The sequence below is a fragment of the Eschrichtius robustus genome, chromosome 16 (genome assembly GCF_028021215.1).
Source record: "Eschrichtius robustus isolate mEscRob2 chromosome 16, mEscRob2.pri, whole genome shotgun sequence".
NCBI lineage: Eukaryota > Metazoa > Chordata > Mammalia > Artiodactyla > Eschrichtiidae > Eschrichtius > Eschrichtius robustus.
The window spans coordinates 91526753-91648648 of NC_090839.1; the positions used below are offsets into that span (position 1 = coordinate 91526753).

Genomic DNA, 121896 nt, shown 5'->3' on the forward strand with positions numbered 1-121896 from the left:
TTGAGGAACTCACGAAGTCCATGTCTCTGGGCCGTCTTAGCAGCACGACTCAAGGCTTGCATCTCACCTCTACCTGGCACCTGGGCCCGTCTCCAGGCCAGGCCAGGTAACTACCATGCCACGTGGGTCCATCAGCCGGGCTGGAAGAAGTTCAGCTCGGAGAGGGGAGGGCTGGGGATGGAGAGTCTGGGCGGCCTGGTTTCTCATCGGCTGTGGGCACAGGGTCCCACTTCCCAGGAGGATGTAAGGGTGTAGCAGACATGGCGGGGCACCCACTGTTCCCTTGGTTGGTGTTGCCCAAAGATCTTTGTACTGGAGTGCCTTCCTTTTGATTATGCCCTTGAGGTCTGTCCCTCAAGGGGCATCAGAACTGGCTCTGGGGGGAGCTCACGGCCACAGGTAGAGCCGGAGGCCTCAGACATCCCCGTCATATCGGCAGATAAGGAACCAGCAACACTGAGCACAGCGCGCCCGGCTCTCTCTGGCTGCCACCCAAGTGGCGTGAGCTCTGCTGGAGGGGAAGGGGCCCCATAATTAATTAACACATTTCAAGCAAGACTTTCTGGGCTCCCCAGACAGGCGCTGCTGCCCAGGGTGGGGCCGCTCCACTGGATTTTTCCTCTCCTCCCCTCTGCTCTGGGCCTCTCTGCCAACCCTCAGTCGCCCACATCACTCCACCGCCAGGACCTGCGGCTGGCTGTCAGCTATGTGCCCTTCCCACCCACTCCCCACTCTTCCATCGTCACCAGTCTGAGGGCCAAGGCACCCCAAGGCCCTGCCTGTCACCTTCGTTCCAGCCATTGTCTCATCCTAGGTTGGCTTTCCCTAAAAGGCTGGGCCTGGGGCTTCCCTGGTGGCGCAGTGGTTGAGAATCTGCCTGCCAATGCAGGGGACACGGGTTCGAGCCCTGGTCTGCGAAGATTCCCACATGCCGCGGAGCAACTAGGCCCGTGAGCCACAACTACTGAGCCTGTGCGTCTGGAGCCTGTGCTCCCAACAAGAGAGGCCGCGATAGTGAGAAGCCCACGCACCGCGATGAAGAGTGGCCCCCGCTCGCCGCAACTGGAGAAAGCCCTCGCACAGAAACGAAGACCCAACACAGCCAAAAATAAATAAATAAATAAATTTTAAAAAATAAATAAATAAAAATAAAAAATAAAAAAAAGAAACTGCCAAAGTGTTTAAAAAAGAAAAAAATTAAAAGGCTGGGCCTGACACCAAAGCCCCCGAGGCCTGCTGGACCGACACATGGCTGATGCAGACAGGGCAAGTGGGGGAGGGCCTGGGCCAAGTGCCTCAGTGGCAGGCAGCGCTCCTAAGCAGTGCGCTGAAAGGCTGGGCTCAGCAGGGCCTTAGGGGCACAACACCTGGGCTCTTGAGAACTGTGGGACCTGAACAGGTCATCACAGCCTCGCTGGGTCTCCACTTCCCCATCTGGAAGGTGGTGCCAATAATCCATATGATTATGGATTCTGGTTCAGCCCACGACTTTACAAGACCCTTGCACGAAGCCCCAGCACTTCCAGCAATATGGCTTTTCCCAAATTAGGCCTCCTTCCTTGGGAAGCCTAGTCTCAGGGCAACTTTCTCCTTGGAGTGTGACGCCCATGGACCACCTGAGGTCGGGATGAAAGAGGGCCCCTCACAAAGAGACCAGAGTGCCCTGCAGGGGACAGCTGGAGGAGAAATGACACACAGGGGCGGATTTCTGAGCCAGACATGAGACCAGGGGTGCCCAGCCCCTTCCGGCACCTGACTGAGGGCTGAGCAACAGAACTTCCCAAGGCCGGGATGGCCCTGCTCACCCTGGCCCACCCACCATGATGCCCCGCTACAGTCCCCATTCCACACCCCTGCCCCCTCCCAAAGCGCTGTGAGGGTTCTGTGCTCTGGGAAACATTTTTGGAAGATTTTAGAACCAAAACATTTTTTAACCAAACCTTTTAGAAACCCAGACCACTTTCAAAGCCAACCTACTTTGAAACCCGACACTTCAAATCCACTTTTCGAATTTGTGCCCCAAAGTTTTGAAACCAAAATATTCTGGAAACCTCCTGGAAGCAAGATACTCTGGAAGAAAACAAATTGAAAATGGCAAAAACGGTTTCATCTGGATTGTTTTTAAGCCCCCAGTTTTTGTAAACTGCTTTGAAGTAAAAGCGGTTTAAAAAAAAAAAAAAAAAGAGGTTTTGTCAAAGCCAGAGTTTCCGCTAGAATTTTCCTGGGAAGAAGCTCAGATGTTTGAACTGAGCTCACAGCAGTGCTTGCTTGTTCCTTAAGGACACACATCAAGTTGTAAACAGGGGTTGTGTCCGGATCTTGGGAGGAGTCTTGGATCTTCTGCTTTACCCACTTCTCTCTCAAACTCTCCACCCAGCCATCTTCTGCCCGATACTGTTGTCCTCTAGTGATTGGGGCGGAAAAACCCATCCCGGAACCACGCATCAGAATCTGTCTCGACTAGCCTGCGGCTTGTCCTTTCTGGTGTCCCAGTGTGCTGTTCAGCCTCGGTGCCAGATGAAGGGGCGCAAAGTACCAGAACTCAGTGACCACGGGTCCCAGGTGGGCAAGGCGGGGACTATGCAGAGATGAGTAGTAGAAATCCTATCTCCCCACACTTGAAACTGTCACTTGATTTCTCATCTTCACCGTTTTCACTTCTCCGACAGGCCCAGTAAACACCACTGTGTCCTGGGCCTGGGGGGACTGCATTTTCCGCTCTTTGCTGCCACCACTCCCCCGGCTCGCGGTACCGAGGCAGATGGAGAGAGAGGAGCAGTGAAGGACACAAAGAAGTACGGGGGCCGCGTGGAAGCCCTGGTTAGCGAGGGTAGAGGTCTGCGGTCCGAGGGTCGCCGCCATCCTGGGCTTTAAATTACACCACTTTCCTTATGGCTTCCATCGGGCTGGAGTTGACCCTCAGTGTTCCCACAGCGCCTGTTTTCTCTCAGGATGGAGTGACTTCCCGGTTCTGCCAGGAGACCACCGGTGTGCCAGGCACTCCCAGCCTGGTGGCAGCGTCACCCAGGTCAGGTCTCCCAAGCCATCTGTGCGTCAGGAGTGGCCTCTCCCCCACGAGGCAGTGAAGGTGCCAGCTTCAGAGGAGACATACAGCCTGCAGTTCGATGGGTAAGAGACGAGACCTCTGCACGAACCACCAGAAGCCACCCTGGTTTGGGCCATGAAACCGGTGTTTCGCTCACAGCCCCACACCTGCCCGCCCGCCAGGGGCAGTGAACAGGGGGGCCGCCCCATCAGGGCTAACACAAGGCCGGCGGCAGCGGCTCTGCCTTAATTACCGTAATTTTACATGGACTTAAGGAAGCAAACCCAACTGTGGAGTACCTACTATGTGCTACTCCCATGTATTATCATCTGTAAGCATTTTTGGCAATAAAAAGAAGTGAAATGCAGTTCTATAAGAAATTAAATACAGATTTACCATTTCTGGATCTATACTCCAAAGAATTAAAAGCAGGACTCAAACAGCTATTTGCACAACTACCTTCATAGCTGCATTACTCACAGTAGCCAAAAGGCAGAAGCAACTCAAGTTTCCATGGACAAATGATGGACAAAATGTGGTCCAGCCATACAATGAAATGATTCAGCCTTGTGAAGGAAGGAAATTCTGACACATGGATGAACCTGGAGGACATGATGCTCAGTGAAATAAGCCAGACACAGAAGGACAGACACTGTAGGATTCTGCTCATATGGGGTCCCTGGAGGAGCCAGATTCACAGAGACAGAAAATAGAAGGGTGGGGGCCCGGGGCTGGGGGAGGGGGAGGGGGGTTAGCGTTTAATGGGGACAGAGTCTCAGTTTGGGAAGATGAAATGTGTTCTGGAGATGATGGTGGTGATGGCTGCACAACAATATGAACGAACTTAATGCCCCTGAACTGAACACTTAAAAGTGGTTTTAAAAAGGTAAATACTATGTTATGTGTATTTTACCACAATTTTTTACAGATTTTAACACCAGTTGAAACCATCACATCAACACCCTAATTCATCCAAGAAAATGTATTCACAAGGTCAACTTTCTCTTTTCTTTTGAGAAACCCATTTTCCTAAATAGGATGGCCAGCCATCTAATGATAAAATAAACAGCTTTACTATCATCATTATTATTTTACTGGGTGAAAAAAGCATTTTAAAGGTTCCTACTCCAGATTTGCTTAAAAGATGTACTCTAGCCCAGGGCAGAAGCCCTAAGACTGAAAGTCCCTGCCAGCCCCCTCGCTTGCCCCCTGGACGTGGCTTCTGGGTCCTGCAGGGCTGGGACTTGAGCTCGGCCGCGAGGGTGAGCATGCCGGCCATGGCAGCTATCCTGCCTCTCGCATCTGGGAAGGTCTGGAGGCTGACCCAGCCATCACACGCTCTTCCCTTCCTGCTCTGGTCTTCCCTCTGGGCCTGTGGGAATTCTTGAGATGAGCACGGCCAGCAGCCTCCGCTGACCCAGCCCAGGGCACTCACTGCGCACAGGCCCTCGCACTCGGAAGCTCTTGAGACACAAGCAGAGTATTGCCCCAGAATCCAGGAAGGGCAGCCATGTCTCTGCTAACCAACCTCATGTTTTGGATGGTGCTTAGAGAGGGAAAGAGGTGGAGCCTCACCTTCTTTCATGCAAGGATTCAGAGAGGTTTAGACTCACTACCACTTCAGAGGTGGTAATTTCACACAATAGCAGCAATGAAAGCACAAAATGTATTGTTAGCTCCCCGGCCCAAGACAAAGCCACAAAGAGACACAGAACTGCAGCACAGTCTCCAGGCCTCTGTCAAATGGCGTATTCTATCAGATCTACCTGAGCGGCAGTGGTCTTCTTTTGCATTTTGATTATACAAAAACCCTCTATTTGTGCGTCGATATATCACCACACACAAAAAAAAGGACTGTAAGAAGTCCACTCGCAGACCAGTTCGCAGATCACTTTGCTGCAGGCACCTCTGCTGACCATCAGGGCCAGCACATCCCCTTGCCCCTCCGAGGAAGCTTTCTTCCCTTCAAAGGTCAGCACCATCCCGCCCAAACCTGCACCCAGCCGAAGTGTGCTCAGTCCCTGAAGTAGCAGGAAAGTTCTAGATGCCCAGGCTCTGAGTTGGGTCAAGCACTCCCCAAAGACCTGAGCTATACATTTCAGATCCAGCACACACGCTCACGGTCCTGCCAGCCTCCAACCAGGACTGCAAGCTCGCACACTCAAAATTTGTCAGGTGCAGACGCAGTAAGACAGGCCATGTTCATTCATCACCGACAAAGTCACCCAACAGATCCTTGTCCGCCAGCGTGATGGTGCCATCACCGTGAGCAAATACCCTCCAGATGGTGACCAGGACAGCCAAGCTGAATCATTTCGGGCAGGCCTCAGGGATGACATTTGGTTTGCATCTGAAGTACCCAAAGGCAAAGGCAGAGATGAGTTCAAACCAGGTGTCTTCCTCATTAGCTTCCCTCTGGATGATGCATGATGAAATAGTTCCCCAAAGAAAAAATATCCCGCAGTCCCTTAATCTCTCTGCTGGTTTGAACTGGCATCCCAGGGGGGCCCTTTGCCCGCCACTGGGCCTTGGTAGAGTAAGGGAGTGTCTAGAAAGTTTCGTGATGCTGATAAACTGTTCACACCTACATGAACAACAGCCAGTATGCTCAGAAGGTCAATGGTTTCTCTTCACTAATGGGCCCTCGTTAACCCTAGTTTGTCGGATCCAGGGTAGAGATTAAATAGCGAGTCAGGATCCCGTATGTTAAATGCCAGAAATCCGGCTCAAATGAGCTTAAGCGAATGGAAACGACTGGCCCCCAACACCTGCAAAGCGCAGGTGGACCAGCTTCAGCGCACGTCCCCCAGGCCGTCCGCACTCCGCCCAGCCCTGTGCCCTCGCCGGGCGGTCTGAGTCTCGGTGCAGCTCTTCTAGGAGTGGCTTCTGTCCCTCCAGTCCGGTAAAGCCCCCACCCAGAGGTTTCCAGCAGAGGGCACTGGGACTGATGGGTCCAGAATGCACTGGCAGCCTAGCCAGCGCTACGGCATGGGTGGGGATGGCCTTGCTCAAGTCTCCTGGGCTAAGAGTGAGGGAGACAGTGATGGGCTCTGTGACCAGAAGGAGGAACCTGTGTCGGCAAAAAACAACAGACGTCGACCAGAAATAGTCCTTCCAAACTTTCCCTTTGGGAGAAGCACTTCACATTTTTAGATGAATTATGTCTGTGTTATCCAAGTTTTACCTGTTCATATTTTTAGGTTTTGGAGTGTGGGGTGGGCAGAAAAGGAAGTATAGTTGATCAATAAATAGGCAATAATTACCCCCGGATAACTTGCTTGGCTGAGTGGACCCCCTCGGGTCTGCACGATATCTGGGAGCCTGTTACTCTGCAGGATGGGGCCGTTGAGGAGAACAGACCACCCTGGACCTTCTGCCAAGAGCATCACGCCGCCCCTCTGAGACGCTCTCCTGTCCAAGTGGGGAGAGCACAGGCCGAGGAGCAAGTCCCACCAGAAACCGAACTTCTTCCAGAGAAACTTAAGAAGGCGGCTCTGGGGATGCCAGCACATCCCCTGAAATCCTGCCACTGGGAACCCATTTGGTGCCATGTTTAATAAACAGGGCCGGCACAGCTGGTCCAGAGCTAGGTCCCCCCCACCCCCACCACAAAGGTGCAGCCAAGGCAGCAGATGTCTGGGGACATGTGCCTGTTGGGGGAGGAAACAGCATGTTCACAGACTGCACACTTCACCTGTGGGGCCTTGGAACCGCATGAGGGAGGCATCCATGAGCTCCCAGCCACCGCCAGGGGCGGACCAGCCTGCTTCTCTCCTCCACTCTGGTCTCCAGCCCACGAAGCCTCTTGAGGTGACAAGCGGGGGGGGATGACGGGCAGGGAAGGGACAGGGCAGCCTGGCCAGCTCCTGATGGACACAGGCCTCCCTCAGCAGAGGGCCGTGGGAGCCAAGCGTGGAATACAGCAATCCTCGCTCTCTCTGAGAGGAAAAGGGAAGCGACAGCATCCTCCAAAGGGAAGGGAGAATACAGGAAGGGAACACAAACGCATTATTATTTGAGGTGAACACTTAGTTCCCCAGAAACAGTGCAAGTTGTCCTCAGGAGCCCCACAGACAACACGGTGCTTAGAAAGTGCCAGAAGTCACAGGGAGTGAGCTCTAAGCCCACTCAGGGTCAGTCACTGAACCTTCCACCAGCCCTGGCCACCTTATTATTAAACACGTGGGGAGAATGACGGCAGCCCTCCTGGCTCTCAGCCCGGAACGAGGCTCAGACAGCATCCTTCATCTCCTCACTCACTCAGTAAACAGTTACCGTGTGCCCGTAGCGTGCCAGGCCCTGCTCTAGGCACGGGATGAACGGGAAGGAGACTCCAACTGCGACAGGGGTTATCAGTGTCCACGTCTGAGTGCAGAGATTCGGTTCTAATAAAACCCAGGGAAGCACAGTCCTGGGAACCTCAGGTGGGCTCCATGTGCTTCAGAAGGGAGCTTCCCAGGGCAGGCAGGTCAGACAGGCATGCTTCTCACAGCTTCTGCTTTGCTCTGTCCCCAAAACGCCCGGCCTTCTTCCCTTAGGCCCCTGTCCCATCCCAGGGATGGGAATGCCTGCCCTGCCCCTTCCAGCCCTGTGCTCCCTGCTCACCAGCTCAAGGGCAGCCCCTGTAGTGGGGAGGCCAGGGCAGCCCCTCTCACTGCCCATCAGCGGCAGAGTCGGGTTAAAGCCCCACCTTCACCAAAGTATGGATGCGGGCACACACTAAGGGCACCGGGGAGACAAGTGAGATCCCAGCCTTTGCTGAAAAACAAGCTGAAAATTCTCCAAATAGTAGAAATTCCTTAAAAATAGAGGGTAAAAGCAATACAGCAGAACACTGCCTAAATATTCATTAGAAGCCATAAGTGGATACGCCGTATCAATGCGTGAAAAAGCGTACCAGACACTTTTAGAGGAAAGAGGACCAACAGTATCTCTCTCTCACACACCCTCCCCCCCCCCCCCCCCCGCCCCTGCCCACAACAAGCGTGCTAAACACCCGGGTGAGGTGGAAAATGCACAGCACCAGGGTCAGGAGGCCCAAGTCCAGGCGGGCTCGGATGCCCACAGCCTTGCGTGTTGGGCGAGTCTCTCCTGCGCCCTCTCCCTGACTGTAAACGGGCGCAGCGCCCTGGAGGCTCAGAGATGACACGAGAGAGGATTCTGTACCACAAACCACAGTGTTATCAGGACTGTGGGTAAATGTGTTGATGAGGGCTGGAAGACGGAGGCAAAATAAAGAATTTTAAGTTTATGGAATTGTTCAGTTAAATTGTCTAGTTGTACAGTATCAATTTAAACATTTTTATAGTATCTTAGCCGAAAAAAACATGGAGCCAAATTCCTCTACAAGATACCACTGTGTGGGTCAGGGAAATGGCACAGAATAAAAGGAATGAGTTCTCAGGCTCACGCCCCAGAAAGAGGCGAGGTGCGGGCTTCCGCTCTCTTCCTGGAGCCTGTCTCACCCCACCCGCACACACCCAGACCAGGAGGACCTTCTCTGCCATCACACCCTGAGTCATCCCTCCGGCGCAGGAAGCAGCTGGGGCCCTGGCACAGGAATCTGGGCGGCTGTGTGGACGCAGCTGGCATCCACTCCAACAGTCCCTGGGCCTCAACATCCTTGCAAACATGCCTCCGACACCCAGAGAAACCGACCTACTGGGTAACTATGCAAAGAACCAGGAATATAGAAAGAAGGAGATGTGGCCCTGTCCTTAAAAGGCTCACAACCCAATGAGTTTTGACATCTGTCTGAATATTCTCAAAATGAACACACTTCAGTGAAAAACTCCCAACAGAGGCAGATGCCTCTTCAGACAAGTATTCTAAAACTGGACTCCTCAAGTTTGTGTACTGGCTGCTGACTGTCTTACGGAAAGAAGGGAAGCTTCCAAAGGAAGTGGTGGTTTCTAATACTGTGGAGCCCCAAGCTGCAAGGTGAGCACCGGAGGCCCGGGCTCCAGCCACACACAGCACCACCTCGCAGCTGGGAAAAGCAGGGCCACCGCCCGCCAAGGACACCCGGGGGGAGGCCTTCCACGTGTTCTGCCAGCTCTTCAGGAACTGGGCGTCTAGGACCAAATGCTACAGATTAAGAAGACACGGTCGAATGTGATGCCCAAACGCCACGAAATGACCGCACGCTTCTCACCAATTACGGGTTCAGAGCAAAACCTGCAAAGGAATTTGAACCAGATGTTCAGAAAGAGCCTTCCTGGACCAGCAGACACCTTCACCAAGGCAGGGCCATCGAACACGAAGATCCCTGGGTCAGTCAAGTCCTCGAGGGAACGTCCCTGAAGCTGAACCGAACCAGCCAGCTTGGCAACGAGACTGCCACCTGAGCCTCGCCCTGCTGATGCTGGGGACGCATTCTAGGGATGAACTCCTACCACACCGTCCCTGCTACTGCAAACCCTTACGTCCGTGACTGGCAAATTAAAGGAGGCAGCTGGAGTGAAAATCCAGCCTCTGTCACTGTGACCTGGATGTACGATTTACCTTCGATATGATCTCAAGTATGAAACCCTTATTCACAGCCTTCCTTTTCACATGTATCACCTAATAAGAGAGCTTTCACTTTTGAAGGATTTGTCTGCTACCCTTGCACAAACACAGTTAATGCCTGATCTCAAATTCAAGTTCCTCCTTTTTGCTGAAGACAGCCATGAACCCTCCCTTCCTGAAATCGAGATTCTGAGGCCTAAGCGTCAGCCATTACGTCGCTTGGAGCCCCTTAATGAGCATCTGTCGCTCCAACGAAGTAACCACAAGCGCAGGCAGAAGGAGCAGATGTAACCTTTTACTCCACCATTTCCTTCTCCAGTTTTCATATTAAATATCTGAAATATATTAATCTTAAAAAACAATTATTAACACAGTACTCAGTGAATATAGGGAGGGAGTAAACAGCAAGTCTAGACTGCAAAATCGTAGGGTGTTTTACAAACTAGAGCATGGGTGTGGTCAGTTCCAGGTGTTTCCAGCTGACTCGCCAACAGGAGCACTGTGGAATTCTGCGATGTGTCACACCAGGAGAGAAACAAAGCCATATAAAAATATATGCGGCAACGCATTGTTCCATCCTCCGGGAGATGCTCACGGTACCACAGGCCCTTCATTCAGGTTTAAAGTAACAACACAAGCACTTTTTTTGTTTTTGGTGTTCAGGATTTTCCCCTAACGCCTTCAGTCCCTAAGTAGATGTTCAGGCTTGGGGTAGCCAAAGAGGACAAAATCGGCTTCGTAGAGTTTGTAAAGCTGCTGCCTCCAGGCCAGGGGAATTTTGGCGAACCAGCCTTCCTCCCAGCTGCTGGCAGTTCTGTTCCGGTAACTCGGGGGGAACTGGAGCAGCTTGTCCACCTTGAGAAGCCGGAGCAGCTGGGTGGCATCCTGGTCCAGGGTCTCCAGTTTCCCCACAAAGTCATAGTCTATCTGGCAGGGGTGGCAGAGGCGGTGCACCTGCCTCCAGTGCTCGTTGAAGGGCGCCAGCTTCTCGGTGTGAGGGTCCAGCAGGTACTGGATGAAGTTGGCGAAGGACACCTTGAGGCCAGCACTGAAGGCCTCGCTGACCGACTTGGGCAGGCTGGTGTGGTTGGAGTACATCTTCAGCATGGGGATGGCGAACTTCTGGTAGAACTCTTCATTCTCCAGCTCGAACTTGCTGCGGAAGGCCGAGATGAGGCGGACGAAGGGGTCCCGCACGAACAGGAACTTGGTGTACTTTTTCAGTTTAACCTTCATGAGGTGGCGGGAGAACTTCCCGTAGCGGCGCCAGAACTTGTTGAAAGTCAGGTGGGTGCTGGAGTTGTGGACGTACTCCCGGGGGATGTCCAGGGGGTCACGGTAGGGCATGCCCTGGTCCGAGAGGCTCTGGCTCAGGACGATCATCACGCGCTTCCAGTTGGTGCAGGCCACCTTGGGCACGTAGCAGTAGATGACCCCGTGGCGGTCGTCCACGATGAGGTGGTTCAGCTCGTAGTTGGGAATGTCATCGAAAGAGCGCTCCTTGGTGGGGAACACAAAGCTGGCGTTGGCGCAGAACCCCCTCAGCACGCTCCTCCGTTCGGCCTGCCGCCTGTCCGGGTCCGGGCTCTGCTGGGCGTCGTGGCTGGACCAGTCGTAGCCCCTCACACTCTCTTCCATGTTGCTGAGCACAGGCTTGCTGGAGGCCAGCACGGAGGGCTGCTCCACCTTTTTACCCAGAAGGACGTTCTGCTTCGCATGAGCACTGAGGAGCTTCTCCAAAATCTCCTCAATGCTGGCGGTGAAATACTTCTCGTCCCCTGGCTTGGGGCTGGGGAAGGGCTCCAGGATATGAGGCCTGGAGAGGGAAGTGTGCAGGTAGAAGTGGGCGGTGCCCATGTTGTCCCAGTACACGATGATCAGGAGGATCATGAAGACGGACCCCAAGACCAGCCACAGGCGGAAGAACCGGCTTTTGGTCATTGTGTCCATGGATGCGGGGGCCTCTTCCCCGGATCCTTTCACTTCAGCTTCCTGTAGAGACCGGACGCTGCCCTCCGAGGAAGCTGGAAGGCAACAGAAGCCAAGTTAAAGGTTAAGGGCCTCTCGCAGCCTGCGGTCCTGATAGGATGGTGCCTGCTGCCGTCTCAGACCGAGTGGCCCTGCTTTTCCCTCCCTCCTCCACACTCCGTGAGGTGGACTTTGGGGGGCTGCCTGATGGGGAGCTTCAGCTTCTCCAGGTGATGTTACCCATGAGGCTTAGGAAGGCCCAGAGGGTGAGTGTGACGGAGAGGAGATCCCTTACCACCGCACTGAAAGGGGGGAGGCCGGACCCAGACCAGCCCCCGGGCGGGAACGCAGACCCTCGTGAAGAGTGGGTGTGAGAATGAAAGGAGAGGCGCAGCGAAACAAAACATGGTAACAAGAAAGTTAAAGCTCAGTGCAATGCTGAACTCACCCCTTCTCCCGCCCAAACCCCTTCTTCTGTGCACACGTCATCCAAACAAACACTTGAGACGGGCCCCCGTGTGAGGCCGACAGCGTGCTGTGAGCGGTGCGGGCTTCTGCCGGCTCTCAGCCTCCTGGTCCACAGCACCTGTACGAGGAGGGGCTGTGCAGGCTGGAAGTGAGATTCGTGTCGGGGCTTCAGCTACCTGGAGGGCTGTCACGTGGGAGAGAGAGCAGCTTCAGAAGATACAACTCAGAAACTGAGTCGAGCCTAAGGAAAGAACACTAATAATTATAAGTGGGCCAAAACCCAGAATGGGCTGTTTTTTAAGCCATACTAGGACTTCTATCACTGCAGGCATCGGGGCACAGACAGACGGAGCACGTCTTGGGGTGTTCTAGGGGAGGGTCCCGCATTGTGCACCCTCTGGGACATCTCCCAGGGTACACCTCTGAGTCTATATTCCTCGTATGCATTCGACTATGTACCTGGTATCTAATACACTTTCATAAAATGAACCTAAAAGTTCATTAGGCAGAAATTTGGGTGCAGTCTCTATCCACCTCTGCAGCTGTGTTTCCTCTTAATTCACTTTTTTTAAATGGAAAAAGTAATACATACTTATGGTAAACAGGTCAGCAGACAAAGGGTGGTGTGGGCTTCTACACCAAAGGAGCTGAAACGACCATCTGACAGAGAAGAGTACGTTCTCTGGTCATCGTCACCTTCATGTAGTGTTTCCTGAGCCCTAAGAGCTCGTCATGTGCTCCCACGGAAAAAGGAAGAGCAGAAAAATCTGGGGACCCCTACCCTGAGGGGCGGCGATCACACCTCCTCTCACCCACTCAGGGCTGTCGGCCATGTGCTAGAGTCACACAGCTGGATATGTATTGTATGTTATATATTTATTATATAATTATTACACATTATAAAGGTAATAACCACACTACAAACATCTTGAAACAGGAAACAGGATTACAGGTGAAATATCCTGCTGTCTCTTGCACAACTGCTGCTGGTACTTTAGCTCATTCCCTTCGAGTGGGTCGTGGGTGTGAGTGGAATAAGAACAAGCAACACTGCAACAGCTTTTAATACCCTTTTAATGGTAATGGTTAGGATCACACAGTTTTACAGCCTATTTTTAAAACTAGATCATAAGCACCCCATGTCATTAAAGTTTTCAAGACCATCCCTTCTCAAGGATGTGCAAGGGCGAACAGTTTATAAAGATGAAGGTGAAACCATATTAAAAAAAAAAAGTTTGCCAAAGGCTGAGAAAGCAGCAAAGGGAAAAAGTAACTTAAAATGTCAAGTGATTTAACAGATCAGTTTTCAGTTTTCAGATCAAGACTAATAAACAGAGTAGAGATGACGCAGCATCACAGTTACATCTTGTGGACACAGGCACAGCCACAGATCAAGGATCGTGCTGTCGGCCACATACTTATAATGCTAAGTACCAGAACTACCTGGCCTGATAACCTAAATACCTTGACTTCTTTTTCAGCCAAAAGGTAGTATATGCACATTAATAAATGCCAGTGCCTACAACATTTTGTAAAAACTCTGACTCTCTTTACTAATAATTTAATAAGACTTCAATTTAATTGCAAGGAAAAGACATGGTCAAATATTTTTTGGATAATTACTATATATTGATAACATCTTCTTAACAGCAGCTGCCATTTATCGACCTCTTACTGTGTGTCAGGCACTAAGATGCGCATTTTACACACGTATGTTACTGCAGGCCCTCTGCACACAGTCTGGGGCGGGGGTGCAGCATAATCCTCTTACAGTTGAGAAACTGAGGCCAATCAGCACATGAAAAGATGCTCAATGTCACTAATCATTAGAAAAATGCAAATCAAGACCACAGGAGACACCACCTCACACCCAGCAAGATGGCTACTGAAAACAAAAACAAAAACAAAAACAAGAACAAAAAAACCCAAACCAGAAAATAACAAGTACTGGTGAGGAAGAGAAGAAGGTGAAACCCTTGTACACTGTGAATGGGAGTGTAAAATGGTGCAGTCACTGTGTAAATAGTATAGAGGTTCCTCAAAAAATTAGAAATAGAACTGCCATATAAAGTTACCATGTGATCCAGCAATTCCACTTCTGGGTCTATACCCACAAGAATTGAAAGCAGGGTCTGGAAGAGATATTTGTACACCCATGCTCACAGCAGCGTTACTCACAGTAGCCAAAAGGCGGAAGCCACCCATGTCCATCGACGGGTGAATGGATAAACAAAATGTGCTCCATCCATACAATAGATTATTATTCAGCCTTAAAGGGAAGGAAATTCTGACACCTGCTACAACACAGATGAACCTTGAAGACATGATGCTCAGTGAAATAAGCCAGTCACAGAAAAGGACAAATAGTGTGTGATTCCACGTATATGAGGTCCCTGGAGGAGTCAAATTCATAGAGACAGAAAGTAGAAGGTGGGGGCCAGGGGCTGTGGAGGGGGATGGGGAGTCAGTGTTTAATGGGGACAGAGTCTCAGTTTGGGAAGATAAAATGAGTTCTGGAAATGGATGATGGTGATGGTTGCACAACAATATGAATATGCTTGATGTCACCGAACTGTACACTTAAAAATGGTTAAGGTGGTAAATTTTATGTTACGTGTGTTTTACCACAATAAAAACAAATTGGAGGGGAAAAAATGAATTAGAGCTGTAACAGTGGACTTGGAGGAATTTCCAAGAGGTATTGTTGAATGAATAAGGCAGACGTAGGACAGTGCGAAAAAAATAAACAAAGCTAAATATGGTAGAGAGCTGTAACGGAGGCTAAACTTGGAGCCTGCTGCCGAAGCCACAAGTTACCCATACAACCTTGTGCAAAAGCTCCACAAGCCGACTTTACCTGCAATTTGCTTATTAAGCAAACAAAGGTTTAAAAATTTATAATTGGGGGGCTGTTGCACAAAAGCAAGACAGGTCTTCCCCTGGGACAGCCAAAACCCTGTCTGGTTATTCAGTGGGGAGACTGGTCCCAAGAGCCTTGTCTTGCCCTGGAGTGCTGCCACGTCACAGCCCCTTCCAGGCCTTTCTAAATCAAGGGGATGAGCGCCTACACACCAAGCTGAGGCAGCATTTACCGATGAAGCTGAGGCCATGGTTCATTTTTAACATCAAGGAACAGGGCAGTCCTTTGTGTTGTCATTTCTAACCTCAAACATGCCACAAAAACAGCTTGGAAACAAGACTGGCTGAGTCTATTAAATGGCCTGTGAGAGTAGTCCTTTGAGAAGAAAGGACTGTGGCTACTTTAAAATATGCATGGAGCACAAGTTCCCAGTTTCTCGGAAGAGTGGAGAATAGAGTCAAGACTACCACATAGCATCGCCAGCAACAAGTTTTACTTTTTAAAAGGGAGCAGGACATCTAGGAATTTCTGGCCCAGGTGCCTGGGCAGCTCAAGCTGGACAATCTGGGTAACACTTCCTTGTCTTCTGGGGGTGAGAGCAGCACAGTGGGGAAAGCCAGGCTGAGAACCGAAGACTGCTTCAAAAACATGTCGGGGGGGGCTTCCCTGGTGGCGCAGTGGTTGAGAATCTGCCTGCTAATGCAGGGGACATGGGTTCGAGCCCTGGTCTGGGAAGATCCCACATGCCGCGGAGCAACTAGGCCCGTGAGCCACAACTACTGAGCCTGCACGTCTGGAGCCTGTGCTCTGCAACAAGAGAGGCCGCGATAGTGAGAGGCCTGCGCACCGCAACGACGAGTGGCCCCCGCTTGCCGCAACTAGAGAAAGCCCTCGCACAGAAACGAAGACCCAACACAGCCAAAAAAAAAAAACAAACTATAAAAATAAATAAATAAATAAAAGATTACTTTAAAAAAAAAAAACAAAACAAAACATGTCAGGGAACAACGATGACCTCATAATTTTTCATTCAAAAATAAGGGCATTGTTTCCGAACATAAATCTCCCACTATTTCAAAATGCAGTCAACAAAAAGCCCCAGAAGTCTTGAAGAAGCAGAGCAGGAAGAACCTTCACAGAGGAAGTGATCTACGATTGGCTGATGCATATCAGTCTCAGGCTTCTGCCCGCAGCAATAGAACTGACAGCAAAGTCTATCCAGAAGTTTCATCTTTGGGGGGCTGGTTTTCTACAAGGGTTTTGTCAAAGGCCCTTGTAAACACTACTGATGAAGAGAATTAGGTTGGGTTTAAACCAAAACACTGTGGCTAGGCAGAGTTGTTTCTTAGCTCAAGGTGGGGTTGTTAAACATTTCTTCTCACACATGGCAGGGTATGATGCCAGGGGTAGCCTGGCAGCCCCAGGAAGCAAGCACCCCGTGCTGGCCGCCCACATAAGGCTGCTGGTCTCAAGGAGCCTTCACACCAATAGCAGGCAAGAATCCGGGAAGATGGGGTGGTGTGCAGCAGAAAGCTGAGGGCTGACCTCCCTCACGCTCAGATGTGTGTCATCCTGACATATCTAGAATAGAGGGCCACAAGGCCAGACGCATACTAAGACCCGTATAAGGGCACTTCCCAAAATTTGATAGCAGAACTGACAACTACAGTACAAAAAGGTCAGGTGGTATATGCTGGTTAATTTTACGTGCCAACTTGACTGAGCTATGGCTGCCCAGGTAGTTGGTCACACATTCTGGGTACGTCTGTGAGGGTGCTTCTGGAGGAGATTAATGTTTGAATCGGTAGGCTGAGTAAAGCAGACGGCCCTCCCCAGTGTGGGTTAGCCTCATCCGATTTGCTGAAAGCCTGAATAGAACAAAAAGGCGGAGGAAGAGAGAATTCCCTCTCTCCACCTGACTGTCTTGGAGCTGGGACACCGGTCTCACGCCTTCAGACTTGGACGAGTACTAGAAGTCTCACCAGAAGTCTTCCTGGTTCTCAGGCCTTCAGACTCAGACTGGAGCACACCAGCAGCTCTCCTGGGTCTGAGCTGCTCAGCTTCCGTGACCCTGTGAGCCAATTCCTCATGATAAGTCTCTTTACACACACACACATACCTTATTGGTTCTGTGTCTTTGGAGAACCCTCACTAATATATCAATATTTATTTTGTCATATGGACTGGGGTTTGTGTGTGTGTGTGTGTGTGTGTGTGTGTGTATTTACTACACATGATAGATACAAGTGATCAAACCAGTGAGAATTAAACAGTGGGTGGTAATAGATGGAAATTAATGTATCTACCATGGTGGAAAGGAATGTTAAATGCAGAGAATTTCAGCCACTATCCAATACAAGTATTCCAGAGGGAGAGGCTGAGATTCATTTTTTTCCCATAGAGATAGCCTGTTATTCCAGCACCATTTGTTTAAAAGACGGTTCTTTCCTGATTAAATCACTTTAGCACCTCGCTTTTTTTTCCTTTTTAAGTCAGGTTTATTGAGGTATGATTTATACACAATAAAACGCACTCTTTTTAACTGTACAGTCTGATGCATTTGGGCAAATGTACACTATAATTAAGATATAGAACATCTTCATCATCCCCCAAAGTTCCATTATCCTCCCCCAACACCCAGCTCCAGGCAGCTACCAATCAGTTTTCTGTTCTATAGCTCTGCCCTTTCTAGAATGTCACATAAATGGAATTATACAGGAAGTAGCCTCTTGTATTTGGCTTCCTTCTCTTAGGAAGATGCTTTTGAGATTTGTCCAAGTTGTTGCTTGTGTCACTGCTGGGCAGTACCCCACTATATGGATATACCACTATCTGTTTATCCATTTACCAACTGATGAACTTTGGAGTTAGCTCTCCTTTTTGGCTATTATGAAAAAAAATTGATGTCAACTTTTTTTGCATACAGACTAGTTTTTTTTTATGCCGAGACTTTCAAAAAGTCAAAAAGATTGTATTAAAAAATATCAAGCAGATTTTTAACCTCCTGGAAGGTTCTGTAAGATCCATAACAGTAGATGTTCTGTAATAAAGCTTAGAGACTCTATTTAAAGACCAAACTGACCATCAAAATATGATATACAAATCTTAGATTATCAATACTTTTTCAATTATAAAATTTTACGGGCTCAAGTGATTATAGCAAGTTTGCAGGACACAAGGTTAATAAACAAAAGTCAACCACTTTCCTATATATCAGCAATGAACAAGTGGAATTTGAAATTAAAAACACAATTCCATTTGTTAGCACCCCCCCAAAAGTAAAACACTTAGTATAAATCTAACAAAATATGTACAAGATCTATATGAGGAAAACTACAAAATTCTGATGAATGAAATCATCAGAAGAACTAAGGAAATGAAGAGATATTCCATGTTCAAAGTGCTAAAGGACAGGAAGACTCAATATTGTCAAGATGTCCATTCCTCCCAACTTAATCTATAGATTAATCCCAACCAAACTCCCAGCAAGTTATTTTGTGGATATCAACAAACTGTTTCTCAAGTTTATATGGAGGAGCCAAAGACCCAGAATAGCCAACACAATATTGAAGGAGAAGAACAAAGCTGGAAGACTGATGCCGCCTGACTTCAAGATTTACCATAAAGCTACAGTAATCAAAATGGCGTGGTATTGGCAAAAGAATGGAGAAGTAGATCACTGGAACCGAACAGATAGCTCCGAAATAGACCCCCATATAGTCAACTTATTTTTAACAAAGGAGCAAAGGCAATACAAGGGAGCAAAGACAGTCTGTTTCTGCAACAAATGGTACTGGAACAACTGGGTATCATGTGTAAAAAAAAAAATAAATAAAAAAAACAATCTAGACACAGACCTTCAAAAAAACTAACTCAAAATGGATAATATGGGGCTTCCCTGGTGGCGCAGTGATTGAGAATCTGCCTGCCAATGCAGGGGACACGGGTTCGAGCCCTGGTCTGGGAAGATCCCACATGCCGCGGAGCAACTGGGCCCGTGAGCCACAACCACTGAGCCTGCGCGTCTGGAGCCTGTGCTCCGCAACAAGAGAGGCTGCGATAGTGAGAGGCCCGCGCACCTCCTGCGATGAGGAGTGGCCCCCGCTTGCCACGACTAGAGAAAGCCCTCGCACAGAAACGAAGACCCAGCACAGCCATAAATAAATAAATTAAAAAAAAAAAAAAAAAAAAAAGGATAATAGACCTAAATGTAAAATGTAAAACTATAAAACTCCTAGAAGGTAACACAGGAGATAACCTAAATGACCTTGCGTATTGTGATGCCTTTTAGATACAACATCAAAGACAATATCCATGAATGAAATAACTGTCCACACAAAGATCTGTACAAGAATGTTCATTGTGGCTTTACTCAAAATAGCTACAAACTGAAAAGAACCCAGAGGTCCATCAACAAGTGAATGAATAAACAAGCTGTGGTGTACTCATTCAGTGGAAAACTACTCAACAATAAAAACGAGTGAACCACGTACTCACACATCAATACATGCAACAACATGGATGAATCCTGCAGATATTACACTAAACAAAAGTACCCAGACACAAAAGAGTACATACCACATGATTTCATTTATACAAAGGTTATAAAAGGCAAAAATAGTGACAGAAATCATAGACTGCAAAGGGACAGGAGGAAATCTGGGTGATGGAAATGTTCTATTATATTGTTTGTAGTGGTAGTTACACAGGTAGATATATCTGTCCACATTCATGGAACTGTACACTTGCAATGTGTGCATTTTATTGCATGTAAATTATACCTCGATACATTTGATTTCAAGGGGAAAAAAATGTGAGCAGTCTTATTAAGTCAATCACCAGGAGCTAAAACTTTTCTCTTCAGCACAAACACTATGAACTAACCAGCTGTCACTGATTGCTACAACACAGGATAAAGACACCAGCACTGAAGCCCTACACAGACATTTGGAGATCAGGAAGAAAAGGAAAGGAATTCTGAGGCCAAGTCCAGTCTCTGCTGAGTGGCCTGGGATATCTCTTCAAGTGTGAGTTTCAATTCTTCACCTATAAAACAAGAACAATCAAGGTCTTTCTGCTAACCGGAGCTACTGAGAGGACGAAAATGAGAACATAACAGCTAAGTGTTTTGTAAAATAGTAAAGCATGTTCTTTAGACTATACCACTGGCCTTATTTATCTTTCTATTTCATCTGGCCCTCAAATATTTGTATCATATAAATATAACATTATTTTTATTATTACTCATGCTTTCTACCAATAGCCAGTTATCAGCAAAGAAGAATGCTATGATTTCAATTAATTTTATAATAATAACAATAGCTAATATGTTTTCCAAAGTGCTGTTATAGGCCTTGCGTATCTTAACTTATTTAATCCTCACAGTAATTGTGATAAAGTTAGGGCAAAACAGCCAGGCAACTTACCCAAGTGTGTACACAGCTACAACTGTTCAGAGCTGGCATTTGAACAACTGATTTGAGAGCCTACCTTCCCAACCACTACAGTCTACCAGTCTCTACAGTAAACATTTAATGCAGAATTGGTTGGTTTTTCTAGACACTCAAATTTTTATTACCTTTATTTCTGAGAAAATTTGCTTTTCCTTGTCCAAATAACCAACTTCTGAGCATTAAATCAAGTGACATGACCTTCACTAAGAAGTCCAGGGGGTTTCCCTGGTGGCGCAGCGGTTGAGAATCTGCTTGCCAACGCAGGGGACACGGGTTCGAGCCCTGGTCTGGGAAGATCCCACATGCCGTGGAGCAACTAAGCCCGTGAGCCACAACTACTGAGCCTGCGCGTCTGGAGCCTGTGCTCTGCAACGGGAGAGGCCCGCGCACCACGATGAAGAGTGGCCCCCGCTCGCCGCAACTGGAGAAAGCCCTCGCACAGAAACGAAGACCCAACACAGCCAAAAATAAATAAATAAATTTAAAGTTAGGGAAAAAAAATAAAGAAGTCCAAGAATGTTTCAAGTTTTATTCATTTATGCTACTGGCAAAGAGACCAGAAACTACCTACTTCTTTTCCAGCTTTGCAAAGGCAAATAATTCACTAAGGTTCTCATGACTGTAGTCAACAGAAATTTGGAAAGTTTGTTAGTGGTCTCAACATTTACTCTCCGCACCCTGTATGGCCCAGCCCTGCAACTGATGCTTTGGTGTTGGATTAAAACCCCCATTGTAAGGTGTATTTTCACTTCCGTGCCACCAGCACTGGGGGTTTATTTGCTCATAAAATTACTTCACTTGTATTCGGTTAACCCTGAGAACTAAATCTGACAGTGTATCCAAATAAAAATAAGTAATAAATGGGCACATTGATGAGAATGAAAGGTTGATGTCCGTCCCAGAAGACCTGAATGAAAACTGAGCCCAAACTTGGCCTTTGAAATAAAGTAACTTCCCACAGAGGTGGCCCACAGCACACTTGGCTATCTGCTCACATTGGTGTCTTCGTCCCTGGTCTCTAAGCCCCGTCGGTACCTCACAAGTAGGCAGGGTATTAGTGTAGGCACACCAGTCCCATATTCCCAAACTAGATTTCAAGTTCTTAGGAGACAGGGATCATGTCTACTATATCTTCTATATTCCTCGCAACACTCAAATATTTGTTGCATGGTATTTGACTCTGGAATCCAAATAACTCATTTCCCAGAGTTAAGTCAATTCAAAGAAATTATTTCAAGGGAAAATAGATAATAAATTTCACTATGATTCGCTTAAGAACCTGATTAGGGCTTTACCTTCAAATATATGTAGACCCTAACCCCTCTACTGCCCTACCTCCTCTGTGCACCCCGCCCCCCAGGCCACCACCAGCTCTCACCTGTGTTACTGCAACAGCGTCCGACTTGTTCTCTCACCTCCGCTCTCCTGCCCATACTATCCTCTTTAAACCCAGCAGCCACGGTTACGGTTCTGCTAAAAGTCAGATCATGTCATGGCCCTGCTCAAAACCCTCCAATCTTTGGAGTCCAACAGCTTCCCATTTCCAGTCCTTACAATGGCCCATGACAAGCCCTATATGGCTGGGATCCCACACTCTCATCCCCTTTACTCCCCGTCACTGGCCCCACTCTAGCCACAATGGCCTCCTTGCTGCTCATCAGCTACACCAAGCAGGCTCCCACTGCCTAGCCTGCACACACCCAGGGAATCCTGTGGCTCAACCTGGCACCTCCTTCTGATCTCCGCCTGAAGCTCACCTCATCAGTGAGGGCTTCCCTGATCACTCCCCACCCTGCATGCCCCATCCTCCGTACCTGCTTTTTCTCCATGTCATTTGTCATTACCTCCAATATTATATATTCACTGGTTTATTTGCTTATGGTCTATCTGCACTAGAATATAAACTTTAGAAGGGAGGTACCTGACCCTTCAGCGTTTGTCATAGTTGTAGCCTCAAGGCTATGACTAGTGCTTGGCATACAGTAGGTACTCAATAAAGAGTTGTTATGCTAACAAAAACAGATGAACATGACTGACCCTGATTTCATAATTTCTGAAACTGGGTGATAGGTAAAGAAGGGTTCATAAAACTATTATCTCTACTTTTTAAAAATATATTATTTATTTATTTATTTTTGGCTGTGTTGGGTCTTTGTTGCTGCGTGAGAGCTTTCTCTAGTTGCGGCAAGCAGGGGCTACTCTGTTGCGCTGTGCGGGCTTCTCACTGCAGTGGCTTCTCTCCTTGTGGAGCACAGGCTCTAGGCGCGCAGGCTTCGGTAGTTGTGGTTCTCGGGCTCTAGAGCGCAGGCTCAGTAGCCGTGGCACACGGGCTTAGTTGCTCCGTGGCATGTGGGATCTTCCCAGGCCAGGGCTCAAACCCGTGTCCCCTGCATTGGCAGGCAGCTTCTTAACCACTGCGCCACCAGAGAAGTCCCTATTATCTCTACTTTTGGATATGTTTTACAATTCCTTTATAACAAGTTAAAAGAAAAGAAAAAAGCCAAAGAAAGCACCAAATCTCCGATATGTGACCACAGGCAAGAGACAGGATACAGAGAACAATGACAATAATGGAGAGGAAATAAGAACAAGCAAACCCTCCCTGATAAGAAAGCCAGCCTGGTGAGTGACCTAGCTGCACACAAAAGAGGCAAGAGTCTGGCCTCTTCTTTCATCAGAGTTGGAAGCTTACTGCTTTGCCTTTATTTTGATCAACATTATGCATGTATGCTAAAGGATTAAATTGTCCCAGGAGTTTACTACACACACAGTCCCCAGTCCCTTTCTTTCTCATTACCCACCTCCATCTTTCTGTCTCATTCTTCTTAGCCGAATCTTTTGGTGTCACCACCTGCCTCTAAGCAACAGCCCTGGGCGATAACCGATGGTTCAGCCTGAGCATCATCTACTGACTTCCCCAAATGGTGGCAGGCAGCTGGCAGAAAGGTAGTCTCTCGTTCCTCCCCTGGGCCCTCCCAACAACCATGCCCTTCCCATCTCCACGCCTCCTCCAGACAGGCATATCATCATTTTAATTAGAGCAATATTCTATGTTTACATAAATTATTATCATTGCGCAAAGGCTATTCACAGCTGAGCCTTGCAGTACACCGTAATTATCTTTCTCTCCTGAACAACGGCTTATTTTCCCTGGAACTAGTTAACAGTCTTGTGTTTTCGCTTGTTTTGCTTTCTATGTACTTAATCTCTAATACAGCCCCAACTCTGCCAACTGTCTAAATCTCCTCTCCAGATGTTCCAGAGCGTCAGGTGCCCCATCAATTTCACATTCCCCAAAAAATCTCTTTGAGGAAACTTCGAGGCTCAGGTCACAAGATACCTGCTCTCATGCCTGGTGCCTGGCGCCTGGCCTGGCTGGCATCCTAGCCTCTCCATCTCATCCAGCAGATTCTTTTCACCTCTCCTCTGAGGATGACCCTGTCTCCTCTAGCCTGTCTCTCCAGATTCATCACCTCATTCTGGGAGAGTATGCCTGCCAGTCACTTCTTTAAAAAATACATGAGACAAATTTTTGGAGCATTTGTGAAAATATCTTTATTATATCCTCCTTTGCCTGAGTTTGGAATTCAAGGTGGAAAATATTTTCCTTCAGAATTTTGAAAGTAATGGTCTCTCGTCTCCCAGCTTCCAATGTTCCTGTAGATGGGTTCGGAGTCATTCTGCGTCATCCCGTGATGACCTGTTGGTGGCCTGTCTTTATTCTTTCTCAGAAGCTAGCATGATCTTCTTTGTCCAGAGTTCTGAAATTTCACCACAACGTGTCTTGGAGTGAGTGTGCACGTCTCCCTCGCCATGTGAACTCTCACCATTCAAATTCTGAAACAGCTTCAGATGCGCTTCCAAATAAACCTGCTTCCCAAACTCTTACTAGTCACTGTTAGAAACTCGGTATCCCTCCCTATACAAACTTGCTGCCCACACTCTGAATATCCAAACTGGGAAGTGAGTAGACAGGTGAGTGAAGGATACCTGCATTTTCATCCACGGTGCTGGTCACTCAGTGGGCCCCCTTCAATGCAGAAAGTTTTGGTTCTAGGATTTACCTTATCATTTTGTGGATGATTTTATCCCATTTTATTTCTTGCTGAAACTGTTATTATTCAGCTGTCAATTGCCTAATCTGATGCTTTAATTTTTTTTTTCTCTCATTTTCCATCTCTTTGTTTTTCTGTTGTATATCCTGAGTTCTCAACCTTTTCACCTACTGAGTTTTTTATTTCTTCCACTGTATTTTTTATATCCATGAGTTATCTTTTTGGATTTCTGAATGCTCCTTTTAAAAAAAAAAAAAAAAAAAAAAGAGCATCCTGTTCTTGTCTCTTGCATGCAATATTTTCTATCTCCGTGTGTGTATTAGTGACAGTATGCTTTTTAAGTGTGCTTCCTGCACACTCTCTATTGCTTCCAAGTGTGTGTTATGATCACTATCTTCCAAATCAGGGGTTTCTTCACTTGTCCTTGGTTATCTATTCCTATTTAAGGGGTAGGGGATTAAAAGAACTTGGGAGCTCTGGACCCTAGAAAGGGGTTATTAATTATGAGCTTCATTAGTGAGTGATCCAGCTGGGCCTCCTTACTGTGGACCCCCTGATGTCACTATTTTTAGGTCCTTTCTCAGGCTACTCACTTTCCCCAAAGACTCTTCCATTCTCCTGCCTGGAAGGAAAAGTACCAACTGATAGTGTTCCGGGAGCCGAGCAGGTCCCATTCGCTTCATCCTCTTGGGTTCAGTACAGCGGTCCAGCCCCTCTGCCCCACTCAACTGCAACCGGTGCTTCCTATTCCTCTCTGAAATACTTTTAAAGTTCTCTAAACAGTTACAGAAACCACCACCTTGGTTAACTACAGGAAGTATTGAGTTACTGAGCCAGTTATCATTAAGCACACGTGTTAGCAAATGACTGGAGAACCATCAGCCCTGGCTGCAGCCACAGACCCACTAAGTAAGCGAGAAACTAACCACTGCTTTCTGGAGAAGAAGATAAAGAAACAATCTAAAAATTGAAACTACAGGCTGAAGTTTAAGAAAAAGTATAAACCAGCAGCACTTGTTTCAGTGTTATCAATAACCAGTCTCTTATCCAGGAATGGCACTTCAGCCTTGAGACCTTTCTAGAATAGAATCACCCGCTAGCCTTGGTGACTGCACGGTAATGACAGTAAACTGCACTTCCACTGTCAGCCATCCAACATGCTTCTCTTCTGCCATCTATCCCTTTCCGGCTGGATTCCCCAGGATTCCATCCCCGGACACATTCTTTCTCTCCAAGAGCACATCTCACCCAGGAAGGCCCACAAGTACTGCAAACTCTACACGTCTAAACATCAAACGCAGTTTAGCCCCTTCCTTCTCCGGACCTGCTCCACTGTTCCTTATCTCAGGTACCAGCCCCGTCCTCAGCACCCAAGTGAGAAACCTTGGTCGCTTTCGCCGTTTTCCTTTCCCTTTCACCGCATCCCACAGAGTGCCATCGCACTGTGGATTCTCCTGCTTGTTTCAAGCTGACGCCCTTCTCGACTCTCAGCCACTGTCCTGACCCACACCCTCTTCAAATGTACCCAACTCAGTCTCCGTCTCCTGATACCCTGGACCTAGCCTCTGTTCTCACTGGTGTTACTCTTCTAAAACGCATCTCTCACATCCCGCCCAAAACCCTGACCACTCCTCACCAAAAGGATAAAAGTCCAAGCTCCCCGGCACAGCATTCAAGGCCCTTTGGTCAGAAGCCTCTTTCTGACCTTAGCCTCCATTTCAATCCTCAAACCCCATCCCACAATGAACACAGGGACTCACTGCTCCGTCCCCCCAAACGTCCCATTCACTTCCACGCCTCCACATACCCTGCTGCCTCCACTTGGAATGTTCTCCCCAAACTTCACTCGTCTCTCAAGGTCCAACTCGTATGTCACCTCCACTATGGAAAACTTCTGCAACACCAAGAAACAAGTTTAGCTGCTCCCTCTTTCTTCACACTTTGTAAACACCTAGATGACAGCACTAATCACATGGTATTACAGTCAGGCTAATCATATTACCAGCATCTAGCCCAACCTGGCGTCTTACAGATGATGAGAGGCTCAATGTGTGCTCAGATAATGAAGTAGGTGCACACTGAGTGACTAACAGTGAACAGTGCTGCTGGCCGGAAAACAACAGCCCAAAGTCTTATAAACCATCTGGCAAGAAAATTAAACATCCATGCATGTCCATGCAGGCACTCTCTAAGTTCTCAGTAGGGCTACCTTCAGGTAACACTTTCCTTGGCGTCAGCTGACACTTTTGGTGGGAATCATGTTGCAATATATGTGTATCAAATCAACACTTTGCACATCTTAAACTTATACAACGTTAATCAATTATACTTCAATTTTTAAAAGTTTTCCCGGACTTCCCTGGTGGCACAGTGGTTAAGAATCCCCCTGCCGACGCAAGGGACACGGGTTCGACCCCTGGTCGGGGAAGATCCCACGTGCCGCGGAGCAACTAAGCCCGTGCACCACAACTACTGAGCCTGCGCTCTACAGCCCGCGAGCCACAACTGCTGAGCCCGCGTGCCACAACTACCGAAGCCCACGCGCCACAACTACCGAAGCCCATGCGCCACAACTACTGAAGCCTGCACGCCTAGAGCCCGTGCTCCGCAACTAGACAAGCCACCGCAATGAGAAGCCCGCGCACCACAATGAAGAGCGCTCGCTGCAGCTAGAGTAAGCCCGCGCGCAGTAACGAAGACCCGAGGCAGACAAATAAATAAATAAATAAATAAATAAATAAAACTGCCGCCTCTCAAACCACTTAAAAAAAAAAAAAAAAAAAAAGTTTTCCTAATATCTCCTTTTTCACACTGACACCAGCCCTGAGTCACCTTCCCAAAGCCAGGTGTTCACAGAGAAGGGCTAAACTGTGCCCTGGTTTGGGGGCAGGTGAGGACCAGCTGAGCTGGTTCCCAGCTGCCCCCTGCCCGGACCCACACGTGTGGGGACAGTACCCTCAAAGATGCGCTTGCATCCGCTCTGCCCCCCAACCCACATTGTCATTCATCCCGGGTCTCCTGAGTCTCTCCGGCGTCGAATTATAACATAAATAATTCAATAATCACGGGAACACTACGGCTTGTTGTGCTCCGCGCCAGACGGAACCTCGGCTCCAGCCAACGGCTTGCGGGACATGTCTTGGTGGCTAAGAGCCCGAATGGAAGATATAAGTCCTACTGTTAGCGACTAATACATGGCTTCCTTTCGCTGCTTCTGGAGCAAAGGGTCATCTGAGTGGTACTCTTCCAGGACGCGCCCGCATCCGCCGGGTCTGCAGTCACAGGTCCGCGGTCAGCGGGACGGGGAAGTGCCCACGGCGAGCCAGGGCACCGGGGCGGGGGCTCCCCCCCTGCACGAGGCTGGTGGAGGGACCCGTGCGCCCGGGCGTCCACTCTCGGTCCCCGCGCACGGAGACCCCCCCAAGGGCTCCCTGGAACCCCGCGCGCCTGCTCCTCCCTCCACACGCCCGACCAGCCCAATGGGGAAGCTGACAAGCGTGCAAGGAGGATTCCCCCACCCCCGCCGCCGCCGACCCCCCTGCAGGGCCGATGCCGGGCGGCCAGAAACGGGCGGGGACCAGCCCCGACGGCGGCAGCTGACCACAGCCGCGAGCCCCACCGCGGATGGGCGGCGCGCCGGGCGCCCCACGCCCCGTCCAGGTCTCCCTCATCCCCACAGGACCGGGGCTCAGAGACGGTGCGAGCCCGGCCAAGGTCACACAGCGATGGCGCGGGGGCTCGGCCCGGAGCCGCGCCGGACCCGCCCAGGCAGCTGAGGGGGCAGGACCCGCCGCGCCGCCGGGACCCCCGCCCCGCGCCCCTCGCCTCACCTTACCTCACCCTGCGCCCCTCATCTCGCCCCGCGTCCCTCGCCTCACCTCGCGCGCCCCTCGCCTCACCTCCTCTCACCTCACCTCGCGCCGCCGCTCGCGCCTCCACCGCCTCACGAACGGCGGACCCTCTCGAGGCCGCCCCCCCACCGGCCCCGCCCCCCCGCCCCTCTTCTCGCGAGAAATCGCGGCCCACGGAGAGGCCACGGAGGCCGAGGATCACCCCCTCAGTGCGCCTGCGCCCTCCGCACCGCCCGGGGCCTCCCCAACCAGTGCCATGTGGCGCCGTATTTACGGCCGGGAGCGGCCCCGCCCCCGGCCGCGGGGAGCCCCGCCCCCTCCCTGCGGCCAATCCGGTGCTGCCCGGCGCCCGAGGCCAGCGAGGCGTTGCAGACTCTCCGGTCCGGCGGGCCAGCACTTAGGCAAAACCTGCTGTCTACAGGACCCGTTCGCGAGCGCCGACTGCCTGCTGAGGATCCTGCTGCCGGGCCCTGTGTGGCCTTGGGCAAGTGACTGAACCTCTCTGAGGTTGTGTCCAAGTCCATCAGTAGGGTCGTGACTTCAGCCTGCAGGGAGCTAGTGACACCAGATGAGAGGGTGCGTGCAAAGCGCTGAGCAAGATGCCTGATGCATCGTCAGCACTCCCATCGTGGTTCTTACTGATTTTTTAAATTGTAAAATACCCATAACATATTGCCATCTTAACCATTTTAAGTGTGCCGAGGGGCATTAAGTACATTCACATTTTGTGCAGCCGTTTCCACTGTTTGTCCGCAGAACTTTTTCTGTCAGTGAAGTTGTTCATGGTTCTTCCCAGTGGGTGGGCTGCCTTCTGAGGGAAAGCTAACAAGGGCCATGAGGAAATTTCAGTTGTGACTGAACTGTTCTGTACCTTGATTGTGGTGTTGGTGGTGGTTACATGACTGTATACGTTTGTCAAAACTCCCAAAACTCTACACTCAAAAGGATGCATTTTGCTTATATATAAATTATACCTCCATCAAAAAAAAAAACTTTTAAAATGTAATTTCCTCCAGCCAAGATTTTGCTAATTATGAAGTGGTGCATAATGAAGATGAACTCATTTACCCAGAGGACTGCATTCAGAGGCGCTCAATTAATGTTTCCACTAGGCCAGCAATTCCCAACATATCCCCTGAAATGGGGGCCTGCAGAGAAGGTTCTGGGTGCCCCCTTGATAAGATGAAAGGGTTCTCTGGTCAAATAAGAGCAGGGCACAGGAAATAAAGTTTTAAACGTTTAATTGCAGCCAGACTTCTCAGACCCTTTGCCAGGATAAAGCATGTTGTGAATTGTAATGAATTTCCCCGTGAATTCCCCAGGCCCAGCCCCTGGGGGTGTTGGTAAAGGCTTCTTTGAATTAAGTAGATGTTCAGGTGCCCAGGAGCCAGAATCTCACACTGCAGAAGACTTCTTGGGAAAGTGAACAGAGCACCAAGGTTGTTTGGGTGTGTGCCAGGACTCAGGGTCAGGAAGCCGGGTGAGGGTCTCAGCTGACTGGACCTGGAGCTGAGATAAATACCACCCTTCCCTGGGAGTGGGGAGAAGGAAGGCGGAGCAAGTTCAGAATGGGGCCAGGCCCCCTTTTGGGGTGATGAAATGTTTTAGAACCAGATAGAGTTGGTGGTTGCACAACACTGCAAACGTACTAAATGCCACCAAAGTGTTCACTTTAAAAGGGTTGGTTTTATCTTAAGTCAATTTCACCTCAATTAAAAGAAAAACCAGTTCTTACATTAACAACCCACATTTTTACTTACCCTCTCTGAAATAGCTACATATTACCTCATTTACCTAAGGGGTATCGGAGGCTCAGTGAAGTTCACCAACTAGCCAAAGACACACAGCTGCGTAGTGACAGAGTTGGGGCTGGAAGGCAAATTTGGGGCTCCAGAGCCAGAGCTCCACTGCACCCCAGTGACCTCCTTGACGAAAGGGCACCTGCTATGAGGGATTTGTGAGCAGACCAGCTCCCGTCCACTGTGACTTCTGTCTTCCCTCTTCCAGTCCCCGAGCTGCTTCAAGCTGGTGGACCCCAGCTGGCCATCTTCCCCCACAGCAACGTCGTTTGACTGCGGCCCACCTTCAGGACCCCTGGGCCCCTTTGCAAAGGCAACCGCCTCCCAAGGGCTGACCACAGCCTGGCCCAGTCTCCATGATTTAGTTTATCATGATGTCCCGTACCGACTACAACTATTTCTGCTTTCATAAGCAGTGTTGCAACGGAAAAAGATAGACGTAACTGTGGGCCAGGAAATGGGCCAGGAACTGTCAGCTGCCCCCGTTAGGGGCAGCTAGGAGATTCTGATTACTTGTGGGTGCTGAATCCTTGTGAACATCAACAGGGTAAGGGAAAGAAGAAGAAGAAGTAGTAGAAGAAGAGGTTTGAGAAGTGCAAATTCCACTCACCTTCTTTGCGGGTGATAAGATAATCCAGGAGAACAGACAGATGAACCTTCCTGATGAATCTGAGCTCATGCACGCTCAGCCCCATCCCAGCCTCACTGCCGTGTTTTTGTTTCAGACGTCTTGTGGGTGGTATGGAGTAATGCAGAAGTGGTCGGAACCCACCCCGGATGCTAAGGCGATTACAACGCAGCACTGTGAACGTGGCCGGTCTCCCAGCCTCTCCGAGCTTCAGTTCCCTTATCTGTATAAGGCGTGAAATAATGACCCCGTTTCCCACAGTGTTTACACACAATGAGAGGAAAGGTGTGTGCGGAGTGCTGGCCCCTAACAGCATTTCTGCTGGGAGACCGGCTGGGAAACACTGCAGTGGTCCTGACGTGGATGATGGTGCCTTAGGTTCAGATGGTGGTAGGAAAGGAGATGGGGGGGAAAAGGATGATCGAGAGAGATTTGGGAAAGGGGGGACAGAATGGAGAGGGTAGGCTGATGGAGGGAGAAGGGGAGGGAGGGGTCGAGGGTGGTGCCCGATTTCTAGGTGGGCATTTGAGTGGGTGGTGGTGCCACTATACCCGGAGGAGAACAGTTTGGGGAGCGAATTTTGTGAACTTGGTATTCTGCGTGCAGAGTGACAGCACACCCATCAGGGCAACAGTTGGATGTTTGCCTCTTGAACTCAGGGAAAGGGGTGCAGGCTGGAGGTGTGAGCGTCAGAGGTGCTGTAAGTGGGTACCCTCACCCCAGGGGTCCACCACGCCAGGTCCCTGCACCTCCCCCCACCTCCCAATCCTGGCAAACTCTCTCTGCCACCTTCTGCTTTAGCCTCCTGGCCGCTGGAATGGCCAGTAGGGCCCAGATGCCACAGAAGCTACATTTCGTTCTGGGGGCAGCAAGAGCCCCCAAAGGGGAGGGAGAGGGGACCCTGGTCTGGCTTGAGAAGCTGGAAGAGCAAAACCCAGCCCCCCAAATCGAGGTGCTCAAGGCTACCCTGGGGGTACAGACAGGAAGCCTGGGGACCCCTGGAGAGGAAGCCACTGGCTGAGTCCGGATGATCCACCCACAGGATGATCTGTGCAAAACCAGAAAGGACGACACTCGTCGCAGAACTAGAATGAGCTGTTCTCAGGAAGGAGCCCGGGAGATGTTAAACCTCCTGCCACCTGGTGGCTTCTGTCACCAACAAGATGCTCTTAACGAGGGGGGCTCATCCTGCTGGCACACCTCCAAGTTGGGGCGCTCACTCCCTACACTTGGGCCACCCAGACCTTCTGCCTCTCCTCCCCGGGAAAACTCGGCTAGTCCTCTCCACCATTTGCCAAAGGGCTCTACTTCCTTGCCCATCTCTCTCCTCTTGCAACGAAGCCTCAGAACAACCACAGTGATAATCACAGGACGTTCCCAGTGGAGTCACCTCGTTTGCACGTTCAGCCTCTACCCTGTACAAGATGCCAGGACCTGGGTGAGGTCCCAGGATAGGGTCCACCCCACAGGCGTGGGGGGCAGTTCAGAGGTCATCACACATCCTCCGTTAAAGCACCAGTCCCCGATAGCACCTGCTAGTTCTCTTAAAGTTGCTGGAACACCCACACCTCCTTTGCTGCCTTCCTGAGTCACGTCTGCTGCATTACCTTAAAGGGCCGGCCTTTCAAGCAAAATGAGTGCGGCGCCACGTAGGTGATGTGAGAGGTTTTCAAGGGTAATGTCGAGCCCCCCTGACTTTGTCCTACGTGTAAGGCAAGCATGGAATGCAGCTCTGCCACGTTGCAGGGCTCGGTCTCAACCACGTCCCCATTGTACAGCTGAAAAAAACTGAAACTCAGAGAGCAGTGCGAGGGGCTCCAGAGCTGCCGCCGTGGACACAGCCCCCAGCGCAGAGCGGGGCGGCCACGCCACGGAGGCTGCCCATCCAGGCACCCATCGTGCGCTGGACGAGGGAGGAGGAGGCTCCGGGTGGGGCCGTCGAAGGCAATTTGATGCCACAAATTTGGTTAAGAGAACGAACAGCTCCAAAATGCGTGCATGGCACGGTGGGCCCAGGTTTGCACGTGTTGGTAATTGGGGAAAGACAAGTTTGCAACTTCTAATGCGTGGGCCACTCCACAGCCTCACAGTGAAGACCCTACCCCCGAGATCCACCAGCTCTCTTTCTTGGCCAACTTTCTCACCTGACTCAAGACAGAGTGTAGAAAGACCGGCCTTGCGCCACCACGCCGCCGTCTCTAATCGCCCGCGGTCACTCCACGAAAGCACCAGGATCTTCTCCAGCCATGACTTGCCAACTGCCTGAGCTTCCCCTTATGTGTCACTTGGGATGAGGGGCACCAACCACAGTGGCTTTGGATGGATGTTTATTTCTCTCTCAGGTTAAAGTCTGGTGGTAGGATGTAATAACAATGCTGAGAGACATCTCTGCTCCCTGAGGACCCAGTCTCCTTCCAACTTCCCACTCCATCCTCTGTAGGGTGTGGCCTTTGCCCTCATGGCCCCAAGATGGTGGCTAGAGTTCCAACCATCACATTCAAATTCCAGGCAGCAGGATTGAGGAAGTGAAGAAGAAAAGAGGTGAGAGGAACATACTAATTATCCTTTATGATAAAGAGTCCTGGAAGCAGCCACTTCTGGTTTATATCCCGTTGATCAGAACTTAGTCATGGGGCCATACACAGCTGCAAAGGAAGCTGGGAAACAGAGTATTTTGGGAGCTGTGGCCAGCTAAAAGTTGGGGTTCTATTATCACGGAAGAAAAAGAGCAGATAAAAGGGAGCAATCAGCAATTTCTGCCCTTCCCAGGCTCTGGGGCCAGGACAGGAAAGCAGAAGGCGTCCCACCCCACTGTGGCCTCGGCACTTCCCTCCAGGTGAGGGAAGTGGGCAGTGGACGGTGGCCACACAGCAGATCTGCAGAAAGCAGCCGGCAGAGGCCCTGAAGATAAATGGGACCCAACGTTTCCACCTCCACACACTCCTCCAGAGAGGAAAACATGGCTTCGAGGAAGCCCCTAACATGTCTTCCTTGACAGCAGGCGTTACGAGGAGGTGGCCAGGCCACGGCCTTCTGGGTGCAGTTCACACACTCGTGGGGTGCCTGCCACGTGCCAGGCACACACAAGGGCAAAGACGCCCCACCTCCCGCTAGGGCCACGAGACATGAAGGCCGCCACCTCCCTTCCGTGACGTGCTCTGCCCAGGGTGGCTCCTGCCACCAGGGGGTGTGGCTGATCCCCACGACCTCCAAACAAGGCGGCCCCCGAAAGTGAGGGATGAGGCCACCAGTTTGAAAACTGCCTCAAGTGCCAAAAGCACAACCAAAGAAGGTGATGAGCCAGCCCACACAGGACGGCGCTCAGAGTTCTTCTGGTTTTGTGTTTTGATTTTTTTGTTTCTGTCTTGAAAAAATGACTGAAGCTTATTCAATCCTAATGCAAATGGAACCTCTACTTTTGGGGTCCCCATTTACATGGCTGGTTTCATGTACCCTGACAATTCTATCTTGTTCCCGACAACTAGCAACATTTTCCTCTCTGCATTTCTGGGGTGTTGAGAGGGACCTGAGATCGCAGTGGGGGATGGGTAGGCCATGGGAACGGGAGAGCATTCTGGTGTTTCCCTGGGAGCCCCTGTGTGCAGTGACCAGTGTCCCTCTTCAGGCTGGCCAGGGCTTGTGAAGCAAGAGCGTTCATTGTGTGCATCAACCCGGCCAGGCCCTCGGTATCCAGATGTTTGGTCAGACGCCAGTCTAGATGTTGCTGGGAAGGTATTTTGTAGATGAGATTAACTTTTAAATCAGTAGACTTTTTTTTTTTTTTAAATGAACATTTTATTTATTCATTTTTTTGGCTGTGTTGGGTCTTCGTTTCTGCGCGAGGGCTTTCTCTAGTTGCGGCAAGCGGGGGCCGCTCTTCATCGCGGTGCGCGGGCCTCTCACTATCGTGGCCTCTCTTGTTGCGGAGCACAGGCTCCAGACGCGCAGGCTCAGTAGTTGTGGCTCACGGGCCCAGTCGCTCCGCGGCATGTGGGATCTTCCCAGACCAGGGCTCGAACCCGTGTCCCCTGCATTAGCAGGCAGACTCTCAACCACTGCGCCACCAGGGAAGCCCTTAAATCAGGAGACTTTGAGGGCAGCAGATGACCCTCCGTGATGTGGGTGGGCCTCATGCAATCAGCTGAATGTGGAAAGAGGAAAAAGCCCGAGGTCCCCTGGGGGAGCCCCTGAAGAGGGAACTCTGCTGCAGCTGGCCTGTACTCCAGGCTGCAGCGTCAGGTCTCCCCTGGGTCTCCCGCCAGCCCTGCAGATTTCAGACCTGCCTCCTCCTACAGCCACGTGAGCCGGTTTCCTCAGGTGCATCTCAGTCTCTCTCTCTCTCTCTTTCCCTCCCTGTTTTGTGTCCACACACACACACACACACACACACACACACACAGAGCTTTGGTTCTCTTTCTCTGGAGAACCTCAGCTATTACCTGGGAGTTGGGACAGTCTTCCTTGCCTCTCACCAGCAGACATGCCGGTAACCCCAGTGGCTTCCGCAGCCTGAGCCTGACCTGCGGGGCGATACCCTGGTGTCCCAGCCTGTAGAGAATGTGCTCCCAGAGCAGAAACCATGGCGTGGGGTGATCCTGGGAAGAGCGCCCATGATCGGGAATGGCCCCAAGAAAGGCCTGAGGCCTTTGGGAAGGGCTCCCTCTGCTGAAGGTGGGTGGTGAGACGGTTACGGGGCAGCCGCCGGATCTGGTGCAGAGGGCCGCAGGAGGCTGGGCACGGGGCGGGCTGCCCCCGAAGCGTCCCTGCCAGAGCCCCTGTTTCTCAAATCCCAACTTCGGGGCAGAGAGACCCCGGTACCCGAGATTATTCTCTCCAGCCTGCTCGCCCCCGTCTGCCTGCTCTGCCTGCCGCCGGCTTTACATTGGTCTTCTTGGCCTCGTGGCGCTGCCGCCCCGGTGCTTGCGGGGGTGGCTGGGGGGCAGTGGGCTGTGACGTCGGCCTCTGCTGTCTGCAGACCCTGGGGGGGATGGGAAGACCTTAGAGCAAAGCCAGAGTCCCAGCTAGGGTGGCTGGCTGGTCCCTGCCTGGGGTGGACGCCCGGGCCTCGGCCTCAGTCTCCTGCCAGACTCAGTTCAAGACCGGTGTGGACTCCCGCCCCTTCCAGCCCTGCCCACGCCCCGGCAACCTTCTGGGCCCTGTGGGACTTCACCTCCCTGACCTGGGGCCTTGCTGCTGGGTCTGTCCTGGCCTTTGCTCCTCTCCTAACACCAGGCCTGTCCCCCAGGACCCCTTCAGCCAAGGTCTCCACTATGGTGAACACATGCCATTAGGACGAGGGAATCCTTGTGGAATATTTCCCATCGCTCACATTTAAAGAAACATTGTTTAAATCAACTATGCACAGTTGGCTGTTACTCACCCTACTCTGGTCTGGGAGCTTCTGGCCACAACCTTTGTAAACACCTTTGACACCGTTTCCCCAAGAACCCTTAAAAAGAAGGGCATAAAATGGGAGACTGTTAACCTTTTCTGAAACAGTAACATAAAGGAATGGCTTAAAGGTACAGCAAGAGGGACCAGGGTTAGACATAAGGAAGAACTTCCCACATAGGGCCAGCAATTCCTGGCGGTCTTTAAGCTGAATGTTGATTTATACACAGCCTTACGGACAGCTTCGTTGTATGCTGGGTCAGTAGTGAGAAAACGGTGCCACAATGTCAGAGGGAGTTTCCTGTTCCCAGAAAGGATTCAGGCAACACGGGCCTCATAAGCTGGGGCGAGGAGGACATGAACGTGGGTGCTAATGTGACTTAAGCCATCGCTGGGATTGATCAGATACCCAGACACATGGGTGTTCTTGCTTCAAGATACAAAAACAAGACAATAAAAAAAGGGGGAAGAGGAAGAAATGGAGGGCCATCGGCACAGTGACAAACATGTCTCGTGTTTTAAGGTTAACACGCAGGACACCCAATATTATGGTACACTCGTAATTTCCTGATAGGGCTAGCAAATTCGGAACATTACAAATCTGCTGGGAAGAGGTTTGGCTAGGAGTTAAATAAAACAAGCAAACCTGCTTCTGAGTGAAAGAACAAGGGTGCCTGACTTTCATCAGGTTCTAGACCTGTGCTGTCCACGGAAGCAGTCAGCGGCCAAAAAGGCTACGGAGGCAAAAGCGAAGTCACGTGGGAGGTCCATGCGCTGCGGCCTTCCCGTGACAGACGAGGGGATGTGCGACGAGCGCTCATGTCTGAGAGACACGGGGACTGCTGTCCCAGCCCCCTCAGTGGAAGGGCGTGTGGCATCGCTCGACTCCGAGTTACAGGTGCGTGCCGTACGCCAGCTCAGGTGAGGAGACGAGTGGCGAGCTGTCACGTCTGAAGTACGCGTGCGCTGCGGTCACAGCTCCGCCGTTGACAGGAGCGTGGTGAGCAGTTACCTGTGAGGCCCACGGGCATACTACGCAGCCTCCACAAAGGAGGGGACACGTGGTGACTGGTCGTGACGAAGGGACACGTACACCGGTATCGCAGACTCGCAGTTTGAGGGGAGTGCGGGATCAGACGATTCTGAGGTAAATGTGCGTGCTGTTCACAGCCTCTTCAGGGGAGGAGACACATGGTGACTGGTCACGTGTGAGGAACACGTGCAATTCAGTGATAGCCTCCTCAGGTGAGGAGAGCTGTGGTATCGGTCGAATCTGAGGGAAAGGGGCATGCAGTGACAGCCTCCTCAGGTGAAGACGCCGTTTATATCTATGAGGTCTGGGGTGAATGTGCACACTGTCACAGCCTCCTCAAGTGAGGAGACCTGTGGTAACCGGTCACGTTTTCTTAGAACACTTGCTCTTCAGCAATAGCCTTCTCAGGTGAGGGGACCTATAGTAACAGTAGTGTTTGAGGTAAATATGCACGCTGTCACAGAATCCAGAGGTGAGGAGGAGTGTGGCGATCGGTCAGTTCTGAGGTAACTGTGCGTGCTGTCACAGGCTTCTCAGGTGAGGAGTCCTGTTCTGACTGGGCACATTTGAGGGATATGTGCACTATTCTCACAGCCTCCTCAGGTGAAAAGCCCTTTATATCAGTTAGGTATGAGGTAAATGTGCATGCTGCCACATCCTCCTTAAGGGAGGAGACAAGTGGTGCCTCGTCACATGTGTCCGTGCTGCGACAATCTCGAGTAGGAGACACAATGTGACTCATCGAGTGTGAGCTACTCCTGCAATACTGTGACAGCCATGTCAGGTGAGGAGACGTATGGTGACTGGTCGTGTCTGAGAGTCACGTGCAATGCTGCAACAGCCTCGTCAAGTGAGGAAGCTTTTCATAAAGGTCGCGTCTGAGGTAAATGTGCGTGCTGTCACAGCCTCCTCAGGTGAGGGGTCTTTGGTATCGGTCCATCTGAGATAAATGGACACGCTCTCTCAGATTCCTCAAGTGAGGGCCAACGTGGTGACTGGTCATCTGTGAAGAACGTGCGCGAATCCGTCACAGTCTCCTTAGGTGAGGAGAACGTGGTGACTAGTCACGTTTCAGGAACACGTCCCGTTCAGTGACAGCCTCCTCAAGTTATGGGACCTGTGGTATTGGTAAAGTGCAGGCTCTCTCAGCTTGTAGAAGTGAGGAGACACCTGGTGACTGGTCACATTTGAGGAACACGTGCATTTCAGTAATAGCCTCAGATGAGGGAAACCGTGGTAACGGTCGTATCTGAGGTAAATGTGCGTGCTGTCTCAGGTCCTCCTGTGAGGAGACACGCGGTGCCTGGGCACATTTGAGGGGTATGTGCACGGCTCTCACAGCCTCCTCAGGTGAAAAGCCTTCTATATTGGTCGGATCTGAGGTGTAGGTGCCTGCTGCCACAGCCTCCTTAAGTGAGGAGACATGTGGTGATTTGCCAGGTCTGAGGTAATGTGCATTCCTCAGGTAAAGGGGCCTGTGGTCTCAGTCAGTTCTGAGGTCAATGTGCATGCTCTCTCAGCGTGCTCAAGTGAGGACACATGTGGTGATTGGTCACGTGTGAGGAACACGTGCAATTCAGTGATAGCCTCCTCAGGTGAGGAGACCTGTGGTGTCGGTCGTATCTGAGGTAAAGCTGCCTGCTGTGACAGACTCCTCAGGTGAAGACGCTGTTTATATCCGTCACGTCTGGGGTAGACGTGCACACTGTCACAGCCTCCTTAAGTAGGAGACACAGTTGACTCGTCACGTGTGAGCTACTCCTGCAATCCCGTAACAGCCTTGTCAGGTGAGGAGATGTATGGTGACTGGTCACGTCTGAGGGTCACGTGCAACGCGGCAACAGCTTCGTCAGGTGAAGAAGCTTTTGATACCGGTCACGTCTGAGGTACCCATGCCTGCTGTCATACCCTCCTCAAGTGAGGAGACACCTAGTGACTGGTCCCGTTTGAGGAACACATCCCGTTCATTAACAGGTGAGTGGCCCTGTGGTGTAGTTCCTATCTGAGGTAAATGTGCACGCTGTCACAGCCTCCTCAGATGAGGAGACACCTGGTGACTGGGCACATCTGAGGGATATGTGCACGGCTCTCACAGCCGTCTCAGGTGAAAAGCCTTCTATATCGGTCAGGTCTGAGGTAAAAGTGCCTGCTGCCACAGCCTCCTTAAGTGAGGAGACACTGGTGACTCGTCACGTGTTATCTGCACAGGCGATGCTGTCACAGCCTCCTCAGGTGAGGAGACATATGTTCACTGGTCGTGTCTGAGAATCGTGTGCAATGATGTAACAGTCTCATCAGGTGAGGAAGCTTTTGATACCGGTCACTTCTGAGGTAAATGTGCGTGTTGTTCACAGCCTCCTCAGGTGAGGGAACCTGTGGTTATCTGTCCGTCTAAGGTAAATGTACGAGCTCTCTCAGTCACCTCAAGTGAGGAGACACGAGGTGACTGATTACGGGTGAGGACTCAGTAGTAACCTCCTCAGGTAAGGGGACCTGTGGCGAGTGGGCACATTTGAGGGATACGTGCACTGCTCTGACTGCCTCCTCAGGTGAAAAGCCTTTCCTATCGGTCAGATCTGAGGTGTAGGTGCCTGCTGCCACAGCCTCCTTAAGTGAGGAGACATGTGGTGATTTGCCAGGTCTGAGGTAATGTGCATTCCTCAGGTAAAGGGGCCTGTGGTCTCAGTCAGTTCTGAGGTCAATGTGCATGCTCTCTCAGCGTGCTCAAGTGAGGACACATGTGGTGATTGGTCACGTGTGAGGAACACGTGCAATTCAGTGATAGCCTCCTCAGGTGAGGAGAGCTGTGGTATCGGTCGTATCTGAGGGAAAGGGGCATGCAGTGACAGCCTCCTCAGGTGAAGACGCCGTTTATATCTATGAGGTCTGGGGTGAATGTGCACACTGTCACAGCCTCCTCAAGTGAGGAGACACGTGGTGACCGGCCACTGCTGAAGGACATGTGCACGCTGTCACAGCCTCCTTAGGTGATGGTCCCTGTGGTGTCGGTCACATCTGAGCTACAACTGCACTCTGTCACAGCCTTTCCAGGTGAGAAGACTTTTGTTAAGGGTCACGTCTGTGGGCACATTCGCTGCTGTCACCGCCTTCACAGGTGAAGGGTTGTGTCGTATCCGTCCCGTCTGATGGACGGGTGTCTGGTGTCACACCACCTCAGGTGAGGGGACTTGTCTGAACTGTCATGTCTGAGGTGCTCATGCACCGCTGTCGCTGCTCCGCTGGTGAGGGACGTGCGGTGACCACTCACGTCTTAGGGACATGTGCCAGCTGTCACCGCCTCCTCGAGAGAGGACACACGTGGTGACGGGCTACGCCTAAGGGGCAGGTGCACTGCTATCATGGCCTCCCCAGCTGGAGGTGTGCGTGGCAGCGGTCACGTGAGGTACACGTGCACGTGTCACACCACCTCAGATGAGGGGACGTTGGTGAACTGTCACGTCTGAGGTACTCGTGCACCGATGTCACAGCGCCACGGGTGTGGCAGCGTGTGATACCAGCCATAACTAAGGTACACGTGGCGACTGATCACGTCTGAGGGACACTGCGTGCTCCTACAGTCTCCGCGGGTGTCGAAGTTTTTGATATCGGTCACGTCTGAGGGACACGTGCGTTGTTGTCTGAGCCTCGTCAGACGAGGGGGCGTGTGGTGAACCGTCGTGTGTAAGGGACACATGTACGCTGTCACATCCTCCTCAGGTGAGGGGACATGTGGTGAGCACTCCGGTCTCAGGTACAGGTGCGCTCATCCCCCCTCAGGTGAAGGGGCCTGTGGCACCCGTCGCGCGTGAGGCACACGTGTGCTGCCATCAGTCTCCTCAGCGGGAGGCGCGGGTGCAGTGGCGGCACAGCTCCTCCGGTGGTAGGGCGTGTGGTGACGGTCACGTCTGAGGCACTCACGCTCTGCTCTCGCTGCCCTGACAGCTGAGGGCGTGTGTGCGGGGGGGAGGCAGGCACTGACCTCGACGTCCCGGGGCAGCAGGGGCGCCCTGCTCGGGCCCGCGCTGCTCTGCCTGCTGGCGCTGCGGAAGGTGCAGCTGGCCTCCGGCACGTGCAGCGTGTTTTCGTCTAAACAGTGAACCGGACAGAAGAGAATATTATTATTTTCAGGGGCCACCCAGTGAATCCTGGAAATAAACTAAATAATGAGTGTTTGATGCACCACGTTCAGACCTACTACGTGCCGGTTCTTTACTGAAGTTACCCCTTTGCTCTCCCACAGCCCTGTGAGGGGTTATGTCTCCTGTGAGCTCCTGAGCTCGGGCCTTTCTGGAACGTTCCCCCTCTGGCTTTTGGCCCCTCTCCCTTCTCCTCAACCAAGCTCTTCCCTCTTTCCTCCCTCTATTCCCTCCTTGCTCTTAGGGGGCCTTGATATGGCAGTGAGAGGATTTTCTGGGTTCCCTGAACAGTTTAATCAGATGTCATCATCAACAGGAAGGAAGCAAGGGAGGGGTGGTGGGGAGAGAAGGGGGTCTCTGCGCTGGTTGGGTCGGGTGCCCACTTCCCCAGGTCTCTGCTCAGGGTCACTCCCACCCATCCATTCATCCGTCCACTCGACGGCTATTTACTGGGCATCTGCTGTAATTACTGGGCACAAAGCAGTGACTGAGACCAACAAACACCCCTGCGCTCACGGACCTATAGACCCACGGGGGGAAGACGATGAACAAAACCAGAAGCTCCGTCTGCAGTCCTGTCGCTGAGGATACGCCCCACGGTCACAGTTTGAAATGGCGCGGCCGTGGTGGTGGGGGGGGGCTTGCTGAGTGGGGATCTGAAGGTGGCGAGGAGGGAGCCACCTGAGTACGCCTGCACTTTATTTCACATTATCTAGAATGTGCTGCTGGTCAACCAGGCTCCTCCCAGCCCAGGGGGCTGGGTTTGGTCTGTGACTTGCCCGTCTGTAATCTCTGCTTTAGGGATGAAAACTCTAAGCTGCTCTAGATGTTAATTCAGTTGCTCTTATATAATTGGGGGGAAAAGAGTTCCTCAGGTAGAGGAATCGAACCTCTCTTCGGAAGGGTTTTAGAACGTTTCCCCTCCCCACACGAGCTGGGTGGACCTTAGGGGAGACCTGCCTCACGCTTGGCCCAGGATGGGAGCCAGAGCGAAGGTGCAGGAGCTCCTGGGGACTCAGGGCGCAGAGGGCCGGGCCGGGCGGCCCCCAAAGGCGTGCGTGTGGCCCGCGAGCTCCGTCCTCCTCTCTGCTCCGTGTTTATCCTTCTGTGAAATGGGCACCTATTCAGTAGGGTTGTTGAGGATGATAAATGAGGCAACACACGTGCCCCTCCCCGGCATCCACTGGCTGCTCCTCCCTCTCTCAGATGCGCCCAGGCCGCGGCTCATCTCTGCACCCCCAGACGCGATACCCCCCAGGGCGAGGATGCGGGACCCACCACACCGTGACCCTAACTGTGAACAAGCCATCAGATCGGAACCCCAGGGTCTCTGCCCAGGGAGCCCAGGCCTCTGTGCAGACACCGTGAGCGCGTGATTCTCGGGCTCCCCGGGGAGGCCTGTTTTCACACAGACCTGCCGGCCCCACTGCACACCTGCCAAGTCCAAATGTGTTCTTTCTCCTAACAGAAGTGGCAGGCTCAGGGAAAGGGACATGCGGGCCACCAATCCTGGCTGTGCCATCACCACACACTGTGACCCCGGAGACGTCACCTCCCCTCTCTGGGCCTCAGTTTATCTGTCTGAACCAGCTGGGCTGTGGATCTGGAAGGACCATCGACTTTTCCATCACAGGAACACACAGTTGTGGAGTTGAGAACTCTGCCCCCAACGGGGCAGACAGAGGGAAGGGGGTCCCACCAAGGAAGGCTTGGCAACTCCCAGGGGCCAGGGCTCAGCCTGGTCCCAACGAAGACGTGTACCCTCTCCTGCCAACTGAGAGGGCCAGTTACAGACTGCTTACTCTCATCGGAAAAGGCTGATTTCTTCTGTACATGGATGGGACATCAGATGATACTAGGGAATTGCCTTAATTTTTCTAGCTGTGACATGTAACAAATACTCTACTATCCCTTAGAGAGAGCTCTTGAAGTATTTATGGGTGAAATGACACGATCTGGGATTTTCTCGAAACACCTCCAGGAAAACCAATAACAAATGACCAAATGAGAATGTGCAGAGACCACAAAACAAAACTGCCAGAGTATCTCAGGTGATGGCGGCTGCCTTGGAGGCCGAGGTGCTAAATCTGCTTCTGAGTGTCAGGAATTTCGTAACAAAACGCAGGGGAAAGCGAACTCCTTTCAAAATCATCGATACAAACACATTCCATGGGGCTTATCTCTAGAGGAGATAGAAATACCGACTTCAGTGATTGGAGTTAGGGAGGGTTGATCACGGCAGACTTAACCTCCTGGTTAAGCAGTGGTAACAAGTCCTCTCTCTCGGCACCACACCTGTTACTTCGCTGCCTAAGAAAACCTGAAATTCACTCACACTAAGGAGCAGAAAACTGATAACAGCCCAGACTGTCACACCTTCCAAGGATTTACATTTGAGAGGAGGGGCAGAGTCTTAAGATACAGAAAAACCCCAACTTGCTATTTTCCTTTATCGATCCTGTACTTGCATGGAAACTGAGGCTGGGTTTCATCTTAGAGGCTGAAGGGATGGCAGGGAGAAAGCTCTTTCCCAGCGACTTTGACAGCTGAAGGAGCGCAGCGGGCAGCTGGCTCTCAGTCACGTGCTCCACGGAGGGCGGCTGGAGCTTTTCTGTTGACTGCAGGGAAAAATCACAGGGCATGGGGAGCAGGTAGGCAAGGAAGGAAGTGTCAAGGTCATTTTGAGCTGCAGCCATGCACTGATTAACACCTACTGTGTGCCAGTACATGGATACCTCAGTGAACACCATGGGCAGAACCACTGCTAACGTTCTCCTTCAACCCCCAAAGAAGAATGAATGAATGAATGAATGATGCTCTTGTAGGTTTTTGTCCCCCCACTTTTCCTTTCTCAGCCGCCCGCCCCCATGGAGGGAGTTCTCATCTAAACCCACTGTGATGGTTACCATTTAAACCCATAGACCGAGTAAAGCAGATTGCCCTCTCTAGTGGGGTGGGCCTCATCCAATCAGTTGATGGCCTGAATAGAACAAAAAGGCTGACTCTCCCACTGAGTCAGAGAGACTCCCCCTGCTGACTGCCTTTAGCTGGGGCATCGGCTTTTTCCTGCCTTTGGACTTGAACTGAAACTTCAGCTCTGCTGGCTGGCGTGTGTGTGTGTGTGTGTGTGTGTGTGTGTGTGTGTGTACATAGATACACACATATTCCTTTGGTCCTGTTTCTCGGGAGACCCCCGACCAGTACACCCACCTTCTGCTCCCTGGTACTGTCCCACCTTCGGTTCCACTGAGGGATCACCAGAGTCATTTCTATTTGAATCAGCAAATGCCCACTCTGTGTCCAGTAGGGCTCGGGGTGTGGCCAGCAGAGGCAGAGTGGAGCTCTGTCAGCCCCCTGGCCACCAGCCAACGTGCCCAGGAGTAGCCTGCTCCCTTACTCTCAGTTTATTTAACCAAGCAGACAGTGAGAAAGAAACCCCTCCCAGCGAAGACCATCTCCGTGTGAAACTGGCCCCTCCCCAAGGCGAACATCATTCCACACCGTTGTGGTCACTTTTACTCTCTGCCATGTGCTCTCTGCTTTTTTTTTTTTTTTTTTTTTTTAGAAAGAAGGGTTTCTATTTATTTATTTATTTTTGGCTGTGTTGGGTCTTCGTTTCTGTGCGAGGGCTTTCTCTAGTTGCGGCAAGCGGGGGCCACTCTTCATCGCGGTGCGCGGGCCTCTCACTATCGTGGCCTCTCTTGTTGCGGAGCACAGGCTCCAGACGCGCAGGCTCAGTAGTTGGGGCTCACGGGCCCAGTTGCTCCGCGGCATGTGGGATCTTCCCAGACCAGGGCTCGAACCTGTGTCCCCTGCGTTAGCAGGCAGATTCTCAACCCCTGCGCCACCAGGGAAGCCCTGCTCTCTGCTTTTGCGTAATCCTATTTTGTTGAGACTTTTCCACAGGTCGACACTGTCTAATATCCCAAGAAAGTAACTCAGAATGAAAACCGTTCCCACAGAGATGCGTGAGCATCGTGTGTGACAGTCAAAAATGAAAGATAACCTATGTGGCCATTTAACGGGGAACAGAAACCCACAAAGTGGCCACGAATGGAATCGCGTGTGTCGGGTCATCCCTCTGCAGATATGACGGAGGGCCCAGTGCCAGACATGGGGAGGAAAGGCACCTCTCGTGGTCGTCAGCGCTTAACAACTCACCTCTCACACAACTATAATTTAGCTGATGTGTTTCAGAATCAAGTAATGTGCCTTTTTTGAAGTTAAAATGCAAATACTATGTAGGTGCATGAATATTTATGAAATAATGTTACGGGAAAAGACCCAGATCACAAAACTGCATTTCCCCTGGGATGATGACCACACACAATATGTACACACGTGGCTTCAGGTCAGAAGGCGGGGGAAATGGTCAGAGTGAAGGTGCAGGTGGGGGCCCTGGCTCTCTTCTCTCTCCCTTGCATCCTGGGTCCTCCCACACCCACCATAACTTTGTTGAGGCCAGTCCCGGAACTTCCCCCTCTGCTGCTCTGGCTGGACCCCTGGGACCAGAGCACCCACCAGCTGGACGCCCCAGGTGAGGGAGGGTGACCGCTTCCCCCTGGCCTTCCTCTCCACGGAGCGGTCCTTGCCGGGGCTGGCGTGCGGCCACCTCCTGTCTGCTGGGCTGGCCTCCGGGGTGACGCTGGGCTTGGGGTCCCTAAAGTCCGGGGCCACGTCCTCCAGAGGGTGGGGGGAAGAGTGGCCGCTGCCGCCCTCGCGGTCCCAGCCTTGGAGCACCGGGTGGCCGCAGTGAGGGCAATGCTCTCGGTGCTCCTTGAGGGCCTGGGCGCTCAGCCCGGCCTCTGCTGCCATCCTCGGGTGGGAGTGCCCAGCTTCAGGCCGGCCGGGGAGCACAGCTGGGGGACCAGATTCTTCACACTCAGGGAGCTCGGCTTCTGTGGGAAAGTGGCAGCAGCGGACGGTCAGATGTCCCCGGGCCACCCCTGCGGCCCCAGGTTGGGCCCCAGAAGCGGACCCAGCTGCAGGGGTCACGGTGCGACCACCTGGCTTCTATGAGTCTCATTTCCTGTTTATAAATCGAGGGTAACAAGCACCCCTGCCCATGCGTGGCTGGGGGAGTGTTTGTAGTGGGGTGATGGCTTCTATGAGTCTCATTTCCTGTTTATAAATCGAGGGTAACAAGCACCCCTGCCCATGCGTGGCTGGGGGAGTGTTTGTAGTGGGGTGAATGGTGTCCCCAAATCCAAGTCCACCTGGGACCTCCGAGTGTGACCTTTGGATGGAGGGTGGGCCCTGAATCCCATGATGGGTGTCCTTACAAGAAGGGTGACACAGAGCCCCACAGGGAGGAGGCCTGTGAAGGCAGAGCAGAGGTGGAGGATGCAGCCCAGGAGCCCGGGGCCCCCAGGAGCTGGAAGAGGCAGGAGGGACCCTCCCCCGGAGCCTTTGGAGGGAGCGCGGCCCTGGGACACCTGATCTCAGACTTCTGGCCCCCAGAACTGGGAGGGAATGAACGCCTGAGCTCTAAGCCGCCTGGTCTGTAGTGCTTCAGCCCAGCTGCCCCTGGACTCTAACGTGGTCCCACTAGCTGGCCTCAGTACGTGCTCACCACTGTTGTGATGGCTGCTTAAGGAGAGTCCTCCTTCCAGAAGCTTCTCTCGTGCTCGACCCTGGCCCAGCACAGCTCTGAAGGGGCCCCACGACCCTGTTGGCAGGGGAGGCCTCACTAGAGCCCAGGGTCCTGGTTAGCGCCGCACACACCAACCTCGCGAACTTGGGGGGTCAGCAGGAGGCGGAGGGATGACGGGGGGAGAAGAGAGTCTTGCTTCCCCAGCTTTTTCGATGGCGTGGCTTTCGATGACTCGTAACCATCACTGCAGATAAAACACAGAGGTCTCAGCAGAGCAGCCGCCGGGGCCCCCTGGGTCCTTCGTCACAGCCAGGGGGAGACCAGAGCTGCGGCCCACATGGCAGGTCACGCTGCTGTGGTCTGGGGCCAGGCCGGCTCATTCATCCGCCCCCTCACGCATGCAACGCATACACGCCGGTCACCTGCCATGGGCCAACCGGAACCCACAGCCAGGTCTGCACCAGTTCACAGCAGACGCGGCCCTGCCCTGACCACACTGCGTTCTGAGGGGAGGGACACTCCAAATAAGCCAGCAGACATGTGGACAATGGGGCAAGTGGGGACACTCGAAGAAGGAGAGGTGAGCAGCAGACTTCCTTAGACGGGCAGGCGGCCAGGGCAGACCTCACAGTCTTTGTTTCCAGTCCTGGCACCGACCTTGAAGTACCCTTGGAATTTCCCGAGGGACAGGAGTATCTTTGTTTTGCTAATGAGTTTCCCTAGATGTCAGGATGGGGGCTGCTCCCCATAAAGACCAACCCAGTGGCTCGTGGCTTGAGGGCAGGAACTTTCGGGTCAATCAGGTGGCCCATGATGTAATCAATCATGCTACGTAATGAAACCCCATAAAAACTCCGGACACCGAGCCTCGGTGGAGCTGCCTGCCAGTGAACGTGGGCTGCGCCATGAGGCTGATGTGCCCTGATTCCACGGGGAGAGAGGTGGACACTTTGCATGCTGAACCCCTCCAGACTTTGTCCAACGTGTACACTTTATAGTAAAACTGTAATCCTAACTACGGGGTTTCAGTGAGCTCTGTGAGTCACTCTAGTGAATTATCAAATAAGATGGGGTCATAGGAACCCCCAGAGCTGTAACCTGCTGGACAGAAGCACAGGTGGCCTGGGGACCCCACTTGCAGCTGGCATCTGACATGGCACAGAGGCGAGGATGCCCTCGTGTCTCCATGGAGAATGGAGCCCTTAACTGGTGGCATCTGACGTCAACTCTGGGGGGTTGGTGCCAGAACTGAATTGCACCCTACCAGGTGGTGTTAGACCAATTGTGGTGGAAACAGAACAGGAGGGAACATCTGAGCCGAGACCCAAAGAATGAGAGTGAAAGAGCCCTGTCAGGTGCTGGAGGAAGAGCATAGCGGTGGGAGGAGCAGGTGCAGCACAGGCAAAGGCCCTGGGGCAGGGACCCACGGTCCTACTACTGTATCGTAAAAAGAACAGGGCATTTCTAGCAGCCTCCCTTCAAGTCAGGTCATAGTGACTGTGTAAGAACAAAGCATCAGGCATCAAACCCAGGCTCCCTGCCAAGTGGCCTGGGGCTCATCACCTAGAGCAGGAAGGCAGCAGGGCAGGACTAGGTGGGAGAGGCATCTGGTCTGGATCAAAGGAGATGGGGACACTTTGTTTATAGACACACACGTGCACACACAAGCACACGTGCACAAACACGCACACACATCCATGTAAAAACACATGAACACATGCGTGCGCACATGCACACATGAAAACATGCACGCATACATGCACGTGCACACACGCACACATATGCATGTGCACACACTCGTACACACAAACACACATGTGCACACAAACACATACACATGCATGAATGCACTAAGGGAATCAGCCTTCCGTCTGCCCGGAGCCCTGGTGTTTTCATTACCCTAAAGGGCATGGATCAGGCCTGGGCACTGCGGCCACATGCCGTGTCCAGGCCTTCACCTCATCCTGGTTTGAACAGACCACCTGCTGGCACCTCGATTTCAGACGTCAAGCCTCCAGGGCTGTGAGAAAATAATCTCTGTTGTTTACATCACCTGGTCTGTGGTACTTCGTTATAGCAGCCCCAGCTAAGATAGTGCCACAAATTGGGACAATGTTAGCTATTAAATCTAGGTGATGGGTCAGTGGGTGCAGCTTACTAGTCTAAGTCTGAGCATGTTCAAAACACCAAAGGCAAAGTGAGAAGAAGAGAAAAGGGGAGAAAAGCACTGAGGTTGGGTGTAGGTGGCAGACGGTGAACAGAAACCACGTGTGAAGTGAAGCCGGTCTTTGTAGCATCAAACTCCCAAACCTCACAATTGCTCCGTGGGGCGAGCAACTCCTAGGATGTATTTATTCTCCTTAAACAACCCTGCAAGGACCGGGACATTAGCTGCACTTCACAAGACGCGCCCGGGGTCACCTGCCAGCTTCCAACTCCCCATCTGGCTCCACCTCACTCTGGGAACCTAGGTGGTGCCCTCGGCCAAGAGCAAGGAGCCCCTTACCTGTCCGGATCCAGCAGCATGGGCGGCAGCTCACACTGGGCCCCCCACGGGAGGTCCTCCCTGTTGTCCCGCTGGTCTCGGCTGGGCTCCTCCGGTGGGGGAGAGATGTGCAGAACAGAGCCGTCCTGGGGCCAGACAGAGGGCGGAGTGAGGCGGCAGGGACCACGGACTCGGGTGAGCTGTGTCGTCAAGCAGAGCCCCTGAGGGACCACCACCACTGGAAGGAATCGTCAGCTCTTCCACTACACCTCCCATCATGGACAGAAAGGAGGCTCTGTGCAAGGGCGAGAGCCCAGGGACCACTGGGCGCGGCCTTGACCTGAGCAAAATGATGCGTGAAGGAGATGCGTGTTGTCAGAGCCCCCTTGAAAGCTGGCAGGGCGTCGAAAAGTCAAACACAGAATCGCCATAGGATCCAGCAATCCCACTCCCGGGGATGTAACCGGAAGAATTGAAAGCAGGGCACAAACAGATACGTGTACACCCACGTTCACAGCAGCATTACTCACAGCAGCCAAAAGGGTGGAAGCCACCCAAGTGTCCATCGACAGATGATGGATGAACACACTGTGGTCCATCCACACAATGGAATATCACTCAGCCTTCAAAAGGGAGGAAACTCGGACACCTGCTACAACGTGGATGGACCTTGAGGACATGGTGCTCAGTGAGATAAGCCAGACACAAAAAGACAGATACTGTGATTCCACTCCTATGGGGTCCCTGGAGGAGCCGGGGTCACAGAGACAGAAAGTAGGGGGTGGGGCGAGGGGCTGGGGAGGGGGAGGGGCATCCGTGTGGAACGGGGACAGAGTCGCAGTTGGTACAACTGCCTTTCTGAATTCTGTGAGTCCTTCTAGCGAACTGAGCCTGAGGGTGGTCTTGGGGACCCCTACGCTTACCATAGGAAAGGATTGTTTTAAAATAGACACGCGTGTGGGAAGAACAGGAGAGCACATCACACAGCAAGAACATTCTGCAAGCAGGACACCAGACGTGTCAGTGGTGACTACACCAGCCCACCCGGGAAAGGCAGCCACACGGCGGCAGCGGCTGGGAACTATCCAGATCCACTCGGCTCCGCGTCCAAAGTTCCAGACACTGTCGGCACCTGGTCCTGGGTAACTGGGGGTGGCGGTGGCTTTAGATGCTGTCGGATCCGTGGACCCCTCCCTCACGCCACACTTCTAGGCAGCTGCCCTCACCCACTCTGGCCAAAGCCTGGGAGTTTCTCCTTTGTTCTCCCGAGAGGGTGGACGGGGGACACCAGGCCTGGTTGAGGGCACGGGGAGGGCTTTGATAGCAGCATTTGTCTAAATAATGAATGCAGAGCCCCGCACCCCCAGCCTTCTTCCCTAGTGAGTGCCCAGAATCATCCTCACGCAGGAGCCTGGAGGCACCCCCTGGGGAATCAACAAGCCCAAGGAAAGCCCTAAGAATCCTTCTCAGGTTCCCAGGAAGACACCTCTCCTGGATCGCGGAGTAACAAGGTCCACCCCGCACTCAGGCTTCCTTCCCATCGGCTTTCGTCCACCACGAGGGATCCTTACGGCAGCCAAGCGCACAGACCTGCCGTGAGAGCAGCACACGGTGCATTCCCACTGCCCCACCAGGGATGCCTCACCAGAAACCTGCCTGGACCCCGGCCCGTGGCACGGCCCCGTCCATCCCCAATTACCTCTGGCTCCAGGCAGCCTGATTCATGGGGTTTCCAAGTTTCCTCTCCCCTTTACAAGGGCCGGTGTCCCTCCTGACCCCAGGGCTAGCGCACAGGCGGGGCAGGAGGGGACGGCGCCGAGCACGAGCCTGAGCCTGAGGCGGACTCACGGGCAGGGCGCTGGACATCACGGAGTGCAGCCGCAGCAGGCGGTTCAGCGTGTCTGCACCCAGCTCCCGGGAGTGTAGGCCGTACCGCTGCTCCAGGGCTTCCGGCACCGCGCGAGGCCGCCGTCTGCGGGAGTCCGGGAAGCAGAGACGGGGCGAAACATCTGCCACTTGTTAAAAAGACAATATCTTTTTTGGAAGCTCAAAGGCAAATGCTCCAACCTGATAAAAGATTTTTCTAGAAGGTGGGGTTCCTGTAGATCGTCTTCTTTATGTTTCTATTGTTAAAGTTTTCTGTTATGTTCAGGTATTGCCTTCTAATCATAAAAAAATATTATTAACAATTCTAAAGGATAAATAAAATTTAATTTAAAAGTTAAAGAATGGGAGTTCCCTGGTCTAGTGGTTTGGATTCGGCGCTTTCGCCCGAATTCAATCCCTGGTTGGGGAATCTGCAAGCCGCGGGGTGAGGTCAAAAAAAAAGAGTTAAAGAACCACTCCTAGGTGTATACCCAAAAGAATTGAAAACAGGTGTTCAAACATGTACAAACTTGTACACGAATGGTCACAGCAGCACTGTTCACAATAGCCAGAGGGTGGAAACAACCCAAGTGTCCATCCACTGATGACAGAGAAACAAAATGCGATATATCAATGGAATATTATTCAGCCACTAAAAGGAGAGAAGCACTAACACCTGCTTAGATGTGAATGAACCTCAAAAACGTTATGCTAAGCCAAAGAAGCCAGACACTGAAGGCCACATATTCTAGGATTCCATTTATAGGAAATGTCCTAAAGAGGTGAATCCCCAGAAACAGAAAGTAGGTGAATGGTTGCCCGGTGCTGGGGGGCGAGGGGATGGAGTGACTGCTGACGGGACTGGGTTCTCTAGGGACTCGTGGAAATGCTTTGGAACTAGAGGTGAGGGCTGCACAACACTGTAGACATACTAAATGCCACTGAGTCGCACACTTTATAATGGTTAAAATGGTGAATTTTATGTTATGTAAATTTTACCTCAAGAAAAAGTAAGAAATTAAAAGACAGCATAATTATGGCTCTGACAAAATTTGACTGCTCACAGGCAGGGACTGGTAAGGGGTTAGGTTATAAGTAAACCTGATTTCTTTTCCAGAACATTCTTTGATGTTGTCATTGGTGTTTTTTTTTTTTTTAATTAATTAATTTATTTATTTATTTATTTTTGGCTGTGTTGGGTCTTCGTTTCTGTGCGAGGGCTTTCTCTAGTTGTGGCAAGCGGGGGCCACTCTTCATCGTGGTGCGCGGGCCTCTCACTATCGCGGCTTCTGTTGTTGCGGAGCACAGGCTCCAGACGCGCAGGCTCAGTAATTGTGGCTCACAGGCCTAGTTGCTCCGCGGCATGTGGGATCCTCCCAGACCAGGGCTCAAACCCGTGTCCCCTGCATTAGCAGGCAGATTCTCAACCACTGCGCCACCAGGGAAGCCGTGTCATTGGGTTTTTTTTTAAGTGCCTTTTCCCCATTATAAGAGGAACTGTGAGATGCCTCCCCAAAGGGAGACTCGTGATTCAGCCTAAATCAGTGTTGACTATAAAAACATGATGATGATGATGATCCTGGTGATGGTGATGGTGATGGTGGTGACGGTGGTGACGATGATGACGGTGATGACGGTGGTGACGGTGGTGACGATGATGACGGTGATGATGGTGGTGACGGTGGTGACGGTGGTGACGGTGATGACGGTGATGATGGTGATGACGGTGGTGATGGTGGTGACGGTGGTGACGGTGATGACGATGATGATGGTGGTGACGGTGGTGACGGTGGTGACGGTGATGACGGTGATGACGGTGATGATGGTGGTGACGGTGGTGACGGTGGTGACGGTGATGACGATGATGACGGTGATGATGGTGATGGTGATGATGGGGCAGAGCTAAGAGGCAATAGGACAGGTAGGGGGGTTGCCACCTGCACAGGTGCTGACCTGGAGCAGGGTTGTGCATTATACATGGGGTCTGAACACTAAAGAAGGGGTGGAGGAGGGGAGGGTCGCAGCAACATAAGGCTGCAAAAAATCTCAGTATTTGTCAACAGAGATGGTTAAATAAATCATGCACATTTCTGCAGATGAGGCAGGTTTCACTCATAACACAATTTCTAGGATGGGCGAGTAAGTGAGGAAAAGCACAGCATGGCGTGCATGGTACACTCCTGTTGGTGTAAGAAATCTGTTTACACACACATGCCCTGCACAGACCCTGCCTGGGGGACATGCAGGTGACCGGGAGCGGTGGGCGGGGACACTGGTGTCTACTGGACTGCCATGTGGGATGTGACTTGTTTTTTGGACCATGTGCACTGCCTCCTCTTTCCAGAAAGTAGCACTAATAGAGATCAGAGCCTCGGGGTGGGCTGGGCGGCTGGCCTCACACTGAGTCAGCTGCCGCTGGTCCTGGATGATCTGCTCGCAGAGCCGCCGGTGCTGCTGGCAGCACTGGATCACAAAGTCCTTCTGGCACAGCAGGTTCTTCCTGCACAGGCTGTTGGCCTGCAGTGCCGTGTCCTCCACCTCCAGCTCGCGGGCCCTGGCAGCAGTCGCAGCGCCTCCCGCTGTCCTTGCTGACGACCTGCGTGGGCGGCAGCTCCTCCATCGGCGAGGCCTCCTTCTTGGCGTTGGCCAGACACTGCTCCAGCCCGGCCTGGCAGAGAGACCCAGGGCTCCGGGCAGACGTGGGCCTCTGCTCCCACGTCTGCTCGTTCTTACGGGCTCGGCTTTGCGAACTGTGCTCATGAAGATACTCGGGATTGGCTCTGAGGCTGTGCGGCCGCCACCCTGCATTAACCGTGTCCTTTACTTTCTGTTCTGATGCTGTCACATCTGGGGACCCTGCTGACCCTGGAGGGACTGCCCCTCCCAGGATGGCCAAGTCCTACAGAGAGTGAGCCACTCTCCCTCAGGCACACCCTCCAGTGCAAACCAGCCAGCCCAGAGCCCACCCCCACCCCCTCCTCCATGGGGCTCCCCGCCTCTGGGCCCCTGTCCCCCTGCCCTCATCACCCAGGGCAGGTACCAGACAACCAGGGATGGGCCCTGTGCCCCAGAGCCCGCTGGAATGATCCAGACCAGCCAGCCCTCAGCCTGCCCACCTGCCTTGTCCACTCCTTCAACAGACATCACACTGCCCCTCCCTCTGACACCTGGTGCTTCCCCGTGTGGCCCTGCCTGGCATCACGTGCTCCCTCCTCTTGGGAACTGTGAGTAACAAACGATCTTTCCAAGGCAGTCATCTCCGGATCTGTTGGCCTCACTGTACCTTGCCTTTGCTATTCAAGAACACAGACCCAGGGCTCGCCCCTCGCCACTGTGTCTGCTATGGGACGCCAAGGCTGCCCGTTTTCACACCATGAAGACTTCGTGAGCTGTTCCTGGCCCTCACAGAGTACTCTCTGAAGGGGTGCCTTCTACAGCCACCAGACTGCAGGCCTCCTGTCTGCAAAGGAGGCCCGGGTTCTCCTGAGCCAAAGCAGGACATGAGAAGGAGCAGGGAGACAGGAGGCACAGCTTGTCCACTGCAGCCACTGGGAACTGCTTCCCTCCTGCAGAAAACCGACTGGGGGGCCTGTGAGGTCTGCCTGGGACCCTTTACCTTACTCTGTGGGTCAGTCAGGGCTCTGGAGAAACAGAATCAATAGGAGAGAGAAACACATACATATATCTATTTATCCATGTTTATGTACATATGTGTTTATATATGTTTATGTGTATATAAATACATACATACACATTTATGTATATGTTTGCATGTATATGTATATATACATATATATATATATATATATATATATATATATATATATACACACACATATACATACACTCACACACAGATTTGTTTTAAAGAATCGCGGCTGGTGAGTCTAAAATTCGTCAGGCAGGCCAGCAGGCTGGAAACTCAGGCAGGAGCTGATGCCACAGTCTTGAGGCAGAATTTTCTCTTCTCTGGGAAGCCTGAGTTTTTGCTGGTAAGGTCTTTCAACTGATTGGATGAGGCCCAGCCACACTATCCTGGATAATCTTTACTTACAGTCAACTGATTGTAGATGTTCACCTCACCTACCAAATACCTTCACAGCGGCACCTAGATTAGCATTTCATGGAATCACTGGGTACGATGGCCTGGCCAAGCTGACACCTAAAATCGCCACCACACCATGTAACTCCATCTAGGCCCCCAGATAGTAACGCCTGGGGCTGCAGCTGCCGACATCCCTTCCCCCAAATCACGGTCCCTGGAAGCAGGTCGCATAACAGCCCCCGGTGCAGCCCAAGAGTACGTGCTCCAGCCTTTTGCGTCTTCATCCTCTGGGACCGAGAGGGGACCACTTTGGGCGGAGCTGGCTCAGCTCACCTAGCAAGATCCTCCTCTCCTCCCTGAGGTCCTCCCAGACCCCCCGGCTGAATCAACAGCCCCCTCCGCCGGCTGCCCAGCACCCTGTTGCTATGTCTATTATCCTGCTGTCATACTGGGTTGTACATAGTTGGTTGTGTCTCTTCCCAGTAGATTGACAGCTTAAGTCTTAGAGAGTATCTTGTTCATCTTTATGTCCTCAGGGCCTGGCACTGAGCTGGACACTTAAAACATTGATTTGTTATTGACTGATTGATCAACTAATTAATTCATTAATAGACTCACATTTACATGCTACAGCTCAATAGCTATACTTGGCTCTCGAAGGCCATACTCTCTGCCGATGCACATTATCTCTTTAAGAAAAAGGCGTTTTTCTTAATTTTAAATGTTGGAAGACTCTTGCAGTGAGATCATGTAATCTCCAAATTGCTGCAGGCAGATGCAATAATATTAAGAGATTCTTGGTTTGGCAAATAGCCTTTAAGTGAAATAAACACTGCCTGTTTTAGCAACATGACATCATCAGATGTTTTCTCCACTTGCCTGAAAATACACCTGCTAACATTTAACTAAGGGGCTGAAATAGTAGCCAGCTTCACTGGCATTTTCCCCAAAGGCTCCATCAAGCGCCAGTTCTGTCATTTTTCTGAAGTGAGACTATTAGATAACCAGCTATTATATAAATAGCTCACATAAATAGCCAGCTCTTCTCAGAAGACAGGAATGTGAGAAGAGCTCTTTCTCCAGAGAGGAGCCTGGAGTCTGGGCTTCCTCTGACCGTGCTCCTTGTTCCTGTGCCATGCGCCTGAGACCAGACTCGGGGAGACTGAAGGGACGCCGATGGAGAGCCGTGCGGGGCTAAAGTGCTCCCCACACGGCGGCCACTGCAGGCGCCCACAGACAGGCAGGGGGTCTCGGTGGACCCCACGCCACCACTCGTGCCCCGTTTCCGCGGCCCCCTGTGCCCCCCCAGTGTAGCCATAAGTCTAACTCAAAGGGGCATGGACTTTGGAGTCAGGCTCAGGTCGGGTCCTGCTCTCTGGGGACTGGGGACAATTTCTCTCGTCTCTGAGCCTCAGTTTTCACATCTGTAGTATGGTCGTGATCGGCCCTGCTCCGGGGGACTACTGTAGGAGGCCCTGGCGCGCCGGCTGCCGTCAGAAAGTGTTAGCAGCTCTCAGCAGCGCTGCTGTGACCGTGGCGAGCCTGGTCCCTCCCGCACCTTGAGGGCCTCGGTTTTCCGCCGCTCGGCCAGAAGCATGTGGACCTCCCCTCTGGCCAGGGCCACCTCGTGCGGCTCCGCGGACCCGCCCGAGTCCCCATCCCCGTCGGCCTCCCCCGGCTCCTTGTCCCTCTCAGGGGGCCTGTCCCTGTGCGCGAGGTGGCGGGTCTTCTCCCGCTCCCAGCTGCAGCCTCAACAGAGGGGTCAGGGGTCAGAGCGCAGGCCACGCCCGGGGAGCCTGGTGAGCCCTGGCATCTCCTGTCTCAGAGTTCCTATTGGTCCCAGCTGGTCTACTGGCAGGCGTGGGCGTGAAAACGGGGCAGAATTGGGGCTGCTATCTGATGCCTTCTATGCTTATGAAGAACAAGAGGTCATGAGCAAAACTGGAAGGAAGTAAAGAATCGGTAAACATCTGTGGCAGGATGGCCGCGTGACAATGTGTCCGCCCTGCCTCCAATCCCAGACCCACCCAGGACCGTCTGGGTGACGTGGGCCGCCTGCCGCGTAAACGCTCCTCGGTTCCCTCAGCTGTAAACCTTGGAGACAGCAGCACACCCGGGGCTGCATGAGGACGGAGTGTGAGGACCCAGCTCAGGGCGACGCCTCCAAAGGTGCACGCAGGGCGCCCGACCGAACCTAAACTACAACGAGGGTCATGTGGAAACTGCAAGGAAGGAGGCCCCAGAGGGAGCGAGGGCTGGGAGCAGCGGATGGGATGGAGGGAGCGCTTCCTTTATTAGAATTCCTCTAGTGCAGGTGCCCTGCTGTTTGCGTGATTAAGAAAATAAACAGGAAGGAAGGAGGAGGAGGAGAAATGGGGGAGGACTGGCGAAGAAATGGACTCAAGTCACAGCGCTGGGGCCTGTAAGCGGAGAGGACACGTGTCCTAGGTTGCCCACTGTGATCCCAGCATGATTGTTAATAGCGCCTCCCCACCCTCTGGTGTTCCTGGTCTGGACGACAAAGTGCACGGCGAGTCCCTCTCCAGGCAGTCAGTCACTCACAGTAGGTGTGAACCGCGAGTGCGTGTGGAATGGTAGAAAGACCCTGGCCGAGTGGACGCACAACCTCGGGCAAACCCACATCCCCTCTGCCCTCAACATCCTCGCTGTGAAATGGGGTTGACCCTAACCTGCCAGGGCTGGCCCTGGACTCCACCTGTAGAAGGAGGTCGAAGGGGCCTGGGAGCCTCTCCCACTGGCCCAGATTAGCCACAGGCCAGGAGAGCAGGGCAGCGAGGGTGCCCTTGGCTGAAGTCCCCCTGGGGACCCACCGGCAGTAGAGGGAGGCTGGACAGTAGCAGAAAAAGGAGCTCCCCACCCCAGGGCCCCCAGGGCCTGCTGGCCTCCCCGGCCCATCCCTGGGAGGGTGGGCACGCTCACTCTGCCATGGTCGGCAGGTAGTGGGACACGTCGACGTGCAGCTCGAGGCTGGTGTTCTCCAGCTCCACCGGGCTGCGTCGCATCTCCAGCTGCTCCTTGAAGCCCCCGATGAGCTGCACCCGGATCTCCTTCATCTGCAGGCGGCTGTGCTCCCCTGTGTCGGGCGGAGGGATGGCGGCTGGGGGCAGGAAGAGAGCCAGCTGCACCGGGAGCAGTGCCACCTAGGCCAGGGTTGAATCCATGCTTGCCTGGCCGCACAGGATCAGGTCCAAGGACAGGCTTTATATACAGTGTATGGATGGGTGGATAATGGATGGAGGATGGATGGATGGGTGGGTGGATGGCTGGATGGGCAGGTGAATGGATGGATGGATGGGTGGATGATGGATGGATGGATGGGTGGATGGGTGGATACTCGGATGGTTCATTTAGAGGGATTTAGACTCTCTGTTTGCCTGTTTTGCGGTTGGGTTGCATGGATTTGAGTCTCAGGAATCCAAGGAAGAATGGGGCTGGGCTAGCTGTCTCAGCTCTGACCTCACTTCCTCAGGGGAACATTCCTAGACTCTCAATCTGGGTCCATCTGCCACTTGCTCTGAAAACATCCTACCTTCTCCTTGGCAGTCTTCTGCATATCGATAATTTGGTAACATTTTGTGGTAAGTGTTCAACACCTGCCTTTCCTGCTGGAATATAAGTTCCACAGAACTAAACTAGTTTGTCTTTTTGTTTCCCATGATCAGTTCCTACCTAACAGCTATCCAGTGATTAATCGATGGTTTTCCCTGCCTGTCCCAGTAGATATCTCCACTCTGGTCACATGCAGCTGGTTCCCCTGACTTTGAGGGCAGTGGTCAAGGGATTCCTTTTCCCTAAACATCAAGCCATCTGGGATTGGTTAAATAAATTATGATGCATCCAGATGGCCAAATCATTGCAGTCATTAAAATAAAGCTTTTGGGGAACACATGATATCCTAGGAAATGCTCATAAAGGAATGATCCTGGCAGAGCCATGGACACAAGCTGCCCACTGCTGCCCTAGGCTCTCCATAGCAGGACCCAAGGGAAGCCCCTCATGCCCTCAGGGCTCACCATGAGACCCTCATCCCCTCCATGACGCTGCCCACCTCCTCAGATCACCAAGGCCAGTCCCAATAACTAATAGGCCAGCAGGATGAGCGCCATTATGGCATGCATCCCTGTTGACCCCTGACCCCAAAGAAGCCCAAGCTTCCTGGTCATCACCTAGCTTTATAGATGCTCTACAACAACGCCATCTTCCACCCCCACCAGCCCCTGAAGCCCTCTGCTGGCCCCATGGGACTCAGTGTGTCATCACCAACAACCACTCTTCTTTGAAATTTTCCTTCACCCTCTTGCTCCAGCAGAAACCTGAGCCCCAGATCTACCAAAGAGAAATAGGCACCCATGTGCGCAAGGAGGCTATGTGACTGGAAAGCCCCAAAGTGCCCATCAGAGGGGACAGGATAAGCAGACTCCAGTATGGACATCCTATGGAACACTCTGCAGCTGTTACAGAGATGAGGGAGCCCCATCTCTGCAGATGGACGGCCTCCAAGACACATCAATGGCTGAGAAAAACAAGTTAAAGTATAACAGCTAAAGTCTCAAGTCACTTATACAAAAACCCAAAGCCACTCCCCCATACACATACACACACACCACATACCTCTCTGGATACATTTATGTCTACAGTACTGCGCAGAAAAAGATCCAAGAAGGAATACTTCAAAATGATAGCAGTGACCTCAAGGAACTAGAAAAAGAAGAACACACTAAACCCAAAGTTAGCAGAAGGAAGGTGATAACAAAGATGAGAGCAGAAATCCATGAAAACAACAGGAAAGAGCAACACAATTAAGATCAACAAAATTAAGGGCTGTTTTTTTGAAAAGATAAACAAAATTGACAAACCTTTAGCTAGACTTGCCAAGAAAAAAAAAAAAAGAGAGAAGATGCAAATAAATAAAATTATAAATCACAGAGGAGACATTACAACTGGTACCACAGAAATACAAAGGCTCATAAGATTAGTATGATCAATTATATGCCAACAAATCGGTTAATCTAGAAGAAGTGGGTAAATTACTAGAAACATACAACCTACCAAGCCTTTATCATGAAGAAACAGAAAATCTAAGCAGACCAATAATGAGTAAGGTGATTAAATCAGTAATCGAAGCCCTCCCAACAAAGAAAAGCACAGGGGTGAATTCCACCAAACGTTCAAAGAAGAATTAACACCAATCCTCAGACTCTTCCAAAAAATTGAAGAGAAGGGAACACTCCCAAACTCGTTTCATGAGGCCAGCCCTACCCTGATACCAAAGCCAGACAAGGACACTATAAGAAAAGAAAACTACAGGTCAATATCCCTGTTGAACATAGATGAAAATATTCTCATTAAAATACTAGCAACCCAAAATCCATGGCACATTGAAAGCTCATACACCATGATCAAGTGGAGTTTATCTCTGGGATGCAAAGATGGTTCCACATATGCAAATCAGTAATTATGGTACACCATATTAATATTATGAAAGACAAAAATCATATGATCATTTCAATAATACAGGAAAAGTATTTGACAAAATCCAACATCTTTCATGATAAAAACTGTCAGCAAAGTAGGTATAGGACTGCACCTCAACATAATAAAGGCCATCTATGACAAGCCCACAGCTAACATAACATACTGAATGGTGAAAGGTTGAAAGCTTTTTCTCTGAGATCAGGAACAAGACAAGGGTGCCCACTCTCACCACTCATATTTAATATAGTACTAGAAGTCCTAACCAGAGCAATCAGAAAAGAAAAAAAAAGAGTCATCCAAATCAGACAGGAAGAAGTAAAACTGTCTGTTTGCAGATGACATGATTTTATATAGAAAACCCTAGAGACACCACGAAAAAACCATTAGAACTGATCAATGAATTCAGTAAAGTTGCAGGTTACAAAATCAACATACAAAAATAAGTTGCATTTCTATACACTAACAATGAACTATCTGAAAAAGAAATAAAGAAAACAATACCATATACAACTGAATCAAAAATAATAAAACTCTTAAGAATAAATTTAACCAGGGAGGTGAAAGAGCTATACAGTGAAAACTGTAAGACCCCAATGAGAGAAATTGAAGAAGACACAAATAAATTGGAAGATATCCTTTGTTCATGGATCACAAGAATTAATATAGTTAAAACATCCATACTAATCAAAGCCACCTGTAGATTCAGTGCAATGCCTATCAAAATTCCAATGGCATTTTTCATAGAAGTAGAAAAAAAAAAAAAACCCAAAAGACCCCAAGTAGAAAAAGCAATCCTGAGAAAAAAAGAACAAAGCACACGGCAACACAGATCCTGATTTCAAACTATCTTATGAAGCTATAGTAATCAAAACAGTACGGGGACTTCCCTGGTGGTGCAGTGGTTGAGAATCCGCCTGCCAATGCAGGGGACACAGGTTCAAGCCCTGGCCTGGGAAGATCCCACATGCTGCGGAGCAACTAGGTCCGTGAACCACAGCTACTGAGCCTGCGCTCTAGAGCCCCCGAGCCACAACTACTGAGCCCATGTGCCACAACTACTGAGCCCACGTGCCACAACTACTGAAACGCACGTGCCTAGAGCCCATGCTCTGCAACGAGAAGCCACTGCAACAAGAAGCCTGTGCACTGCAATGAAGAGTAGCCCCTGCTCGTTGCAACTAGAGAAAGCCTGTGCACAGCAACGAAGACCCAATGCAGCCAAAAATAAACTAATTAAATAAATTTTTTAAATATACATTAAAAAAAAAATAGCTGAACTCATAGAAACAGAGAACAGGTGGGTGATTGCCAGAGGTGGGGGTGGGGAGACACTGGTCAAAGGGTACAAAGTTCCAGTTATCAGATGACTAAGTTCTGGGGATCTAATTCCAGCATGGTGACTACTAGTTAACAATATTGTTTACTTGGAAGTTTCTGAGAATAGATCTTAAATGTTCTCACAGCCTCAACAAAAAAATAGTAATTGTGTGAAGAGAAGGAAGTGTTACTGACCTTACCGTGGCAATAAATGCGAAATATATGGTAACAAGGCATCATCGTGTACACCTTAAACTCACACACTGTTATGTGTCAATTATATCTCAGTAAAGCCAGAAAAAAATGATGGCGTGTCTATCTCCAAGCAGCCCTCCCAGGGAGGCTGTGTTTTCTCCTGTCCCCCTCTGACCACTGGGGCTGGAGCTGAGGTAGGCGTTCTCCTGCTCCTTCCGGACATGTATTCCCTCTGAGTGTTTTTCTCCAACTCCTTTGAAGGGCGTGTTATCACCCCATCACCAGTGCCTGCTCAGTGCTTCGGCCACACTCCCTTCTCCATGGAAAATTTTCTCATCCGTCTCTCTGACTTTCTCCTCACCGCTTCTTGCTCATCACTCCTGATGACAACAAAGTCCTCAGAGACTATCCAGTCGCCACCCAAGGGCCTGCATTCCTTGGCCTCCTCTGCTCTGGACATCTCACCCTCCACTGACCCGAATCTCCCACCTGTAGGCACAGCTGCAGCCCCCAGGCCCTGCCAGCCCCGCCAGCCCCAGAACTCTCCGGTCCATCCACTTTGCTGTGTTTGAGCTATCGCCCCCATTGCAAAAACAACGTGCTCTCAATTCTGTTTTTTAGAAAAGTTCTCTAAACTTCCTCTTTCAAGCCTTTAGACAACGACATATAGGAAGCACAGAGGAACATGCTATTGGCAAAACCAGACTGTAAGAAACTCCACGGGACAAACGACCCAGTTTCTTCAACAACAATCAAAAGAAAAACCCAAAGAAGTGGAGCAGGAAAGCACATAGAATAAAAGAGACTTAAAAGATTAAGATTTAGCAACCAAATTCAAGATGTGGACTTTCTCGGGATCCTAGTTCAGAAACAAAAGAGATTTAGGATGTCGCTGAGATTGTTGGAAAGTTGAATACCTATTGGCTCTCTGGTGATACAAACACATTACTGTTAATATTTTTTAAGGTGTGGAAATGATACTGTAGTTATGTGTAAAGAGCCTTTATTTTTTAGGGATTATAGGCTGAAATATTTATGAATGAAATGATATGATGACTGAAATTTGCTTCAAGATAATAGGCTGAGGGAAGTGCGTGGGAAGAAAGCAGGCCGGGAGAGTGGGTAACGAGGGCTCGCTTTACTGTTTTTTCTCCTTCTGTGAGTACTGGAAAATCCTCATAACAGAAGTGTGAGCACTTTCTACTTCCCTCCTCGACGTGGTGTTCACAGTTGACCACTGTGGTCACTCCTGGCCTCCTCCTCAACTCCTGTCATGGTCTCCAGACAAAACCCCAGCCGTGGAGAATCCCCCACCTGCCCTGTGCCTAGTCTCACTTCCACTTCTCGAATATACAGCTCAAGGGGGGCTCCTGACACATTGCTGTCCTGCTCAAGGTCTCCTTGGCTTCCCGTTACAGTCAGGATAAACCCAGGCCCCTGTTCCATGTCTTCCAGCCTCAGCTCCCACCACGCACCGCTCCTCAGGTGCCAGCCACGTGGGCGGCCCTCTGCCCCCTGAACTCATCAAACCCACTCCCACCCCAGGGCCTTTGCACGTGCAGTTCCTCTGCTGGACGACTCTGAACCAGGTCTGTGTATGGCTCGTTCCTTCCCTGCATCCCCAACACTGATATGCACCTGTTACATAGTAGGTACTCATTAAATGTGTGACATTGCCTGATCCCAACTTCCAACTTTTTTTTAAAATTTATTTTTGGCTTTGTTGGGTCTTCGTTGCTGCGTGCAGGCTTTCTCTAGTTGTGGAGAGTGGGGGCTACTCTTCATTGCGGTGTGCGGGCTTCTCATTGCGGTGGCTTCTCTTGTTGCGGAGCACGGGCTCTAGGTGCATGGGCTTCAGTACTTGTGGTGCGTAGGCTCAGTAGTTGTGGCTCGTGGGCTCTGGAGTGCAGGCTCAGTAGTTGTGATGCATGGGCTTAGTTGCTCCGCGGCATGTGGGATCCTCCCGAATCAGGGCTCGAACCCGTGTCCCTTGCATTGGCGGGTGGATTCTTAACCACTGTGCCACCAGGGATGTCCCCCCCAACTCCCAGTTTTGCTGTGCATGTGTGTACGGATTTATTTAAAAGACTGGAAGGAAATAGCTAAATCTAACAGTGGTATCTGCAAGTTGTGGGATTATGAGTGAGTTCTATTTTCTTCTTACACTTTGCAGCATACTCCAAGATTTGAATGATAAACACATATTACTATAACAATCAGGAAACGTTTTAAATATGATGTATTTACACATCTAATACAGGAACACGTTTTTGTGATAACAATTCAAATAATACATCAAGACTTGATCATCTACCTGATTGCCCTCCCCCCAACCCCAGTCCCCCACCCACAGGAAACCACTGCTATCATTCTGATATGTGCCCTTCCGGATCTTTTTCTGTGCAGTTTTGTACATATATCTGTAACTGATGAGATATACGGGTTTTCTGGTAGGTAAATTATATCAGACTATGGCTGTTATTCTTTAACTTGCTTTTCTCATCTAGCAATGGTCTTGGAGGCTGTCCGTCTGCACAGATGGGTCTGCCCCATTCTCTGTAGCACCTGCAGGGTGATCCATGGGAGGGACCCACCAGTTAGCTTGTCCCATCCCCTTTTTTTTTTTTTTTTTAATTTTATTTATTTATTTATTTATGGCTGTGTTGGGTCTTCGTTTCTGGGCGAGGGCTTTCTCTAGTTGCGGCAAGCGGGGGCCACTCTTCATCGCGGTGCGCGGGCCTCTCACTATCGCGGCCTCTCTTGTTGCGGAGCACGGGCTCCAGACACGCAGGCTCAGCAATTGTGGCTCATGGGCCTAGTCGCTCTGCGGCATGTGGGATCTTCCCAGACTAGGGCTCGAACCCATGTCCCCTGCATTGGCAGGCGGATTCTCAACCACTGCGCCACCAGGGAAGCCCCGTCCCATCCCCTTTGATGGGCATGTGAGCGCATGCGTCTCCTGGTAGATTTGGGGGAAGTTGCTGGGCACAGAACACATACACTTAAAGTTTGAAAAGATGCAGCTAAAACAGCCTCCAAAGAGAAGTGTTAATTTAGACTCCCAATAATAGTGGTTAAGGCTGCCTTCCACACTTTATTTTATATTATCCATTTAATACTACTTCACATTTTAATTTTAGCCAGTCCAATAAGTGAAAATTGTTTCAATTTGTATCTCTGTTTCCTAAAGCAATTGAGAATCTTTTCCTATGTTTATGGCCACTAGAAACTCTCTGAATTGCCTATTCATTTCCTCACCCTCATGTTTTAATTGGGCTGTTGGTTCTTTCTTATTGATTTTCAAAAATCCTTTATTTACTATGCCAAAACTTATCTTAATAAGCCAAAAGAACGCGCGCGCGCGCGCGCGTGTGTGTGTACATATGTTTACTTGACTTCGTTACAGGTATTTTTTATGGGCACCTTTTAAACGTACTGATTAATTTTAGGGTAAAACTATGGTGTGCTCTACCCCAAAAGGAGGCCTAGATCAAGCCAATTTGGGGAGAAGGGAGGGATGGAGAGAGGCTGCCTAGTGGGTATGGGTTTCACTTTGGGGTGGAAACGTTTCAGAACGAGACAGAAACAGCTGCTGCCCAACACGGTGGATGTGCTGAATGAAGTGTTTGCTTTAAGATGGTGAATTTTATGTGGTGTGAGTTTTGCCTCAATGCACTTTTTTGGAAGGCCCTAGACGTTAACATTAGGGGAAGCTGGGAACTCTGTAGTATCTTTGCAAATTTTCTGTAACTTTAAAATTATTCCAAAATGAAAAGATTAAAAAAAACCAAACTGATTTGGGAGGAAAAAAAAAATAGGCAGCAAGAAGAAAAGCTGAAGAAAGATATGAAGGAAGAGATTAGAAGAGAGCAGAGAGAAGCCTGCTCCCTGAGGCCGCGGGGGACTTCCCTGGTGGCCAGTGGTTAAGAATCCACCTTCCAATGCAGGGGACGCAGGTTCGATCCCTGGTCGGGGACCTAGGATCCCACATGCCACGGGGCAACTAAACCCGCGCGCCACATATACTGAGCCTGCACTCTACAACTAGAGAGAAGCCTGCGTGCTACAGTGAAAGATCCCGCGTGCGGCAACTAAGACCCGACGCAGCCAAAAAAATAAATAAATAAATAAAATATTTTTTAAAAAAAGGCCAGGCCGGGCTCGGCGGTCACCCCGTGTGGGGCACTCAGTGCAGACACCGCTCCAGGAGGGGCAGGAGGACACAGTGGGCCTCTGGTGTCCCGGACGGCCCAGCAGCAGGAGGCACTGGGTGCGTGTACGGCCCTACCTTGAGCATCCCGGCCGCCGGGATGCTTCTCTTCTCCTTCTCCTGCTTCTCCACCTTGGCCTTGGGGTGCTTGATCTGCCTTCCCAGGTCGGAGATGATGTCCGCGTACTGCGCGATGTGGCAGGACACATTCAGCAGGTTGCGCTTGACCTGGTGACGGGACATGGCCAAGGTCAGGGCCAGCTGGCTGCCCCGCGAAGGACACCTGTCACCCAATGGATTTATGCCAGAAAGACGCAAGCACGTTTTGTCAGGAAAATTTAAATCAGTACTATTCTGTCTTAAAAGGGAAGGAGATTCTGACACCTGCTGCAACATAGGTGGACATGATGAAAAATGAAATAAGCCAGATGCAGAAGGACAAACACCGTATGATCCACATGTGTGGTCCCTGGGAGAGTCAGGGTCACAGAGACAGAAAGCAGGGGGTAGGGGTCAGGAGTCGGGGAGGGGAGGGAGTCGGTGTTTAATCTGGGCAGAGTCTCAGTTTGGGAAGATGAAAGTTCTGGAGACGGACAGTGGGGATGGTCGCACAACAATGTGAATGTGCTTAATGCCACCGAACTGGGCCGTTTAAAATGGTTCAAGGGGTGAATTTTATGTTATGTATATTTTGCCACAAAAAAACCAAAATTCAAACAATCCATGGAGAGGTTTTTGAAAACCCTCCCCTTGGGTAACCACTGCTACCATTTTGGTGTGTGCCCTTCCGAATCTTTCTCTGTGCGGTTTTATACATATACATGTATCTAGAGAGATACACATGGGGAGTTTTGGGGGTGTGGGTTCAGCTTTGGGGGGTTTACGTAGATTATATCAGACTGTAGCTGCTGTTCTTTAACTTGCTTTTCTGGTCTAACGGTGTGTCTTAGAGGCTGTCCGTCTGCACAGATGGGTCTACCCCATTCTCTGTAACAGCTGCAGAGCGGGCCGGAACAGGGACACAGCAGGCGCCTGTCCCCTCCTCTTCAACGTGCACTTTGGAGCTTTCCTGTGACACAACTTCCCTGAGCACGTGGGTCTGAGTTTCTCTTTGGTAGATGCGGAAAGTGACATTGCTGGCCGCAGGGCACACGCACTTGAAGTTCCACCAGATGTGCACACTGGCCCTCAGTCTGCACAGACACACTCTCTTTAGCGCTCGGGGCTCAGCTCCCTTGCCGGAGCCAGTCCCCCTTGGTGGAAGACCCCTCTAAACTCGGCCTTCTCTGTGGTTCTTCCTTGCGGCGCCCTGTGGCTTTCGTTTAGAGCACTTGCCACAGTTGGCAATGAAACACTCATCTGTGTGGGTTCTTGTCTCATAGCTGCCTTCTCCTCTGCTAAGCTCAGGGTTCGTGTGGCAGCAGAAGCTCTGATGATGTTGGTGCTGATGCCGATGATGGTTTTATGGTGGCGCCTCGCTCAGAGCTGGACATTGGGAAGGGCTCATCCCTCGTCTGTCGACACATGGTAATAATGATAGTAAAATAACACCTATCATATGTTGGCCACTACTCACTCCTGTGCTAAGTCGCTAATGTGCATTATCTCATTGACTGTCACACAGCCTTAAGAGATGAATCCTTTACACTGAGTACAGCAGTGTAGACAGAACAGCACAGCAGTGTGAGGCATGGACTCCGGAGCCAGGCTCCCTGGGCCCCAACACCAGCTCTGCCCCAGCTGTGGTAGGTTAGAGAAGTTGCTTTATCTCTCTGTGCTTCAGCTGCCCACTCCGTAAGATGGGATCATAATAGGACCTACCTCCTAGGGAGCAGGTTGTTGAGAATTAAGTAAATCAGATCACACTGAGAGCTTACAGCGATGCCAGGCACAGAGATAAGTCCCTTCCCTGAACCCTGTGAATGTGGCCTTATTTGGAAAAAAGAGTCTTTGCAGATGTAATTAAGGATTTGAGATGAGATCATCCCGGATTAGGGAGGGCCCTAAAATCAATGCCAACTGCCCTCATAAAAGAGGAGAAGGAGAGAAGCAGAGGGAGGAGGAGAAGGCCCCGTAAAGGCGGAGCAGAGACTGGAGGGATGTGGCCACAAGCCAAGCGCCAGCAGCCATGGGAGCTGGAAGGGACCCTCCCCTAGAGCCTCTGGAGGGAGAGCTGTAGAACTCAGTGAGCAGGCGGGAGAGTAAAACAGAGGGAGCGGGTGAGGGAAGGTGGGAGGGAGCGGCCCACCCTCCTCTTGATGTTCCTGGCTCGGTACGCGTACAGCAGGGTGGTCCGCGACTCCTCGAAGTGCGTGCTGGCTGGGCTGATGTGGGCAATCATCACCATCCGGCTGTTCCCTCCCAGGGCATCCTGCTCAGTGGAAGGCGCCAGCTGGGGGTGGTGGGAACCGGGGTTCCCACCTGCCCGGGGGCGCCATCCCTCCCCTACCCGTCCCGGGCTCCTCTGGACCAGCCCATCTGGGGTTCCTGCTCCAAACCCTGAGAAGGGCAGCTGAGGCTGGACCAAGGGGTCAATGCTCAGGGAGGTGACTCTCAGGATGAGATGGACCTGCTGCAGGCCCGCCCCATCTGACTTCCACTCTGATGCAGGTAGATTAGACCAAGAGGCCAAACTTACAGAACCATTTATTTGTTGCTTTCCTATCTGTTTACCTACACCCTGCCTTGCTGTAGAATAGAGGTGACAGCATTCAGCTCAGTATGAAGAGGAATTTTCTCAGACCGTCTGTGATGAGACAGACAGCCTTGGTGAGGTAGTGAGTTCCCTGTCCCTAGGAGTGTACAAGCATGGGCTGGAACACACTCAGAGGGATGGAGGGGGGATTCGAGCAGTGACTAGAGATGGTTTCTCCAGATAAAGCAGAGATTTTCCTGCTTTCAGGGGTTCCTGGAAGTGCCCTTAAGCCCAGGTAAATCCTGAAAGATGCAGTCAGATGCTGCAGCCACGCCTGTCTCTGGCCTGGGGCTCATACCTTCAGCAGGCACGCGTGAGTTTGCATCCCAGAAGTTCACATATTGCGCCTGGCTGTCGCCCTTCTCGCTGAGTGCGTTGATGCAGTTGCCCAGCGCCAGCAGGGAGCGGTTGATGGGGGCGCCCTCCTTCATCCTCTTGCCTCGGTTCTGGGTCTGAGTGAGAAGAAGCCAGCTGGCGGGGAGGTGGTCCTCCCCCCCCAGACCCTGCCATCTCCCCACCCCAGGCCCCGTGGGGAGGGGACTGAGGTCCAGAGGATGTGATAACCCCACCCCACCCTGGGAGGCTCAGGGTGGAGGCACTGACTACACTCCCACAGCCCAGGGACTGGAGAGAGAAACGACACCAGATTCTGCGGTGGAATACCACACAGCCAGGCAAGGGGGTAAGGTAGAGTGTTTACCAATGTTGAAAAGATGCTCTCTGTGAAATGAGATTACAAAGGGCTCAGAGGGATGCCTGGGCAGAACAGTCCCCTTTTTATGATAAAAATACGAATGCGTGTGTTTTCGCGAGAAAGCCCCCCCACGCCGAAGCTTTCTCGCCCTCCCAGTCTCAGCCTAGTGGTCCTCCTGCGGGAGTGCCCACCCCCCTCACTCCACGGGGGGACCACGCCACCCTGTATGTTTCCTTCAAATTGCTTGGCTCTCTCGGCAATTATCTCGCTCTTTTATGCGTTTGTTATTTCCCTAACTGCTCCCCACAGAACGTGAGTTCCATGATGGAGCTGTCACCTTGGTTGGCCATCTGTCCCCAGAGCCTGGACACCGGCAGGCGTCTGGCCCACAGTGTGGCTGGATGTCTGAGCACTGAACAAATGTATAAAGATGCCTGAAGGGGCCTTAGGAGGACACACGCCAAACTGCCACCGGGATGATTGCCTCTCAGTGCAGCCATTGTGGGGACTTTAATTTTCTTCCTTTGGCTTAACCATATTTTCCATATTTTCTGCACTGATTCGGTTACATTTGAAATCAGAAAGGAAAATAACGTTTTCTCTTTAAGGGACATGGGTTTTAGAGCCAGTTTGGAGCACGGCTTGAGAACGGCTTAAATGACATCTCAGACAAGTCTCCCAGCCTGTCTCAGTCTCCTTATTTGTCAAAAGAGGCAGTTGCTCTGGTCATGGTGAGGATTTGACGGGCAACGTGTGTAAGAGGCCAGCTCAGAGATGGGCCCACAGAAGCGAGCAGTAAACATGAGCTGCTACTTTCACTGAGTGGGAGCTGCCAGCATGACCCAGGCCACGGCAGCTGCTCACGTGTCACGTGTCTGTGCCACAGAATTTGGGGTTTTGCTCAGAGGCCTTGTGCCCTGGAACAAACTCTTTTGTGAGTGATTTTCTATGAAGAAATGACAGACTGTGATAGGCAACCAGGCCTGAAGACAGCCCCTAGGCCACCTGAGTATACAGCCCAGAGAGGGACAGGGGCCTGACCAAAGGCACACAGCTATTTGCAGCAGAGGGAGAACAAGAACCTAGGGCCTGAACCCCTGTCCAATGGCCTCTCCAAGAGCTAAGATCTGAGGAGGCTGGTCTCCACCTTGCCCCCTGAGCACATGGCCAAGTCCAGCTGGCACGGGCAGACTCCCAGGGCTCCATCACACTCGGCTTGGTCTACACGAAACTGTCTGTGCCCACATCTGTCTGTGTATGAACCACGTCTTTTATTTTCCGTATCCTAATGTTTTGGCATCTTGGGGCCCTGCTGTCCCTCCCAGGGTTGCCAGTTCCTTCTGATAACAAGTCACCCGTGAGCACACCTTTCAAAAGCAAACCAGCCAACCCAGAGCCCTCACCCCACCCCCTCCTCCTTGGGGCTCCCCCACTCTGGGCCACTGTCTACCTGCCCTCATCACCCAGGGCAGGTACCAGACAACCAAAGACATCCTCTGTGCCCCAGAGCCCGCTGGAATTATTCAAACTGGCCAGTGCTCAGCCTGCCTTCCCATGGAAGTCACAAGAGAGGCTCTGGCCCATGTTTTCCCCTTGTTCCCTCTGCCTCCAGACCAACCCTGGTGCTTCCCCGTGTGGCCCGGCCTGGCTTCTCCTGCCCCCTCCTCTTGGGAGCTGTGAGTAGCAAACTATTTCTTCAATGGCAGTCATCTCCTGATCTGTTGGCCTTACTGTACCTCAAATTTCATACCACATTAATACAATACATTGAACCTGTCGGCCTCTGGGCCAGCTGGCCAGGCTCTGCTCCTTTCAGCAGCCCAGGCACCAAGGGCAGGGCCAGGTGCAGGGCAGGTGAACGAATGAATGACTGAATGAAGCAAAGCAATGACTGACAAACCCCAAGGACTCAGAGCATAGCCTGCAAACTGGAGGACAAATATCATCAGTGAAAGGCATGGATTTGGGCCAGATCCCTCCAGGTCCAAAGGCTGGATCCACCTGATACCTTTGTGCAGGCGAAGTCACACCACCCCGAGTCTCAGCCGTGCATTTGTAAGCCAGGCATGAGGCCGCCTACCCTACGGGCGTCGGGGGATTAGGTGGGTGATGAACGCTAAGTGCCTGGTGCATTAGGGGGACGTGAGAACGTCCCTTGTTGATAATATTACTGTTGTTCTGACCTGGACTCCATCAGGCACCTTCTCTGTTCCTGGCGCTGGGCTGGGTCCTGTCCTCAAAGACCGCTCCGGCCCCTGGGGCAACGGTGCGCACAACCCTCCCTCCCAGCAACAGGTGCCAAGAAGGACAGCAAGCCAGGGGCGCGGGCGCAGCAGGCAGGTCCTCGGAGGGCATCCCGACAGCCACCCCGCACACGCTGCTCCCTCCACCCACCGAACTCCTGATGACCTTTCAGGCTCAGCCCCGAGGCCCCACCCTCCTCTGGGCTCCACAGCCTCTGTGTGACCCCGAATCTCAAGGCGCAGGCCTCCCCGTGCTGTAATTACCAGCTACACATCTGTCTCCCGCCCGCCCCCAGAGGCTCAGAGCCCCCCGCGGGCGAGGGTCTGGGGGTTGCTCATCTTCACGTCTCTGGTGCCCGGGAGAGCCTGCCACACAGGAAGCCCTCCATAAATACTGGCTCCGCGGGAGTGACCCCCAATACCTGCTGAGAATTCATTCACTCAGCAAACGTGTAGCGGGCACCTCCCTTCGACCGGGTGCTGTCCTAGGTGCTGGAGACAGTGTTCAACAAGGACGGACAGGGTCCTGCTCCCAGACTAAAGGGCAGATGGACACAAGGCGAGTAACGGAGACGAAGAGGACAGGAACCTGAGGCGCCAGCTCCAAGCCCGCCAGGTCCACCATGGAGAGCCTCCCAATGTGCACTTCCTCTGTCATGTCTGTGCCGTGGCTGCGCTGGTGCACGGTGACCTGCAGCACGGCGTGGGAGCGGGACGACATCTTGCTGGTGGCGGTGGACTCCTGTGTGCGCTGCCAGTTGCCTTTGGTGAGGAGCTGCGTGGTCTGAGGACAGAGGCAGAAGCGGGCAGACGGTCAAGGGCCCCTAAGTAGCCACATGCTCCCTGCAGAACAAGAGAAGGAGATGTGCCCTCCCGAGCTCCTTCGGGCAGCTCTTCCCCGGCTGGGATGCTGATGGCAGAACCGCATCCAGTGGAAGCAATTTCTGGTTTGTGGCATGAAGAGATTAATTAATCGAGTCAACTAATCCAGCAGGAATGGCAGATTGCTGACACTTGTGTCACCATTTCTGCCTCCTCTACCCATGGCAGACATCACCAATGGATTACCCATCTCTCCCCCACCAAGCCCTTTTCCATATGGAACTCCAGGCAGTTGTACAGATTTGCTGGAGTTGGCGAGTGGCCTGAAACCCACTTGTGCGCAAGCAGCTGTGGAAATCAAGCCAGTGAGCCTCTGCTGGGCACCTACTGTGTGCCAGGCATGCTAGGACCACAGAGCATTGTGGAGAGAGACTCATATGGTTGTTGTTATTAAAGAATAGGCAAGAAGTCTCCCCTCCTGCACCTGGAACCCATGAGGGACGGTGCTAAGGGCAGGTGGCCTCATGCCTACGCCAGCATGGCTAGAGCACACGGTCATCCAGGGCCTGGGGGCCGAGAAGTCCATGCTGTTCAGAGGCAATCAAGAACCTTTGAAATGTTCTGAGCAGACGGGAGGCCCACCCCAAGGGCTGCACAGAGAGAGACTGGAGGGAGAGAGAAAGAGAGGGCTGTAGAAATGTTTACAGCTCGCCCTCGTTATGGGAGCCATACTTAGGATCAAGATGGCAAACAGATTTCAGACCTGAAGCCGACTCTGACTGCGACTGCCTGGAGTGCTGCAAAAAAAGAATCCCCACCTGCACCTGGACACAGAGGGAAGAGTGCGTGATCCATTGGTGATGTCTGCCCGGAGCACAGGCGAGGAGAGCGGGGACGTGGTGCAGAAGTTTGCTGTTCCCTTAGCTCGAAAGCAGCTTTGGAGCTGTGTGTCTGGCTCTGCTCTGTGAGCGCTGGTGAGCGTGGCTGACATGGAGGAGCCACATGTCCCTCCGTGGGCCCCCGTGACCCTCAGCTCCTGGGTGTTTGAGGTGGAGACCTCCGTGATGCCTGCGATCTGGATGCTGCCCCTAGAATCTTCCCGCAGGTCCAGAAACCCTGAGGACGGGTTCAGGAGGTCCCAGATCACTTCGTTATAAATCTGGGATGAGACAGAAACGCTGGAAGCAGTAGGTCTGATGCAAAAGAAGCACAGGGGCTTACCTATCACTGGGGCTTTGCATCTCCAGAGAAGTCTGGGATGCCCTGAGGTTTCCCACAGGCTGGGGGGCCCTTGGGGTAACACGTGGGGTTTCGCACTCATGATCAGGCCCATTTTGCAGACAGGGCAGCCGAGGGGGTGGGCTGCTCACCTCGAGGCAAGACATGGACACGCTGCAGTCCGTGCTCTCACGGGTCTCCTCAACGGCCTGGAAGAGATCAGTGAGCATCTGCAGGTAGATGCCGGGCCCCGCGTCCATGCGCAGCATCGTGTGGGTCTTGCTGGCACCTGTGGGAGGCATGGGATGCCCACCAAGGCAGGGCTCCTGATCTGGGCTCGGGCCCCCCCGGAGCCTGGTCACACCTGCCGCCTGTACTGTGCAAACCGCCCTGGCTGCTCTGACATGCTCAGTTTCCATTTTGGAAACAAGAACAAAAAAAACCCTGTCTGAGCAGCCTGATGGCTACTGTGGGGAAGAAAAGCTGGGCAGCGAAAGCGGGAGGATACAAAGCGAAGATGCAGACAGTATCAGAGGAGAGAGGCCCAAGAGATGTCTGTACTTCTCTCCATATTCGCTTTAAGGTGTTTGTGTTGTTCTCATAATAGGAGAATTAACGTATGTGTTAAACTTTCTAAGCGGTCCCTCTTCATGGGATCCTCGCCTCCTCCTTACCCGTTCGCCCTGTACGAAGGACCAGATGGCCCTCTTCCTTTGCTAGAGCATAGCACATAGCAGGTGCTCCCTAATGTTTGTTGAATGAAAGAATGAATGAATGAATGCCATAACCAAGCTGTGACTTCGGACCAGGTTTCTCAGGGCCTCGGTTTCCCCACCTGCATAGGGAGGGGATTAAGGCCCGTCCAGCTCTGACCCTCTGTGATTCTAGTTTTCAGGCGGAGAGGTAGCTTAGCTTCGCGAGTGTTTGCCGACCCCAACTTGTAACTACAGAGGAGAAATCTGTGGTTCTCATGGGCAGAAAAGTGTAGGCTTGGGTTGAGTTCCACACTCACTCCTACCAGCTGTGTAACCTTGGGGAAGTCCCTTTACCCCTCTGAGGCTCAGTTTTCTCATCTGTGACAGGGGGATCGTTCTACCTGCCTTTCAGGGCTGTTGAAAGAACCAAAGGAGCCAACGGATGCAGAGGGACCAGCGCAAGGCCAGCACATACGAGGTGCTTTGTGCTGTTAGGAAGAGCTCCGCTGCCACCAACCTCATTCCCTCCGGGGGACACCGGCCTTTGGCAGCACCTGAGGGGCCGTGGGCAAACACCGTCGCGTTGTATCCAGAAATGACGCCTTCCACTAAGTGCTGGGGGGTGGCAAGTACACATCTCGCCGCAGACAGACGGAAGGAAGACAGGCAAATGCACACTCCGACCAGGGTCGGGCACCTGGCTGTCTGGAGAGGACAGGTGTGTGATGCCTGCAAACGCCCTGCTCCCCCTGGACACGGACAGGGACCTCCACAGTGGCAGCCAGCCCAGCCACGGCGCGAGCCCCACCCCAGTCCTGCAGCCGCCTGGACCACGCCGAGCCCCACGGTGAGACCACGGTGAGGGAGGATCGCACGAGAATGTAAGTGATAACTCCCACCATGAGGCCTGACAGGTTTGGTACCAAACAGGTATGAGTCCTTTCCAGGGCTTCTGCATGAATTGAGAGAAATCAAAAAGAATGCAAAGGACTGGAAAGTAGTGACAGGGTTGGGAAATCCGGGAAGGGCATTGTGACTCCTCTTATGGGACAAAACCAGGACCAGGAGTGAAAGTTTCGGGCTGGCGGAATTTCATTTAGGGCAGCAGTACGTAGCGGTAGGAGTGTGTGGGTAGTGAGCTCCCTGTCCACAGGGGTATTCAAGGAAGGGCACCTCCAGGGCTGGTGTCTGAGGGCGTGGGCGTTTGGCTGGACTGGATAGAAAGGACGGTCCCCCTTCCTCTGTCTTCCCTGAACCCCCTCTGGGCCTGCTCTTCATCTCACTTAACTGTCCCAACAGCCCTGGCTGGTGACACGAGTCAGAAGCATCTGAGCCCTGGTTGGACAGACTCCAAAGCTGGTGCTGCTTTCCTCCAGCCTTGGACTTACACTGTCTGGGACCTTGTCCTGGTTCTGCAGCTCTCTAGCTGTGTGACCTCAGGCCAGTTGCTGACCTCCTTAAGCCAACACCTCACCTGTAAAGTGGGGATAATATCACCGTGTATTTTACAGAGTTGCTGTGACGCTTGGAAGACAAGGCGTGTCAAGCACTTAAGCACAGCACTTGGCATGCAATAGCTGCTCAATAACTGACGATGACCTGGTCCTTCTACTTCCGACGCCATTAAGATCTCGGTAATAGAAGAAACCTGTCTGCCCAGAGAGCTGGGCCTGTTTCCCTGGCTGGGGTGTGAGCCCCTGTGGGCAGGCAGTGTGTTCTAGCCCCATGGCGGACAGCACACGGCTTTGTTGGATGGATGGGTGGGTGGACAGACATGGACACACGGAGGAATAAATGAGAACGCGTGTAAAGCCCGGGCACCTGGCGGCCCCCGGCACCCATGGAAGGGGCCTGCTACTTGTCCCTGCAGTGACCCAGAGCACCAACTTCCTCGTGCATCAGGGAGACCCCATGAGACATCACGGATGAGGTCACCGGGCCGCCAAGTCCTCCCACATGAGGACACCCTTGGCGGGCCTGGCCCAGCGGGGCCGTGGGGTGGTGGGTAGGGCCGGGCACCTGGGAGGTGTGCAGGTCGAACACAATGTCGAAGATGAAGGTCTTCTCCCGGGACCGGTGTGTGTGCAGTGTGTCCTCAGGGTCCTCGCCGGGGTCCATGAGCGCCACCATCTAGGAGCAGTGAGAGGCAGGGGTCGGAGGAGGGGCCGCTCACAGAATCAGGGCGGAGGGAGGACCCCAGGCCTGGCCTCTACCCTCAGTGGCATCCAGGGGCTCGGCCCGGATCCGGAAAGGGCTGCAGGCCTCTGCGCTCACCCCCAGGCAGCCTCTCCACTTCCATCTGAGGGTGCAGCATCTGCTGGCTGCTGCACCCCCGAAGCCATGACTGTGAGCCCCCAGGCCTGCTGGGCTCTGCTCCCGGTCCTAACATACCAGCGCCCAACCAATGCCGAATCCCTCGGGCCCCGCCTGGACGGCAGCCCAGACGCCCATGAGCAGCCGGCCTGGGCGCTGAGGGCTCAGCGAAGAGCACCGCCAGCCACAGCGCCCTGAGCAGCACCTGCAGGTGGGCAAGGGGCTTTGCGGATAGTAAAGCACCTAGCCAGAGGCCTTGCTTCCGCGATGTCTGCACGCAGCCCTAGGGATATGCCTTCCCAACCCGACTACCTCTTGCTCAGGGGGCCGCGCCACCCAAAGGAAAGGGGAGAACGGAGGAGGGGGGCCGCAGGTGCCTGGAGGGGGCAGGACCCATCCAGCTCTGCAGCTCCGCGCTGTCTCTCTGAGCACCTTGGGTCTCTCCTTTCTCACATAAATATGTAATTATACAGTAAGGTGTACGAGCGCCTCTGGGGACTGGGACGTTCAGAAGAGCCTTTCCCAGGGGGCAGGGACAGGGCAGCTGGAGACCAGTCGAGCTGTTTACTCTGGTGCGGGGCCTGGGGTGCACCAGGGAGTCTTAGGGGCAGGACTGGGCCGAGCAAGAGCCCCACCACCTGGCCACCCGCCCATTTCACCCAGGGCTGCCAGAGCTCCCTGGGAGGAGGTCAGCCCCCCCCCCCCCACACACGATGGGCGACATGCCAAGATTTGGGGACCGATGAGATGACTCTGAGAGCCGCTATGGATTCCAGCAAATTATTTGCCTTAACAGTTATTCCAGGGGCACTGCCTGCTTCCTCTAACTTGTGTCGTTTTAATGAGTGAGGTGCACACAGTTTCAAGACTTGTCAGCCTGTGGGACAACAGCTCCTGCCCCGCCCCTGCTGCCCCGACTCTTGTGGCTGACATTCGGGCTGTCACCGCCCTGTCTGTACAGAACACGGGCCCCTACGTCCCGCCTCCCAGTGCAGTCATGTCATAAATTTAGTTAGAGCCACGCCGTCTCCACGTTAAGACTATCTATGTAAACGCTCTTCAAAGCTCAGCCAAATCTCTTCCTGCAAAACTTTGTTCCCCTCAATATAACAACCGTCCTAACGGGTTTTACTCGCTTAGGTCGCCATGAACTCAGCACTAATCCACACCAGCCTCCTTGCCCAGCCCCCTCGGCACGTTTACACGCCCCAGACGTCCTGTGCACTCATCTCCCTGCAGTGTCACCCCCGAGCTCCTCCCCTGGCGCCCCCATCCCCCGACCCGGGGTCCTTTGCCCTGGAGTGCAAACGCACATCCCGGGAACATCCTGGGTAAAGCTGCCTCTCTAGTGACAAATGGGGAAATGCAATTCAATTTTCTTTTACCCCAAATTTGGCATTTATGCTGGCAAGTGACGACCACGGGCACCGACACTTCTGCGCTGAGAGCTCAGCTTCTGAGCCGGTTCCCAAGGAGCAGGAATCCTTGGCGACGTGGCGGCGTGCCGTCGCGGTCCTGCGGGGCCCTGTCCCAGCTGCACACCTAGCCCCCACCTGCTGAAGCGCCGCCCGCCCCTCCCGCCCTGTCGCGGCTCACGCTCCCCACCCGGCCCCGCCCGCGCCCGCTCCCGCTCCCGCCCCCGCCCCCGCTCCCGCACGAGGGCCCGGAGCGGCCTCCGGACCGCCCCTCCCTAGGGACCGCCGACCTCTCTCCCCCCCCCCCCCCCCCCCCCCGCCTCCAGGCTGCTCAAACGTGTCGTCAGTGACCGCCTCTGTCCGCTCCATTCTTCTCCGTGCACCCAGCTCCCCGACATTATACTTTCTCTCTTGCTCGACGCCCACACTCCACCCCACCCCCACCAGGAAGGGAGCTGGGGCCGTGGGGGGCAGGCCCTTGAGTCCCCCCTCCCCCCGGCTCCACCCCAGTGTCTGGAACGTGCCGGCCACTGTGAGCACTGATGATAAGTTTTCCGCAAGGGAGGGAGGGAGGGAGGCGATCACACGCGGGCGAGCTCCGCGACCGGTGACACAGCCCCACCCGGTCCCCGCCTTGTGGGCGATGACGGAGACCCCTTCCTCGCGTTCTGCGTCGCTGAGCGGGCGGGTCCGAAGCGCCACCTGCTGGCGGGACACCGCGGCAGCTGCCTCCCAGTCCTCCCAGGGCACGGAGACCCCCGCCCAACCTCCCGCTCACCTCCCAGGAGCCTCCCACTCCTGGTGAAGCAGTTAAGGCCGCTGAACCCCCGGGCCCCACCGGGTGCTGACTTCCAGTTCACGGCTCACGACGGTGCTGAGAGGAGCTCTGTGATCAGGTCACCCTCCTTAGTCTGAACTGGGGAGACTGAGGCACAGAGAGGTGAAGTAACTTGCCCAAGGTCACACAGCGGCTAAGGAGTCCTACCACCTCACCCCGGCTTCTTTACCCCACCACCCGAGGGACCCAAACCTTCACGCAGGCTGTGAGCACTTTCAGAGCAAAAGTTGGTTTTCTAAGTAAATCCCTGGGCTCTGCTTCCCATCATTCTCTGCCCCACCTCCAGCCCAGTTCTAAGGGAGTCCCACAGGAGGCCCTCTGGGATCGCGCCGACCCGGGCCTCGAATCCTCCTTCGTCTCTATGAGCTGTGAGCCGCCAGCAAGCCAGCACAACGCTTTTGGGCCTCTGCTTTCTCGTCTGCAAGATGGGAAAGTTCCTCCTGGTAGAAACGGTAGCTTATAGTTCTCCCTGAACGGGGACGGGGACACGACAGGGTCTCTCTGTAACCAGCCTACAGGTCAGGGGCAAGTCCCTGGCCTCTGCTTACCCCAGTCTAATGGGCTGAGCTTCCACGTCACCCAGGAGACAGGCCTCGGGGGGCCTGATGGGGCCGGGGTAGGGGGTGTCTACACCACTCCATCTGGGGGTTGTGGCCCAGGCCCTGAGCTCCCTGGGGAGTGAGATTCAGAGGGCAGGGGTGAAGGAACATCTGGAGGTGGGGAGCAGGGGGTCGCCAGGTCCCCTGAGGGAAGGCTAAGCAGAGCAGGGGCAGAGCCCTGGACGGGGACCCGGGCTGATGACAGAGACCTGACCTGTGACAAGCAGGCACCGGGGGCAGCGGGTCAGGCAGCCCGAGACACGCAGCCCGAGCGCTGGCCAGGCACGCGGAGGAGGACACTCCCCGTGAGCGGCTGGTCCTTGGGCTCCACCTCCCTCATGGCTGGGCTGCCAGGGGCCGGGGAGGGGCCGGCAGTGGGGCGGGAGGGCTGGCTGGCTGGAGACGCGAGCTCCTTGCTCCCTGCTATACTGGCAAGAGAGACCTGTCTGCCTGTCAGCCCCACCCTGCCCCGCTGACATCAGCAGGGCCCCAGGAGCCCAGCTGGTCCTTAAGTGTCTCAGCAACTCAGGGACTGCTCACGTGGTTTGGGTGGGCCCCCTCGCCTAACGCCATGGCAACCCCAGGGTTCCTACATGCCTCACCTGGTCACAGGTGCACCCGCCTGAGATCTGCACCCACCAGGCTTGGCCCTGGAGGCTTGTCCCCACCAAAGGGGGACACAGGCCACCAGCTAACATTTGATGAAATAATCCCCTAGGAATACTCCTCCCCAAAGACACATTTCTAAAGCAAACTTGAAATGACCCGCGGGTTTTCTTGACTTCTAGGACATGGTTTTTAAACCCCTTATCCACGCTGCCAGTCTGCACCACAACCCAGGGCCCGACTCCCATTAACCATCAGGCGTATTTACTGCTTAAATGCCGCGCTCAACTTTTCCATCGCAGTCTCCAGGGAAGTCACTACACCGTGAACCAAGCAGGCTGCACCTGCCCAGTCACGCAGCTCACCAGCGTGCCAGGTGACAGCAACACTGTTCCCGCCCACGGGAGCCAGCGTGGGTGTAGGTGCAGTAAATTGCTGCTGCATTTTCATATAAATCACAGAGAGACCAGATCCATGAAGTTCGGATCTGAGAAACCCAACTTCATGGTTCGAGCTGCAGAGGACCCAGAGGCCCATTCACCCCAGCCACGGCTCTCAGTCCGGCCAGCCCAGCAGCAGGGAGCGGCCACACCCGGTCACTTGGTCGTCCACGGGCAGGAGTGCGCTGGTCGCGCCCAGGTCAGTGCTGGGCTCCAGGACTTCCTGGCCACACGAACGAGGCCGGGGAAGGGGCGCCCCTGTAACATCCATGCTCCCCCGCAAAGGCCCGGCCTCTGACCCACCAGGAACTTGCTGGAGAGCCCACGTCACCGGGTTCCGACATGAGGGCAGATCCCTCACATCCTGCCTGCTCCGAACACGATGGAGAGCAGGCCCGCGTGGGTGGCCAGGAGCCCAGCGCCCACACCGACGCCCGAGCTGGGGACACTCTGCCCTCCCCCACAGGGTGGGGGGGGGGAGATTCCTCTACAAAGGGCCGGCCCTGGGCCACCAGTTCACAGAAAAAGAGAGGTAACGCAAGCACGATTGCTTAAGAAGTTTTTATTCACAAACTATGTAAAAGTTACAACTAGCCAGTTTAAAACAGTGAAAAGTTAATCTTTCAATAGCTCTGTTAAAAATCTGTTAATATGATAGAACCATGTGCCTTTTCCTTCTTACTGCCATGAAATTAGAAAAACTAGGTCTCGACACAGTGAAGTTTAAGGAACGTGAAAGGAAACAGGAATTGCTGTGACCCCGAGGGGGCGCGAGGATGAGCTACACGGCAGGATGAGGGGCTGCAGAGAAAGCCCAGGCCCCGGAGAGAGGAAGAGCACGAAGCCCCGGCTCCCACGGGAGAGGCCAGGTAGCGGGGACGCTGCCGGTCGGGGGCTGCTTCGCACCAGCCGGCCGAGCTGCGCCAGACATCTGCCTGTCTCCTGCCCCACAAGGTCGTCTTAGGTCTGTCCACTGTACACAGAGGTCATGGCTGTGAGCTCCAAGTGTACCTGTTCCGTGCTTCGCTGCTTTTTAAACTAAGCTTCAGGTTCCAGGAGAGAAAGAGACAGAGGTGGAAGAAGCTGCCGTTTCACAAGGCACCAAGGGCAGCAGGACACTGCAGGTGAAAACGAGCTGAGTTACCTGGATTTGCTCACTCCCTCCTCCGCGGGGGAAAGAGTTAAATATTCAAACAGGACCACATACTAGTGGCTAAAGTGACAACTGTCAATGTTAAGTCTTCAAACCCGTGTAACTGAGGAAAAGGCTAAAGGGTTCTTTCTCATCAGGTGAACTGACAAGCACAGGAAACAAAAATTGAAAAAGAAGAAACTGTGTTTGGGCTGATGCATCACTTTTCAAAGCTCAGCTGCAAAGCAGAAGGAAACCCCGAGGGAGGCTGACGGCCCCTCCTTGCCTCTCGAGCACAGCGCTGGACGCACTGAGCCCAGCGGTGGCTGCTACTGTGGCAGACGGGAGAAGCATGAAGGTCAAGGCCGCTATCTACGTTCAAAGACAGGAGAAAGACAGCTTTTTCATACAGGTTTGCTTTTATTTCCACGTTAAGCCTGTTGAGAGAACCTGTCACAACCTGAATGGCAGGGGACGCGTTGGCGCCCCAAGCGGCTTCCCTGCTGGCGGCCAGGGAGCCCTGGAGGGACCCCGCGCGGCTGTGGACGGCGCTGGCCGCGTGAGGCAGGGTCCAGTCTTCGGTGCGATTGGAAACCCAGCGAGAGAAAACCGAGAGCAGCGCCGGCAAACCTCCCCCACCCTGGGTACCAGGGGCTGAAAGGCACAGCGACATTTGGAGACGGCGAGTCCCAGGCGTGGCCACAGCCCGGGAGAGAGAAAGCGCAGGTGAAAAGTCAGGAGTGGGCAGGCTTTCTGCAAAAGGATGACCTCGGTTCCAGCACAACACACGGTGACGCTGCAACAAGAGGACACCGTCCGCTCGCTGTCCTGCAACAAGGGAACTACATCAGGTCGGTCGGCAGCGGCCTGGGCCCCAGGCGAGCGCGCGTGGCGAGCGCAGGGCACACGCCCCTCGGAAGCAGGAGGGGCCACGCGGGCCCGACGCCTGCAGATGCGCAGCAGCAGCCGGGACGCGGGAGCCGCCAGCCCTGCTCTCCCTGCACGGAGGCAGCACGGCCGGACGCCCGAGGCGCACGAAGGCCCGGACCTCCTCTCCCCGCACACACGTCCGCTCTGAGGTCCAGAGCCACCACGTCTGTTCTGTTATTGAAGCCTGCGTTCCGGCTGCACCTGACGGCATTTTGGAGGCTCCTGTCTCTGACCAACCAGGGACAGACCAGGACGGGTGCTGCGGCTGGTGAGACCCACCTTTCTGCTGGACACCCCGAGGCCTTCTCCCAGCAAAGCCTCCCTCCTCTTCCGCAGGCATCAACCACCAGTGTCTGCCCGGCCCTCCTCTCACCCATGGCCAAGCCCTGCTGGATTTTACGGGAGCTTGAGGCCCAGAGCCCTCAGACGAAAGGCTCCAGACACCCAGGGTCTGCACTGGACCCCTCCCAGCTCACAGGCAAGGACGCGGCTAACCCCGAGTACAGGAAGTTGGGTTTCACTCGTCCCCTTACACGAGCTGCCTTCTGACTTGCGCGAGAACAGGGCAGGAAGGAAGAGTCAACAGGGCGCTGCGTGCGCCCTGTCCCCAGTCTTACCGCAGGGCTCTCAGATCACTCTTGGCTTCCAAGCGGAATAATTTCTTCGGTGACAAAGAACTCGATGGTCTCCTCCTCCCAGTCGTCCACGTTGCTGTCCAGCTCGTCCGTGTCCACACCTGCAGGGGCGGCGGGGGGCGCGTGTCACACCACGTGCAGATGTGGGGCGAAAACTCGTGGAACACGCTCACACACACGCGCGCGCGTGTCCCGCACCCGCCAAGAGGCCAGTGTGAACACAGCAAGGTCCCCTGCAAAGAAAGGACTATGGCCTTGACCTGCAGGCGGCAAGAAACCCTCAGTTCTTTTCTAGAGTCTTTTAAAGATTCCCTTTAAGATACTTTTAAAGAGAGAACTCCCTGGCGTTAAAGATTCCCTTTAAGATACTTTTAAAGAGAGAATTCCCTGGCGTCCAGTGTTCAGGACTCGGTGCTCTCACTGCCAGGGCCTGGGTTCCATCCCTGGGCAGGGAACTAAGATACTGCAAGCCACAATCTTCTTTGAAAGATTCTTTTTAAGAATCTTTAGGCAACACTTGATGTTTTCTGAAAACTCTGGGAAATTAAGATGAAAAAAGGGAAAAACACTTTAACTATACGCTTTGAAGAGTGTATCTTTGGCTAACAAAGTTACCTCCTCGCAATTCCAGCCGTGCATTTTTCTGCTCCATATAGAGTTCTTGAGCCATTTTCCGGTATTTTCGGAAATCTTCCATCATGGTTCGTCTTCTCTCCACTAATTCCTGTGGGTAGAGTTGCGGAGAACTTACAGAACTAACAACTCTCATCACTGTCATAATTTTGCTCAACCCAGATGAAAATGAAAACACGGTCAGCAGTAGGCCCACCTGACGGGATGACGTAAGGACTCTACAGAGACTCTTGGGGCAGGAAAGGTGGGACCTTTGCTCGCCGCCTTCTGCCTCTAACGTGGCCCGTACCACCCGCCTTCCGTGTCTGAAAAGCCAGCCACCCGAGGGCCACAGTCGGGCCCCAGTGGCACAGAGCCGCCCCCGCCAGTCTGTCCCCATGGCCTGGCGCTGGCCTTCTCTGCCATGAGGGGACGGTCCTTGGCACCTCCCTCAGGCCTGGGGACAAGGCTAACCTTTGAGGCTTTGGATTGGCTCAAACGATCCTTCTGTTCAAAGATCTTGGAGTATTTCTTCAGATCCTTTTTAATTTGCTGAAACAAAGACAAGTCACTCAGGATTTACACATTCGAAGCAAGAACCACAAATGTAACCCTCAGAGCTGCCAACATGGAACGACTTCCTCAATGATGAGCAAAGCACAGCCTCCGAGAGCGCTCAAACGCAGCGTCCGCACGCCAGCGGCCTGCCTTCTTCCCTGGGATTTACACGCTCCCTCAGCTCCGTCCTGATACCATCAGCGTGTTTCTCCATAACTACGTAAATCCCATCAGGACTTTTTAGTTGTCCCTGCCATCTTTTTCATCCCCCTCCCCCCAGTTTGCGCAAACTCCCTGGAACGGTACCGACGTGGCCTTAACCTGAAAATCTAAGTTTCCGCTCTGAAACTACTCTTTTCCTTTTGGTTCTTGAATTGTTTTGCGTCTCTTCACAGGGTCCCCCATAAATGTCCCGCTTCTACTCCTCACTCATAATCAGCCTAACGGTAACAGGAAGAAGCAGCTGCTTCTTTCAGCGTCAGTTGCTCCCACGTCCCTACACCTGATGAGGACGACCAGACCTTGACCTGATCCTGGCTCAGGAGGGTGGGGGGCCGAGGCCTCCACAGCAGCTGGCAGAAGCGGTCCTTGCTGTTCTTCTGCAGGAGGCGGCCCTGGAACGTCCACAGCCAATAGGCATTGTCCACCTGGAAGAGAGTACAGGCCCCACTGAGCTGCCCCGCACCAGGTTACACCAGGAGGCAGAGGCCCTGGAGCCCGCAGTGTGGACAGAGTGACAAAATTAACCACCTCGTTCAACAGCTGTTCGAGAGCCAATAATCTGCCAAACAACGTCGTTGGTGTTTGGGAGACACCTAGAATCATGTACCTGACTAGAGAGTGCAGCGTGTGCAGCAGCTAGGAACAGGGCTAACAAAGCACGTGTGCCAGAGCAGAAATCAACCGTGTCACCAAACACGGTTCAGCTGGATAAAGGAAGCAGTGCCACAATCTACGCTCTGGTGAACTCCCGTTGCAGACCAGCACTTGGGGGGCAGGTAACACCGCGTGGTCAGCCGTCTAAAAGGATTGCAAAGTCAGGGTAGGCCTCACTGAGGTGACCTCTGAACAAACTAGACACGGGCATGGTCAACATATCCTGCTCCGAACGCAAGGATTATTACTCAAGACACTGTTTCCAGTGACATCTGCAAAGCCCACGTTCCTAAAACTTCATCACTTCGTTAAACAGAACTGCCCTAGTGGGTCTGTAAACAGGCATGAGCTGGTTCAACTGTCCATACCTCAGTCAATAAAAACAGTCAGTAAAGACAAAGTAGGGTCCTCAGCAAGTTTTCCCACCAGTGTGAGAATACTGAGCTTGTGAACAAGACACTACAGAGCGTGATTTGTATGGACACAAATTCTGAGCCCCACAAATTTCTCAGGCTATGGATCTCTCCTGAGAGCCCAGAGGAAATGGGTCCTTTCCCCAGCAAAGTGCCTGTGCACAGACACAGTTTCATGCCCTTTCAGGGAGGCCCCAGGCCGAGAAGCCCGCTCACTGGCGGTCCACACCTGCTCCTTCGATCACAGAATCCTGTTTCTACTTCCGCTGACACACCCGCAAATCTTTTGCTAAAGACAGAGATGATGATCTTTTCAAGAAGTTAAAAACAGAAACGGCAAAAGTTTTCACACAGCCCAATTCAGATAGCAAATCCTGACTGAAGGCTGAGCAGTTTCCGATGCTGGGAACACAGCTCAGAACAGGAGAAAAGGCCCTTGTCCTTGCAAAGTTCCATGCCAGCGGGAAAAGGGGACAAGGAACTCGTAACAACGGCTAAGGTGAGCATGTATCGTTGAGCACCATGAACACACACAGCGGGGTGAGAGGATGCAGGGAGCAGGTGGGGAGGGGAGCCTCTGCGGACGCACACTTGACGCCACCTGAATGGCAGGAAGCACAGCACCCACGTGAACGACATTCCAGGGAGGGGACGCACGCAAAGGCCACGAGGCGGGAGTGAGCACGGGCGCTCGGGGTCAGCGCAGCCTCGGCTCGGGAAACGCGCACAGCCAAAGGCTGTGCCGTCAGAGGCCGCTGCACAGAGGACCTAACGGGCTGGGCGACCAAGTACTGACGTTCCGAACCAGGAACCGCTCAAGAGGGAAATACCGTGCTGGGAAAGCACGTGCAAAGCAGAAGAGACCCAGCCTCCACTGAGCAGCCTGGTTTAGCCCTACAGCGCAGTGGGTGGGTGCTAACCGAGTCGGGAAGCGGTGCCACCTGATTCCCACTCTACAAGCCCTCTGGCTGTGGCGGCAGACGCGGGCGGCCCGGGCTCCGAATGGAGCGACTAAGACACGCTCTAACTTAGGAAGAGAGATGAAGCAACGCCGCCCTGTTCGTGGAGAAGGCTGGCTGCCCTCCGGGCTCTGGGGAGAGGGATTCTGGGTGGCCTGGGCCGGGCCCGGGAGCTCAGCAAGTGGGTCAACTGCATCGCCCGCCGGGAAGAGACGCAGGAGGGGAGGTGATGCGATGCCACGCTCGGTGCACTCCCCCACGGCGAAGAGGGCCCCCCACGGCCCGGTCCACGTGGCACCGAGGCTCCCCAGGCCCCCGTACCTTGTGGCTCCACCAGGACACGGACGTGATGACATAGCGCCCGGTCGGATCCCACTCGACGTCGGAGGCCATGTAGTGCTCCGCGATATTCATGACCGTACAGTCCGAAGTGTCAACGAAGGCCAAGGCGCCGTTCATACTGGGGAACAGACAGCACGGTGGGCCTTCTCCAGGAGCCATGTGTGTGCCCGCCCCCGGCTCCAGGGTGAGGGTACAGGCCAGACTCGGGAGCCCGGGGTCCCCTAACCACCACCTCATCACCGACGTGGAAATAATCACAGCGAGGACCTTGTAAGGATGTTGTGACTGAAGACGTACAGGGCACACGAGCACCGTAGTGTCTGCTGTGATTATTCTCAGAGGGAAGGCCGCCTGAGGCCAAGCCTCCAAAGCCACAGCAAGAAGCACCTATGGTGAGACGGGGGTGTCCTGCCGGCTCAGAGGCGGGCGCTGCACACGTCCTGCTGAACAGCAACTAAGGGGGAGCGAGGGAGGGTAACGCCCAGGTCCTCGTGGTCACACCAACCAGAGGACAAGATGGGCTCACGGCCTGACTAAACATCCTGCCTACAAGGAGACACGGATCTTACAACATGGTAACGGGATCGCCAGCAAGAGGTCCTGCATAACCACGCAGACCTGTCCTCCAGGCCCGCAGTGAAAGCGCCTGCGGGCAGGCTGTTTTAATCTGCCTGGTCTTGGCCTGCATCTCGGGAGCAGGATGGAGACGCCACACAACGCTTCACCCAAACTGGGCCGACCCTTCTGTGGGAGAACCTGTCCACTGCATCTGCGCAGAGCCAGGGCGCGGGCCCGGGGGGCCAGGGTCTCTGCACAGCCCACAGCCAAAGCCCGCAGCATCAGACAGAAACCCACCTCCGCAGACCAGCCAACACAACGAACTGTCCTTGGGGGCTCCAGAAGATGGTGTTGGCCTGCTGTTTATCAAACATCTCTGAAAGGAAAGAAAGTGTCAGAGGTCAGCCTGCAGCAGAGACGGAAGGACCAGCAGTGGGCTCTCGCTGCCCCCCACGGGTGTACACACCACAACTCTACGGAGGTACCACACCTGTTTGCTACCTGTGAAAGCAAGGTCAGAAAATCACCTTAAGTACACCTCAAATTATGACCCAGTTAAAAAAAAAAAATAAGAGGGGGCAGGGGGGGATTCTGAAGCTGCAACACTATTTTCAATAACATTGTACGTTCAAAACAATGTACTTGACAACGTAACTGGACAAAAGACTCCGCTTACGGTTAGTGTTACTACAGGGACTCAACACCAGGGTGAGGAATCCACAGTTTTCATCAGATTCTCAGAGAGATGTGCGACCCCGAAAAGCCTAAAAATCCTCTCTTCTAGTGACTCACACACCTTTCTAACTAATAGAAACTATTTAACTCCGTCATCTCTCCAAACCACCCCCTCCCTGAAGGCTAGAGGCAGGTCCTCGCCCCGGGGGTCTCTTCACTCGAGAGGGGGGAGCAGGGCGCGGAGGGGGGAGAGACTGGTGAAGGCAGCATCACCCTGACCGGGGGCGGCAGGATTCTCGGACCGAGACAAAGGAAAGAGAACGCCGCTGGCAGACATGCTCTACAGTCCCCACCACGAGGAGGCCGGGAAATGTGTGCGACGACCCCGACAGGGACCCTTCACGGGAGGGTAGGGGAGCGGGGTGCTCGGAAGGCAGAGGCGCTCGCGTACTTGCTCTTTTATAACCTACTTGGTAACGAGAAACCATGAAGTCTTCAGCTGCCCCTACTTCCTTTCATAAGGAAGGGAATCAATAACACAGTCAATTTTGTGATAGCCAATTGGTAACACCACGAAATGATTCTACCACAAATACTACTAAACTTCAGGAGGTGAACCTGATTTCTTACACAAATATCTCAGGAAAAGCTCTTCCCAGGGCACAGGAGTCCCTGTCAGGTACTGGGACGACCCCCCTGCCTTTGCAGCAGGGAGCCGTGTGAGGTTTGGAGAGCGTGGGGCGAGCAGAGCCTGAGGGCGCCTACCCTTGAGGTGGGGGCAAGAGGTCTCCCACCTCAGTCCTCACAAAGAGAAATGCTGACGCAACAAACGCGGACCCGCCTCGTGCTTGGCCCTGAGGCCGCAGGACAGGAGAGCAAGCAGCGGGAGCCCGGTGGCACCCGGGCTGGGCGGGGAGCCTGTCCTGAGGGAGGGCAGGGGCTTCCAGGCGGAGCAGACCGAGGGCGGGCACGTGACCCCAGGCCCAGAGCAGGCAGCTGCAGCCACGAGAGGACAGGACAGGACTTCGGAACAGTGAGGTTCAAGGGCCCCCGTGGGAGCGCAGAGAAGGCCCGTCCTTTGCGACAAACTCCCTCTGGGGCCATCACCACCGCCACCAGCCCACGTGACCCTCTGTGCCTGTCCCGCCGAGCGCTCTCCGCGGAGCGACGACCGAGCTCTGTCCTGAGAGTCGGGGCGCAAGCCGCCTACTTACTGATGAGCTCAATCTTGCCATTGTTCTTCACGTGGTAGAAAGACACCGATATCCGAGGAGCTTCCCCATGCAGCACGGCAAACTTACTCCCGTTCGGCTCCCAAGCGAAGGCTATGATGGTTTCTAAGATGGGGAAGAAGGGTGAGCTCCTTTTGGTCACTTAGGAACAGAACATTCCTGACCAGTTAAAGTTATTCAACCAGAGAAATGCCCCAAATTCTTAAATTCATTCAAAGGACCAGAGAGCAGCACAGAAACAAAGGCAGCGCACTGCCCCTGTGTGGAGCCGCCCCGGCCAGCAGCGACACCACCCTGCGTCCCCCCACCACGTCCTGCCGCAGGGGCGGGGAGGGGCAGGCCAGGTGCCGTGCAGCCTGTGGACGAACCCTCCTCACCCTCCTCGCCGCGGCCCTGGACACAAGGGCTCACGCGCCTCTCTACCCAGGCAGCACGGCCACTTCACCCCCTTCCCCTCTTCCTCTCCCCAGCAAAACAGAAAATACAGGCTAAATTTTCCACCTAAAGACAGAAACACAGCACCTGAAGTTTCCATGAGTCCAAAGAAACCCACCAAAAAAACAAAACACCTCTATTAAACTGAGAACTTTCACACATAAGAGCACGAGTCCTTCGGCTGCCGTCACTGGGCATGTGATGAAAACCTGCCTTTCACACTCTCTCCCAAGTGTGGAAAATGGTGAGAACCCCTGTTCCTCTGCTATATAAGCAGATCGCGTGGTGTGGAAAAACAGGAGGCATCGCTTCACTTGGCAACTGGAAAAGCTAAAAGACTGAAGCTGGAAAGGACAAAGAACACCCTAAACACACGCACGTTTTGTAACTTAGAGCCAGACGCTGTTCACTGTGAGTTAGGGTTCCGAGTCTCGGCCATTCTGCCTGGGCCATGAATTCACACAGAAGCTTTAAGGGTACGTGTGACAGCACACAGGTGAACTCAACCACAGGACAACGACAATGGGACTTGCCTTTCATTTCGACCACATCGACAGGCACCTGTTTTTCTCTCATTCGGAAAATTTCAAAATTTGTGACAACACCCTGTGTAAAAAAAAGAAAAGGAAAGGGGTAACATTCTGGAAACTGAAAGCATGAGGAAGACAGAAAGGACAATTTAAGAATTTAATGAAAGATTAAACACATACACCTGGTAAAGACATATGAATATCTGTAGTGATTAAAATGATGAAACAGTAACTCTCAAAAGCTGATGGAGGGGGACTTCCCTGGGGCGCAGTGGTTAAGAATCCACCTGCCAATGCAGGGGACACGGGTTTGAGCCCTGGTCCGGGAAGATCCCACATGCCGCGGAGCAACTAAGCCCGTGCGCCACAACTACTGAGCCTGTGCTCTGGAACCCGTGAGCCACAACTACTGAGCCTGCGTGCTGCAACTACTGAAGCCCACATGTCTAGAGCCTGTGCTCCGCAACGAGAAGCCACCGCAACGAAGAGTAGCCCCCGCTCGCCACAACTAGAGAAAGCCGGCGCGCAGCAATGAAGACCCAACGCAGCCTAAATAAATAAATAAATAAATTTATTTAAAAAAAAAAAAAAAAAAAAAAAAAAGCTGATGGAGGTAGAAACTGGTACAGTCTCTGGAGAACAAATGGATCCCACCGCCCCCAACCCAGATTCTATTCAAGACCTGCCCTAAAGGTCATCTCAAGCACAGAGAGGTCCAAGAATACACATTGCAGCTGTAGTGCCATAAAGGTCCACTGACTAGGACTGATCCAACTATTTCAAAACAGCAGAACATCCTGCAGCGCGTTTCAAGATGCACTCACGTAAAAAGTGGGTGCTGTGTTATTCACAACAGCCAAAAGGTGGAAACTACCCAAGTGTCCATCAACAGCTAAATGGACAAACATGATACAATTCAATGAACACTGCTCAGCCGCAAATATAATGAGGGACGGGCACATGGCACAACCTGGATGAGCCCTGAACCAATGTTCAGTGAAGGAAGCCAGATACAAAAGGCCACAGAGCGTATGACTCCATTCATATGAAATGTCCAGAATAGGGAAATCCAGAGAGACAGGAAGCAAGACAGCAGACGAGAGGATGTCAGGAATGGGGGTGACTGCTCATGGGTGTGGAGTTCCTTTTGGGGGTGATGGAAATGTTCTGGAATTAAGACAGTGGTAACTTGTACAACTGTGTGAGTGCAATAAAGTCCAGTAACTGTACAGTTAAAACAACTTTTTTTTGGTAAAAAGAAGAGAAATATTTCCATTAGAAGGAAAAAAATCACGCAATTTTTTGGATAAGTTAAATATTAACTGATGCAAACCAACAGAAAGTCTGGATGCAGAATTCTGTCAAGCATGCTACCCTGTGTTTAAAGAGAAAATCTAAAAGAAAACAACCTACTCATTTTAACTCCTTCAGAGAAGGAAGGTGGGTGCCTAGAGATTTCCCTGTGTTCTCTTGTGAACGCTAACCTACGTCAACTCTAAACTATGTGAAGGTTATCACCCACTCAAAGTTTTATAGAAAAACATTACACTCCTCAGCTGGAATATGACAACACCTCTAGTTATGACACACCAGCTAACTTTCGGTGTCAGGTGGGTGTGAAAATAAGTCATGAGTTTGAACCAAAAAATCCATTAACACCCCCCGAACAGAACTGAGCTGTAGAAGGAATGACCCCTGCCCCCTGCCCACTGGCATCCACTTACCTGGGTACCTTTTGGAGTCCTATCTACTTTAACACACAAGTAGTCTCCATTTTTCTGCCAATGTAGCTTGCAATCCACAACATTAAATAGATTCCTAACTCTGATCTCTTGTCTGGTAGGAAGTTGCATCAGGGTTACCCTGGCTGGAATATCCTTATCTTCAGGCACCCAAAAGGCTATTATGTTACCACCGGGAGACCAGGAGAAGTCTCTGCAGAACAAAGAAAATGAAATGCTTACAAGGACTGGCTAAGAAATGATGAGAGCAGAGAATAAGAGACCTCATTCTCTGCGTAAAAGCTCAGCGGTGGCGCACGTACCCCAAGAACACTCCACTCGTAGCAGCCAGCACTCACTGAGCGCTCACTACCATGGGCTCCGTCCCCAGAACAACTCGGGGGCTTTGCTAGACACACTGTGCCAGCGAGGAGAGAGAGGGGTGCTGATAATACCACCCACCGTCGCACAGGGGTCATGAGATTCAATCCCCAAGCTCTGAAACCCCACTCAAACTCTTAACCACAAGGCAAGTAAAATAAACTTTAGGCTGATGGATCCAGCTACATGATTTCTGAAGATTCATTAAGGGGCTAAAGGGGGAAAACACCAAATCAAAAAATATAAGAGGATTAAAGAAGAATTAGGGCAATTCTCTCTACTGCAAAAGTTACACTAAAAAGTGCTGTAACGAACAATCCATGAGTTCGTATCTGTGAAGAGTACCTTTACTTTTGCATTTTACTGAGAATTAATTCCCAGTTTTACTTTTAATTATAAGCCATCGTTTTGCCCAAGAATGTAAACATAAAAATAATAAGAAGGGCTTCCCTGGTGGTGCAGTGGTTGAGAGTCTGCCTGCCAATGCAGGGGACACGAGTTCGAGCCCTGGTCCGGGAAGATCCCACATGCTGCGGAGCAACTGGGCCCATGAGCCACAACTACTGAGCCTGCGCGTCTGGAGCCTGTGCTCCGCAACGGGAGAGGCCGCGACAGTGAGAAGCCCGCGCACCGCGATGAAGAGTGGCCCCCGCTCGCCGCAACTGGAGAAAGCCCTTGCACAGAAACTAAGACCCAACACATACAAAAATAAATAAATATATTAAAAAAAAAAAAAAAATAAGAAGAAGAAGAGTGAATGTCCTTGCACTGCTGATACTTCACTGCCCCCAGAGATTTCAGGTAAATAAAAACGTGCCTCCTCATTGACAGAGAAAACCACTGAGGCCACGCAAACCCCATGGCACAGACCACCAGAGAGACACAGAGACTTTCAACTAAGTGGAGACCGCACTTCCTCAAAGACTGCGCCCCCAAGTCTCTGGTTCCAAGGCAGAAACACGAAAGGAAGCAGGCCCTCAAGATGCCCCTACAGGCAGGAACGGGGAACGCTGACGGGGGCCGCTAACACACAGTGCGCGGTGGCAGGCACAGGCCTGCTGTGACACCCTTGTGCTAGGGTGACAAGCACCAGCATTTTCTCCAGCTGTGTAGGAGCCAAGTGCTAGAGGAGGGAGGCAAAAACCACATGCTAAGAGATTCGCTTACTTTATGCCAGAGATCTTCAAGCTCTTCTTGTCCAAAAGACCCATAGACTGCGGAAAAACAAGGTTACAGTGGAGTTAAACCATGCCCATGTCTCAGTGGTACGTACAATCTTTCACAACGTGCGCCTGCCGAGGGAGCGGCGCAAGCAGAGGGCGACCGATCAACAATGAAGCAATTCACCCACAGCAGCAAAGTGCACATTTCCAGAGCCCACTTCACCAACTCCCATCCTTAACCCCCTGCAGCGGCAGAAGCGGGGGCTGGCGGATTAAAGACCCAAATCCAGGACCCGAGCAACTGAAAGGCACAGAACTAGTCTCTCTCCCTTTTGGCTGCACCACAAATTAAGGGAAAGCACTGCATCCTCGAGCAGCTACTGGAGCTGACAAGCAACTGACGGGGCAGCTCACTTTCAGATAATCAAATAAATCACTTACAGGAGTTTCATAGATACTGAGAGTATCGAGTGTCATTCTGGCAAAGAATTTACCATCATGGCTCCACCTACAAAGAAGAAAAGTGCCAGACTCATCGACGAAGAAAAGGCCACAAAGAGGTCACCACTGGCTACCATGGGTCCACTTACTTAAAAATAGGCCAATGGGCTGAGCTTTCACAGTGAAAACCTCTCTTCTTCTGCCCGGTAAGGATGTCCCAGATGATGATGGCCTGAGGGTCATCCTGAGTGTCCATCAGGGGGCTAAAAGTCACCAGGTACCTGCAACAGAGGGGACACCTACTCATCTCCTGCACGCTTCCAACTCCTCTCATGTGAAGGTCACAGTTGTGTGGGTATGGCAAGGACCTGTCCACACTGCAGTGGACGTGGCCAAGCTTCCGCTCCAGAAGGTGACTCCAGGCACAAGTGAGGCTGCCAGAACAGCAGCCAAGACTCGTGTAAGCAGCACTTTCTCCAAACTCCAGTCTCCCCCGACCACGTCCTCCCGCCTGGAGACCCCACTCGAAATACGGAGCAGAACCACCGTGGCACAGACCATTCAGTCCCGCTCGGCACCAGGGTGCTCCAAGGGTCACCTCAAGATGTTCCTGAGTAAAGCAATTATACTCCAATAAAGGTGTTTAAAAAAAAATGTTTCCCTGATAAAATCAGGACAAGGAATGATCCAACAGATTCCAAACAAAAGTCGGCTGTGTGCACGAGCGGAATGAGAGATGTGGAATTCTCGTACTTTCTCTTCCTTGGATTTTAATTAAGACAACAAGGTAAAGAGAACGGATGGTCACGTGCAGTATCCACAGGGGACTGGTTCAAGGTCCCCCCGCCCCACGGTCGATACCAAAGTCGGCAGATACTCAAGTCCCTTATGCAAGAAGATGTAGTTTATGCATATGTGTGGAGAAAGAAAACAATAAAGCAAATGCAACAAAATAGTAACTGGAGAATCACGGTAAAGAGCACACGGGAGTCCTTTGGACTCTTCCTATAATGTTTCTATTTTAACTTTAAAATTACTGCAAAATAAAGCTTTAAAAAATTATCCCTAGGGCTTCCCTGGTGGCGCAGTGGTTGAGAATCTGCCTGCCAATGCAGGGGACACGGGTTCGAGCCCTGGTCTGGGAAGATCCCACATGCTGCGGAGCAACTGGGCCCGTGAGCCACAATTACTGAGCCTGCGCGTCTGGAGCCTGTGCTCCACAACAAGAGAGGCCGCGATAGTGAGAGGCCTGCGCACCGCGATGAAGAGTAGCCCCCGCTTGCCACAACTGGAGAAAGCCCTCGCACAGAAACGAAGACCCAACACAGCTATAAATTAAAAAAAAAAAAAAGAATAAAATTAAATAAATAAATAAATAACTTAAAAAAAAAAAAAAAAATTATCCCTAGAAGGCTGGCATGACTCCACTTGTAATTTTCAAACAGCTTACCTTTCACAAGGTGAGAAATCAATAAGCTGAACCCCTTGGTGGCTGAATCTCTGAATTTGTTTGAATTTCTCTCCCCCCCAAAGAGCAATGCCTCGCTGATGAAAGGTCGCCAGGTAGGTGCCCTTAGGAGACCAACGCACATACGTCTCTGTCCATCTCTGTGGAAAAAATCAGTGCCGATGTTAACACAACAAAAAGCCGAACACAAAGAGTCCGAAGTCTACAACAAATATACTCCTCAAACTTTAGGCTAAAAACACAAGAAGCCTATCCACTTCTTAGGGCACCTTTCAAAGCTGGAAGAATAAAAGTTGTTCTCAGAGGCGTAACCTCAAAGCACGTGACACTTCACCTGCTCTTATACCAAGCTCCTCTTTTCTTTTGCCGTACGGCTTTTGGGGTCTTAGTTCCCTGACCAGGGATCAAACTTGGGCCCTTGGCAGTGAAAGCGCAAGTCCTAACCACTGGACTGCCAGGGAACTCCCACCAAGCTCCTCTTTGTTAAGGAAACACGAGGTAAGTCCCCACATGGCAGCAAATACCCACCGCTCTCTCTTCAATGGAGACCGGATCCTTTACGTCATTCCAGAATATGGAAGTGCGGTCTCCACTCTCAAATATCACACTGTACTGATCTCTGCATTCTGCCTCTTCAAGCCAATAACGTAAGTTTCCCTAGAAACAGAACCAAAGGCAAGGGATATATTACATTTCATTAGTTTTAACCAAAGAATACTTATTCGTAACTGTTGCTCTTAAGAGATTTGACCAGTTCGGTCAGCAGCTTTAACTCCTGAGGAGTACATCACTTCAAGCCAAGAGGCCAGCCACCATTTCTCCCCAATACGTATAGATTTTACACAACATACCAGGTCTTTGAAAGGCTGTTTCTCTGGAATATCCCACTCATCACTGATAGTCATGTACCTGGACGAGGAGCGACACGGTGACGATTACCACAAGGCTGGTGGTTCTCAAGCGCAGGCAGTACTGCACCCCTGCCCTCCCCGCACAGGGAAAGGACAGGTTTTGACTGGTCATAACCGGTGAGGGGATGCTGGTGGTCAGGGGGTGCTACTGGCCAGGGACGTGAAATGGTCCTGCAGTGGTCTGACGGGAGAATGCAGCTACCTAAAAGGCCACTAAGCACCCACGGCCCCCCGGGGCAGAAACGGCTGGCCATTCACGCTCAGGAAAACGCCCAGGTTCTCCTGGGCTGAGTCAGAACTCACTTGTCAAAATCGGTGAAGAGGTTGACTCTGAATGTGTGCTGCTTGTCGAGCTTGTAGCCATCGGCATTTTTCACAGCATCCAAAGCATGGGCAGGGGATGCATATTCCAGGAAAATATACCTGAATTGAGAAAGAGGGCAACTTGCACAAGTGCGGACTTGAAGATCAGGCAGGGCACGCTCCACACACCCAGACTTCCACAGAGCTCGTATCCACCACGAGTATCCGAGACCTGTCTTCCTGCCATGTCCCGGAGGCAGTCAGATCACTAGCAGGACAGTTCTAAACGTGAACAAAATCCTAGCAAAGATCCAAAGTCTCTAAGTACACGATCAGAAATTATAGAAAAGCTAATTAACCAAAACGTCCATTACCTTGACTATGGTAATGGTTTTATGGGTGTACACATACACCAAAACTTATAAAATTGTACACTTTAGAACTATCCGATTTTACTCTGTGTCAAGTACCTTTCAACAAAACTGTTTAAAAAAACACGGGTAGTCTAATACTGTGTATTACAGGCAAAATTACAAAGGCTCTCAGAGAATGTTTTATTATAACAAAAATAACACAAGCAACTGCTCAAAAACAGGTTATCCTTCCACCTAGTTCCTGAAATAAAAAAAGTATGAAGCATTACCTGCATGTGATAATCTTTTAAGAAATTAAAACTATTCTAGGTAGTTTCCAAAATTTGAAATTAAAAAAAATTAAGTTTATACCACCTTCTCATTCTTGTCCCATAAAAGACAATTTTGCTTGTACCCAGAGGCTGATATTTTTATGAAATTTTAATGGTGAAAGTCTGACAAGTTTGTGGAGCAACAAACAGAACTTTCATTACTGCTGGTCGAGTGTAAACTGGTCATGACACTCAGGCATAATTTGGGATTGGCCAGTGGCACTGAAGAGGGACACTTCATGCAGCCCAAACCCTCTCTTGTGCTCAGAAGAGGACAGACACTAGGCTGTTCCTAACTGCTGTTCAAAACACTGTCAATCCATAGGAAAACAGACAAACTGTCATATGATATGACAGAGCACAGAGCATTTACAAGGAAGGAACTAGAATTACACTTACCAATACAAAAAACCTAACACTGAACTTAAAAAGCAAACTGCAAGACACATACCTCATGCTACCATTTTAAAAAGATACAGGGACTTCTCTGGTGGTGCAGTGGTTAAGAATCCGCCTGCCAATGCGGAGGAGATGGGTTCAAGCCCTGGTCCGGGAAGATCCCACATGCCGTGGAGCAACTAAGCCCGTGCGCCACAATTACTGAGACTGCGCTCTAGAGCCCATGAGCCACAACTACTGAGCCCGCGTGCCACAACTACTGAGCCCACGTGCCTAGAGCCCGTGCTATGCAACAAGAGAAGCCACCGCAATAAGAAGCCCGCGCACCGCAACGAAGAGTAGCCCCTGCTCGCTGCAACTAGAGAAAGCCTGCGCACAGCAACGAAGACCCAACGCAGCCAAAGATAAAGAAATAAATAAATTTAAAAATAAATAAAAGATACAATATTTTAGGTGATGCCACAGAAAAGTTACTACGGAATGACACAATGTCCCCTAGATTCTAAGAAGTATCTCCATTTCAGAGATGATAAATGTGGGGAAAAAGCACATCTTAGAATCAATAAAATACCATGTCAAATTTTCCTGAAATCTCGCCAACTTTCAGATCTGTTGGTCCCTTTGCCCAGGATGTATTTTGTGTCAATAACTGTTCAGTGACGAAGAGATCAAGGTCTTATTTCTTAAAAGCATAGCAGCCACCTTACAATACCTAATTCAAGAACCACACTGCATCTCCTTCTCCCTCCCTCCAATGACCCCAAGGACCAAATCACTGCTCCACAGAGCTGCCAGCCGAGGGCGGCCGGGATAAATGTGGCCAAAGTGCCAAAGTGAGGCCACGCTCCCGCATTCACAGTGAGCTCCTGAGCACACGATCATCTTCACGGTGTCTGTCAGCTACCAAGAAAACACAAGTGACACTTCCGTGCTGGAGAACATGACTCACCCTTTTGTCCTTCCATCCTCCTCTGGATAAAAATCATTTGTGATTTTCCCAAACTTGGAAAAGATCTTATGGATGACGTTTTTGAGTTTCTCCAGACGGTCAGGTCCCACTTGAGGAACATTGTCGACCACAATCACGGAATCGATTCCATCTGCTTCCTGTGGCCGATCTTTGAGTATATCGCCCAGTAATTCTGTACAAGTGAAAGATTTGTCGAATGACTTTTTTTGACCAAGTTAATGCACTAGGTTAGCACACTGAACAAGTTTCCAAAAAGCAAAAAGTGAATAATCTAAATGCTTTCACTGTGAGCAAAAGAAATCAGAGCCCTGGCTTGACTCAAAATTTAAACTTGAAAGAATTAGAAATATTGTAACTCTTTACACTCCCACTGACAGTCAAGATATGTCAACTGACTTCTGGCAATAATGGAAGATTTTAAATGAATTTTTTCAAAGAGGTTTTAATAATGAAGAAGGCAAAAAAGAGGATGGCCTTTCACCAGAAATCAGAAAAAACCCGAAGTAAGCCAGGGAATGGCCTTCTCTGACCGGCCTCTACTACAAATCCACCCCCAGGCACTGCCTTCAGTTTACAACAAAACGAACTCATCACCCTATACTCGTTGCGTAAAACAGCCTTGTTCGCAAACCACACGGGACTGAGACTGGCTCTTCAGCCAGATGACTACAGGCTAGAGAAGCTCATGAAAGCGAGCAAACAGTGATGCATCCTACCAACGACGGTGTCTCCAGTTCGACGAAATACCTCGCAGTATCACTGGGAGACACCAGCCATTTAGACCTTAAATTGTAAATGCTTAGAACAGTGCTTGGAACACAGTAAGCAACATCAACTTATTCTCATAACTTCAAAGCTCAAAACCTATTATGTTCACGCCACCCGCTTTTAAAATTAAGATCGAAGAACCCAAATCTTAAGTGTTCAAACTTCTCAGAATTGCTTCATTTCCATAAAATGGTCAGCAAGAGTAAGAGAAAAAGAAGAAAAGATAGGTGTAAAACGAACTAGGAAAAAGAAACACAGAGGAACCAATGCAAACAGCTCTGGGAAGCCAACTGGAGGCCTACTGTTTTCCAGGCGATTCAATGTCATCTGGGGGCTGCCCGCTGCTGTCTTATCAGAGGCCTGTCTCAGGCTTGAAGTCCTTTTGACCGTAACGCCCCAGCACCAACAGAAACGCTGGACTGGCTGCTGCAGATGGGCTCTCGGAGGGTAAATGGAGTATCAGACGAAAAAAGCAAATCCTCTTTTTAACACAAATTCTGTACGAATCCTAATCCCAATTAGTTAGCCAGCTTGTCTAGAAAGCTGTAAGATTCCAAGGCACTGTGTTAGGAGCGAGAACAGAAGGACATCTTTAAGGCTGCCATCAAAGCATACTCATTACACGAAGCTACACTGGTCATACAGACCTTCCTGATTTACAGTGGGGTTCCTTCCTGATAAACCCACTTACATACCACTGTAATTCAAACCATCGCAATGTGGGGACTGTCTGTACAGGCAAAATTAGTGTACAAGGTAACTTTTAAACAACAGCTGAAGAACAATGGCTTGTTACTCAGGTATCTATGTGTTCTGGAACCTAATTATCACTCTAATTTCTGCACTATACTCAAGCATTTCAACATGCTATATAAGACACATGTCAGAAAATATTCTTTGTTGTATTTCATTTTCAAAACTTAAGATGAATTTTCTTCACTTTTGTGTTAAAAAGGTTAAAAGGTCTTCAAAAAAGAAAAAAAGTCCTTTAATTTCCAGAGGCAAGCCCTGTTATAAACCATCTCTAATTAAACTTCAACACCTTTAATGAATGATACTGAAAATGTTACCTTGGATAAAAGAATTGCCAGTTAAATTTCAATGAAGCTAAAATTGAGGCCAAGCAAAAAGGAAAAAGAAGGAAAGAGGCAGATTAGGTCATCGCATCTTCCCTACAGAGACTGAAGTCAAATTCTTGGGTTACTTTTAAAGCTGACTTACCAAACAATTACAAGGCCTGTTAAGCCTGATCCAAATTTACAAAGTTTACCATAAAAAGCTCAGCTTTTATACAAACTGTGTCTGGTGTATAAGAACCCACCCACACACACTTAAGGGAATAAGAGTAGTAACTATACAAGAAGAAACACATTTCCTTCATCATTACCAGCCCACGCAGTCAGAGTCCCACTCTGACTCCAGGGAATAAAGAAACAGTTCTCAAGACTAAGTAGCAAAGAAGACACTTAGTTAAAACCGTTATCACATATTTGCTTGGCCAAGCACCAAAGGCAGTTGAAAAATTAAACTGATTAAGGTGCAACTGTGCAGGCTTCCCTGGTGGCGCAGAGGTTGAGACTCCGCCTGCCAATGCAGGGGACACGGGTTCGAGCCCTGGTACGGGAAGATCCCACATGCCGCAGAGCAACTAAGCCTGTGCACCACAACTACTGAGCCTGCGCTCTAGAACCCGTGAGCCACAACTACTGAGCCCGCGTGCCACAACTACTTGAAGCCCGCGCGCCTAGAGCCTGTGCTCCGCAGCAAGAGGAGCCACCACAACGAGAAGCCCGCGCACCGCAACGAAGAGTAGCCCCGGCTCGCTGCAACTAGAGAAAGCCCGCGTGCAGCAACGAAGACCCAACGCAGCCAAAAATAAAATTAATTAATTAATTAAAAAAAAAAAAAGATGCAACTGTGTGAGAGTTCACCTGTCTCAAAGAGGAAGGAGGCAAGACAACGGCACTGGGGCTGCGGCACCTACGAGAGGGCTCGTCACGAGACTCAGCCCATTTTCAAAACAACCAGCATCTTGAGCATCACTTTCTGACCCTACAGGGCAGTTCTCATGAACCAGAAAACACACGTGATCTACTGGCCTCAAGAAAACTGACAGCTTGCTCAGTCTCTGTTCCTTAGGACCAGGAGCCTCACGGGTCACTCTGGCGAAATATCAGGATCACAAGGGCTTCCAAAGGCCCTCCCAGCAGTCACCCAGCCTGGCTGGCCTGTGCTCATGTCAGTATCCTTTGTCACACATCGGAAGTCACATACCAGAAATCTTGTGTAAATTAGGTGTGCTCAAATAATGCTTAAAAAAATCAGTTGTGGGTCTTCCCTGGTGGTGCAGTGGTTGAGAATCTGCCTGCCAATGCCGGGGACACGGGTTCGAGCCCTGGTCTGGGAAGATCCCACATGCCGTGGAGCAACTGGGCCCGTGAGCCACAACTACTGAGCCTGCGCGTCTGGAGCCTGTGCTCCGCAACAAGAGAAGCCGCGACAGTGAAAGGCCCGCGCACCGCGATGAAGAGTGGCCCCCGCTTGCTGCAACTAGCGAAAGCTCTCGCACAGAAACGAAGACCCAGCACAGCCAAAAATAAATAGATAAATAAATAAATAAATTTATAACAACAACAACAACAAAAAAATCAGTCGTGAATAAATACCTAAGGGCTCAAAATAGGCTTTAAAATCAAAACTCAAATTTTAAAATAGAAGATAAATTGGTGTGGTAAGAAAAGAACACTGGTCTAGGCTGGGGGGTAGGGGAAAGGGGGTGAGCCCAGAAACACAGCCTCTCTGTCAATTCCCAGCAACCTACTCCACAAGGAACACATTTTCCTACAGGTGAAGGGCTTTGACTGGATCAGGGGCTCCCAAGTCCTCACTAGCTTGTGGAGCCCTTCCTGCTTTTCATGCTGAAATGTTTTTTGTCTCATGAAATAAAGTATAAGACAACAGAGACAATAACAGGTAGCCCTTTAAAATGATGTTTCAAATAAGTCAAATCATTATGCAGCACACTTCAAACGTATACAGTGCTGTACATCAATTATACCTCAGTAAAACTGGAAGGAAAAAAAACCAAAAGCATTTGATAAAAATTTTAAAAATAAATAAAATTATCTTTCAAAGTCAGACAACTCTGTTGTTTCTCTAAACCTTCTTTTTCATTTTATGTGATATCCTTTATTATTCTGACTCATTCTCAGAGTGATCACACACATCTCCAAAAAATTTAACTTTAAGTGGTAACATCTTATCTTCCTGGTGTATAGTTGGCTACCTCTATGGTGTCTAATTCATTTTTCCCATTTTATTATAAGGTGGTCAATATGCAGAGAAATCCACTGATGTGCTCCCACCCGGAAGAGGTAAAATGGCTAAAAACAAACATAAAAACAAATGAGATCAGCCATCATCAGAAGTCACCTTAGGAGACAGGCTCTCTCAGGCAAAAAGCAGAAATAATGCACGCAAGTCGAACCAAGGCAAGAAGTAAGGCAAAGTAAGCGATAATCAATCCTCCAACTCGAGAAAATTATTTGCCAACAGAAGGATGATGGCATGCCTACAGACTTAGGAAAAGAGAGACGCAAACAGGAATCGGGTAGAGCCGGCCTCGAACTGTCCTAAGGAACTCTCTGGGGGTAGACGCTCCTGTGGGACAGCGGGGGCAAAGGAACCCAGCTTGGCCACCCTGCTCTTCCCACTCCCGAGGGACAGCGTCCATCCGCCCCTAAGGAGTCGGCATCGAGTCAGTCTCAGGCCTCTGACAAGTCTGGCGGGTCACTCGGGGCACCCAGACTGCAAACGAAGAACTGTCACCCGAGACCGTGCAGCACATGGAGTGTCCTGCTCGGCTCGACCCTAATGGCCACACCGCTGCACACTCGGCCACGGCTCCCGCGTACACGCCGTCTGCCCTCACCACCCTCCAAACTCCAGGCTGCAGTGCCAGTGGCTGGCTCCCCAAGTTGTCTCCACCCTGCCCTCCTCTTCTTCTGGAGAAAACAAAATCTAGGCGCTCACGGAAACCTTCCCTACGTGCGGGCGACAGGCAGAGGGCGGGCACCCCTCCCGCGTTCGAGGATCGGGAACTTTGGCGCAGACCGGCCCCGCCGCCTCACCTTCCTCGCTCACATCCTCCACGAAGTCCTCGGGGTCGCTGAAGGAGGGCTCGTCCGCGCCGCCGTTCTCCGCCGCGCCGCCCGGCTCCCCGCTCGACCCCTCGGACCCGGTCTCTGACGCAGCGTCCCGCACCTGCCCCGCCGGGGCCTCGTCCGCGGCCGGGGTGGGGGAATCCTCGGGCGGCGGCGGGGACACGCCGTGGGTCGCGCCGGCCTTCTCCTCCTCGTCCGCCGCGGGCTCGGCCGGCACATCAGGCCCCGGCTCAGCCTCCTCGTCCTCGCCGCCCGCCTCCTCCTGCCCGCCGGGCCGCGCCGGCTCCTCCCCCGGCGGCAGCTCGGTGGCCGGCTGCTGCTGCCCGGTCTCGGCCCGCTGCTCGGCCGCCTCGGGCGCCGCCACGTTCTCCGCGTCCTGCATGGCCCTTCTCTGCCGCCTCGCCGGGCCTCGCCGCGCTTCCGACTCTCCCAGGCCGCACCGCGCGCCTACCGCCGGGCCATGTGCGTGCGGCAGGGCGCCCACGGGGATAGGGGGGCGCCCATGCCTTGCTGCAGCCCCGCGCGCCCGGAAGAGCTCACAGGGCAGAAATTTGCCCACCAGGGATTCCGACAGCGCCCCGGTGACAAGTGCGTGCTCCACTCTAATCACCGCACGTGCTTCGGTCAATCTACAAACTATTTGGGAACTAGGTTACCCCATCTAGAGTAGCAGATGGTTCCGTCCAACATGGCAGCCACTCCCTTCCTTCTCCCGTCGGGCCCTGTGGTAAAGGAATAAACTATTTGTGAAGCCGCAAGGAGGTACCAGAAATCATCTCAGTACACGGAAGTAAGTGAAAATATCATTTACTTAAAAATTGATACTAGAGGAAACTGTAAGTTCAACAAACTATTTTGGTTAGGCTGTCTTAGCCTTTCACCAAATATTTCAACTTACGTTACTAAGTTCCCCCTCCACATGTCGGCTTTTAGACTCGTCTACTGACTGGGCAAAAGAATGGGCGATTCCAAAATACAAACGGAATTCCTGGAGAGCCAGAGAAGGCTAAGGCTACTAGAGGGACGACTGCCTGGCGCAATACAAAAAGGAATGAGAATTGCTTTAATCACTTCCGCCCAAGCTCACCGCGGCGGCTGTAATTCCGCCTTTCCCCATTCTGATGGTCACTGTGGTTCGGCCCGCGCGGGCCTCCGCCCCCAGACGCGCGAGCGTGCCGGCCACGGGGGCGGTGAGGGGGGCGGGGCCAGCCGCGGGCCCGTGGAGAGGGGTGTGGCCAGCCACGGGGGCAGGGCGGGAGGGCGTGGCCGGCGTGGCCCGCGCTCCCAGGTGCCGCAGTACCTGAGCCGCAGAGGCGCAGCGACTCATGGCTTGGGTTTGCTCCGTCCGGAAGGTATTCTGTGTTTGTATTTTGTTTTTTGCCGAGCATGAGGGCCACCGCTCAGTGTAAGTGCTTTAATCTTTCTAAAAAAGAACGCGGTGGCTGCTGGGGGAGGGGGAATGGGAGTTAGGATTTAATGGGGACAGAGTTTCGGTTTGGGAAGATGGATAGTGGGTGACGGTTGTACAACAGTGTGAGTGTACTTAATGCCTCTGGACTCTACAATGAAAAATGGCTAAAGTTGTAAATGGAATGTTGGGTATATTTTACCACAGTGGAAAGGAAAAAAAGAAAAGAACCAGGGTTCTTAGGTTGCCTACCTCTGGGTTTGAATCCTCCCCGTCTTCTTTTCAGCTTTGTAACTGTGGGCAGGCCCCTTGGCCTCTCTGCCTCAGTTTCCCCACCTGTAAAATGAGGGGTAGCCCGTTTTATGTGCGTGGCCCGTGGACCAGCTACCCAAAGGCAAACTAATTTTCCTGGCTGTCAAAGTTATCCTCCTAATTTCTAGCTTCATCTGCAGTTTTCATAGATCGTTGGGCTCTGCCAGCCGTTTTCTTCTAGAAGGTGCTATGGGTGACAAATCAATGAATAAGAAGTGGATATTCACAGAAAAGCTTGAAAACAGCTGACTTGAGTCTGGCAGCTACATGTTTCTTAGGGAAGACTTCTCCAGCATGCAGGTGTTGTAAATAGTAGCCACTCATTACTGTTTCCCAGAGAAGGGACTTGTCATATCCTATTCTGCAGGTAAAATTATGAATGTGCTCACGATGCAAAAAAAAATGTATATTTTCAAACTACATCTCACAAGTGTTCTAGCGAGAACACCAAGACCATCAGCCATTCTTCCACCCTCCAAAGTCTCAGGAGTGCTGTGATTAATGTTCAGAGTATGTCAGGGCCTGAGTGAGAGGCTCTTGTGTGGGGAGGGATACAGTGGTGAGGAAGGAATTATGATTCTTACTGTCTTAGAATTACATACAGTGCGGTGGGAACAACTTTCAGGAATCAAAACATCACAGAAGTGAGGGTAAAAGTACATTAGGGATAGGTTCATAAATCCTTCAACACTCCTTTCAAAAGGGAAGCCAAACCCTGCTCCCCGTAAGAGGGGGTGCACTTGATCACTCATTTCTAACGAACAGGATGTGGCAGAAGTGATGCTATGTGACTTCCAAGTGTAGGTCCAAAAAACAGTAAGCTTCCACCTGGCTCTCTCTCTCGGATCACTGGCTCTGAAAGAAGCTAGCCACCATGTCCTGAGGACGCTCAAGCCTGTGGTGGGACCCCCTGTGTGGAGGAACTGAGGTCCCTGGCCAACATCAGCACCAAGTTGCCAGACACCTGAAATGGAAACAGGTCCTCCAGTCCCAGTCTTTAGGTGGCTATAGCCCCGGCCCATGTCTTGAGAGAGGCCTCAGGAGAAACCAAACCTGCCAACACCTTGATCTTGGACTTCTGGCCTCCAGAACTGTGAGAAATAAATGTGTGTTGCTTTAAGCCTCCCAGTCTGTGGTATTTTGTTACGGCAGCTGGAGCTGACTAATACATTAAGGAAATATGTGAAATACATAGAAAAAGGCCTAGAAGGATACACATTAAACTGAAAAGAGTTTGATGAAAATAAGTAGTATTGGTGGTGTTGGTCAGAGAAAAATGTTGACTGTGAAATCTAGGTGGTAGGTTTATAACTGTTCACTGGAAAATTCTTATTAGCATTTCTGTATGTTGGCAAATTTTTATGATACGTTGTTTGGGGTGGGGAGGACTTCAAGAGGCCCCCTACTGGAACAATTTGAGCCTCATAAGGAATAAAAAGTTGTATATGATTGACGTGTTTAAATTCATTTCTTCATAATGCTATTTTTGGAAATCCTGTTGATCACAGGTGAATATTGCTGGGGCATTGTCTCATTCTGAAGATAGATAAAAGACTCAAGCAAAACAATTAATCTTGCCTTTCTTATTTTACCCTTACATTTCAAGGTAGCCAAATAGTTGATGAGGGAAAGCACTTATTTATAAAGAGAATTCTAGCCAATACATGCAGAAGGGTCAGTAAAATTAGAGAAGCAACATTTTGCAAACCTTATGAAATAAGCTTCTAAGCAATGATGCTGAAATCATTGGTGAGAGGTTGGTAGGGAACAGTGTAATGGAGGGACAAGGATGACAGCATCTGAATTTAAGGCTATAATTTTCCCTCTAAGCACTACTCTAGTTACATCCCACAAATTATAATATGTTGTGTTTTCTGTTGAAAATGTTTTCAATTTCCATTATGATTTCTTCTCAGACCTATAGTTTATTTGGAATGTGGTCTTAATTTACAAATATTTGAGGATTTTCCAGATATGTTTCCAAAATTAGTTTCAGGTTTAATTATGTTGTGAGCAGAGAACATACTTTGCTTTTTTGTGTGTGCTTTTGGGTTTTTTTTGGCCACACCGCTCATAGGATCTTAGTTCCCCAACTAGGGATAGAACCTGGGCCCTTTGCAGTGAGAGTGCAGAGTCCTAACCACTGGATCACCAGGAAATACCCCAGAGAACATACTTTGTATGATTTCTGTGCTTTTTAAAATTTATTGAGATTTGTTGCCGAGAATGTGGACTCCCTTGGTGCATGTTCCTTGAACTGCTGCTGTGGGTGAAGTGTTCAGGAAATGTCAGTGAGGTCCAGTGGGTTGATGGCATTGCTCTAATCTTCTAAAACCTTTCTGATTTTCTGTTCCTGTGTTCTATCAATTGCTGAGAGAGAAATGTTGGAAACTTGCAGCTCTAATGATGGATTTGACAATTTCTCCTTTCCGTTTTATCACATCTTTCATGTACTTTGAAGTTCTGTATTAGGTACATGTACATTTAGCATTGCTTTGTCTTTTTGATGAATTGGCCCCATTGCCATTTTAAATATTTCTTTTTATTCCTGATAATATCCCTGGCTCTGAAGTCTACTTTGTCTGATACTAATTTGGCTAACTTCCGGGTATCTTTTGATTAGTGTGTGCATGGCATTGTGCCCCCAAAAAGGGGGGAAATCAATAGAGAAAATCAATGAAAATGAAATCTGGTTCTTTAATAAGATCAATAAAATTGATAAACCTCTAGCCTTGATAGCCAAGAAAAAAAAAGAGAGAAGACACAAACTACTAATATCAGAAATGAAGTAAGGGTCATCAGTACTGATCCTATAGATATTAAAAGGATAACAAAGGAATATTATGAACAGCTCTATGCCCACAAATTTGATAACTAAGATGAATTGGATCAATTGTTCAAAAACACTAACAAAAGACACACAAGGAGAAATAGATAATCTGAATAGGCCTATATCTATTGAAGTAACTGAATCACTAATTAGTTATCTTTCAAAAGAGAAAGCACCAGGCACTGATGGTTTCACTGGTGAATTCTATCAAACAGTTAAGAAAGAAATGATGCTGGGGACTTCCCTGGTGGCGCAGTGGTTAAGAATCTGCCCGCCAATGCAGGGGACACGGGTTCGAGCCCTGGTCCGGGAAAATCCTACATGCCGCGGAGCAACTAAGCCTGTGCGCCACAACTACTGAGTCTGCTCTGTGGAGCCCACGAGCCACAACTACTGAACCCGCATGCCACAACTACTAAGCCAGTGCACCTAGAGCCTGTGCTCCACTACAAGAGACGCCACCACAATGAGAAGCCCACGCACTGCAATAAAGAGTAGCCCCCGCTCGCCACAACTAGAGAAAGCCTGCACGCAGCAACGAAAACCCAATGTAGCCAAAAATAAATAAAAATTGTAGGAAAAAAAAAAATGATGCTGTTTTGCTACAATCTCTTCCAGAAAATAGAAGCAGAGGGAACACTGCCTAACTCATTCTATGAGGCCATTATTTCCCTAATACAAAAAACTGGTAAACATATTATGAGAAAGGAGAACTACAGATCAACATCTCATGAATATAGATGCAAAAATCCTCAACAAAATATGAGCAAATTGAATCCAGTAATGCATAAAAGGATTATCTAACATAACCAAGTAGGATTTATTCGTATGCAGCCTGTTTCAACATTTGAAAATCAATTACTGAAATCCACAACATCAGCTGACTAAAGAAGAAAAATCATATATCAATAGATGCAGAAAAAGCAAATGAAAAAATCCAATTTTTTTTTTCTCTAAATTTTTGGCTGTGTTGGGTCTTTGTTGCTGTGCGCGGGCTTTCTCTAGTTGTTGTGAGTGGGGGCTACTCTCCATTGCGGTGCGAGGGCTTCTCCTTTTTATTTAAGATTTTTATTTTTATTTATTTATTTATTTGTTTATTTGGCTGCACTGGGTCTTAATTGCTGCGTGCGGGCTTTATCTATTTGCGGCGAGTGGGGGCTACTCTTTATTGCAGTGTGCGGGCTTCTCATTGCAGTGGCTTCTCTTGTTGTGGAGCATGGGCTCTAGGCGCACGGGCTTCAGTAGTTGTGGCACGTGGGCTCAGTAGTTGTGGCTCGTGGGCTCTAGAGCGCAGGCTCAGTAGCTGTGGCGCACGGGCTTAGTTGCTCTGCAGCATGTAGGATCTTCCCGGACCAGGGCTCGAACCTGTGTCCCCTGCATTGGCAGGCGGATTCTTAACCACTGCACCACCAGGGAAGTCCAACGAGGGCTTCTCCTTGTGGTGGCTTCTGTTGTTGTGGAGCACGGGCTCTAGGCGTGCGAGCTTCAGTTGTTGCAGCATGTGGGCTCGGTAGTTGTGGCTCACAGGCTTAGTTGCTCCGTGGCATGTGTGATCTTCCCAGACCAGGGATTGAACCTGTGTCTCCTGCATTGGCAGGCGTATTCTCAACCACTGCACCACCAGGGAAGTCCTCCAATATCTTTTAATTAAAAAACAAAACAAAACTGGGAATTCCCTGGCAGTCCAGTGGTTACAACTCTGCACTTTCACTGCGGGGGACGCAGGTTCAATCCCTGGTCTGGGAACTAAGATCCCACAATCTGCGCAGAGTGGCCAAGAAAAACAAAAAAACAAACCCCAACAACTTCCCACAGGAAAACTTCCTCGACTTGATAAAGAGCATCTACAAAACACCTGCAGCTAACATCACACTTCACAGGGGGAAACTAGGTGCTTTCCACCTAAATCATGAACAAGGAAGGATGCCCATTCTAACCACTCCTGATCAACATTGTACTGGAAGTCCTAGCTAATAATGAGGCAAGAAAAGGAGATAAAAGCTATACAGGCTGGGAAGGAAGAAATAAAATTGTTGCAGATGACATGATTGTCTATGAAGAAAGTCCCCAAAGAATCAACAGCAACAACAACAACAAAAACTCCTGGAACTAGTAAGTAATTATAGCAGGGTTGCAGGATGCAATTTTTATATATAAAAGTCCTTTGACTCCCTATATACCAACAGTGAACGTTGGAATTTGAAATTAAAAGCACAATAGAGATAAAGGAGAGAGAGAGGGAGAGGGAGAGGGAAATACTTAGGTATAAATGTAACAAAATACAGGATCTATATGAGGAAAACTGCAAAACGGATGGAAAAAAGATCTAAACAAATGAAGATATTTCATCTTTATGGATAGATATTTCATGTTTCTAAATATTGTTAAGATGTCAGTTCTTCCCACAAAGATCTTAAGATTCAGTTCAATCCCAATCAAAATGCCAGCTAATCATTTTGTAGATATCAACAAGTTTTTAATGAATTTTATATGGACAGAAAAGACATGTAATAGCCAGCACAGTACTGAAGAACGATGTCAGAGGATGACACTGCCTGACTTTAAGACTTACTGTACAGCTGTTGGGGTTTCCCTGGTGGCGCAGTGGTTGAGAATCTGCCTGCCAGTGCAGGGGACATGGGTTCGATCCCTGGTCCGGGAAGATCCCACATGCCGTGGGGCAACTAAGCCCGTGTGCCACAACTACTGAGCCCATGTGCCACAACTACTGAGCCCACGTGCCACAACTACTGAAGCCCACGCGCCTAGAGCCTGTGCTCCATAACGAGAGAAGCCACCACAATGAGAAGCCCGTGCACCGCAATGAAGAGTAGCCCCCGCTCGCCGCAACTAGAGAAAGCCCTCGCGCAGCAGCGAAGACCCAATGCAGCCAAAAATAAATAAATAAATAAATTTATATTAAAAAAAAAAGACTCTACAGCTGTAGTAATCAAGACAGTGAGATATTGATGAAAGAACAGACAAAATAGGTTAAGGGAACAGGATAGAGAGCCCAGAAATTGATCCACAGAAATACATTCCACTGATCTTTGACCAAAGAGCAAAGGAAATTCAGTGAGGAAAGGATAGACTTTTCAACAAATGATGTTGGAACAATTGGGCATCCACGTGCAGTAACAATGAAAACAATAAGTCGAGACATTGTCCTTCAGTTTAAACAAAAATTGACTCAAAATGGATCATGGACCTAAATGTAAAACAAAAAACTAAGAGGTAACATAGGAGGAAATCTAGGTGATCTCATGTTTGACAATGAGATTTTTTTTGTTTGTTTTGTTTTATTTTGAGGTATAGTTGATTTACAATATTATATTAGTTTCAGCTGTACAACATAGTGATTCACAATTTTTAAAGAGGATACTTCATTTATAGTTATTATAAAATATTGGCTATATTCCCTGTTTTGTACAATATATCCTTGTAGCTTATTTATTTATATATAGTAGTTTGAATCTCTTAATCCCCTACCCCTGTCTTGCCCCTTCCTTCTTCCCTCTCCCCACTGGTAACCACTAGTTTGTTCTCTATATCTGTGAGTCGGCTTCCATTTTGTGATATTCATTCCTTTGTTTTATTTTTTTAGATTCCACGTATAAGTGATAACATCTAGTATTTGTCTTTCTCTGTCTGACTTATTGGCAATGAGTTTTTAAGTGCAACACCAAAAGCACGATGTTTGAAAAAACATTGGTAAGTTGGACCTAAAATTAAAAACTCCAAGACTTCCCTGGTGGCGCAGTGCTTAAGAATCTGCCTGCCGACGCAGGGAACATGGGTTCGAGCTCTGGTTTGGGAAGATCCCACACGCCGCGGAGCAACTAACCCCGTGCGCCACAACTACTGAGCCTGCGCTCTAGAGCCTGTGAGCCACAACTACCGAAGCCCACACGCCTAGAGCCCGTGCTCCGCAACAAGAGAAGCCACTGCAATGAGAAGCCCACGCACTGCAACGAAGAGTAGCCCCCGCTCACCGCAACTAGAGAAAGCCCGCGCGCAGCAACGAAGACCCAACGCAGCCAAAAATAAATAAATAAATTTATTTTTTTAAAAAAAACAAAAAACGGAAGTCATATGAGGTCGCTTCTCCACTCAAAAGCGTTGAATGGCTTCCCATCACTGAAAATGATAGCCAGAAAACTCACAGTGGCCTGCAATGCCCTCCAATGCCCTGCATGCCCGCTGCCCTCCCCTCCTACAGGGCTCCCATTGGTCCCCGGGCTCAGCTGTCCTGGCTTCCCAAGGACATTCTCACCTGCAGGCTTTTGCACCAGACTGGATCACTCCTCCAGCCGAGGTACCCATGGATCAGCTCTCATTATTTCTAGGACTTTGTTCACACCCTCGGCTCAGCAAATCTTTTCCCTGACCACTCTACAGAATGGCACATATGCCACACCCATACCCACAGATCATGAGTCCTGCTTGGCGCCCACCACCATTAACATACTATTTCACATATTTGTTTCATTTTTATTATTTCTCTCTGTTCTCTCCTATCCTTCTTCCCCCTCCCCCACTCCCCAATAGAATGTCTATTTTTCCTTTCAATTCTATCAGGTTTTGCTTCATGTATTTTGAAAATCTGTTGTTAAGTGCTTACACATTAAGGATTTTTATGTCTTTTTCGTGCATAGTGATATATATGTGGTCTTACAAACTGTTTTGCTATATGTAATGTGTCAGTTTTTGGTGTATTTACCCTATTACAATGATGTAATGTTCTCCTTTATCCCCAGTAATCTTCCTTGTTCTGAAGTCTAATTTGTCTGAAGTTAATATGGCCACACCAGCTTTCTTTTGATGAGTGTTTGCATGGTATATATTTTTTCCACCTTTTTACTTCTAATCTACCTATGTCTTTATACTTAGAGTGAGTTTTTTTCAGACAGAATATGGTTGGGTCTTTTGTTTTGTTGTTGTCTGTTTTTTATCCAGTGTAATGAACTTTGTCTTTTAATTGATATTGTTGGACAATTTACATTTAATGTAATTTTTGACATAGTTGGGTTAAGTCCATGATTTTGTTATTTTCTGTTTGTCCCTCTGTTTTCCCCCTCTCCTGCCTCCTTTGGGTTATTCAAATATTTTTTAGAATTTCATTTTAATTCATCGGTTGGCTTTTTGGTTCCATCTCTATGTATTATTTTCTGTGTGTGATTGCTCTAGAGATTATAATATACATTACTAACATTTTACAGTCTACTTAAAGTTAATATTTTACCACTTCATGTAAAATGTAGAAGCCTTACAACTACTTAGGTACCTTTATCTTCCCATTTATGTTGCATTATTGCATATATTACATATACATACATTGAAAATCCCACTAGACAATGTGATAACTTTTGCTTCCAACAACCATACTTGTTTTAAAGAACTTAAGAGGAGAAAAATAGTCTCCCTATATATTTACTGTTTCTGTTGTTCTTTCTTCATTCCTGAATATCCACGCTTCTTTTTTTTTTTAATTAATTAATTTTTGGCTGCGTTGGGTCTTCCTTGCTGCGCGCGGGCTTTCTCTAGTTGCAGAGAGCAGAGGCTACTCTTTGTTGCGGTGCACGGGCTTCTCATTGCGGTGGCTTCTCTCGTTGTGGAGCACAGGCTCTAGGCACGCCAGCTTCAGTAGTTGCGGTGCGTGGGCTCAGTAGTTGTGGCTCTTGAGCTGTAGAGCGCAGGCTCAGTAGTTGTGGCCCACGGGCTTAGCTGCTCTGCAGCATGTGGGATCTTCCTGGACCAGGGCTCAAACCCATGTCCCCTGCATTGGCAGGCGGATTCTTAACCACTGTGCCACCAGGGAAGTCCTATCCATGCATCTTTCTGGTATAATTTCCCTTCAGTTCAAAGAATTTCCTTTACCTTCTCTTTTAGAGCAAGTCTGCTATTGATGAATTTTCTTTGTTTTCCTTCTGCAATGTCTTTATTTTATCTTCATTCCTGAAATATGGTTTCTTGCATGTAGAATTCTGGGTTGACAGTTCTTTTTTTTTCCTCCTTCAGCACTGTCAAAATGTTTTCCCACTGTTTCTGGCCTCTTTAATTTCTGATGAGAAATCTGTGATCATTCCAAGTGTTTTTGCATGTAATATATCATTTTTCTCTAGCTGCTGTCAAAATGTTTTCTTTATCTTCAGTTTTCAGCACTTTGAGTTTGATGTGTAGAGGTTTGTGGTTTTGTTCTGTTTTGTTTAATTTTTATGTTATCCAGTTTGGTGTTCACTGAGCTTCGTGGGAAGTTTTCAACCACTATTTCTTCAAGTATTTTTTTTTTTCCTGCACCAATCTTTTTCTCATCTCTGGGACTCCTATGACACAATGCTCAAACTGTCCATATTGTCTTTTTCTTTTTCTTTTTTTGGCCATGCCACTCAGCTTGCAGGATCTTAGTTCCCCGACCAGGGATGGAACCTGTGCCCCCTGCAGTGGAAGTGCAGAGTCCTAACCACTGGGCCGCCAGGGAAGTCCATATTGTTTTTTTCAACTTTTATCCTCTCTGTTCATTATTTCTATTGATCTGTCTTCAAGTTCCCTTATTTTTTCTTTCTGTCATCTCCGTCTGGTATTAGGCCCTCCAGAGAATTGTTAATTTTAGGCCATGTATTTTTTTTTAATTGTTAATTTTCCATTTGGTCCTTTTAAATTATTTGTTTCTCTGCTGAGAACTTCTACCTTTCCATTCATTTAAAATACATTTACCTTTGCATCATGGAGCTTAACTTTAAACAGCTGCTTTAAAGTCTTTGTCTGACAATCCCAGTGTCTGCGTTACCCCCAGGTTGGCATCTGCTGATTGTCTTTTCTCTTGAGAATTGGTCAATTTTCCTGACTCTTTATATGTGGAGTAATCTTAGATTGTATCCTGGACATTTTGAATATTGTGTTGTTTAGGGTCTGAGTCCTGTTAGAATCCTCTGGAACATACTGACTTTTGGGCTGTTTTAGTGGCAGCCGCCCTGGAACAGCTCAGACTGCAAGTTCTGCTTTGCCTCTGTGGGTGGTGGTTCCAGTGTCCGGCTTTGCTGTGTTGATTTGGGTCTGGGATGTGTGTGCACAGAGGAGACGTGAGCCCAGGCTCTGGTACAGACTCATTTCCAGAATCAGGCATCCCTTCTCCAGCCCTCTCCTTTCCAGGATTCTCCCCACAGCCTCTGACTCACAGGGGCCCCTCTTCTGGTGCTCTGGCCAGAAAGATGGGGTTCCTCGGAGCTTTAGCGGCCCACCTGCCACTGCACAGTTCTGTGACGAGGGCTGCCCTTGGGGCACAGCCAGGAGACGAAAAAGGAGAGAAAAAATGGGTATTTCCCCCCATGCACACTCTTTAGACCTCAGGCATACCTTTCCCCAGGCCCTCTGCCCAGAAAGACAGTTTCCGTGGGAGTTTTAGACTCCCGGGTGCCACTGCAAAATGGGGCCAGAAAGCAGGACGCTTTCTTAGGATAAAAAATGAAGAACAAGGAGGAGAAAAAGAAAAAATACCTGATCTCAGTGGGGCCAAATAGTCAACCTTGTTTGGGTGAGAAGGAATACGGAAGTAAGTGTAGAGACGGGGGTTGGCTTGGCGTGGGGGGTTTGGCGGATGCATATCCTGCGCTTCTGGTCAAGCAGAGCATTTATGGGGACTACTTACCTACGCTTGGTTTACTGACATGGCACCCTTGGCAGGAGCAGCTCCAACTTGAGCCTAGAAAGTTATCTCAACACATCAAAAACCTATTTACAGACTTAAAATCATTTTGGGAGTTCCCTGGCGGTCCAGTGGTTAGGACTCGGCACTTTCATTCCTGTGGGCCTGGGTTCAATCCCTGGTTGGGGAGCTAAGATCGAGACATGGCCAAAAAAAAAAAAGAAACAAAACAACTTAAGATCATTTTAAGGCCAAATTTAGAGTTCCCATTGAAATCATGAGTTTGATGACTACTGGTGTTTCAATTACATTAACATGGCTATTAAACTAACTATTAAAAAGGAAGATACTCTGCCACATTCCCTGCCCCCTTTGGGAAGCCTGGGACTTGAGTGAGTGGGAGAGACCTGAGCTGGGTCTAAACTGCCTCTGTTGCTAGATAACCTTGGGCAATTTATTTGTCATCTCTAAGCCTCAGTTTCCTTCTCTCTGACATGGGAATAACAATAGTAATATTTACCTCATAGGCTTGGGAGAGGTCCAATAAGATCAGGTGGATGAATTATGCCCTTTTTTTCCTGTAGGCTTATCTTAAAAGAATGAGAAGTATTTTCAAGAGGGCCAACCTCGTTCTGCAGGGTGGAGGTTGCTCCTGGTTTTTATTTATTTATTTATTTTTATTATTATTTTTTCTTGAATTTTTGAATTTTATTTTATTTTTTTATACAGCAGGTTCTTATTAGTCACCCATTTTATACCCATCAGTGTATACATATCAATCCCAATCTCCCAATTCATCACACCACCCCACCCCCGCTGCTGCTTTCCCCCCTTGGTGTGCATACGTTTGTTCTCTACATCTGTGTCTCAATTTCTGCCCTGCAAACTGGTTCATCTGTACCATTTTTCTAGGTTCCACATATATGCGTTAATATGCGATATTTGTTTTTCTCTTTCTGACTTACTTCACTGTGTATGACAGTCTCTAGATTCATCCACGTCTCTACAAATGACCCAATTTCATTCCTTTTTATGGCTGAGTAGTATTCCATTGTATATATGTACCACATCTTCTTTATCCATTTGTCTGTCGATGGGCATTAAGGTTGTTTTCATGACCTGGCTATTGTAAATAGTGCTGCAGTGAACAATGGGGTGCATGTGTCTTTTTGAATTATGGTTTTCTCTGGGTGTATGCCCAGTAGTGGGATTGCTGGGTCATATGGTAATTCCAGTTTTAGTTTTTTAAGGAACCTCCATACTGTTCTCCATAGTGGCTGTATCAATTTACATTCCCACCAACAGTGCAGGAGGGTTCCCTTTTCTCCACACCCTCTCCAGCATTTGTTGTTTGTAGATTTTCTGATGATGCCCATTCTAACTGGTGTGAGGTGATACCTCATTGTAGTTTTGATGTGCATTTCTCGAATAATTAGTGATGTTGAGCAGCTTTTCATGTGCTTCTTGGCCATCTGTATATCCTCTTTGGAGAAATGTCTATTTAGGTCTTCTGCCCATTTTTTGATTCGGTTGTTTGTTTTTTTAATATTGAGCTGCATGAGCTGTTTATGTATTTTGGAGATTAACCCTTTGTCCGTTGATTCGTTTGCAAATATTTTCTCCCATTCTGAGGGTTGTCTTTTCGTCTTGTTTGTAGTTTCCTTTGCTTTGCAAAAGCTTTTAAGTTTCATTAGGTCCCATTTGTTTATTTTTGCTTTTATTTCCATTACTGTAGGAGGTGGGTCAAAAAAGATCTTGCTGTGATTTATGTCAAAGAGTGTTCTTCCTATGTTTTCCTCTAAGATTTTATAGTGTCCGGTCTTACATTTAGGTCTCTAATCCATTTTGAGTTTATTTTTGTGTATGGTGTTAGGGAGTGCTCTAATTTCATTCTTTTACATGTAGCTGTCCAGTTTTCCCAGCACCACTTATTGAAGAGACTGTCTTTTCTCCATTGTATATCCTTGCCTCCTTTGTCATAGATTAGTTGACCATAGATGCGTGGGTTTATCTCTGGGCTTTCTATCCTGTTCCATTCATCTATATTTCTGTTTTTGTGCCAGTACCATATTGTCTTGATTACTGTAGCTTTGTAGTATAGTCTGAAGTCAGGGAGTCTGATTCCTCCAGCTCCGTTGTTTTCCCTCAAGACTGCTTTGGCTATTCGGGGTCTTTTGTGTCTCCATACAAATTTTAAGATTTTTTTGTTCTAGTTCTGTAAAAAATGCCATTGGTAATTTGATAGGGATTGCATTGAATCTGTAGATTGCCTTGGGTAGTATAGTCATTTTCACAATATTGTTTCTTCCAGTCCAAGAACATGGTATATCTCTCCATCTGTTGGTATCATCTTTAATTTCTTTCAACAGTGTCTTATAGTTTTCTGCATACAGGTCTTTTGTCTCCCTAGGTAGGTTTATTCCTAGGTATTTTATTCTTTTTGTTGCAGTGATAAATGGGAGTGTTTCCTTAATTTCTCTTTCAGAATTTTCATCATTAGTGTATAGGAATGCAAGAGATTTCTGTGCATTAATTTTGTATCCTGCAACTTTACCAAATTCATTGATTAGCTCTAGTAGTTTTCTGGTGGCATCTTTAGGATTCTCTATGTATAGTATCATGTCATCTGCAAACAGTGACAGTTTTACTTCTTCTTTTCCAATGTGTATTCCTTTTATTTCATTTTCTTCGCTGATTGCTGTGGCTAGGACTTCCAAAACTATGTTGAATAATAGTGGCGAGAGTGGACATCCTTGTCTTGTTCCTGATCTTAGAGAAAATGCTTTCAGTTTTTCACCATTGGAATGATGTTTGCTGTGGTTTTGTCATATATGGCCTTTATTATGTTGAGGTAGGTTCCCACTATGCCCACTTTCTGGAGAGTTTTTATCATAAATGGGTGTTGAATTTTGTCAAAAGCTTTTGCTGGATCTATTGAGATGATCATATGGTTTTTATTCTTCAGTTTGTTAATATGGTGTATCACATTGATTGATTTGCATATATTGAAGAATCTTTGCATCCCTGGGATAAACCCCACTTGATCATGGTGTATGATCCTTTTAATGTGTTGCTGGATTCTGTTTGCTAGTATTTTGTTGAGGATTTTTGCATCTATATTCATCAGTGATATTGGTCTGTAATTTTCTTATTTTGTAGTATCTTTGTCTGGTTTTGGTATCAGGGTGATGGTGGTCTCATAGAATGAGTTTGGGAGTCTTCCTTCCTCTGCAATTTTTTGGAAGAGTTTGAGAAGGATGGGTGTTAGCTCTTCTCTAAATGTTTGATAGAATTCACCTGTGAAGCCATCTGGTCCTGGACTTTTGTTTGTTGGAAGATTTTTAATCACAGTTTCAATTTCATTACTTGTGATTGGTCTGTTCCTATTTTCTATTTCTTCCTGGTTCAGTCTTGGAAGGTTATACCTTTCTAAGAAGTTGTCCATTTCTTCCAGGTTGTCCATTTTATTGGCATAGAGTTGCTTGTAGTAGTCTCTTAGGATGCTTTGTATTTCTGCAGTGTCTGTTGTAACTTCTCCTTTTTCATTTCTAATTTTATTGATTTGAGTCCTCTCCCTCTTATTCTTGATGAGTCTGGCTAATGGTTTATCAATTTTGTTTATCTTCTCAAAGAACCAGCTTTTAGTTTTATTGATCTTTGCTATTGTTTTCTTTGTTTCTATTTCATTTATTTCCGCTCTGATCTTTGTGATTTCTTTCCTTCTGCTAACTTTGGGTTTTGTTTGTTCTTCTTTCTCTAGTTCCTTTAGGTGTAAGGTTAGATTGTTTATTTGAGATTTTTCTTGTTTCTTGAGGTAGGCTTGTATAGCTATAAACTTCCCTCTTAGAACTGCTTTTGCTGCATCCCATAGGTTTTGGATCATTGTGTTTTCCTTATCATTTGTCTCTAGGTATTTTTTGATTTCCTCTTTGATTTCTTCAGTGATCTCTTGGTTATTTAGTAATGTATTGTTTAGCCTCCATGTGTCTTTGTTTTTTATGTTTTTTTCCCTGTAATTGATTTCTAATTTCATAGCGTTGTGGTCAGAACAGATGCTTGATATGATTTCAATTTTCTTAAATTTACTGAGGCTTGATTTGTGACCCAAGATGTGATCTATCCTGGAGAATGTTCCGTGCGCACTTGAGAAGAACGTGTAATCTGCTGTTTTTGGATGGAATGTCCTATAAATATCAATTAAATCTATCTGGTCTATTGTGTCATTTAAAGCTTGTGTTTCCTTATTAATTTTCTGTTTGGATGATCTGTCCATTGGTGTAAGTGAGGTGTTAAAGTCCCCCACTATTATTGCGTTACTGTCGATTTCCTCTTTTATAGCTGTTAGCAGTTGCCTTATGTATTGAGGTGCTCCTATGTTGGGTGCATATATATTTATAATTGTTATATCTTCTTCTTGGATTGATCCCTTGATCGTTATGTAGTGTCCTTCCTTGTCTCGTGTAGCATTCTTTAGTTTAAAGTCTATTTTATCTGATATGAGTATTACTACTCCAGCTCTCTTTTGATTTCCATTTGCATGGAATATCTTTTTCCATCCCCTCACTTTCAGTCTGAATGTGTCCCTACGTCTGAAGTGGGTCTCTGTAGACAGCATATATATGGGTCTTATTTTTGTACCCATTCAGCAAGCCTGTGTCTTTTGGTTGGAGCATTTAATCTGTTGACGTTTAAAGTAATTATCGATATGTATGTTCCTATTACCATTTTCTTAATTGTTTTGGGTTTGTTTTTGTAGGTCCTTTTCTTCTCTTGTGTTTCCCACTTAGAGAAGTTCCTTTAGCATTTGTTGTAGAGCTGGTTTGGTGGTGCTGAATTCTCTTAGCTTTTGCTTGTCTGTAAAGCTTTTGATTTCTCCATCAAGTCTAAATGAGATCCTTGCTGGGTAGAGTAATCTTGGTTGTAGGTTCTTCCCTTTCATCCCTTGAAGTATATCATGCCACTCCCTTCTGGCTTGTAGAGTTTCTGCTGAGAAATCAGCTGTTAACCTTATGGGAGTTCCCTTGTATGTTATTTGTCATTCTTCCCTTGCTGCTTTCCATAATTTTTCTTTCTCTTTCATTTTTGCCAATATGATTACTATGTGTCTCGGCATGTTTCTCCTTGGGTTTATCCTGTATGGGACTCTCTGCACTTCCTGGACTTGGGTGGCTATTTCCTTTCCCATGTTAGGGAAGTTTTCGACTTTAATCTCTTCAAATATTTTCTCGGGTCGTTTCTCTGTCTCTTCTCCTTCTGGGACCCCTGTAATGCGAGTGTTGTTGCATTTAATGTTGTCCCAGAGGTCTCTTAGGCTGTCTTCATTTCTTTTCATTCTTTTTTCTTTAGTCTGTTCCGCAGCAGTGAATTCCACCATTCTGTCTTCCAGGTCACTTATCCGTTCTTCTGCCTCATTTATTCTGCTATTGATTCCTTCTAGTGTAGTTTTCATTTCAGTTATTGT

General features: G+C 50.6%; 3 protein-coding genes across 12 annotated transcripts; all 3 read right to left on the minus strand.

The window, feature by feature from the left end:
* Positions 1 to 9835: 9835 nt before the first annotated feature.
* On the minus strand, positions 9836 to 28348 carry CHST12 (carbohydrate sulfotransferase 12). Of its 9 annotated transcripts, none has more exons than XM_068566041.1 (3): positions 28275 to 28342; positions 11973 to 12176; positions 9836 to 11580 (listed from the first exon to the last, which is right to left on the minus strand). In XM_068566041.1, the coding sequence occupies exon 3, from the start codon at positions 11504 to 11506 to the stop codon at positions 10238 to 10240; it is 1269 nt and encodes a 422-aa protein (XP_068422142.1). In that variant the 5' UTR covers positions 11507 to 11580; positions 11973 to 12176; positions 28275 to 28342; the 3' UTR covers positions 9836 to 10237. The 9 variants fall into 9 exon arrangements, with proteins under 9 accessions (XP_068422142.1, XP_068422137.1, XP_068422143.1 ...); XM_068566036.1 differs by having other exon boundaries at positions 11973 to 12233; positions 28275 to 28336; XM_068566042.1 differs by having other exon boundaries at positions 28270 to 28335.
* A 23787-nt stretch (positions 28349 to 52135) lies between these two features.
* Positions 52136 to 78616, minus strand: LOC137750218 (kinesin-like protein KIF19). The gene is made up of 10 exons (XM_068524583.1): positions 78471 to 78616; positions 76792 to 76902; positions 75327 to 75477; positions 74230 to 74366; positions 73887 to 74018; positions 72627 to 72821; positions 69406 to 69552; positions 68654 to 68779; positions 66484 to 66633; positions 52136 to 53044 (listed from the first exon to the last, which is right to left on the minus strand). The coding sequence occupies exons 2-10, from the start codon at positions 76900 to 76902 to the stop codon at positions 52694 to 52696; spliced, it is 1500 nt and encodes a 499-aa protein (XP_068380684.1). The 5' UTR covers positions 78471 to 78616; the 3' UTR covers positions 52136 to 52693.
* Positions 78617 to 82515: 3899 nt separating this feature from the next.
* On the minus strand, positions 82516 to 105250 carry EIF3B (eukaryotic translation initiation factor 3 subunit B). 2 transcript variants are annotated; one of them, XM_068565425.1, is made up of 20 exons: positions 105142 to 105250; positions 104211 to 104965; positions 99292 to 99484; positions 97259 to 97378; positions 96896 to 96953; positions 96573 to 96701; positions 96027 to 96184; positions 94726 to 94857; positions 94577 to 94643; positions 94140 to 94186; positions 92595 to 92805; positions 90874 to 90946; positions 89888 to 90010; positions 88296 to 88374; positions 87420 to 87558; positions 85372 to 85497; positions 84767 to 84844; positions 84296 to 84404; positions 83663 to 83781; positions 82516 to 82938 (listed from the first exon to the last, which is right to left on the minus strand). In XM_068565425.1, the coding sequence occupies exons 2-19, from the start codon at positions 104623 to 104625 to the stop codon at positions 83678 to 83680; spliced, it is 2361 nt and encodes a 786-aa protein (XP_068421526.1). In that variant the 5' UTR covers positions 104626 to 104965; positions 105142 to 105250; the 3' UTR covers positions 82516 to 82938; positions 83663 to 83677. The 2 variants fall into 2 exon arrangements, with proteins under 2 accessions (XP_068421526.1, XP_068421525.1); XM_068565424.1 differs by having other exon boundaries at positions 82516 to 82943.
* Positions 105251 to 121896: the final 16646 nt, after the last annotated feature.

Excerpts from the sequence above, each read along its gene's own strand:
- CHST12 (XM_068566043.1), bottom strand. The coding sequence starts at position 11,506 with ATGGACACAATGACCAAAAGCCGGTTCTTCCGCCTGTGGCTGGTCTTG.
- LOC137750218 (XM_068524583.1), bottom strand. The coding sequence starts at position 76,902 with ATGGTGGCGCTCATGGACCCCGGCGAGGACCCTGAGGACACACTGCAC. Across the intron at positions 74,367-75,326 it reads GTTTGCCCACGGCCCCTCAG|GTGCCAGCAAGACCCACACG; the intron begins GTGCTGCCAAAG and ends TGCCTCCCACAG. Across the intron at positions 53,045-66,483 it reads CGGCGGCCGGGATGCTCAAG|CTCTGCCCCATCATCACCAT; the intron begins GTAGGGCCGTAC and ends ATTGCCTCTTAG.
- EIF3B (XM_068565425.1), bottom strand. The coding sequence starts at position 104,625 with ATGCAGGACGCGGAGAACGTGGCGGCGCCCGAGGCGGCCGAGCAGCGG. Across the intron at positions 94,644-94,725 it reads GCCCATTGGCCTATTTTTAA|GTGGAGCCATGATGGTAAAT; the intron begins GTAAGTGGACCC and ends TCTTCTTTGTAG. Across the intron at positions 90,011-90,873 it reads CGATGTGGTCGAAATGAAAG|AAACCATCATAGCCTTCGCT; the intron begins GCAAGTCCCATT and ends TCCCCATCTTAG.